This window comes from Trichosurus vulpecula, chromosome 3 (genome assembly GCF_011100635.1).
Source record: "Trichosurus vulpecula isolate mTriVul1 chromosome 3, mTriVul1.pri, whole genome shotgun sequence".
In the NCBI taxonomy this organism is placed as follows: Eukaryota; Metazoa; Chordata; class Mammalia; order Diprotodontia; family Phalangeridae; genus Trichosurus; species Trichosurus vulpecula.
This window is the reverse complement of record NC_050575.1, coordinates 16,351,441-16,473,336: the sequence shown is the minus strand read 5'-3', so window position 1 is coordinate 16,473,336 and position 121,896 is coordinate 16,351,441. Positions and strand designations below refer to the sequence as shown.

Here is a 121,896-nt window from a genome sequence, read left to right as displayed (position 1 = left end):
TAAAGTACTCTACTAGCATTAAACTATCTTAAGTGCAATTTTAAAACAAATCTATGATTGCAGCATCCATCTTCCTGAATTATATATTGAAGTCAGAAAAATGACTCTCTGAGTGCATTCCTAGGTTGTCTTATCACCTCAAGTATAAAAAAAATCAGTGCAAAAAACAAACAATGGTTAAGTACTATTTTATAACAACTGAACTTGAGGGTATTTTTGTCCAAGAAACATTTTATCTTACACTATGTATATGTATATATATATATATATGTATGAATGTATATATATTCATATATATATGTCTTAATTACATTGAACTTTAAAAAGAAGAAAACTTAGTTTCTCATTTTAACTGCAATACCAAAAGAATTACTTTAAAACAGAAAATTCTTTGGGTAAGCAGCCAAGGAAACAACACAGGAAAAGGACCTATGATGTTACTCTTCTGTACCACACTATGATTCCCAGAATTCCAGGTTTACATTCGGCCATTTTAGAAATGTCGATGCTCTGTGGCTGAAGAGAGCAGCTCTTGGTGCCCTTGTCATTATTCCTTGTCCTGGGGTGGGTTTTGTTCGAAGTAGTGGGATGACTATACTACAGTTCCACTTGGAGAATTGGCCTGGTTTTGGGATGACAATAAACCCTGCAAACAAAGCAGTTTACATTAATCCAGCAAAAGAACCCAGCATCTAAGAACATATTTATACTAGTGGTTTCTTCTATCATCTTAATCATTAGGTCAGTTGTATTCGGTAACCACTATTTTATCACATCATTAAATTTTTTTCATCCAAGTTATGCTCTTACACAGTAATTCGTAATTACTACGTAACACAAAGCAAAATTCATTGAGCCCCCAAATCCATGCATATCTAAAACTTTAGATGTAATACCCCTTGGGAAAAGGAAAGAAACTGCATCTTTCTGGAAGGAAGTTGCATTGAGGCCTGTGAAAGAGATGGATGTCCTACAGCAGGACTATTTGCTATGCTTTGGTTCTCCAAAATAAGCCATTTATTTCCTCTTCACCAGTAGTGAACTGACCATGAGTGAAGTGAGACATGTTTGGGAATTACAGTTCACAACTGACCTGCATAACTGAATGGGGTAACATGAAGCAGAGGCAATCCCAGACATGTTTTAATTGTAATTTTTCTCTCATGAGAGGGAGAATACCACTCAAGCATGTTGCAGTGTATAGCAAGTAACTATGTGGATTTTGGGGTTGGGTGAGTGGGTGGGGAGGAGGCAGAGAGAGAGTTACAGAAGAACAAACCAATAATTGTTCTTAGGTAAAATAAATGAGGCTTTGGTGAATGTAAAAATTGGACAAAGAGTTCAAAAGCCAGTGCCAACCACTGAAGCATTAAGGATTAGAATGAAGGGTGGGATTTTTGGAATGTTAACAGGATGTCTGAAACTCTTGCATACCAGTGGGATACCTGCATAGCACTGTTCAACACAAATCATGTTGCTTTATGGCGGGGAGAAAATGAGAGCCATGTTAAATTCCTCTAACTTCAGGTAAGGTGCCATTTTACATAAATTTAAGCTTGTTTAATCTTTTCCAAAATAAATGGCTATTACAATGCTCCAGAATACATACAGTTAGATTTTAATTCTACATTCACCGAATATAATACTTTGCTTTGATAAGAGCATAACACTAAAGTTGCAAATTTTCCATTTTAGGCACATAAAAAGAATTATTCTTAAAGCCAGCCTGAAAAGTACTAAATTATTGTTTACAAGCTAAGACTAAAAAAGTGTGCCAGACAGTACTTAATTCTCACATTTGGGATTTGTAGCAGATAAAATGGCTATCTATACCTGAACAGCATTCATTGACAAAGTTACATGCACCTTGTTCTAGGTAACCAGTGGGACTACAGTTATGTTACCACTTAAGTAATTTTACGTACAGATCATTTCTTACCTTAAAGTTAGGTTCCTGTAACTTAGATCCTTTAATCTAGACAAGACCAGGAAGCAAATACCAATTGGAATGTAGAATTTGACACCTCTTCAGAATCTATAGGAGCTCTTTTCCTCTCAGATCCAAGAACCCAGGAACCACTACTGAGAAAAGGAAAGAACCCTGTTCTGACTTCTAAACCAAAAGAACACATTTCTGGATTGGTGGTAATGAGTCTCAAAACCTAGCTCAACTAAACTCTTTCCTGCTCACTCAGATCCACCAAGTCAGATGTGATGAAATCTACTGGGATAGGTGGATAAAGAAAACTACGTTTTCTAGTTCCCCAGCAAGCCCAGAGAATGCTAGTTGGCTTCTAGATGTGATGCAAAGAACTTAGCTTTTTGAATTCTAACCACAGGAAGTTTTATATATACATATCTATGAAATCTCCCATATGAATCTCAGAATTGGAAAGGATTTTATAGTTCATCTTAGTCAAATTAGAAGCCTGAGGAAACATTGTTTTAGGTGGGCAATGCAACCACATCAAAGAACTGCATATTTTGCTCAAGCAAACTCCAAAAGAAATACCCGGCTAAGAATTTCTCCAATAAAATGTCTGTGAAATAAGGAGTACTTTAATGAAATAACAAATGGCATGTTCTTAGACAATGTAACTCATTTACCCAGAATATGGTCAGGTAGTTTGTTGGATAAGTTGCTCAGTTCAAAGGGATAAACTATCAATCTACCTACCTATCTAAAAGATTGTCTCGTTCCTGAAATAAAAATGAGCAAAGCATAAAAACATAATCATCTTAGACTCCTGTAAAGGAAAAGTGAGCCACTGTGACAAAGGTAGATGGAAGCTTTCTGCTCTCACCCTCCCTTGTAGCTGACCTACTCCCCCCTCATTATCATTCCTTCTCCAAGCAAGTGAAGTCTGTAGTGTTTCAGGAAGAAAACTCCTTTGAGAAAGGTTCCACCTCCCTGCCCGCACAACATTGGAAGAGAACTATTAACATTCTTCACTAGGGGCCTCTCATTATAGGATGGAAGTATCGCCATGCCCATGATCTTCCATTCTTGATGCCCTGTTTTGTCTCTACCTTCAGTGCATAAGGCACCTTCCTCCTAAGAAACTAAAATACTTTGCATACCTTGTCACTTATCTTTACTGCTTTGAGAGAAGAATTCCTATTTCACTGAGGGACAGACACTCAGGGGCTTGGTCAGTGGCTGGATAGGCTGCATTATTCCCTCCCAGAAATACAGGAATGAAGAGACCTGGGTTTAAATTCTACCTCCATTATTTGTGTAACTATGATCAAATAACCTTAACCTTTATCGGCCTCATTTCCTACCATTATAAAATAGGGATCGTATAGTTTCACATCTGACTTCATAATCGTGAGGAAACTACTACAGAAATGAGTTACTGCAAAAGGTATTCCAGGGATGAGGAAACGGATGATGAGAGCAAGGCTTTTCAAAGCGCTTCACACATCATCAGTCATTTGCTCCTCCCAACAATTGGTGAGGTTTTACAGACGAGGACACTAACTAACGGCCACGGTTCACATAACGAAAGTGTCGAAAGCAGGATTTGAACTCAGCCTCCCTGACTTTAAGTTCGGCACTCTGTTTGCCACCTTGGACAGAACATAATCTTCTCGGGTTTAGCTCTGGGAAGGACTTTAGGGATTCAGTCTCGACTCTGCCTTTACAGAGGTCCAAAGGTTAAATCATTTTTGTAATACCTGATGAAGTTTGCTAGGTGCTTTTCTTTTAATCTTCCCGACAATGTTGTGAAGGGAAGAAGAGCAGGATAGCTAGTATCCATTTAGAACAGAAACTGAGGCTCAAAGAGATGAAATTCCTTGCCCAAGATGACCATGCTCTGAACCATACATACTATTTTTAAGGTACCATTAGATAACTCAATTACTTAACACACGGCAGCCAGCCAGCAGGCCCTTCTCTTATCTCTCAGACATTTTAATTTCTACTGAACATCAATTGGCCGAGAGGGCTTTCTGGTCAATCAGATTTTCTGGATAACTGAAGATTAACTTGTTAAACAATGGCAGTGTGTTTCACTTTTAGAATGTACCCATATATCTTTCATCTACATGTGATGATATAATCTTGCAGTGCAACATTCTTGATATAAAAGGCACAGGGGAGTGAATTTAATGTGTGCAGATACCGGGACATAACCTGTAAATTCTGAATTAAATCTTTGATTATTAATTGGTAATTTTCTTCCTAACAGGTAGAAAAGATTACAAAAGGTTCTGTTGGAGAGCAGGCAAAGAGAAACAAACACAAATAAACTTATTTGTAATTTTAGAAGATGTTAAGGGAAAAATCCCCTAAACTCAAAAATAAGATCCTGGATATTTGAAATATTAATAATTTATAATAATGTGTCCATCCTATTTTAGCATGAAGAATCTGACAGTACTTTGATTAAATATTTATTAGTATTATTTAGTTTTGGTCCAAATTTAGGATTTCATTTGTGTGGGGAACTATACATGAAGAAGCAACTTTCATGAATGTAGATAGAGATCAGCAACTTGTCTGTGAATTAGTCTTTAAGGGGTTGCCTGAGGCACTGTTTCAGTGGCAAGGCTCAAACTCTGGTCACAGGATTATAGATTTAGAGTTAGGAAGGGCTTTAGAGGGCATTGATTCCAACCCCCTAATTCTACAGATGAGGTAACTGAGACCTTGGAGAGGTTATGTGACTTGCTCAGGGTCACACAACTATGGTCTGAGATGGGAATCTGAATCGAGGTCTTCCTGACTCCTATACCAACCCTATACCAATCATACCATGCTATATTTCAGATTTATATGGGCATAAGATTAATAACTAATATTTCCACATGTTTTGTGGTTACAGAGCACTATGCAGGCATAATTTCATTTAATCCTCACAATTATCATGAGGTAGGGTGGTACAAATCTTATTATTTCACAAGTGAGGAAATACGTTCAGAAAGGTTTAGATGCCCACAGTCACAAATCTTGTGGGCGATGTAGCCGAGATGGGAAGACAGACCCGACTTGAGAACCAATGGTCTTCTCACCCCATGATGCTTTTTTAGATTCATATGATGGCGGTATCTTTGGCATCTCAAAGAGTCTCCTTTCACTGAATGTTTTCATAATAGAAGCTGAAATCATTTGGTTCTAGTTGAACTACTTGACCTTTGAGATTCCCCCCAGAGTTTAAAGTTTAGGGTGCCACTTATGTATATGTGATTTCTATCTACTCACAGCATATATTTATATAACACAAATGTGTGTATTATATATATATGTAATACACACACATCCATAATACACACTCCAAAAGCATACATTCTAAACAAAAGAAAGTACACAGAGAAATTGTGATAAAGCCACTAATACTAATACTAATCCTAATAAATAAAACAGTAGTAATTCAACATGGTAAAATTATACCTGATGCTCAAGTAATGTAAACAGATTTTAAAGTGTCAGTTGAAAACAAAAACCCATCTTCAGGGGTAAATATAATCTTGATAATCTTGAAATCATATTAGGGGTTCAGTTTCAACATCATATCTTCCTGGCCTTTCTCTTTTAGGTAACATTTTTTGTTTTTGTTTTTGTGTTGTGTTTGTCTCAAGCATGCAAACTGATGGTGAGCATGTTTAAAGTAAGTATAGCAATAATTTTCACAGTAAACGTCAGTTATTGTCATGTGTGTTACTGAAGTATAATGAAGGATGGGCTCAGGACCTGGGGAATGAAGGGAGGCTTGTAGACAAGGCAGAATAGGCTCTATATAGAAAAGAAAGAATGCCACCAATCCAAAGCATGCATATGGAGGGAAGCTCTGTGTCCTTAGTCAGAAGTCCAGGCTTCTACTTCCAATACTCCCTCAGAAGCTCTGTGACTATGGGCAAGTCACTTCTTTCTCTGAGATTCAGAATCCAAGTTCCTGTGGGCCAGGAACTATCTCACTTTGGTATTTGTATCTCCAGCACTTAGAGCATTGCCTGGAACTCAGAGGACCCTTAATAAATGCTTGTTGATTACTTAATAAAAGGTTACTAAATTGAATTGGTAAAAATAGCTGATAAGAGCAGAAAAGAAAATTTTAATTAACCATAAAGTAGCATCGCTTTAAAATGTATGTAATAACTATTTATATATTTATTTGACAACTATTAAGCGTATCTACTGCACGTGAAACACAAAGGTGCTACAAGGAATACCTTGCTTTTGGCCCTAAGAGATTGTGGGAATGATTTCTGTCCTGCCTCACTACCCTTGCCGTAAACTGGTAATACACACACACACACACACACACACACACACACACACACACACACACGTATCTGTATATATTATATATGCTTATGTGTCCATAAATATGATGGCCCAGGGTCCTTGAGTGCAGGGGCTGTTTAAGCTTTGTCCTCCTAGCCCAGGGTACATAGCAGGCAGGCATCTAATCAAATGCTTGTTGTTTAACTGAACAGGAGCCAGAGATGGCAATCTTGTCCCAGCACGTACTACTGATCGCCACCTCTTCATTCCTTTGTGAGGACCAAATGAAAATGCATTCTGTAAACTGTAAAAATGTTAGGTTGAGCTAAGTAAGTCATTTGGGAAAAAAGACTTAACAAGTAAGGCATGCAAAGCCTTATTAGAGATTCAATCAGTTTAACTGGGGAATAAGGTAACCAGTGAAGACATTTGTTCTGGACCTTTAAAGTACTCTGTAAGCCTTTAAAGCTCTATGAAATATGAAATTTTATTACTGTTTGTAGAGCTTAATTGGGGGGGGGAGTGGTGTGGGAAAGGTGGTAGAAACTTTTCATTTTAGGTCACAGTTTTAGTAACCCTATCAGTGTGAAAATATAGATTTGACTTGCTGAGCCACGGCTACATGAAAATCTGCTACTTCTAAATTATAGAATATCAGGTAAAATTAGAAGGCTCCAGAGGGCAACTTTGCTTAATTTTAGTTGACAATTTGTCCTCCCATCAACCAACTGCATGATTTGTTCAGTGAATATAAGAAAGGGGCCTTATGTAACAAATCTACTTCAGGATGGTAGGATGGGACCACAATACCAACCAAATCATTTTTACAAAAGTTATTCCCATGACAGCATTCATAGCCTTTGCTGCAAATAAGGTTGGACATAATTTTTGTCTTCATCCTTCTCACTGCATTACTCCTATTCCTTTGGACTACAAACCAAAAGACTTGTATTCTCCTACTGGCTCCACCATCAACTTATTCCCCTCTGGGCCTCAATTTCCTCGTCTGTAAAAATGATTGGATGCTTTTTGAAAGCCTCTCCCAGTTCTGCCATTCTGATTGAGACCCTTTCTATTCAGCATGATTTTTTTTTTCTGCAGAACTCTATTAAAGTAATGAGTACATCTTAATAATGAACTGTATATGTATCTTGAGGGAACTTTTGAGCCACTCGAAAAATTTCATTTTAAAATAAATGCTAAAGTGACCTAACCATTAATTTTACTGAATTTATACAATTTAAGACGTTAAGCCAATATAGTTAACATCTCAATCAAAATGCTACAGGAATGAGATGTTCTGGTTATTGAAGGTTAGGCAGAAAATTTCCCTGTTGGACATTTTTTTAAAAATATGTTAGTCACATTCATGCCTTAGGAGAAAATACTTAGACCACAGAACATTGGAGATCTAGTCCTATGTCCTCATTCTGGGATGAGAGACATAGGGCCCAGAGAAATTAGGACATTCAGCCACCCATATGGTGTCCATTTCCTAACTCATTGCTCAATGGTCATTCCACCATATTATTTATGTATCCCTGTGGAATTCTAGTGCTTCATGTAGTAGTACTAATGTAATATTTCTTGAATATTTTAGGATCTCGTAGGTCTTCAAGATCATCATTATACACCAGTGGTTCTTTAAGATATTTAGCTCATGGCCAAGATAGTATTCTTTGCTGTGAGGCATTGAGGCACATTAAATGTTTAAGTTGGCAACAAAGGGTGCCAGTCAACTGGATATCACTACCTGGGCCTTGAGATTCCTCTGCCTTTCTCCTTTCTCACCCCCTCAACCTCTTCTTGACTTTCCCAGGACTAAAAATACAGGCAGTGGCTTGGCGCTGGGAAGAGCAGGCAGCAAACTGCAGCTGGAGGTGGGCCGAGGTTGGAGACTGGGGATCATGGCAGCTGCACAGTGTGGTAGGAGCAGCTGCACAACTAGCAGAACTTGTGCGTTATAATAAGTAGGTCTGCTTGGGAGCTCTGGTTAATCGAATTTTTACTGTGTTGGCAAATGAGGCTTCTATTATAAAATTGGGGGTGCCTGCCTGAGTGCTCAGAGACCGTCAGCATCCTAAACATGTAAGCTGTGGAATATGTGAGACCCTTCGGTATTATCTAGCCCTGTCGCCTCACCTTGGGATCCAGAGAAGGGAAGTGATTTGCCTGACCTAGATTCCAGGTTTCTCAATTTGGGTAAATGCTCTATTTGTCCACGTTTAGATGACAATGATATTGAAATATGTACAAATCTGATAAAACAGGATGCCATTTAGAAAATTTAATGACACAACCTTTCATTTACGTACAGGAAAATAACCCTTTACGCTGCACTGATATAAATTATTTTTTAAAAATTTAAGAATTAAAAAAAAAAATTAGTTGCATGGAACTTAGCCACCTAAGCAAAAAAATGCTTTTATAAGACCTGACAGTCAGAAAACAAGGAATCCTGGACAAAACAAACATCATCCAAATGGTAAAGCAGTTCTGACTACAATGCTCCTCTCAATCCATATGTTTATTAAGAGACTATTTGGTTATTGGTTTTGGGACGGGCACAAAAATGAAAAAGAACAGTCTTTGTTCTTGGGCTTATGCTGTAATGGAAGAGGGAGGTATCATACGTGTGTGTGTGTGTGTGTGTGTGTGTGTGTGTGTACGAGTAAGTATGATACATAGCACGGTGTGATTGGAGAAAGGTGCACTCTAGTAGAGAAAAGTGCTTAATGTAAATCTACTTTCAGACTGGGCTGATGTGGAATGACTTCATGAAGGAGGTTAGGATCTGAGAGCTAGAACTCTCAATGACCATCCCCATGCCCCCCAAGCTAGAGAATAAAGCCCAAACTATTCAGCCTACCATTCATAGTTTGTTTTATCTGCCATGGTCCCAACCTATCTTGATCAACTCATCCCACTGTTGTTATCAGTAGTTGTAGCACTTTTCTCTCTCTCACAATCCTTATCACATTTACCTTATAGTGGTGAATGTGCTTTAATTTGTGAAGATGGTTTATTCCTGCCTTCTAGATTTGAAGTTTCTGAAGGTAAGGGCCATATTTTGCTCATAGTTTGTGTTCTCCATGTCACTCAGTAAATTAAACTGAACATAGCAGTCTAAATTCTACGAAATGGCAAAAGCTGTACTAAGTTATGTAGTCTATGGATGGGAAGTGCTTGGCAAAGGGGCAATGTAGATATTTACTAACTGATCAGTGAGCACTGGGATCCTTCTGTCTAAAGCTGACCAAGGACATACATTATAGTAGTGTGGGGCTTTAACTTTTATAAAGTGCTTTCTTCACATTCACCTAGGATGGGATAGGTATTATTCCCATTTTATAGAAGAGGAAACTGAAATTCGATGGTGACTTGCTTACATTCATCTAGCCACCAAGTGTTAGATCTCCTGATTTCCAGGACCAGTGCTATTCTCATTTTCCCACTTTGCCTTTCACATATCTAACCCAATCCTACTAGATACAGAACCTGTTCAGATTCAATCTATTGTCATTAGTCTGCACTCTCAAACAAACAGAGGTAATTACTTAAATTCTCCACTTTTCTTTTAGCAGAGATAGTGATACACTAGTTAACAATACTGGAAAACTATTTAAAGACATAGTTTTGTAACATAACTTCAGCACCATCCAAATCTTACTTCTGAACAGAAAATAAAATGAATATAAAAGTTGCCAGCCCCTTTTACAAACTTTACAATCTGTATGGGTACGTATTCTCTTCACTAATATAGACGGTAGCTTCTTCCATTCCTTAGTTGCTGTAAACTACTATGGCTAAGAAAATTCTTCACCCCACGGTCACCTCTCTGATTAGCCTCTTCGCACTTGGTGAGGCAGGTCTTTAGACAAGCAGTGCTGGTTTGTTAATCAGGATGTCTGTAAGTGCTAAAGTAGGTACATAGTCACCTCTCATTTCATAAAATCTTTTCCAAAAGTTTCCAGATAGTATTGTCTTAGAGATTCCAAAGCAGTTTTGTTCAGGTCTCATCTTTGCTTAGCACAGTCCTATCAGAGTGAGCCTATGTTTTCAAAGACTACCGCAGTGGAATTCAGGTCCTAAGTTAAGAAAGCTTTTGAGTATTAAGTCTAGTGGTGAACGGCACCTGCTGAAGAACAGCTAAGCTCAGAGTCTCCTCGTGAGGCTGGCTGTAGGGTGATGAGTCTTTTGGCCATAGCAGTTCTTAAAAGATCCACTAATAATATATTAGTCAATATCTGGGGGATGGCAGTGCCCGCGGGGAGATCCGAAACAATGAAATTACAGATCCTTAACCTACTAAACTTATGACAGTTAACTGCTATTGGGGGAATCGGGCAAGGGGATGGATGTTCAAAAATGCTTTACAGGCAACAAACTAGCTATGCCAACCAAAAACATTGCTGTCAGTTACTGAAATGGTGGAAAGAAAAGAATAAGATGTGGGAACTCAAATATTAGAGCTTGAATCTATCAGGGAACCAGATTCAGAGGGCTGTACCTGCGTACTGTAACAGTGTACTGGGTAAGGCCTAGACTTGTAGGAGCTATGCACCTGAGAATACTTTTCTGGTCTAAGATATCTCAGGAAGAGACTAAGATATGGGCCATGATACAAACTAGGCCACTTACTCGGCTGGCTGAATTCACTACTGTTTAAGAGTACAGTGCTACAGAAGATGTGAGCTTCTCAAATATATAGTTTCTGGTAAATACTATGGTTTTAGACCCCAAGGAAAAGAAACATTTCACCCCTGAGGATGGGACAAATTTGGATTTTGCCACTTTTCCAAAGAAACCTGGGACTTAAGACAGGAATAGAAGAGAGATTATAACTGCCAAGTTTGGGCCCAGTGTAATTAGAAATTTTATGAAATTGAATAATGAAAGTAAAGTGGGTATTTCATTTCCATGAAAAGTTATTCTTCTCTCCACACTAGCCTTCCCTTACCTCAGTGGTACCTCTGATGGTGACTTGTGTGAGTGTAGGCCTGGAACTCCTGCATTGAAGCATTCAGGGATGGAGGTCCCAGGGCGCTGCCCAGTTCAATTATGTCTGTTGAGAGTGAGTGGATAACATTTCATAGCAAGATAACAGAAATAACTGTCTACAGCTTGTTAAAACTATGAAAATGGGCATTTTTTCCTTACTTATCTATACATCAGTTTCTAAAATGGAAATGTTTTCTACATTTTTCTAGGAGGTGGCTATTTCTAATATGGTATGTATCTTGAAAAAGGTGTCAAGCAAATTTAGTTCAAGGCTATAGAAGGAAATCCTCATAGGAAAAGAGCTCCTGTAGAGTTAAAAAAAAAAAAACCCCAAACCAACAACCCATAAAAATGTCTCCATTTCAGCTTTGCTTGGCTGAAGAGAACCCAACTATCCATGTCTGGATTTGTGAAATCATATTTCAACAAAATCTATTATCACTGATATACCATGCAAGGATAGTTCAGTCTATAATAATAAAAATTAAACTTTATAGAACACTGTTGAAAACTTTTTAAATCAACAGAGCTTTCTCAGTATTTGACTTTACACTGATAAAGGGCACAGAAAATTATTTTTGATGCAGTTTATGCAAGTTTTTTAAAAAAGTAAATCTATTAAAAATAATAATCAGAAACTAGGTGATGTTAACAATGCTCATGGTTCTTTTTTTCTATTAAACCGATAAGGGCCTTGATTTTACCCAATGTAGAAAAAAAGGCTTTTTGGTTTACTCAGATTTTCAAGCTCAGGTAGGAAAATGACTTGAAAATTATCTACATTTATAATTCTTTCACACATTTTATTTAGTGTCACAATACAATGGACAACCCCAAAGTATTTTGCAATTATCAAGTATTTAGTGAGGTTCTTTAGCTGTAATAAAGACAATTGAACAGCTAAAAAACAAAGCCATGTGAAACAGAAACATGATTTTTTTTAAAAACTAAAAAAACCCAACAATACTGATATTATTAAAGCTTCATTAGTTATTGCAACAGTTAAGAACTTAATTTACCAGTATCTTATGTTAGAAAGGCTCATTATGAAATTTATTCAAGTTTTTAAGAAATTAGATGAAAATGTAAAAAAAGAAATACATCTGAGTTTACTTTTGATTTTCACTAAAGGTAAATATTAATACAGGTTTTGTACAGTATCATCATTAGCAGTCTTGAACAAACCCAAGAATACAGAAATTATTTTAAAAAGCAAGAAAAATCTTGTATATTAGATTCACATTCAGGTTGTAAGATAGCAATCTAGTGATGACCTGGATTTCGTGTAACATATGCATTAATGAGTAAAATATTCATAACACCAATTTAATAGATTTCTCTGATGGCAGAGGCATATCGTAGTTTTAAAATGGATAACCAAGTATCAAAGGTTGAATATAGGAGGAAGTTCTATAACTGCTGAGAGCCAGTGAGGTTATTAACCCTCAAGCACCCTTTATTGTATCACGGGGTCATGCTGTATTTTTGGCTTTGTTAACTGAAGCAATAAGCATTTTGCTCTGTCACAAATGATCATTATTAGTCCTGATTTAGCCTGATAACGAAGGGTGTGAGGAAGGCATTGGCTTTCTCTCCCCCTTCCAATTATGTGCACAAGACTGCAGAAGCTTCAACTTTTACCTCTGTCACCCAGATCATATGACAATGATTAATTTTAATTGTATTATGCCTGAGGCTTATACAAAAAAACCTCATGTAGGGAAATAAAAATGACAACTGGGAATCTGAAATACCAACAATTGAAGATGTATTACTTGTCGGAGAGAAATGCCCCTTTACAATAGAAGCACAGGCAAACTGCTCACTTCCATTCACCGACACTTAAGAGCATGAGGTACTTGGATATGGTTTGTTTAAGCACTCTGAACAAAAATGCTATTACATTCAAACATGATAAATGCTGTACCACATGCATCTTGAATCTGAAAACCTTGCTGTTAAAAGGTTGCTGGGTTCTCCCCTGGACAGTCAGCTCTCAAGTCTCATTTACAGAGTTCTGAAAGGAAGTTTACACAGGTCGCCAGCCTGCCTTAATTAGCCCTTTGGCATTTGTCTAAGTGATACTTGAAGCTTGCCCCAACATGGAAAGCAAGCCTACTTTTCTTCAAAGTCAAGGGGTTACAGGAAGTTGTGAGCAGAAGAAAACAACTTCAAATAAATAAATACAAATAAATATAATCAATGTGAGAGCAAATTTTCAAGGTCTATTACATGATGCAAGCAGTCAAGTGAGTGGACTAGTTATTCTCTACCTAGGGCATTTTCTGTGAGACAACACAAAAGGAATTTCAAACATTTTTCAAGTATGAATTGTAGGTATGTGTATCAGTATATCCCCACAAACATATGAAATATATAAAGTTCAGGGGTTCCCCCCCTTATTTATCAAAGGTATTTGAGTTTTATTCTAAGGTGAAAAGTATGGAAATCTTTGCTATAACTCCCTCCTGTTTTATAGTCCTCCTGTCCATCTTTTTTCAGCATCCTCTTAGTCCCAGCCAAAAGCTTCAAGGGGCAGTATTTATATAACATTTCTCTCCTTCAAAAATAAGTTCTAATGTATATACCAAACAGTGAAAGAAAATGAAAATGCCTTCCCAACTGACAATTGCAATCAAAAGGCATTTGTTTTAAAATACTGTTTTGCTATTCCTTTCAGTGTCTTTTGGCTTTGCTTTCAAAACAAACTGAGGGAGGTAAGATGATAGAGACATTTAACTTCCCCATTTGCAACATGAGAATCAAAGAAGATGGTTTAAGTTTCAACTTCACATAATATATCCCAACCCCCAAGAATCAAAGTCTTGCCTATGTGCATGGTAAAAATCAGTATCAAACTGGACTATGGAAACAGTGACTCAAAAAAAGAAGAGATAAGGTAAATGTCAAATTAACTAACAATTACCACTCCTATTGGCCAGAGACTGCTGAAAGCTCTAAAAACCATTTCTTGTCTTCTTAAACTGTGCATAAGGTTAACACTCTTGTCAAGGTGGAAACAAGCCACACTCTCTCCTTAATTAAATTTAGCATTTGATTTAATTATCTGTTTATTACCTCTTTATAGTTATAGTCTAATCAGAAAAAAAGCCAATTGAACATGCTTTTCAATTGATTTCCTTCCTCTTTCCTGTGTTTTCATTTCTAAATTTCTATCAAAAGAGATGCCTTTGGAAAAATAACCAGTAAGGAAGCTCGAGGCTTAAAAAACTAATAAAAAATTCATAAAAGGTCTGAAATTGCATGATCTAAGAGCTACACAACATACTGTCTCCTAAGTTTTAGGATATACTAGTGCTTTTGCAAATACTTTGAGAATGGTGAAAAATCCACCCAATCCTACTCTCTTTTGGGGAATTTGTAGAGCCATATTAGTTCTGGTCCAGAAGAATACCTTGCATTCTGTCCTCCTGATTGGAGGAGAAGTGTTTTGATGGCTGTCAAAAAAAGGGGGCAGTGAGTCAGAGGGAAAGGTGAGGACCACTTTGTGATGTAATCTACTATGTCTGCTTTTCTTTGTATCCCCAGCTCTTCGCACGGTGACTGGTACGTAGTGTTTTAATAAATACCTGCTGAATGCCCCATTAAGAACCTATGCTTCTGAGTTAGTTGGACCTAAGCACAGTAGAGCCCACTCCGTCCTTATCCCTATTCCTAATCCAGTTCACTACTTAAAAATAAAACACAACACAAACAAGGGAGAAGGGGACAGAGAATTAAAATGGCAAAGTACACTCAACAGGATATCGAAACTTAAGGATACATTTACTGGCAAAAATGGAAGAAAATTACAATGTAGAACCCAGCCCCAAATCCAAACTCCCATTTTTTAATGTATTTGAAAATTTTTATTAAATTGGAAATTTAAGTGCTTATTCTCAGTCTGTTCCTTTTGCTATATATTCTTGGCAAAAGCCCTCTGTCCCTGCTCTCACATTTCATCCCCAAGCTGCAAAAATCCTGTTTATTTGCCAATGAAACTCTTAGTTTCGTTGTAGGGAAATGGGAAAAAAAAGTTTAAATGTCAATCTACTTGAAGGTGTAACATCTAGCCAAATTATGCTAAAAATATACTTTATTTATATCAGTGTGCAATAGTGTATTAGAATTCGAAAGACCAGGATAACTTCAGCATGAATAGGACTTACCTGTGATTAACCTCTTTTAATAGTGGTTAAATACCCAATCTTGAATTTTGAAACTGCATACTCAATGTCTCAGAAGCATTTGAAACAGGATTTCTAAAAATGTCAGTGCACAAAACTGCACACGTGATGTTAGTTATTAATTTAGTTTTCTAACAACCAAATTTAGACTGACTTAAAGTTGAAAAGATCTGCTAAAATGTTTGTCTTTAGTTACCTATGGGGATCAGTTAACATTTAGGAACAAAGGACTATATTTTATAAGATAGGGCACTAATATTCCTCCCTTTCCAGGAACAAATATTCTGGGACGTGTAACAAAACGAAATACAATTGAAAAGTGCTTTGTGGCTTTAATACAAAAGAATGATTTTTACTGTTTTTATTTTTATTACATTTTAATTTCTATTACAAGGTAATAGAAACAGACTTTTCATTAAGGAGTTTCATAAATATAAAGTTAATGGATCCAGCCATTATATGTGCAGAAAACTAGGCCTGGATGAAACATGATTCCAGCAAATTCTTTGAGAGTTGCAGGCAGCACCAGTGTAATGGCTACAATACATCATTCAGTCACCCTTTAACTAAATTGTTCATCAAGAAATACAAATATTAGATTTTTACTTATTGTAATTTCATTTACTATTTTAACTTTGGACAAATACACATTCCGATTATCTGGAGATTTAATGAAGTAGACCATAATATAACCACAAACCTTGATGCCAAGAATAAAAATTGTCAAGCAGGAAGTTGTCATTTTGACAAAATACAGTCAAAAGAATCAATTTTACCATTCTGAATATTGGAAGAGAAGTGCTTTAAATAGGTGTACAGTACATCATGAATTCCAACCAAATACTGTAGATTAAAGCAATACTTGGGTCCATTGACTTGAGCATCAGAATTTTTATGAGAAAATTATACCTAGCAACTCTCTCCTCCTTGATACCCATCAATCAATCATATGAGCTCCAAAGCAGCAGCTCTCTCTTTATTTAGAAACAATATCAAAACGAGAGTCCTGAGAGCTAAACTATTCACCAGTGTATAACACTCATCTGGGTATCAAAAAATATAATAATTTAAAACAAAAACAAACAAAACAAAAAACCCCAAGCCACAAATGACCTCAAATTCTGCCTGTTTCCTTTGGGTGTAAAAGCAAAATCCAAACGAATTCAGTCAGTACTTTTAAGCCTTTGGGAGTATATTACTTTTTATAAAAACAAAGCTAAGAAGCTTGCCTGAGGCCTCTAAGTCTAAGCTGGAGTTTCACCAAAAATACTTGCGTCTCCCTTTTCCCCTCAGTTCCGCCTCCCTCCCACCCCCCCCCCCAAAAGAGCAGAGTATTGGGTACAAATGATCTTGGCTTATATATGACAAAGAGGCACTTTTGATGACTGCCAGACTTCCTCGAATCTATGATTCCTTTCAACTTACAGGCTCTTAAGCAGTACAGGATACATACTTAGACCACCACTCTATTCAGAATCTCAAGCAAAGTGCTACAAACCGCTTCTTTGAAAAGATGTTTATTAAACAACTTTTAATTCTGTCATAAAATGACTAAGATGGGTTTTAAAAATTAAGGCTCTTGTCTTTGGATGGATTGCCATAACAATGTAAAAAGAATATCAACACTGCTCAATGCTTTGTTCCTAAAGTTAAATTTTAGATAGATTCAGAAACCACATTCAAGATCAAGTTGAAAAAAATTTGACTATAAATGACAATTAGTGACTTTGAAATGAACACACATTCTCTCATTAAGTGCATAACAGCCTAGTCAGTGAGTTTAAGCAAAACTACTTCAGTCAAAGCAGAAACTTTCAATTTAGCGTTTTAAAATCGCTGTTTTTCCACATTGCTGTGATTTTCCTAAAATCAAGAATCTAATATAGGAACGCTAACTGATCCTTAGGGCTCTATGTACTCCCAACAGGATAACTGTCTTGGCTGGTAATTTGAATATATTTTCCTTTTTTAATGTACTATGGCAAGATGTCAAATGATTCGGAATTACATGGCATGCAGTATCCAAAATTATGGCTCTGATGCATTTAGCTTTACATTAAGCATAAAGAAGTGTCATTCAACATTCATTTTATACCCCATCCCTCCCACAAGGGGGAAAAAAATCACTACCTATTCAAGTTCTAGATCTTGATGCAGCATTAAGGATTAAAACTTACCACTTTACCAGGCCTTGCCCATGTGCAAATAAATCCCTCCTGACAAGCAGTGACTATACAGTCTTCAAGAAAAATTAACACAGTCAGTCTTTCATGTGCTATCTTTTTACAGATAAGAGGCTCTAATAAGGGAACATCTTCCATTCGGGGGCACAGGGAAGTTCCCAAAGTTTTAGCTGGGTCCGTTTTGGTTTTAGTAACTAGGTTCAGTTTGTCACTGCTCTTGCTAGATATATGTCCCATACTATGATTTCGCTTGTGATCTTTGTCGTGGTGTCTTTCTTTCCGGTCATGTAGTGAGAGAGTTGCGAATTTGCTGACACCAGAGGCAATGGCACCGTCCAGGACACTGCTTTTACTGCCGGCATTTGAGACTGCAGAGTGTGGAAGGCTGTTGGACCGTGGAAGAGGCGGGGGCACGGAATTTCCAGGCATTGTGATGCTGTTTCCATTGCTTCCTGGGTTGGTTCCACCACTTCCTGCAGGTGGACTTGTGGCATTCATGACATTTGTATGTGTCCTTGCTCTGGAGAGGGGTTGGTGGGGAAAAAGAATGTCTTCTGTAAGGTCCCATAAACAGAGTTGTGTATCTTGGCCTACTGAGCCAAACCTATATGTAACGCTTACTGGGCGACTATCTGTAGAGTTCCTTTTTGATAACCTAGATTGCGTACTATTTGCTCGATCTCTGCCAAAATGAAGGAGGTCTTGGAAATCCTCATCACTGCCACTAAATTCCATTGGGTCACTTTCTTCTACACTAGTGGTATATGGGTCAAATGCTACAACGCTGACCCATGATTTATGTCCATGGCCTCTAGCTATTACTCGACAGTCCACAAAAGACCAAACTGTCACCAAGTCATCCTCTCCACCTGTTACAATATATTTTCCATCTGGGCTCCAACAAACACATAGTAGTCCTCCAAAGTAGCTTTTCATTGTACCGTGCAACTCCACTGAATCAAAGTTAAATACCCGGAGAAAACCATCTTGGCTCACACATGCTAAGAACTTCCCATCTGGGGAAAAAGCAAACTCATTCAGGGCACCTTCTCCCACTGTCCACTTAAGGAGAGGGTTTCTTGTGGACTTGCTCTTGCAAGTATGAACTGCAAAGCTTTCTCCTTGCTTAAGTAGTTGGTAGTGTGGAGCTGTGGTACCACAAGTGTGTTCCACATTATATAAGTACATATTACCACTGGAATGAGCTACTAAGAAAAGGCTTTCCGAACCTGGCACCCATTTTACACAGGTTACTCTGGATTTGTCTATTAGTCTCTGTGAAAATAAAGCAGAAAACAAATGTCTGTCAAAATGAGGAAATTTTACATTTCAAAATTGTCTATTAAAAATGCATTTAAGATGCTCTGATATGAATGTTCTGAATTATGTGAGATTTGGGTTTTCCTCAGGTTAAGATCCTTTATTTAGACATTATTCTACTTTGTACTAACAAGTACATATAAAATGGAGCAATTTAGTGACAACTTTACTCACTTGCCTCCTATGACAGGGAGCCACTGTTCAAACCTGTCATCCAAAACATGAGGAATGATGTAGAAGATTCATTACTTACTGACCACAAGATTTATCCTGTTCTTTGACATTGTAGCCACTAAAAATGTTGTTGTCTCTTTTGTGCCACAAATCCTTAAAATCATTAAATCTTAAGGTATCACTTAAGAATTATCAATCAATGTTCTCAAACCTTTTCCTGGGTTATTACCCAGTCCTCAAATATAATGCTTTACCACAATGGTCAACTGTTCTGATCAGGTCTCCAGCAATTGCCAAGTCACACATTCTCAAAATTGTTTGGAATTTCACAAATGCCATTTCAGGAGGCTGTGATCCCTAATCTTTTGATCATTTCAAATGAATGTCTGTCTACATTTTTACTGAGATCAAGAGATAACTTGTTGCTCAATAGTTTTTAGAAATGAAAACTAATTAGTGGCCTGTGATGCCAGCTGCTAGTAATAATACGCTGGTAAGGGAGATTTCCAAACTTATCATTCATTACGTAACTGCAGGAAGTCTCAGAAGGGCCACAATCTATGTGGCAGGTTATCTACCAGCCATATAGCTAGGTTTGGAATTATGAAACAATTTCAAAATTGGGTTTGAAGGATGATGTTCGTTTAATTTAAAATATGGCAATCAGAATACATATCCCCCTAGACACTAATAAAAGTGACCCACAGAATATTAAAAACTGGAAAAAACTAAGCATAACAGTCCAACCCTTTCATTTGACAGATGAAGAAACTGAGGCAATTAAGCATGACCTTGAAATGCATGGCCAGAAGCCCTGCTACCTCAATACCTGTGATACTTTGAGGATTGAAATTTAAAATTATATCTGAAAACACCACAATGAGATTCACATCATTCATTTTTCAAGGAATCAAGAAAAATAAAATACTAAACTAATAGGAAAAGTGAATGTTACTCAATCTAGAACTCCTGTTGGAATTTTTAGACTTAATTATATAGGACAAAGTTCAATTGGTCTTTTCCACACTGAAATCTTTTAGTAGAAAACATTTTTAAAAGACTTAAAAAGCCAAGGGCCTTCTGCTTCCTTCTTTCACCATCCATTATAACTATTCTTTACATGTAGGTTACCGTCCGTCAACGCAAATTCATACAGTAAATATGATAGTGATTGGCTTAACCTAAGAAAATGTGAATTTTTTAATGACAAGAGTCACTGCTACTGGATGGGGCCTTTATATAATATTTGGTAATGTCACAGTTTTTAAAGTGAATAACAAAAATGCCAAAATAAACATAAAACATATAAATAGGCACGTTCAGGAGTAGTCATTGGGGAAAAAAATCAATACAGACAAAAATGACTAGAGGATTTTCACCACAATTACTTCTAAAAGCTTTGATTTTTCCTTTAGAAAAAAGCTCCTGGGGGAAAAAAAGCAGTGCTTATCATTTTGACCAATATTTGAAATTATTTCATGTGATTATTATGAACAGTTTTACTTTTACCGGAGTAACAATAAAAATAGCAGCAAAAAATTACAATGAATTTGCTCCCAAAAGCCCTATCGTATAACTTACTCATCTCCAAACCAAAGCCCTCCCGCAGGACTACGTAAGGCATAGCAAGTCAGAGCCTGCCCTAAGTACCAGATGCTATGGGCCCCCAGGGGCGCCATCGCTGGGGGAAGGAGACGCCTCTATCTCATGGTCTTGAGAGATTGGAGATTCACGTATACCTCATCCTAACTCTCTATGCTCTTTGCTAGTATCATTTCCCTTCTCTCTCCTTATTCTTCACACCAATTCTGGCTCTACCTTGTCTCCCTCTATACCTAGACTGTAATGGCCAATTACTCTAAGAATAACTTTTCTCTCTTCCCTGACCCACCTACCCTCAAATCTTTACCATTCCCAACGTCTGAGTCCTCATCCCTAGAGGATCATGACCACTTACTCTCTCCATTCTTGTTCTAAAGCTATTGAATATCAATAGAGGGGGGAAAAATCCCCACATCTTATTTTACTCACCACAAAAATGTTACACAACCTCAATTTAGTCCTTACGATTTCCCAACAGTCCTCCTAGTCTATCCTTATTAATGTCTTATCTCACTCCCTATACTGTTCCAAATCTCTCCTCTTGTCCTTTCCCTCATTTATAGAGTATCACTTAACTTCCTACTTCACTGAGCTGACTGAGACCATGACAGCACTTCCTCCTTCATTCTTTAGAAACTTCCAAAAATTATTGCCCACCCCTCCTGTTCCTTGATCTCATTCCCTCTTTTTTCAAACTTCATTGTAGCATTAATCATTCCTCCTCCCCAATCCCAGCCCCCACTTTATTATCAGTTTCTCTACTTCACTAGCTCCTTTATCGTCTACCTACAAACATTCTTAGGTCTTCCCGGTTCTTCTTCTTCTTTTTCTTTTTAAAGAAAGCAATCTTTTGATCTTTCTACCTCACTCAACTACTATTCTCTCTTTTCCTTCACAACTGAGCTTCTTGAAGTAACTATCCATAGCTGTGATGACTCCATTTCCTTACTACATCCCATCTCTTTAATCTCGCCACCATTCCACTGAAACCATTCCTTAAAAGTGGTCAATAGCCCTCTGATGACCAATTCCAACAGGCCATTCTTCAGTCCTTATTCACTTTTGATCCCTCTAGAGCTCCAGACACAAAAGTCCACTCTTACCTACTAGATATTTTTCATTCCTTGGTATTAGACACACCATATTCTCTTGGTTCTCCTCATTCTTTTATGATTATTCCTCCTCTAGTAGGAGAAGTAGTGCAATGGACAAATCACTGGACCTGTAATCAGGAAGGCCTGAGTTAAAATCCAGCCTCAGACCCTTACTACTTTATCTGCCTTAGTTTCTCCATCTGTAAATGGGAATAATAGCACCACCTAGCTCCCAGAGTTGTTATGAGGATCAAATGAGATAATATTTGTAAAGCGCTTTGTAAACCTTAAAGAGCTATACAAAAGCTATTGTAATGATTACGATGAGCATGATACTGTTCCTTTTCTCGGAAGTCTGAGCTTCCCTACTGCCTGACATCTAAGGCCCTCTAAAATTGTCTCACCTCAGCTTTAGATTATTAATCTATGTTATTCTGCCCTTGGGCCAAACTGTACCCTTTCTGTTTCAACCTTCAGGGCCTTGCTCACATTTATGTCTGAAATTTTCTCTCTCCTCTTTACCCACTCAATTCCTACACATCTTTTAGAGTTCAAATCAAAAGCTACTTTATCCAGAAATCCTTCCTGCAGAATACGTTTGTATCTCTACTACTTATCATCTCTTAGGTTCTCAAACTTGAGGTTATATTTGAAGCTTACCTTTCTCCTAGCTGTGGTGCATGTTGCTATGCAACATTTTCTTCCTAGAACCTCTTTCCCCACTTCTTTTCCTAATGATTTTGTAATCTAATTATCTGTATTATATACCCTAACTAGATTAAATTGAACTCTCCTTGAGGGTGGAGACCATATCTTCTCTATACTTACATTACTCAATGTCTACCAGGACACTAAGTAGATGCTTAATAAATATTTTTTAAACAGAATGGCTCTAGGGGTAGTTAAGGATCACAGTTTTATAAGGAGAACAAAAAGGTCAGTAACTTACTAAAGGTATAAAATTCAATTTAATTTCATGAAAGGAGGGGGAAGGCAAGGAAACAAGCCTCCACATAGCATCAACTATATCTCAGACAGTGTGTTAAGTGCTTTTTATAAATACCTTATTTGATCCTCACAACAACCCCACGAGGTAGGTGCAATTATTGTATTTTCCCATTTTACAGCTGAAGAAACTGAGGCAAACAGAGATTAAGGGCCTTGCCTAGAGCCATACAACTAGTAAGTATCTCAGGACTTCCTGATTCCAAGCCACTGTGCCACCAGGTGCTTCCTTACTATGTGCAAAGCACTATGTTAGATGCTGGGAATGCAAGGACCTCTGGCTTAAAGGAGTTTATATTATAGGGGGCAGATGGGGACAATAGAACACGCAAAGAAAAGTATATAAAACAAGGCAATTCGAGAAGGAAGAGAACCCTGGCAATGAGGGAGGACAAAGTGAAAATCAGGCAAGTGTTGAAGACAGGCGGCATCTGGGCTGAGATATAAAGAAAGAATAATTCTGAAAGGCAAAGGTGAAAGGTAGTGTATGACAGGCATGGGAGGAAAAGCTAATGTGATTACATTCAACTGGGAGAAGGAATCCAGAGAGGCTAGAACATTAGAGTTCACAAAGGATAAGAATATGAAAAGGCTAGAAAGGTAGGTAGACAGATTATCAAAAGTCTTGAATGTCGAGTTAAGAAAATCTACACTTGATCCTACAAGCAACAGGAAGCCTCTCAAAGTTTTTGAGCAAGAAGTGAAATAAATCATACCTGTGCCTTAGAAAGTCTATTTTGGCAGCTATGTAGAGGATAGATTGGAAAGGAAGAGATTGGAGACAGAGACCAATTAGGAAGCTACCATAATGTTCTAGAAAGCTTAAGTTAGGATGGTTTCTGTATGAGTGTAGGAAAGGGGAAATATTTAAATATTTTTTTCCAATAGATCACAATATTATTCTGTTATCCTTTAATTATTAATTTACGGGATAATGTAGCAGTTTGTTCTTTCCTATGATAGTTTTCATACTATTAATTTAAGCTTAGAAATATATGAGAATTTTTTTGTGGTTGTTAAAAGAAGTGGTCTTTTGTGGGTGGAGGAAGTTTATCAGGAAACGATGGGTATAAAAAACCTTCAGTAAAAATTTCTTTAAAATATGTTGCCATAAAATAATACAACAACTAAGAGATGCTATAGTTACTATATATTAATAATCAAAATTTTATTTAAGTTGCTACAAAATATTATAGTTACCAAGTCAGTTGCTTGAGATTTCAGCAATTGTACTGGGCTTTTTGGCTAATTATAGTGTCAGTTATAAAAAGCGAAATATTTAACCCCTTAAGAAGGAATTATAAAGGTATGAATATTTAACACAAATTGCTGCCCCTCAAAGGTAATCTTTTTAAGGAATTACATTCCATAGCGTACCCAGAAAGTGTTTACCAACTGTAATGCCAAAGCATTCTTTATATTATATAAAGTTCATTTAGTCACTTTCAAGAACATAATATATAGTAATAATTGGGCAGAGATAGGAATCTAAATTCCATTACAGAAAGAATGAAGTATGCTGTCACAATAAGTTGAATAGATATTTTTTCAGGGGTTGAGGACATAATAAAATATAGATAGAAACTACACATTTTTTTTAGATTGTAACTATGATTTCACTGGTATAGGGAAATCACAGTGAAGAAACTCACTCTACTAATTCAGATTAGTGCCCACTCTGTAGTTTATAATCACTGAAATGAAATGACATGCCCAGGATCAGAGAACTAGTACACAGAAAATAAGACTTGAAATCAGGTCTTGCATATTCTACAGACAGCTTTCTATTCATTATACTTCACTATTTCTCGTGTATTCTCAAAATATTTAAAACAGATCGTAATCATTTCTCTTGCTGGAAAGGATCAAATTTTCTCTGGTTTGACATCAATTAAAAACTGAAAAATTTGTAATTTGATTATGATGATGACTGATGAGGTGATAATGAATGACAATTTAGTTTTTGTTTTTTTTTGGTAAATGATATTCATCTGAATCCTGAAAAATCTCTCTTGAAAAGATGAACCTTATTCTACCATAGAAGTTGCTGAATGGATTTCTGAAATTTATATTTGCACAGAGGAACCTAAAAGTTTCCCTGATCAAAGATTGTTATGACCTATGACTGTGGTTATTCTTGATACTAAGTTTAAAATTGTGCTTGAGCTGGGTAGCTGGCTTTATAACTCAAACTGTGAGCAAGTTTCAAAATCTTGTTGCCTAACCCCACTGACTGAAATGAATGGTGTCTGGTCTGATGTTCAACCTAAGGCTGACATCTACTGGCTGTAAATGGAGAACATGGGCCAATACAACAATTTTCACGTTAGCAGTCTATGATAAAATAAATTGTTCACCTCTGACCAAAATCCTTCCCAACAGACTGTATAAATATGCTTGCTATAACTTGTTAGTGAAAGCTAGGGCAGTGGCAAGAGATTTTCATGTAAGGAAAAAAAAAAAGAACTCTGTTGGTGCCTTAGGAGATAATAGGACCTAGTTAGCCAGAGTTAAGTCAGGAGTTGGCTTGCCAGACAGGGTCTGATACGCAACTAGGCAAATGAGAGGGAGGAAAAAAATAGTCAAGTGCAATAGGTTTAAGTTAGGCAAGGTACAGAGTGAATGCAATAAGAAGCAATCAGCAGGAATAGAATTAATAAATAAGTAAAACTCAAACTAAGCTCTGCTCTTCTGGCAAAGACAGTCCATTTTCTGCTCTGCTTTTTATTTCCTTCTGGGTTAGGCAGCTCTATATTAAAGACTTCTTCCCTTACCGCTACCTCAACTTCATTTTCTGTATAATGTGTATATTTGTTTTATCAACCTTGTAAGATTCTTATGAGGATTAAATAAAGTATACTTCAAAGTTCTTTGAAAAAATAGAAAGCCTTGGACTTGTTGGAGTCACAGGATCTGGGTTTGAACCCTGGTTCTGCCACTTACTGCCTGGGTTGTGATCTTAGGTCAATCATTTTCTGTCTCTGAAGGGCTAGATTAAATGACTTATAAGGTCCCTTTCTAGCTCTAAAAATTTATGATATGAAATTTTCTTAGCATTCTTAAAACACTTTGCTGACCCTGTAACACAGGGTTAAAAAAAAAAAAGCTAAATAAAACATTCCTTAAAGTCCAAAGAATTTTTTCTTATTTTCAAGGGCAACACATTTTCATCTTAAGTTATGACAGTCAAACTGGCATAAGTCACAGGGAGAGACCTGGAATTATGAAGTTATATCTGAAGTGGCAAAGACTAGTCTTGGAGGCAGACCTAATCTCTCAGTGTTATACGCAATTCTCTAAAACTATAAATTGCAGAGCAGGTAAAGACCTACAATGGTAGATGAAGTTCCCTGATCCAGATTTCAACACATCATTTGAAGTCCTCATCCAGGACTTTTCCTATATCAATAAAATCACAGATCCAGTTCCTATAGGCCCTTTGTGAAATAAAATGTGAACAAATAATAATACATTTTTAAAATCACATGCATAAATTTTAAGATAATCTTTAGTAACAACTTCAGACTAGGGAAGGGCCTGCTTGATAAATACCTACTGAAGAATCTTTAAGGATATGTCAACTGTACCAAGACTCACCTAATCTCTTTGCCCTTCAAACCTGCCTCCTATCCCCAACTAAACCAATCTTTTATTTTCTGCCTCTCTAAGGGATACAATGGTTAATCCACTGAAAAAGCAACCACCAGATAAGATTTTTCAGGAACACTTTACAGGTTCTTTTGATTCACTATTGCTCTTACTGACCCTTCCCTTAGGAATACTGTCCCTTCCCCCCACCAAATTCCAAATCATTCAAAATACAAAACAATCTGCTACAATTCTGAGTTTCTTTCATAACAAAATGATACCTGTAATGGCTCCACATTCCACATGTCTACATGCTACACAATTCCAGAAAGATTAAGAGTTTCTATATTAATTTAGCATTTTCTTCCTATGCAATGAAACTTTCTTACTTTTGTTGGGCCAAGTCATTTTACAAAAAATAAATTCATCTAAAAATTGTCCTTTACTGCTAATTAATGAACTGCAATATTGTTGAATACTATACACCACAAAAACTGAAGGAAAAAAATTTCAGGACAGGGCTATTTTTATTGGAATTTTTTTCTAAATAAGAAAGCTGTCTTCCCTAAAATACAAGCACACGCATGTGCATGTATTTTACCTTTTTGGAACTAGAATATACTGGGCATTAAATTTATATCCGTATCAGCCTATTTTGCATATATTAAATATATGAAGATTTTTAAAAAACTTAATTGATAATGTGCTTTCCTTCCAAGGAGTCTACATTATAAATCTTCAAAGCAAATGTCTTATCACTGTCTCTTCTTTTATTCCTCCAGAGAAGCAATGTGAAACATGATGAAATTGTGACTTCCCCAGTGCACACCTTATAAATGCAGAAAAAGGAAATAGAAAACATGAGGCTCCTTGTTTTTTCCACCACTCAAGTTTACCTTACTTGTTCATTTGACAGTAAAACTAGGTGAAAAGGGCAAAGAGGAGAAAGTAAAACAGTTAAAATATACATAACTATACTATTTGATAGAACCTTAGAACTGGAGACAAGTCTGAGATCACCTAGTCCAGTCCCATTCTGAGGTACATTTTTTTTCCAAAGGGGTAAGGTAAGACTCTTCCATAAAATTTGCAGATCATTATTAGTAAATCTGGCTGCTAACTTGAACCTACTACATTCATGAACCCTAAGACATGTTTCTGGATTGACCGCACAAGCCTATCTAATTCCCTTTAAAATATTGTCACAATATTAGTGACAGCTCTGTCATGTGATCTAATTAAAATTGTCAGAATTTCTAACCTTGCCAAAAGCAATATGTGAACAATGTCTGCAAGAGTAGGGCTATACTACCTTTGGGCCAGATAATACCAGTGTAAGACACACAAAAAGGTAAAGCATTTAAATGGCTTAAGGCAAAAGCCCTCAAACTCTTTAAATTATCTTACAAAATTCCCAATAATATGGATAATTCCAACTTTCAATATTCTAAGCAATTATTTTCTAAAGTAAAATAATTTTAAATATCTGGTTAATGAATATTCTTTTTTTTCTTGAAGCAAGAGACCTATAAGGGTATACAATAAAAGCAAATAAAATACCACTAATGAAGAAATAGGCAAGACTCAAGAATGTAATTTAAAACACAAATTTTGGCATTTCCATGGCAAATAAAAATCAGCTCACAAAGAAGTATAAAGAGGAGCCCCTTGAAAAAAGGGAATGAGTTCTTTAAAGGTGTCCTTAAAAACCAAAGCAAAGAGTACTACTTACTTCCTCATTAAATAGTTTGCTAGTTTCTTTTTTGATTGGATCTATGAGTTGGACTTGGCCTGCAGAAAAGCCCACCAGTAGAGAGACGCTTTCTGCTGTGGCTGTTAGGTGGTTGAAGTCATGACATGTAGGCTGTGTTCCTTTGTATATCCTTTTATCTATCGGTTTACTCAAGTCAGCAGCCTGGGAAAGACAAAGAAAAATATACAAGGTAAACATCAAATTGAAGTGCAACTGTTAGGTTACAACAGTCAACTAATATTTATTGTTATTACAATGTGCAAAGCACTCAGTAGGCCTAAGGGTGAAAGATAATTAAAGGCATGGTCCCTGCCTTCTAAAATTCTGCCAGATTTTATTTAACACATTTTGTTCAGCAATCTTTTACTGCTGCTTATGTTCTCTTTTTTTAAAACTACACTTTTTAACTGGGGCATCACCTACATAAAGTTTCAACTTTAAAAATATGTGATCAGCCCTTAATTATCCAAATGTGGATTATTTACTGCAAATTTTAAACCTCTGCTAGGATCCTCCACCATTTGTCAGTGAGTATTCAAGGAGTGAACATTCATTTTAATACTAGCCCAAGCAAAACACACTTAAGGTTAAACTGTTGAAATTTTTCCCCCTTTAGTTCAAACATTAGTGAGTCAGTTCCCTACATACATGGGGTATTTTCATCTTAATCATCTTTCAAAGTCCAACTAAAAATCTAGCACCCTCATGAAGCCTTCCTTGAGTGAAGTGGTTAATAAAGCTTTTCCTACCCTGAAGATCTCAATAATACCTGTTCTGCAATTCTTTAATACACTTTTCAATTCCGTACAGTTGTACCTTTCTTAACCAAGTACTAGACTACTATGCTCCCTGAGGTATCTTACCTTTGTACCTCCTTCAGTGCCTATTAATGCAGTCTGCATTAATAAATATATGGTTAAATCTATTAAGCACCTTCTTATGTGAAAGCCCTACAGGAAATATGATTTCTATCTCCCAAAACTTACTAGTGTGGAGAAGCAGATACCCCCTTTAACATTTAACTGCTGCCTTATACCACCTCTTTTACCTACCATTTTAAAAAGCATAGCTCCAAAGAAACATTGACGTATATCAGAATAATATGAGCAAGTAATTATGCCCAGCAATGGGAATGCAGAGACCAAAAGGAATTAGCTCCTTCCATCGAGAGTTTACTAAGTCCTGAACAAAGATAATGTACCCTACAAGGTGGGGAATGATTGATGCAAAGGAGGAAACAAACTGTATGAAATGTTCATGGTGGAAGAGAAAGCCTGGGGTGGGAAATGGGAACAGGGAATGTCAGGTGGGTCTGGAAGAAGTGGCCTGAGAACAAAGCATGGAAGGAAGTAACCCAGTATCAGAAAAACTGAACAGGCTATTAATGAATTACCATTATTTTTAAAAACTACTTGGACCAGATGGATTCTCAAGTGAATTTATCACATATTCATAAAATTATTTTTTAAGAGAGAAAATATTCTCTCTACAAGACAAATATGGGCCAGATTTGCAAACCAGGGAAAGACAAAGCAGAATTTGTAAAGCATCACAGACCAGTTCATCTCTTTGAGCCTTGGTTTCCTAATTTACAAAATGGAAGTGGTCGTACTTATCCTACCTTTATAATAGGAAAGGCTTGAAGAAAGTGCTTTGAAAATTAAAAAGCACCAAAGAAATGTGATTATTTGTCTTACAATGTTTACAGGTGTCATTTTTTTCAATAGATGTGTGATCTCAGTGACATGGGGTACTCCCTCCAACAATGGAGCTCTGAACCCATCTATATGTATGCCTTCTCAATCCTAAGTGACTCACATCCTAATCCTGTAAATCCTCTAGAGAATACCCAATGTGCTGAGGTCTTTCTTCTAGTTTCCTTAATGTTGCATGAATACTAAATGAAGCACGTGGGCTGCCATATCTGTTATCCTTTGATTAACTGCCCTGTGGAGACCAAAAGAGCCCAGAAAGTGCAAACATCTACCTTTCTACCAAGTTGAGAGACAACCTCCAAAGGCAACATGGGGTTATAATGTGAACCAGTTTTTAAAATCTTACAAAAAAAAATACCATAGAAGAGTATGAGCAGTATTACATCATAAAGCAAAAAGAAGAAGTGAAAGCTAAAACTGGTCTAAAGAAACTTATGAACTCCAACTAAGCAAAGTCATCCCAAGGATACTTCGGCAAAGATGAGAAAAGATGGGAATGGTCAATGCTGGAAGGGCTGTAGGATGATAGCCACAGTGGTGCATTGTTAGTAGAACTTTGAATTAGTACAAACATTGAGGAGAGCAATTTGGAATTATTCAAATAAAGTAACAAAAATGTCTATATACTTTGACCCTGAGATTTTACTGCTAGGTTTAGACCTGAAGAGCCCACTGAAAATAAGCTCCTATACACACCAAAATATGTGAAGCAGCGATGGGGACTGATTAAACATATTGTGGTACATGAATATAATACTTTAAGAAATTATGAATGTGAATAACATAGAGAAGTATAGAAAGATGTACATGAACTGATGCAAACCGAAGCAAGTAGAGCCAAGAAAACAATATATACAATCGCTATAACAATATAAACAGAAAAAACTACTGTTAAAAATAAAAAGTGAATGTGGCAAAATAACAATGAACAAGCTAACTCCAAAGAAAAAAAATATGAGAAGACACTCCTGCATGCATGCAGAGGTAGAAGATCTATGAGTGTGGTATACCGCCAAGTATTTTCAGAATTTTAAAATATCTTGATCAGTTATACAGATTTTCCCCCCTTTTTTGTATTTAAAAATACTATTTGTTATTTGGGACAGCTCTTAGTGGATGATGGTATACTGGGGGGAAATTATGGTGATATAAAAAAATGACATCATAAAACTTACTTAAATTAAACAAAAATAAAATGGAAAGATTTGTGAAAAACATTTCAATAAACTTTTCTCCATTAAGAATAGTGTGGGACAACCACATTCAGAGCTTAACATCACAGTCTATGAGGTGCTTAAAGAGGAGGCAGAAATGGCACTAGGAAGAACAAATGTGGGAAAAGAAGCTCGAATGAAACGTATACGGGATAGATCTGTGCTAGACTTGATATAATTATGAAGCCATGGAGAGACCAGTCATAGTAGTTATCTGAAAAGACAGGAAGATACCTAAGGGTATGGGAAAAGGTAAAGGTGTCTCACAGAGAGCATCAGTGACTACCAATCCATATGTCTACTCTCTCATCTATATAAAATATTTAGTAGTCTCATCTATATTTGAATTGAGGACATCTTCAATGCAGGCATTCATTAGTACAGTACAAGCAAGCTTTCAAAAGCAATATTCAATAATGGATCACATCTTTACTATCTCAAAATTAACTGAAAGATGGAGATAAAATCCTATTGTGTTTATTTGTTGATCAGGAAAATACATTATATTTTACAGTAAGGTGTCTCCCCATCCATATATAAAAATCATTCAAGATTCCCAGAAAAAATTCCTTCTCAATGACCTTCAGATAATAAACACCAGGCAAGACATAAAAATAAAGAGATGCATTTTTGCCAAAAGTATGCAGTACTGAGATGGACAAGATTCAGAGATGACTCCCAAGATTCCCTTTGGATAGTGAGGTCCTCTACATGCTCCTATTTATGGATGACATTGTGTTGACTGCATCATATTCCCATTTTTAACATGTCTCAACATTTTATTATTCACATGCCTGATTTTTAAAGAAAAGTTGTTGATACATGGGTTGATAATGTTGAATCACAGAAATCTGATTTAAGCACTTTTACTGACCATGCTTCTAGTATAGGAAGAGAAATTAATTTTCTGTTAAGAGCTACTGCTAGGGTACTTTGTTGTTAGCTGTCTGTCCTCTAATGAATCTGTCTCTAAAATGGCAACAGAACATTTCTAATCCTATGCTGGTTCCACCCACACAATTCCTTTTCATTCAATTTCCCTGGCTCAAGATAACTGCAGCTAAAATTTACTTAATTGGCATTAGATATGTTTAAATAAGCTAACACATAAAAAATATAGGATCTGTAAAAATCTAAGGTGTGATATATTTGCTAAGCATAGGGAATCACATAACAGAGTAAGAAAACTATTTCACATTGTGAATTAAAGAAGATGTGGAAAATAAGATGATGATGAAGAAGAGGAGGAGGAGAAGGAAAGTAAAAAATGAAGGAAGGAAAGAATGAAAAAATAAAGAGAAAGACAGAGAGAGAAGGAAGGAGGGAGGGAGGGAGGGAGAAAGGAAGGAAGGAAAGAAGTCCTTCCACAGGACTTTGATCGATGACCTCCTATTAATCCTTCACAGAGAGTCCTCCCAGCTTGTTGCGGGCCTTCCTTATATTCCCTAGACATTGTGTCAACTTACGGACCGCATGAACTTTCTATGGATTATCCTTCCTACCTTCCATATATTTCAAGTAGCTTGTAATCTAGCTAAGTACGTAAGTTTTTAAGGGAGGACAAAGCTTTACAGGACAGTAATTTTCTTTATATTACAAAAGTGGTAGGTTTCTGAACTATAGTGTACAACTTTGGAATCATCACCACTTGACTCTAGGGAATCTGTGAATTGAGTGGAATTAGATTTGAGTTTCATGGCTATTGCCTTGGGATATTTGTTTATCGGGGAGGGGGAATAGAGATTTACAGAATCATAGCATTATTGTTATTTCATTTTCAATTTCACTTTTCATCATAATCACCTGTGAATAGCAAAATTACCCAGGTTGTATTTCTACCCTCACTTATTACAGATGAGAACTGAAATAAAGCAACACTTATGGCAAATGAATATGCATGAAAATAAAAAAAAGTAAAGCAATAACAAGAAAAGTCCTAGAACAAATCATGTTTGATAAAATTGTAACAGACTTTTCTGATGGTAAAGAACACCTTGTGGATAACTCTCAGGGATGCTATAAAAACTGAGGTTTAATTAGATGGTTTCTAAGATCTCATCCATGTTTCCCCCTTAGCGGTGGAAACAAGAAGGAGAGAAGTATAGGAAGAGATGTGAGGGTAGGTAGTAATAGTTATGCCAAAAAGAAACAAAAAAAAAAAAGCAAGCATCATGAAACATTTTAAAAATCAAGTCTGAAGAGACACAGACAAGCATGGTAGTGTTGGGACCATCATATTAAATATAATAGGTACTTTTTAAAAAAAAATGAGCTTTTATAGTAGGTTCAGTTTTATATAAAAATATTGTAGCAGAATGTGGCTTAAAGAATTAATTTGAAAAAAATTATGTCAAAGATTTATTCCAATTAAAAAAAAAATCCTTTCCAGCTATAAGAACCTGTCCATGGTACTCTAATCACACCGTTAGGGGCTCAATGTTCTAATCTGGACCCTAGTACAGTCTCTTTTTCTTTGGGGGGGGGGGCACACAAAAATAAACTTTAATTTTCTTTCTATTGTATATCTTAGCCTCCTGGAACAGCATTCAAATTGGAGAGTCAAAAGACTTGACCTCAAGTTCTGATCCTGTCATTGATAAGCAATGTGACCTTGGCCAATTCATTTAATTTTCTTAAGATTCAGTTTTATTATCATTATAGTAACTTAATTAGCTGGCAATTTACAGTTTACAGAGCAATTTCCTTAAAACCATTGTGTGAGGCTGGTAGATATAGTATTATATCCTCATGTTTGTAGATAAGAAAAATGGGGCTCAATGTCATGTTTGTTCAGTCATGCAGCAAGAATCACAACATGAAAGCAGGTCTCCTGAATCAGTATGTTGTGCTCTCTCCATTGCATATGCCAGACTGTCTCATTTGTAATATGGCAATAATTCCCACTTACTTCAGAGTTATTTTATCATCAGTCAACCAATATTTAATCACCTACATGCAAGGCAGAGTGCTAGGCACTAGAGATACAAAGGAAAAAATGGAATTGTTTCTGTCTTCAAAGAGCTTACAATCGATACAGGGAGACCATGTGCACATATTCAAGGATATATGCAAAATAAATACAAAATAAGTATAAAGTAGTTTTAAAGTACAAAGAAGAAGGGCACAAGAAGCTAGGTATGGGGAAAATGAGGAAAGGCCTCATGGAGAAGATACAGAGCTTGAACTGAGTCTTGAAGGAAACTAGGGAATCTACACTGCTATGTGAATTTCTTAGGACAAACAATCATTTTGATATACTTTCATTTTGTGACATCTATGGTTGTGTGTGTACTTCTATGGACACAAGGCTGACAGAGTCTTACTTAGAACAGATGAAAGTGGTTGAGTTGATTACCTCATAGTTATGAGCTGTCAATTGAATGCTGTTCTTTTGTGACATATGTAGTGTGTGTGTGTGTATGCATATATATATATATATATAAATTGTTCTTATTATTGTGTTTTAAATTTTAATTCATGTAAAAGTCACGGCACACTTCAATGACCATTAGAGATACTACAGCAACTGTTGGTTTCACTAAGTCAAAATCTTCCTATGGCCAAAAATGAAAAATAACACTAAGACCTAAGAAACTACTGCTAAAAAACAAAATGAATAAAGACATTCGGGGACCTAGCAACAGAAAGGTTGTCACTGATTCCTCTACAAGGAGGTGAAGGCTTACTTAAGCTGACAGAACAGCAAGAAGACAAGTTTTTAAAAAATTGCTGCTAACCACTGAAATGAAGAAAAACACTTTTTTTTCCAGTCTAAAGACTAGAGTACCAATAATTGGAAAAAGGTAAATTTTACTGAAGCTCAATTTTTCATTCAAGGCTATCCTAAAATTGTTGTCAGAAAAGGTCCAGGTAAACCTATAAAATCTTCACTCTTTGTAAAATATCAATTCCCCAAAATGTTTTTGGTATTTTTTAATTTTAGTAGACCTGGAAGTCTTTCTCTATTGAGGGAATGATGAACTCTGGTAAATATGCTGATACACTGAGAAGCAGAATTATTCCTTAATTATAGAAATTCCCTAAAGGAGATGTAACAGCAACACAAGTCTTGTACTAGGACATGTCACACAAGGTTAAAAATTGTATACAAGAGACTGAGTTTCATTATCCTTTCCCCTAAACCCTCCCCCAGGGCACCACGCTGCTTGCAACCTAAGTATCATCTTAGACTCCTCACTATGTTTCCTCGCCCCGCCCCACCCGACCCCCAAACCCAATCTGTTACCATGGCCTGTCAATATCACCTTTGCAACATCTCTCAAATATAATCCCTTCCCTCCTCTGATACTGTCACCACTCTAGTGCAAATAGCCTGATGGTGGGGCTGCTTTGTCTCAAGTCTCTCCTCACTCCAATCCATCCTCCATTCAGACACCAAAGGGAATTTCCTAAAGTGCAGGTTTAGTCAAGTCATTTCCCCACAAAATACCTCAATAAACTTTTTGTTTAGTCTTTTTTTTTTTTCCAGTGGCATCTGACTCTTCACGACCTCCTTAGTGGTTTTCTTGGCAAAGATGCTGGAGTGGTTTGCCATTTCCTTTTCTAGATCATTTTATAGATAAGGAAACCGAGGCAAATAGGGTTAAGCGACTTGCCCACGGTCATAAAGCTAGTTAATTTCTGAGGCAAGATCTGAACTCAGGAAGCTGAATCTTCCTGACTCTAGGCCCAGCACTCTATCTACTGCACCATCTAGCTTCCCTTCAATAAACTTTAGTGGCTCCCTAATCTCCAAGGTCAAATACAAAACCTTCTGTTTTAGTGTTCAAAAACCTTCATACCCTACACTCTCTTCCTACTTCCTCACCTTTCCAGTGTTCTTACACCTTACTCTCCTCTACATACTGAACTCTTGGCTGTTCCACAAACAAGATACTCAACTTCTCCATTCTAGGCATTTGTGACTGTCTCCTTGGGCCCAGAATGATTTTTCTCCTCATCTCTGCCTCCTGGCTTCCTTCAAGTCTCTACTAAAATCGATCCTGTGCAGGGAGGCTTTCCCAACCCCCCTTAATTCTACTGCATCCCTTCCATCAATTATTTCTTTGTTTGTTCTCTTTCCCTTTAGATTGTCAACTCCTTAAGGGAGAGGACTGTCTTTTGCCTCTCTTTGTATCCCCAGTACTTATTACAGTGCCTGGCACATAGTAGGTACTTAATCCATGTTTACTGACTCACCTACACTTGAGGAAAACAACTTTGGCAGCTATGTGGAAAATGGATTGGACTGGGGGAAAACCTGAAGCAGAAAATCAAATTATGTGGCTGTGAGAGGTGATAAGGATGGTATGAAGGTAAAAAGTAAGTCTTGACAACAAAATAATAATTATGAAGAAGTGTGAAGAATGGAGAATGACACCAGAATTGTGAGCCTGGGTAACCAGTAGTATAATGGTGTGGTGTCCTGAACAAAAAATCAGGTGGTTCAGAAGAAGGGTGGGTTTGGGAGTGAAAGATGAGTTTTATTTTGAAAATGTTGAATCTGAGATGTCCACGACTAATGTGAAATGTCCAAAAGGCAGTTGTTGATGTGGAATTGGAACTGAGGAGAGAAACTAAGGCTGGACATAGATATCTGGGAATCATCTACATAGAAATGACAAATCCATGAGATGATGAGAGCTATATAAGTTATAATACACCATATATAAGCTATTATGACCTTCAAAAGTAATGTTAAATAATTTGCAGAATTCATTTAGGAAAAACTGCATAGTACTTAGCCTTAGCCTACCTCAGAAAGACTTGACAAAAGCCACAACAGGAATTTTGCTTCCAAGATTTTGTTCTAAAGCACTAGAAAACATCTTTTCCTGCCCGAATTCCATTACCAAACAGTAGATCTTTTTTTTTCCTGGAATCACAGTCAGAAGAATAGATGTCAGAGTTGGTAGGGATCTTAAGGATCTGCTAGTCCAAACCTATCATTTGATAGAAGAGGAAAATGAGGACCAGAGAGGAGAAAAAAATTATCCAAATTTGCATAAAGTGGAGAAGCTAGAAATAAAACCCAATCTCATCATAAATACTCCCATTTCTATACTGGTCTGCATAGCAACCATATCTTCTGAGTCTTATTCCAGTTCCTTCCATTGTACCATACTCTCTCTCTGGATAAGGTATGGATGGGGAGTCTACAATTCTAAGCTCCTTAAAGGAAATTTCCAAAGACAGTCTATTTGTGTTTCAGTAATGTTTATGAGAGGTTTAACAGAAAGAGCTCCCTGCTGTTTCTTCATTCTCACATGCAATGCATAGCCCAAACTTGTACTGGGCATACCAGACATGCCCCTGTCTTTGCTAAAGTAAACAAATACTTGGGGTGTAGCTCCTTATCACACTTCTGATAAGATTTGCAACTGGACTTAATTCCTGTCACCTACATTCCAAATCTTCTCTCATTTGTAAGGTAGGAGCAATGTTAAAGAAAATTCGTCAGAAGAAAGAAATTTTCTCTTTGGCAATAATCAGAAAAGAGTTTCCATCACAATATGTAAAATTAATTGCGTACTGGAAAATATGATTCGAGACAGCTTTTAATTAGAAAATGAACAAAAAAAATACAACTCCTGGAAATTCCAAATCTAGTCCTAAAAGATTCTTTGATAAGCCTTGGGTTATTTTTAAAATTTAAGACTTTAATCAATTTTTTCAGAAAGGGGAATGGGAGGAGAGAATAAACGTTTATATAGAACCTTCTTTGTGCCAGGCACTGTGCTAAGCACTTTACAAATATTATTTCATTTGATCCTCACAACAAGCCCTGAGTAGGTGTTGTTATTAACCCATTTTACAGTTTAGGAAACCAAGGCAAACAGAGGTTAAAAGATTTGCCCAGGGACACATGGCCATTAGGTATCTGGGGCCAAATTTGAACACAGGTCTTCCTGATTCTAGGTCCAGCACTCTATCCACTGCGCCACCTACCTGTCAGAAAAACACACTATAGTATGAACTTATGGAACCTTTGTTCCACTCATTTGATCAACAAGTATCAAGTATCTATTAAGCACCTACTATGTCAGACACTGAGGATACAAGTAGAGAGAATGAAACAATCTCCCTTTTCAAGGAGCTTACATGCTAAGGGGGTTTGGTGCAGGAGACAACAGACATAGAATAAAGAGAATAAAACAAATACATACAGAGTAGTTATATACAAGGTAGCTCTGAGAGGGAGAACACTAGCAACCGTTAAGAAAGGTTTCATTCACAAGATGTTGCTAGAATTGTAATTCTCTCAGGCAGAGGTGAGGATAAAATCCATCCCCAAGCATGGAGACTGAATATTAAGTGTGATGAACAGAGAGAACAATGAATTGGCTAAATCAAAGAGTAGATAAGAGAGAAAGATATACAACAAGGCTGGAAAGATAGGTTGGGGAAAGACTGTGAAGGGGCATACAAACTAGAAAGAGATTGATCCTAAAGGCAACAGGAAGTTAGTAGAGTTTGAGTAGGGGACTCCAAATGGTACTGAGAAAAACTGAGGCCCTTGGGGTAGAATAGTTCTATACTTAAGAGGGGCAAGAAAAGGGAGGATAAAAGGAAAATGCTACTGTAAAAAGGAAGAAAAAGGAAATACGTAAGAAAAAGAATATAAAAATATGGAAGAGGTAGAAGGAGAGAATGAAGGATGAAACATTTGAAACAAAGGAGGGTTGACAACACAGAATTTCACGTAGAAACACATGAAACTCAATATGGAAACAAGCGGGGGAAGGGGGTTTTAAAACAGCTAAGATATTAGTGGTGAGGGAAAAGCCACAAGCAAACTAAACTTCATGATGCTGAAAAGAGGATTAAAAAACAAAAGGAGAGGAAAGCCAGACTCCATCAGTTGGGAAAAGGCTGAAAAATTATGGTATATAAATGTGATGGAATGTTACTGTGCCAGGAGGGAATTGGACTAGATCACAGATTTTGTGTTGGAAGAAACCTAGAGGTCCTCTAATACATAATCACCACTAAGATTTCTTCTTGCTCTAAAAAACTATAATTTTAAGATTCTAAGCAACATGCATTATAACAAAGACTTAAAGCCTCCAATGAGCAAAAGCACATAGCAGAGAAGTACAATTCTGAAATGAGAGAATGCAATTTCAAACCTTGCCTAGTGTTAATTAATAACTTGTTCCAAGTCTAGCACAGAAGGAAAATGTTAGAAATGCGCACCTGAATCAATCTTCTGACCTAGGTGACACTTGCTAAAATGTAATCTGGTAATATTAAGTGAAAAAAGAAATCAGAAGGGAAGGGAGTAAGCATTTATATAATGTTTATTATGTGTCAGGCACTGTGCTAAACGCTTTTTACAAATGTATTATTTGATTTTCACAACCCTGTGAGGCAGGTGCTATTATTATCCTCATTTTACAGGTGAGGAAATGGAGGCTGGGAGAAGTTAAATGACTTATCCATGGTCACATAGCTAGTCAATTGACTAAGACAGAACTCTAACAGTCTATCCACTGTGCCACCTAGCTGCTGCAATAATTCATAGCATATCCACACTGATCATAACCATGATCCTATAATCTGCTGATGTAGAACTCCAAAAAAATACTCCTAGAAGGGGAGAAAATTTTGAATAATGTAAATGTTTTATCTATAGAAATTTTTTCCACCAATTTCCATTGTAATTTTGGAAAGGTGCTCTTTCTGAAAACATTCTGGACAACAAAAAATATTAAAATTATACTATATATGCTATATACTATATATACTATATATTTTCTTTGTACATATATTTACCATCAAATACTGTGCCTGAAAAAAAAAGTTAGTGAACTGGACAATGAAAACATAAAAATTATATTTATCAAGAATAAATATGTATAAAATGAGTGTCTAGTTTAGCTATATGCCTGCGGCTTCAATAGGAAAGAAGTTAAGCTAGAAATTCCTTGAAAATCCTGTGATGCTCAGACTCATTCTGGAAGCTAGAAAGCTTCCAGAACACCTAATTAGGTGTTCTTAAGCAAAACTGGACCTATGAGTTTGTTTGTTTTTTTAATTTAAAAAATTAAAATTTTTTGAAGATGGTGGCTGGAAAGCAGGGACCAGCCTGAGCTCCCTGCCGAACCCCTCCAAAAACCTATAAAAAATGGCTCTGAACCAATTCTAGAACGGCAGAACCCACAGAACAGCAGAGGGAAGCAGGGCTCCAGCCCAGGACAGCCTGGATGGTCTCTGGGTGAGGTCTATCCCGCACGGAGCTGGGAGCTGGGAACGGAGTGGAGCAGAGCCCAGCCTGAGCGACTTGGACCATCCAGACCAGAAGCCGGGCGGAGGGGGCCCTAGCGCCCTGATTCAGTGAGCTGTGGCAGTTACGAGACTTCTCAACCCACAAACACCAAAGACTGCTGAGAAGGTTAGTGGGAAAAGCTGCAGGAGTGGAAGGAGTTCGAGGTTCGGCTTCTAGCCCCGGGGGCAGCTACAGCTGCTGCTGCTTCCGGCTCCAGGCCCACCTGGTGGGAGGAATTAAGTGGCGGATCAGAGCAGGGGTGCACAGCCTGCCGAAGATCTGAGCCCAGTTCAGGTTGGGGGTCCTTGGGGAAGGAGCAGTGCTGGTGCGGCAGAGCTGGCACCTTCCCCCCAAACGTGGAACATAGAACTCTGTAGTCTACAAGCAGTCATACCCCACTGAAAAACTCAAAGGTCAAGTTAGTTGGCTGGGATTATGGCCAGGCAGCGAAAAAGCACCGAGATTCAGTCTCAGACTCTGCATTCTTTCTTTGCTGACAAAGAAGACCAAAACATACAGACAGAAGAAATTAATAAAGTCAAAGAGCCTACAACAGAAACCTCCAAGAAAAACATGAACTGGTCCCAGGCCATGGAAGAGCTCAAAAAGGATTTGGAAAAGCAAGTTAGAGAAGTAGAGGAAAAATTGGGAAGACAAATGAGAAGGATGCAAGAAAACCATGAAAAACAAGTCAATGACTTGCTAAAGGAGACCCAAAAAAATACTAAAAAATACACTGAAGAAAACAACACCTTAAAAAACAGATTAACTCAAATGGCAAAAGAGCTCCAAAAAGCCAATGAGGAGAAGAATGCCTTGAAAGGCAGAATTAGCCAAATGGAAAAGGAGGTCCAAAAGACCACTGAAGAAAATATTACTTTAAAAATTAGAGTGGAGCAAGTGGAAGCTAGTGACTCTATGAGAAACCAGGATATTATAAAACAGAACCAAAGGAATGAAAAAATGGAAGACAATGTGAAATATCTCCTTGGAAAAACCACTGACCTGGAAAATAGATCCAGGAGAGATAATTTAAAAATAATTGGACTACCTGAAAGCCATGATCAAAAAAAGAGCCTAGATATCATCTTTCAAGAAATTATGAAGGAGAACTGCCCTGATATTCTAGAGCCACGGGGCAAAATAGAAATTGAAAGAATCCATCGATCGCCTCCTCAAATAGATCCAAAAAAGAAATCTCCTAGGAATATTGTTGCCAAATTCCAGAGCTCCCAGATCAAGGAGAAAATACTGCAAGCAGCCAGAAAGAAACAATTTGAGTATTGTGGAAACCCAATCAGAATAACCCAGGATCTGGCAGCTTCTACATTAAGAGATCGAAGGGCTTGGAATGCGATATTCCGGAGGTCAATGGAGCTAGGATTAAAACCTAGAATCACCTACCCAGCAAAACTGAGTATCATGCTCCAAGGCAAAATATGGATTTTCAATAAAATAGAGGACTTTCAAGCTTTCTCAGTGAAAAGACCAGAACTGAATAGAAAATTTGACTTTCAAACATAAGAATCAAGAGAAGCATGAAAAAGTAATCAAGAAACAGAAATTGCAAGGGACTTACTAAAGTTGAACTGTTTTGTTTACATTCCTACATGGAAAGAGGACATGGATGATTCATGAGACCTCAGTATTACGGTAGCTGAAGGGAATATGCATATATATATATATATATATATATATATATATATATATATATATATATATGTTTATGTATATATATATATATAAGTGAATGTGTATGTATGTATATATCTATGTGTATATCTATGTGTGACACAGGGTGAGTTGAAGATGAAGGGAAGATATCTAAAAGAAATAAAATGAAATTAAGGGATGAGAGAGCATCATACTGAGAGAGGGAGATAGGGAGAGATAGAATGGGGTGGATTATCTCACATAAAGGTGGCAAGAGGAAGCAGTTCTGTGGGAGGAGGGGAGAGGGCAGGTGAGGGGGGAATGAATGAACCTTGTGCTCATCAGATTTGGCCTGAGGAGGGAATACCATACATACTCAGTTGGGTATCTTACCCCACAGGAAAGAAGAGGGAGGAAGAAAAAAAAAATAAAAGGGGGGGATGATGGAGGGGAGGGCAGATGGGGGTGGAGGTAATCAAAACAAACACTTTGGAAAGGGGACAGGGTCAAGGGAGAAAATTCAATAAAGCGGGATGGGTTGGGAAGGAGCAAAATGTAGTTAGTCTTTCACAACATGAGTATTATGGAAGGGTTATACATAATGATACACATGTGGCCTAGGTTGAATTGCTCGACTTCTTAGGGAGGGTGGGTGGGAAGGGAAGAGGGGAGAGAATTTGGAACTCAAAGTTTTAAAATCAGATGTTCAAAAACAAAAAAAGTTTTTGTATGCAACTAAAAAATAAGATACACAGGCAATGGGGCGTAGAAATTTATCTTGCCCTACAAGAAAGGAAGGGAAAAGGGGATGAGAGGGGAGGGGGGTGATAGAGGGGAGGGCTGACTGGGGAACAGGGCAACCAGAATATCAGCCATCTTGGAGTGGGGGGGAGGGTAGAAATGGGGAGAAAATTTGTAATTCAAACTGTTGTGAAAATCAATGCTGAAAACTAAATATGTCAAATAAATAAATTTAAATTAAAAAAAAATAAAAATAAAAAAAATAAAAAAAATTAAAATTTTTTAACATTCTTTTTTTCTGAGTTCCAAATTCTCTCCCTCCCTTCACCTTCTTGCCCATCCATTAAGAAGGCAAGCAATATGATATCCCTTGCACATGTGAAGTCGTGCAAAACATTATTTCCCTATTAGCAATGTTACAAAAAAAAAAAGCCAAGAAAAATAAAGTGAAAAACATGCTTCAATTTGCACTCAGAATTCTTTCTCTGTAGGTGGACAGCATTTTTCATCATGAGTCCTTTGAAACTGTCATGTATCACTGATCAGAAGATCATGTATATTGATCAGAGTATTGACGTCTTTCATAGTTGATTGTTACAATACTGTACTGTGTACAATGTTCTCATGAGCTTTTTTTTTAAAAAAAATATTCTGATAACTACATTTCAGAATTTGTTTCCTATGACATCTTCTGTACTTAGTTTTATTCATTTAAACACTATTCTGAGAAGGGGTCCATAGTCTTCATCAGACAGTCAAATGAACACAGAAAGGGTTGAGGGTCCTTATTTCACAAAAGCCCCAAATTCCAGGGAGACAATATGTCATGACCACAAGTTTCTGCAGCACATTTTCTACCAAGTGCATTCAGATGTTCAGGATTTCCCTTCCAATATCCTTTTGAAAGTGCTAGGAATTTAGTCTTATGATCCTACTTACAGATTCCTTTCCATAATCTTAAAAAGCTACTAAGGCACAAAGTGGCTTGTTCTAAACCCATGTAATAATCAATGCAACAAAGCAGATTTCCTATGGAATGGCATTCATTCTATAAAACCTGTCACACCAGGTTACTCCTTCCCTGTAGTTCCTTTATTTAAAGATTGTGCTCTAAAGTAGAATTTTTGAAGTTGAATTTTTCACACAAAAAGGTCACCAGACTTTCACGTTTTTAAAAGCCATACTAAAAAATAAGAAATGAATAGACATAAAATACGCATAATCAATTTATTAAAATTTTCACAGCAAAGGCACTGAAATTCCCTGGCCTTCCCTTAAATAGGATTCTCAAAGGAGATAGGGAAGGTTTGTTGTAGAATATATTAAGAACACTCTGCTCCTGAGCTGTATGACTAACCTGGGATTCTGAGTGCGTGTATATGTATGTGTCTATATGTATTTTTCCCCAGTTATCCTAAGTTTTCAGTCAATCAAGTCACAGAATAGAAGCCCTAAAATAATCATAGGCATCTGTATCATATTTTTTTTTAAAGATTTTATTATCAATTAACTTTTAAATGTTAACAGGGTAAAGCATTTCCCCCTATCCTCACTCCATCAGAAAAGAAATTCAAATCATCTTAAAAGACTGTAATTTCTTCAGTATTGGTTATATTGTTTTATAATAAAAATGACTTAATATCAATATATATAACAGTGTACCACATCACTAATAATTCCTATAATTTGTGGTTTCATTTTGATAAAATATGAATTCAATTTAATAAATAAGCATTAGATAAATTAGATTTTAAAATGTTCTAATTGTAAATTCAGGCACATCAAAATGATGGCATATTCAAAGGACCAATTTTTATTGAATCCTTCTGTTAAGTATGGGGAGAGATCAAGATCAAGCATTTATTAAGCGCTGCTATGTTTAGTTCTGGGAATACAAAGAAAGGCAAAAAATAGTCCCAGCCCTCAAGAGAGTTCACAGTCTAATGATGAGAAGTATATGTATCTAACAGAATACCAAGAAGCAGCTCTAAAGGAAGGAAAAGTAAAAGATCTCTGTAAAAGATACTAAGTACTTCAACTTCTCTGAAAAATTTTTAATAAAACTTTCCCTTAAATGATGTTTCAAAAAATCTTAGCGCAGTGTCTGGCATGTAGCAGGTACTTAATAAATATTTACTGACTGACTGTTAAATGCGCTGCAACAAACACTTGTAAAATGAAGTTCATTACCAGGCAATGCGTTGTATGCTTGAACTGTTATATTTCCTGACATTTAAATAAACCTCTATAATAACTAAACTACATTCAATACAGTTCTTCACACGTAAATATTATTTTTCAAAATTTAAACTGCTGTTAAATACATAAAAGGATTTGTAGAACATATATGACATACTCCAGACCTTTTATGGTATCAGATGGTGTTAAAACTATCAGGACTTTCAGAGATCTGGAGGAATCTAGTGCAATTCAGTTAATATTCATTAAATGCTTATTTAATAATAGCTTGCATATATAATTGTGCTTTAAGGTTCACAAAGCATTTTAAATGTTGTTTAATTTTATCTCCATGACCACCCTGAGGTAGGTGCTGTTATAATTTACATCTTAAGGATGAAGAAACTTAGGCTGAGGGGGGTTAAATGTCTTGTTCAGGATTACACTGTTAACTGTCTGAAGGATTTGAACTTTTGTCTCTGTGACTCCAAATCCAGTATTCTTTCCGCTAGACTACACAACTGCCTCTCATTAAGCAAGGTGCTGTCAAAATATGACGGCTCTTATCTTCCCCATAAGAATAATATTTCTATTCCACAGGATACGTTCTAGCAAAATCTAAAATGAAATTATTCTCAACTGAGGAAATAAAGAAAAGAGCTATACAATGGTAAACCTTCACAAACATCTTACTGCGATCTCTCATTATGGTGCAGATGTTACCCTTTGTTCCTGAATGAATGAAAGAAAAAGTATTTATTAAGCACTTTCTATATGCTAAGTGCTAGAGATACAAATACAAAAAGTAAGACACCTTGATTTCAAGGAGCTTACATTCTATAGGGGAAGACAATACATAGAAGAATTACCAGTAGAACACAAGTTCTGCCACATTTTACACCAAGCTGTTCAAGTCAAGTACAGTCGTAGTGACAGATTTTATCCATTGTTAGTTAAATACCACCTTTAAGTAAGAGGATCACTGACGAGCAAGTTGGTGACTAATGATGAATTCTTTGGCCAAAGAAAGCCATGAAACAAAACACAACTGCATCCTCAGAAGCCTCTGACCCCCTTTGACTTTTGTGGTCAATGTGTAAGTATAACAGAAAATGGAACACAGGGTGCTGAGTATTATCGTTTTTAGACTGCCTATGAACATTAATTTAATTGTTGATTCTATAAACCAACTGACATACCATTAGAAGAAATGAACCATATCAATACTAACCCATAAATTAAACCTAAAAATATAATGAAGTTACAGTAAGAAGGTTCAAACATGGAGCTGTGAGAGTTGGTTTTACAATGCACCAAAGGCAACAGTTCATTGGACATACAATCATCTTACCTTGCCATGTTTATGAAAAACATAAAAAGACAATCATAAAGACAATTACAGCTGTGGTAGAGGATGGTGAGTCATTTATAGAAATCCTCTATGAAAGCCTCCAATTCAAATCAATTCCGATGTTGCTGATGACAGTAACAACATATAGTTCTTTAATAAATTACTTACTTATCTGCCTGATTCTTGGTGACTTTAATGCAAAGGTGATTTCAGAGTAGCACGGCAGAAAAAAAAAAGGTTGCAAAATATGAGTCAGGATTAAATAAAAGGATAAGAGCACAGACTTTTCAGCAACCTCATACTGGTGTATCATGAATATAGTCAGAATGCAATGGACGTAATGAACATTAAACATCACAAAAATTAAAATGATTATATCTTAGCAGACAGAAAAATATTCTTAATGTAGGATTCATTTCTAAATTACCTGTCAGTGTGCAGTTGTACTATGAAGTCATTAAGGCAAACGAACAGCAAGCTGGAAAGGATAAATAAGCTACTGAGTGTGCTTACAATTATACCTAGACTTATTTGAGGAAGATGCTGTCACTGAAAAGTGGGAAATGAATAAAAAGTAAAAGCATTAAACCTTCATAATAACCATTCAGATTGCTACAACAATGAGGTAAAAAGAACGTAGCACATACTTGATTTCCTTGCTAAGGAGAGAAACATGGTAGTCAAAGGCAACAACAGTTTATATATTATAATTTTTCAGAGTTGGACAGAATCTGAAACGTCATCTAGTCCACATTCCTTCTTTTATATATACAGCAATTGAGACCCCAAAAAGTGACTTGCCAAAGTTAACATTGGTAAAAAATGGCAGAAAACAAAATTTCACAGAACTGGCTTTAAGAATCCCTGCCAGATAGAGAAGAAGAGATTCTGCAGATTTTACTGTTGGTGGATGATATTGTGCTAATTGAACTAAAGATGTCTTAAGTGAGAGTCACAGTCACCTGAAAGATCAGCCTAGCAATCCACAGAATTGAAAAACCAAATGGAGAAAGAATGCTTATCGTCAAGACTATCACACGTAGTTAGAAAGGTAATCTATTAAATCAATACCATTTTCCAATCTGTGAGGCTCTGGGTCACACCGTAAGTGGCACTGAGAGAATTCTCAAAAGGAGAAGGGATAGGCACAATGCAATAGCTAAAATTGTTGGATATTTAAAAGTACGAATTCTGAACTTTTTCCAATGAAAAACAAAGTTCGGCAAAACTAAGACTAACAGTGCTAAGAAAATTATTTACAGATTGTTTTGTGAAAAGTATGTTTGGCTACATGACAAATTTTGTTTGTTTGTTTAAAAAGTATACACAAGAAATATATGAACTTATTTATTTAAAAAAAATCACCTTTTCAGAAATAACAGACAAATAGTTGGACAGATACTAATTGGTCACAGTTAGGCTGTGGTATAAGTATAAATGAAAATATATCTGAAATTATTTTATAGATTCAATGACATAGCCAACCTACCAAAAGATTATTTTACGGAACTAACTAAACAATATAATTCATTTGGAGGAACAAAAGGTCAAAAATCTCAAGGGAAATCATGAAAAGAAGTAGAAAGGAAGAGGGCCTAGCCATCTATGATCTCAAACTATAGTACAAAGCAATAATCATCAAAACAACTTGCTATTGGTCAAAAACCCGAGAAAGTTGATCAATGCAACAGATTCATTACAACACCCAGAATCAATTAAATAGAGTAGCAAGCACAGTGCGTTTTGTTAAACCCAAAGACACTGATTATGTAGGCAAGAACTTAAGAAAAACTGCTGAGAAAATTAGAAAGTAGTTTGGGAAAAATTAGGCTTAGACCCACATCTCATACTGTATACCACAATAAACTCCAAAGAATATATGAAGTAGAGATAAATGGTCATGTCATATACTAGACCAGCAGGAAAGGATCTTTTTGCAACTATAAGAATAGGAAGAATTTTTGACAAACTATAGATGGAGAAGTATCATAAGAGAGAAAATGGACAATTCTGACAACAAATTTGAGGTTTTTTTATATAAAGAACAATCACAACTCTAGATGACTAATAAAGTATGACTCCCATCTCCCTCATAGAGACTAAATATAAAATCAGACACACATTTTCACAAATGAACATTACAAAACAAATTCATTTTGTTTTACTATATTTATTTGTTACAAGGGAAGGCTTTTATTTGAGGAGAGGTAGTGACAGTGACAGAGCAGCTAGGTGGCACAGGGGATAGAATGCTAGACTGGGAGTCAGGAAGACCCATCTTCCCAAGTTTAAATCTGGCCTCAAACAACTTATTAGCTGTGTGACCCTGGGGAAGGTCATTTAACTTTCTTTTGCCTTAGTTCCTCATCTGTAAAACTGAGCTGGAGAAGGGAATGGCACACCACTCCACTACTTGGCCAAGAAAACACCCAATGAAGAGTCAGACACAAATGAAAAATGATTGATCATAAACAGTGGGATAGTGATGCCAAAAAAAAAAGTATCACTTAAACATACACAGAAGAATGCAGAAGCTCAGAAATGGACATAGATAAGTAGTAATGTTGGTACTGTCATGTTAATTTAATTTATTTTTTAAAAAACAAGCTATATACAACAGATATATGATTTCACATAGAATCCTTTTTCCTGGTTTTCTTTGTATACAGAAATGTTCATGTTTGTTGATGATTTTCTAATTCATCATAATTTTTTAAAATTAAGAATTGTATCATTAAATGCTAAGAGCTTATGTACACAAACTCATAAAAAAGTTGATACTGAAAAGAAAACACAATCATAAGCTCCATTCACATAATATACATGTTTCTGATTTATGGAAAACAACTGAATTAAATTAGAAGCCTATCTCAGAGTTAAGCAGTCTAAGTACAGTGGAAGGCCAGTGGACCATGAATCAGGAAAAGCAGACACCAACCCTAATAATAATGTGATTTACACCAGTCATTTTAACCTTTCTCTAGGTCCAAAATTATTTCATTTATGAAATGAGAGGGGTTGACTAAATGATCTTTGAGGTCCCTTCCTGTTCTAAAACTCTTACCTTTCTTTTAAAAGTTATAGGTCAAGGTGGACTTCAGAAAAACCTGGAAAGACTTATATGAACTGAGCAAGGTGAGCAGAACCAGGACAACATTGTACACAGTTATAGCCACACTGATGATTGTGATGGAATACTAATGTGTTATAAGAAATGATGAGCTGAATGGTTTTAGAAAAACATGGAAAGACTTACATGAAATAATGAACATTGAAATGAGCAGAACCAAGAAAACATTGCATACAGTAATAGTAATGTTGTTTTAAGAACTTTAAGCAAATAAATTATTTTGTCTACTATAAATACCCAAATTAACTATAAGAGATATATGAAGAAAGATGCTATATGCATGCAGAGAAATAACTGATAGATATACTGAATAATTTTACAAATTATGCCTATTTGTGTCTAATGGTAACCAACTTTGGAGAGGGGGATTGGATGGATGGGTGAGAAATTTACATGATAATTTTGTTGTATATTTGAAAGGAATGAGAAGTTGTGCAAAGTAGATCTGCAGCTTCATGTACAAACATCTTTTTTTATTGTACTATGTTACTGAAATTCTTGTTTTATTCCATAAATTTAAAATAATTTTTTTAAAAAACGCAACACAGAGGTAATCAATATTACCTGAGGGTAAATTGTTATGTTTAAAGTTTGTCGGGCAGCTAGATGGTGCAGCGGCTAGAGTACCAGCCTTGGATTCAGGAGGACATAGGTTCAAATCCAACCTCAGACACTTGACACTTACTAGCTGTGTGACCCTGGGCAAGTCACTTAATCCCATTTGCCTCACCAAAAAAAAAAAGTTTGTCTACTTTCTTCCGCTCACATGGCCACCATTCACCTGGAGAATTATAAAAGCCTCACAGCTAATCTCTCTCTGCTACCATTTTCTTCAATCTACTTTTCACATGGCACCTAAAACAATCTACCACAGGTCTGGCCTTGTTTGCTCAAAAACCTTCAGTGGTTTCTTACTGCCTTTAAGCATAAAAGCAAATACCTTAGCCTGGCACTTAAGGGCCTGCACAATGTCCCATTCCATCCTTATCTGACATTACTCTCCCTCATACACTTGATGTTCCAGTCAAACTAGACTACTAAGCTTTACTCCAACTCAATAAGCCATATTCTGCAGTCATGCATTTTTGCACAGACTGTCCCTCTGGTGTGGAATGTACTCCCTACTCACCTCTACCTTTCAAAATTCTTATCTTTCTTCATTGTAGCTCAGGTGCTACTTAGATCTTTTAGTCTGGGCAGTATGCAAACTAAAAAGGAGACTTTTGGTCTTCCCTGATTTGGCCAATTGCTAGTATTCTCTCTTCCCTCTTTTCTCCCTTCAAATAGTTCTTTATCACTTAGCTGGTCTTGTTGGCTTAGTACGTCCTCTTTTGGTCCCCATTATTTTATACTTTGTTGTGTTTTTTTATGTACATGTTATATTCCCTCACAGTAAACTGAAAAGTTCCTTTGGGAACTGTTTCTTTTTTGTCTTTGAAAAGAAACGCTATAATCATACATTCTTACAAGCTGGAAGACACCTCAGAATATATTAAATCCAACTTATTTCTAAAACATCCTCAATAAGTGGTTATCTGGCCACTCCTTAAAGACCTTCTTTATCTGAAATGGCAGGGAAGTGTCTCCTGAGGCAGGCCCTGTCCATTTCTGGACACTATGTTAGGTTATTTCAAGCTTAAATATGCCTCCCCTTAACTCGCTTCCACTGGCTCGTCTTGGTTCTGCCCTCTTATAGAAAGTGAAATAAATATAATCCCTCTTCTACATGTCAACTCCTCAAATATTTGAAGGGAGCATGACCTACACTCGTTTAGCATTTTCTCGAACCATCACATCTTCAATTCCTTTGATCAGAGAATAACAAAATATGAATTGAAAGGGACCCTCCAAATGTTGTCAATATAGAGTCCAACCTAGACCAGAATAAGAATCCCCTCTAAAAACATCCTCAAAATGTTTTGCCTCGGTTAAAGACCACCATCAAGGGTGAACTCTAACTCTTAAAGTTAGATTGTTATAATTTGTACATGTGTAATGGCTGGGAGATTTTTAATTACATTAACCCTTAATTTGACTCTCTGCAAAATTGTTTTTATTTCTGCCTTGAGACCAAGCAAAACAAATCTAATTTCTCTTCAATGGGGCGACCTTTCAAATAATTTAAAACATGTACCAGGTTCCCTCTAAGTCTCTTCTCCAACCACTCCTGCTCCTTTAACAAATACAGGATGAACTGGAGGTACTAGATTATCCTGGTTGTTACGGACACCAACCGCACCCCCCCCCACCCCCATCCTGGGCACTCCAACCATCAATGTTATTTCTAAAATGTAGAACTTAAAAAGTAAACACAATATTCTAGATATGGTCTGATCAAGGGAGAGTACAGTACATAATTTTCTTTTTTCTGAATGCTATACTTCCTCTTAATCTCTTAATGCAGCCTAAGATCATGTTAACATTTTTTGGCTGCCAATTTATAGTATTGTTTCATGTTGGTCTTTCAGTCCACTAAAAATCTCAGGTCTTTATCAAAAACTTTTGCAAAAATAAAATTTTTTGTAATCATGCAAAAGTATATATGGGGAGATAGAGCCAAGATGGCAGCGTAGAAGGAAGCAGTATAGTGAGCTTCCCCTACCTAAACCCTCACACCCACCCCTGGAAACAAAAACAAATAGATTTAGAAAATAGACCAGACCAAATCATGATGGGAAATCCAAGACAAAGTTACGAGTCATTTTTCCAGCCCAAGAAGGCATATGAAGACAGAGAGGTATGTGTCTGATTGGAAAGGGAGCACCCAAGGACAAGAGAAGGTCCCAGACCCATATTAGGGCACCTTGATGGAGATAAGGACCAAGTGGAACTTTGTTACCCACTACACAATTCTGGGGTCCATATCCAGAATGAACTGACATGGGGATCTGTAGGTGTTCTTGGGTAAGGAAGCCCTGGGCAGTATGAAGAAAAAGGAGCAAGCGTGGCTCTGAAATCTGCAGAGGAATAACCAGGACAACAATCCCAAACCGATGGAGAGCCTGCAGCTCTGTCACTCTGAACCAGCAGAGGTACCCAGGGGGCTTATAGTGACTGAACCCAACAACAGTCCACTGTTGCAGAGCTCAGACCAGTGGGGACTTCACCCTGAATCAGATTACTTTGAGAGGGGGCAGGTCCCCAGCCCGAGCTGTCCTTGAGATGAAATAAGACAACATTCAATACCCTAAGAAAGTAGCAACAGGAGCAATAAAGACGTTCCCTCCAGAAGTGCAGAGAGCCTGATCCTAACATGAAGTCTGAAGACTGGACAAACAAAAAAATAATCTATGATAAACTATCATTTCACAGGGATTCTCAAGACACAAACCCAGAAGAAAATAACCCCAAAACATCTATAAGTAAGCCTCAAAGAAAAACACAACATGAGTATAAATTCAACTAGAATCCCTGGAAGAAACGAAGCAAGAGTGTAAGAATTTAAAATGTTTTTATCAATGAAACGCATGCACTAGAGCTGGAAAAGAATTGGAAGGAGAATTAACAGTTTGGCACAAAAGGTATAAAACCTTGCCCAAGCAATAAACTCCCTGAAAATCAGAAGGAACCAAATAGAAGCCAAAGACTCCATGAGACAAGAAATAATAAAAGTTGAAAGACCGAAAAAAAAAATAGTAGGAAACATAAGGGAGTGAGGGAATAAGTATTTCTTAAGCTATGCACCAGGCACTGTGCTAAGGAAGTGCTTTACGAGTATCATTTCCTTTGATCTTTAAAACCACCCTGTGCATTAGATGTTATTAGAACCCCCACTGTACAGTTAAGGAAACTGAAGCAGGGGTTAAGTGACTTGCATAGGGTCACATAGCTAGTGAGTATGAGGCTGGATTTGAACTCAGGACTTCCTGACTTCAGGCCCAAAGCTCTATCCACTGTGCCACCTAGCTGTCTCTATGTAAGGTACCTCATAGTAAAAATAACTGGCCTTGAGAAAACATCAAGGAAAAAAATTTAAGACTCATCAGACTACCTAAATATCACAACCAAAACAAGAGTCTAGACATCATACTTCAAGAAATCTCAAAGAAAACTGCCCAGAGTTTCAGAGCCAGAGAGCAAAGTGGAAATTTAAAAAAAAAATCCATCAGTCACCTTCTGAAAGAAACCCCTGAATGAAATTTCTAGGAACATTATAGCTAAAATCCAGAGTTTACAGGTCAAAAAAAAAAATAAAGCAAGTAGCCAGAATGAAAGAAAGAATTCAAGTTTCAAGAAGCCACATCAGGTTCACACATGACTTAGCAGCCTAAGAAGAGAAGAGATTGGGATATGACAAAGGCTTACAAGCCAAGAATAACTTACTCAGTGAAATGGAATATAATCTTGTATGGGACAGAATTTTTAAACAATAGGAAAGACATCTTTAAGAGAAACAAAGTAAATTTATTCTCCAAACCTTGCAAGATTTGGGCACACCTCCATAATGGAGGAGGCAAGGTAAAAGAGAACCTGCCTTAATTTATAGTCTTAATGAAAAAGATTCCCACGCACCTCTATCCCTTCTCACCATTGGCTGGGGGGGTGGGGGGTGGGCTTACAGTCTAGGCAGGAAAACTACACAGAGGACCAAGATTGATCCGGTTCGTTCAGGTTTTTCCCTATCAGAACTCAACTGCCAGGGTGGCATCTGAAAGTCTAGGAGGAGAAATGGGATGGGGGAAGGAGAGACCCTTTCCAGAGCAGAGAACAAATAGCTCACAGGAAGTGCATTATCTTCTAACATCGGGGGGGGGGGGGGGGGAGGGCATGCCTTCCCAAAATTACAAAGCCAAATCCCAGAACCTCTCCATTACACATACCCTGTGAAGTCTTCACAATTATCCACCCCATACAATCTTAAAAGGGAAAAAAATGGATCTTTAATGAAATAGTGGACTTCCAAGGATTTCTGAAGATCAGAGCTGTGTAGAAACAAAGGACTTAAGAGAAACATAAAAAGGTAAACATGAATGGATGATAAAGGACTAAATACAGATTAAATGCTTACATTCTAATATGGGGAAATGATACATGTGTACCCACTGAACCCTATTACCTGGGTCATAGAAGGAATCTGATTAGACAGAAGGCATGGGAGTGATTCTGTTTTAACTTGATCTTAAGAGAAGAATAGAAAAAGAAAAGGAATTAAGTGGGGTGGCAGGGAGAAGGAAGGTTAGGGAAAATTAACCAACATAGTCAAGGTGCACAAATGGATAGCTACACAAAGAAGGGGAGTGGGGTAGTGGCTGACACTTGAACCTCACTCTCATTTGAACACGTCAAAGGAGGGAATAATATACACATTCAGCTAGGTAAAAATATATCTTAACAGAAAAATGGCAAAAGGGAGAATAGGAGGGTAGTTTAAATGTGGGATTAGTCTTAAGCTAAACAGACTTTTAAGGATGTACGAAAATATTTATAGCTCTTTTTGAGATGGCACAGAATCTAACGGGGTGCCAATAAGATGGGGAATGGCTGATGAAGTTATGGTACAGAAATACCATGGATTACTATTGTGCTCTAAGAAATTATGAAGGAGATGGTTTCAGAGAAGTCTAGGGAGACTTGTACAAACTGATGCAGAGTGAAGTGAACAGAACCAGAAGAACAATTTATACAACTACAATAATATGGTAAAGTCAAACAAGTTTGAAAGAATTAGGAACTCTTTATCATCAGTGTAATCCTCAGCCACAATTCTAGAGAACTAATGATGAAATATGCTAACTACCCCCAGATGGAAAGGTGAAGGACTAAGTACAGGATGTAATTTTTTTTTTGGACATGGCCTATGTGGAAATTTGTTTTGCTTGACTGTACATGTTGGTAAGATTAGTTTGATTTTTCCTTCATTCTCAATTTGGGGGGCGAGGAGGGGAGAAAGAAGGTGGATTTTTGCTGATTTAAAATATATTTTTATATATAATTTTAAAAATAGAAATAGGAAAGTCTGCATAAATACAGGATTAGTAAGATCCTATACATGTGTAGACTTAAAAAAAAAACCTCAATTTCATCTTACATTCAATCTGCATCAGATATAATCTATCCCTGGCCAAAAGCCCTACAAATATACTGTCATATTAGAAAAAGTCAAATTCTGTCTTTTGACACTATTTTCTTAGTCAGTTGTTCAATTCCCATATGATCCTGCACTTTCAGTTGGAAACAGTAAAGATAATATAAGAATCCCTATATTCTTCAGTTACCCATCCAGGATTTCATTAATCCCTGGAGATTCTTTCCAGGTTTCATCTGGTTGGATCACTCCTTCCCACTTGAATTACCAGAAGAGGCAGCAGTTATTAGAACTGTTAAATGTTAGAAGGTCCCCTCATCATATATTGATTACACACCCTAGAGAGACAGTATAGCTCTGAAATGGCCATGTCAAACATCTTTTAAATCACTTACAAATGATCTCCATCTTTTCTTTCAAATATATGCAGCTCTTGCAGCCTTAACAAGCAGTTTTTCCACTCTAAGCAAAAAGGAACAGCTTAAGGAAGGGAATATTCTAGGAGGTCTAAATTAATGAGGGTTGCTAAAGGTAGCAGTAACTCAGGATCCAGATGCTCATGCTCAGATAATTACATGTCATAATGCACCTGCTCATCCTCTGAAGGTAAACAAGGTAGTGACTAAATGTTTTTCACCATCACTAAAATACAAGATGTAGTAGGTTTAAATTGTAGCAGAGGATTTTGATGTAAGGAAGACTTTCACAGTGAGAATTCTTAAACATTGTTAGATATTCCTTCTAATAAATTAAAATAATTTATTAAAGTAAAATTATGTAACGTGTAAACAAATAACTATTGTAGACATAAAATATTTTATAATAAGTAAATTAAAAATGCTAACAATTTCAAAGAAAAGATTCCTCCATCTGTCTGAAATGGTTTGGTCATTCATCTAGCTTTTTCTAATTCTAGAATTTTATGACACTTCACGTCATAAGCTTAAATATGCAAATATACATTTTAAACATGAGGAAAGAAAAAAATGTCCATTTGTTCTACAAATATTTATTCCCCAAATTACTATCTTTGACCTAATATTTCTGCGACCACAGAAAAGTCACAAGTTTCCTGAGACTTTGGTTACTTACCTATAAAATGGGAATAACAATCCTTGCCTTGCTTACCCTATAGGGTTATTATGACAAAAACACATTCACTACAGAAACTAAAGGTAACCATGATGATGCGAAAGAGTATATCCATTGTCACAAATCAGTGATAAAATAGGGACTAAAACACAGACTTTTAAAAACAAGGGAAGTGCTGCCATCTCAAAACAGCAGTAACTGTATCTCTGTTACAAAGCTTAGGTGCACTGAATTCCAAATTACATCCAATAACTGCCTAAAAGCAAAATGACAAAACATGAACAAATCTGGGGAACATTCCCTAGAAATAGTTTAACTTCTAAGTCTCAGTATTTTTTCTAAATTACTTTCTTAAAGTAAAAAGCAGCATATTCTAATGCTGAATACAATACTAAAATTGCTCTAAACTTGAAACAAACATAGATAACACTTCTCCATAAAGAAAGACATAATTCTTCTAAGAAAAACAGCTGTTAAAAATCAACAATATCCTTCCTTCAGTGATCCAGAGTTGACAGGCCAGAAGCAGGACTGGCCTACTATGCCCTTGCTGTTTGACCAATGGCACCAAAAAGGGGCAGCAGGAGATGGAATGGGTGGGCAGAGATTATAAAGTGGCAGCACATTTAAAGGCCACAGTGATCAAACTGTGTTAATTCTTCACTGAACATAGGCAACTTCTACATGGAGCAGACAGTTGACAGAATATTTCAAATTCCAGGTTGACTTCCTCTTATCACACCTGAATGCATGAATGAATGAATGAAAAAAAAATGTATTTAGTGCTTACTAAGGGCCAAGCATAGGATAGACAAATATAAAAGTAAAGATAATTCTTGCCCTCAAATAGCTTACAACTCAACATGCTTAGGGAATGGAAAGTAAAACTGTCAGACTAAACCTTTACTTAAGAGTTAAGTGTCTAGAAAAGTTATCTCAACTACTTTATCATTACCTAGTTTTTGGATTTTTCTATCGCTATTTCCTTCCATTATTAGAAAACCTATTCAACTCCTGTAGTGCCTGCCCTATAGCTCTGCCTTTCTTTGGTTACATTTGTCCACCCAGCTCCCTGTTACAGCTTTGCACTTGTGTTTTTCTCCACTGGGAGCTGTTGATTGTTTTGTTTTCCCTTTAATGTTTTTTTTTTATTTTGGCCACTTTCCATCCACTATCAAACAAGATGATTGTATTTGCCTTGCTAGTGTATGGGGTGAGACCACCTGCCAGCAATTAATTAAAACAGTCAGAGGTCTCTCCAAGTGAAGTAGAAACAGAAAACTTCTTTATAAAGGGCTGTCTTGGAATCCATAGACAATCGGTAGGGAAAGGCCTCGCCCAGAGGGCAGAACTTAGTTTTATACCCTAACGCAAACAATCCCCACCCCACCACTGACCTTTTACTCTCATTGGTGGAGTCCAGGCTCACAATCTAAACGCGGAAATCTACTATCCCAGGTACAATTTAGCCAATGCCAACTTCTTAAAAACACTTTTATCCTTATTTGGCGAGGACACAGTTCAGGTGATCTTAGTAACTCTAAACTTAAGCCTAGCTGTCAATCAGAAGCCCTGAGCCATGCCAAAAGGTCCCCACCCCCATTCATCCCACTTAATTCACAGAAAGGCTGAGATCCAGATTCCATGAGAGGGCTTCACCATCCCACTCACTAGTGAAGAAGGCAAATATCAGGAAATGAATACAGCACTTCAGGCCTGTGAAGCTTCCTTCCATATCTATATTCAAAGTGGTACAAGAGCAATAGGGCCAAAAGACATCTGTGAAGGTCAAGAACTATGGTCCTTCTCTTACCCCTTCTCAGGGTTGAGATGCTTTGCAGTGACAAATGCTAAGAGGAAAAATGTTGGGCACAAAAGGCTTTAGACCAAAGGTTTCAGATGATTTATAAACACTAATCTATCTGTGAGTGCTCTAAATTTAAGAACCCTGCCCCTACTTTGTTTAGCCATTCTCCAATTTAATAGGCATCTACTTTGTTTCCAATTTTTGCTACCCCCGCAAGTGCTGAGAATTCTCCAACTACCTTTCAAATATCTCAAATCAGATGTCCTATAGACATCTTAAATTCAACATATCCAACACTGAAATCATTATCTAGTGTTTCCTCTAATTATTTTCTATTAATTAATAAGAATTAATTAATACTGTGTATAGCTTGTTTGTACATATTTACATGCTGTCTCCCCCATTAGAATGTGAGCTTCTCAAGGGTACAAACTGTCATTCTGCCTTTCTCTGTATTGAAGAAATGACTATTTCTCTCATATTAACAACCAATTTTTGAATTAGGACTAAGGTTTTCCCCTCTTCTAGTTCCTCATTCAGAAATCAAATCCTGTAGGCTATTCAGACAGCCTCTGAAGTACAGGGCTGATAATGAGAGGAAATCTTGGGCCCAAAAACTTAGATATGATCAAAAGGTAAAGAAATTCTAGTTTAGTTGAATTGGTGGATTCAGTCCATTGTGTTTGAGTCAGCCAGGATTCCCCCTTTTGTCTAATATTACCTGAGGCAGGGTGGTATAGGTATAGATAAGTCTCTTTGACCAAGACTGAGTCATCAGAGTCACTCCCCAGGCCCTCATTAGAATAAGCCCACATCTCATTATAATATTCATTCTCTTGTTACTTGTTAACCAATTAGAGTTGATTTCCACTCTTAGGCGCATCCCTTTCCAAAGGCTTTATAACCTTTATAAAGGTTAGGCCTCTTTGCTCACTGAGAAGAACAAATGAACTAATTTGCTGACTATAATTAATAAAATAAATTATAATTTACCCAGAAACTGTCTCTTGGAAATTTTCACTTGACACAGTATCCTCAACACTTAGTACATTGTCTACCACATAATCGGCACCCTTCTTTTTTTGTCAATGATCTCCTTGGGGCATATGCTAGCAGTAAAATCTATGGATCAAAAGGTACAGACATTTTAATCACTTTATTTGCTCAATTCCAAATTGTTTTTCCCTGTCTTTGCCTTCAATATGAAAACCTAACCAAGGATATAAAATGTTCTTAGAGGAACTGAACTATATCTGTCTTGACATTTTCAGAATAAATGAAACCAAAAGATTAAAGTAAGTTGCTGCTAAATGGTAAGATCACTTCCAGGTTGTCCTTGGAAAGGCAAATAAAGAAAATGGCAGAGTCAACTTCATAGTGAACTCAATTCATGGAACACTTGGTCATCTTGTACTGCAGTGCTCAGAATGAGCACAAGTAGTAAAACTACCATGAAGGTAACTTAAGTGCCAAAATCAATTGCAAAGATTGGAGGGGTAGGTAAGTGGGTGAAGGGAGAATTTCTTTGAGCAACTTGTTAAGACCATCCAAATTACTCAGCAGCTTCAAAGCAAACGCAAGTCTGGGGATAAGAGCATAATATGAATGGCAAAATACGGCTCGGGAGAAATGGAAGAGCTCAAAGATTTGTAGGCTACACAGACATTTTCACAAATTCAAGGCAAATGGCAGGTGCCAGACATGGCAAACAATAATCACAAAAAAGTGAAACTGACTACACCGTAACAAGAAGTGCCAGGTTTTTGATTGGGGGGTAGGGTAGGTGGGTGGGGTTCATCATTTTTGAATTAGATGTTTATATACAGTCATACCACTTACTTGTAAAGGTCAATATCAATACTCAATTTGCAACAGCTCCAACACGATCTGTTTAAACAAGCTGTTGATACTGGAAAAAAAGACACAAGAATAAATATTGACATAGACTATTACTCTTTCCTAAGGAAGTTTAACTGATGTAAATTGGTGAACAGAGTAAGAAGCCTTTCCACTCAGAAAGTAAAAAGAAAAGGCAGCCAAAAGTAACACTAGTTCAAAATATAAACTCATTTGAGGGTGATGAGAGGTTATGAGAAGTATCACCTAATAAATGACAAGCAGTGGAAAAAAACACCACAACAGAAAATGATGAGAAACTGAATTAAGTCAAATCATGCCCAAAGCATTTAAGGATGAAACTAGAAACATGATATGAAAGTAAGAAAAAAAGAATTAAAAGGGTAAGATCGGTCAAGACTTTTATAACAAATTATCTCCTCTATCAATAACAATGGAGCCACCATCTTTGAACTCTAAAACCAGAGTCTGATATGCTTCACAATGGCATTAAAAGAAAACAAAAACAGGAAGAACAGCTGCACCCAACCATATATGCAATGAGAAGGCCTGGGCTCTGGATAATGAAGTTTTGAGAGACTTACTCTCAAGATTATCTGGGAAAGGGAAGAATACCACATGCTCAGGGGGAAAAATTACAGTTATTAATAAAAAAAGAAAATATCAACAACTATCACCCCATATCACTACTTCACTATAAGTCTGGAGTAATCCACACATGTACTGAAATCATTCTTGATAATAATATAAGAAAGAAACACCAGACATTCAGAAACAAACATGTCACAGCAAACTACTACATCCTTACAGCCATAAACTGAGTAAAAGGTATGGCAAATATGGAGATTCCAAATTTACTTGGTACAACAAAATGCTACCTTAAAGGTTCTCTTTTCAACAAAATGTTTTATATGCATGTTAAAATTATGTAAAATTCCTTTAAAGATACCAAAATAACTGTTCCACAACTAGTATCAAGTGATGTATAAAAAAGGGAAATGTATATTCACCAGCGTTTGCCACTGTTGTGGAGGACATCCACTACAGAATCCAAACGGAAGAAGGGTCCCTGTAGATGATGTCTTCTAGATAGTCCTATTTGCAAATGACATTATATGCCTCCCACACTGTGATATAGCTAAATTGGCCTTTCTGTTCTTCCTGACACATGACATTCCATCTCCCATCCCTATCCTTTTGGAATGTATTCCCTTCTCACTTATATCTCACAGAATCCCTCTCCTTCCTTAAGACAGAACTCAAACACCAACCTAAACATAAAGCCTTTCCTCATCTCCCTAATTGATAATGCTCTCCCCTCTCTACCTTATGTTTACTTTCATTTTAGATATATACTCATACATGTTACTTGTTTCCACATTAGAATGAGCTCCATGTATCCCTAGCACCGAGAACAGTGACTGGTACACTGTAGGTGTTTAAAATAAACGCTGATTCCATCAAGCTCTAGAACATTGCAGAGCCTCTTAAATAAGATCTATAATCAAGAATTTGTTCTAACTATCTACACAGGAAAAATCAAGTAGACGAACAACATCTATTGTCCAAACCATGCCAAGGAGTTAGATGGACAATCTACACACACACACACACACATACACACATTCCTCGCAAAGTTGCTACAGAGGTAAAGTGAACTGGATCCAGAATGAGAGATGCATCATACTTATAATAACCATAATCTTTTCCCTGAAATAAAAAAAAATTAAAAAAAAAACTGGGAAACAGTTACAGGATGCAAACTAGAGATACATAATGGGTAAATAGGCTGCAAAACATTATTAATGAAGAACTATGAAGTACAAGCATAGTAAAAGGGGTATACAACCAGAAATGTAGGTTAGAGTATATTTCAGCCACAAAGGATGGCCAGTGCAAAGGATGGATTACACAGAGCATTTATTAAACACTGTCAGGCATTACTGATCAAATATAGCAAAAGACTCTCCCCTGCAAGGACTTCACATTTTAATAGGGAAAGGCAACACATAAAGAAAAGCTGAGGAGAGAGAGGAGGGGAAAAGAAGGGTATACAAAAAGAAACAAAGCAGTTGGGGAAGAAAAGGAAAAATTAAGAGACTGGAGTCAGGAGTGGGTGAAACTTGGCTGGGACTCCTGAAAATGTTTCAGGCAGACTGTCGCCAATCAAGAGAAGGGAGTTCTGAGTTGTTGATTTGTCCAGAGTGGTAAGGCAGTTGGCAAGAAGGAAGAAAAGAAGTCCAGAAAACGATTTTGGAGGCAGAGTGAAACATTAGGGGGCCTCTCCTGAAATAAGGAAAAATGTTAGGGCCAAGTTGTAAGGGACGTTAAATGCCAGAGGTGTTTATATTGTTCCCAGAATTAATAGGCAGCCACTAGAGTTTACTGACTGGGGAGGGGGGGGGGTGACATAGTCAGTCATGTGTTTTAGGAAAAGTCACTTCAGCAACTGTATGGAGAATGGATGGGAGTGGGGTGAGAGTTGAGACAGGGTGACCAATTAGGATACTTCAAGAGTCCAGGTAAAAGATGATGAAGTTCTGAACTAGGGTTTTGGAGAAGAGTAGACAGATGCCAGAAATGTGGGGGTGTAAACAAAACTTAACAACAGATTAGTTGTGTGGGACAGAAAGTAAGGAGTTGAAGATTACAAACTTGGGTAACTAAAAGAATAGGTAGTGTCTTTGAAAAAAATAAGGATGTTCAAATAAGGTGTTGGTTTGAGAAGAAAGAAATGTAGTTTGAGATGTTTATAGCACATACAATTAAAAACGTTCTAAAGGCAGTTGGTGGTATAAGACTGGAACTCAAGAGAATGAAAGTCCAAAGTTCCATTAAAACCTAAGTAATGTCAAGAGATTTTCAAAAGGAGGACCCTTAGCACAATGTGTGGATCTCCTGTATAATATTTATAGAAAGAAGGGGTCAAGAATTGCATAGGATGAGATGTGCATATACCGCAATCTGCCCCATTTGATGGGCATCATCAATAGATCATAGATCCACCTAAGTGTTCACTCTTTCTTCTCACAATTTCAGTTGCATAAGTGAGCAGATAGCAGATGTCACCAAAGGAAGAAAGTTTCAATTTATCCATTAAACTGAAAGACAACATGCTGATTGCCTTTCAATATAATTTCATTCAACAACACCAATGCTTCTGTTCTTTCAAGGTCCAGCTCAGAAATAATAACTACGCCTTGAAACCTTCCTTAAGCCCCCCAAACTAGAATCTAAATTACTCAAGCCACAATCTCTGACCTCTTTTATGAGCTCTGTCAAACTTGCAACATAGTTACTCATGTTCTCTTTCTCCATCCAGATTTTAAGTTTCTTGAGGACAGATACTGTGAGTTCATGTCCTCAACCTCTAAATTGCTTTTTAAGTTTACTTTCTCACTCAAATCTTTATGGATTTGGGCACTGGTGCGGCAACAAAAACAATCCAGAGCAAATCACCAACTATTTTTAATTATCCGTAGCCCCCACAGGCTGGTCTTTGCATACTAACAATCTATATTTGGGGGAGAAGGTAAAAGGGCAATACCATTCTTGTGCTTTGAAATAGGCAAATTATGCACGATAGAAGGAACAATCTCTACCATAAACACTAAGCTAATTTTTTCTTAAAAGGTACTGAAGGGGCAGCTAGGTGGCACAGTGAGTAGAGCACCAGCCCTGGAGTCAGGAGGACCTGCGTTTAAATCTGGCTTCAGATGCTCAACACACTTACTAGCTGTGTGACCTTGGGCAAGTCACTTAACCCCAATTACCTTCCCTTCTCCCCTCCAAAAAAAAAAAAAAGGACTGAAATCATCCATGAGTCTTAACTGGCCAAGGCTTAAGCCACTGAGATTACTTTCTGGAGGTCTAAGTACAAAAGCCAGTACATAAGGAGTTAGGAGCTCCTCCCTGGGGCTTCCAACCAGTAGATGGCTGGCCTAGAAAGAGTCAGGAAAGTTTCACTTATCTGAAACCTTGCTGAGTATTTTTTCCATGTCATGGTTAAACAAACTTTTTATTAACTGTCTGATGGTCTATAAAGATCTCATTTTGAACCTAAAGTACCAGACTGGCTTGCATTCAGGCTTAGCCAACATTGAAGGAATACTCTTACCCTATCTAAAAAGGAGGTGGCAAGCCTTCATGACATTAGATAACTAACAGCTGACCACTACTATATTTGTTAAAGGGATCAGGAAAACATCTGTCAAAAAAAAAGTCAGAATACAGTATGCTCAGTAAATACTTGTTCATGTACCCTAAAGACATTTGAGACATAAGATTCATTTAGCAGCAAATGACAATTTATAGACTGTTCTTTCCTGAAGGTCTTTAGGAGAGATGAACAAGTATTTATTGAGCATAATCTTGGTTATACTATATGCTGATCTTGGAGACAAATTTACTTTTTAAAGATAGTTTGAATACAGTTGAATATATAAACTCCTCAATTCTGGTTATACTGATATCTCTTCTTCATTTATTAAACAACTATATATTATTAAACAATCATGCATTTTGATATTAACTATTGTTAATTACTTCTTTATCTTGTTTCAGCATTTTGACACCAACACAACTGAAAACAATTTAGACCCACATCTCATACTACATATACTTCCGTGAACTGAAGATGGACAATAAACTTCAAAATAAATACGTACAGATACATCTCTACATATAAATGTCGTCGCTCATCCTTTGTGCTCAAAGAGGACCAGTGACATCATGATTTGGGTGCAAGTTACAGTGTTTAACTGTGGCTGATCAGTCCAATAAGAGCTCAAAAGGCTCTACCACAGGTCAGGCACAAATAGGCCACTTGAACATTTGGAATGGAAATGTCTTTAGATTTGCACATGTCACAGTTCCTTTGTGCTACCTCGATTCTGCTTTGCTCATAGAGCACAGAGCCTTCTTTGATGCAGGCACTCCAAGCTGAGTGGTCCTGTGCTGGAGTGTCCCATGTCTCACAATCAACACTAAAGTTCTTCAGAGAGACCTTGAGATGTCCTTGTACTGATTCTTCTGACCTCCATGTGAGTGCCTGCCTTGTGCTAGTTCTCCTTAAAACAGTACGTTTAGCATTCAGGCTACATGGCCAGCCTGTCTGCAGCAGAGTTTGAATGCGTGGCAGTTCAACTGGAGAGAGGACCCTCAGTGTCTGGTTCCTTATCTTGCCAGGCAATCTTCAGAATCTTCTTAAGACAATTCAAATGGAAGTGGTTCAATTTTCTAGCATGGTGTTGATAAACTGTCCAGGTTTCACAGGAATACAACAATAAAATCAGCACAATGGCTCTGTAGACCTTCAGTTTGGTATGCAGCCTAATGCCTCTTCTCTCCCACACTTTCTTTCAGAACCTCCCAAACACTGAGCTAGCTCTGGCACTGCAGAACTCCAGGACATATAAATATATACGAAATATAAATATTACACATAATATAAACATTCATATTAATTCCTTATGGACCAATGCTGTTATTTTATGTATAATAAATAATAGTTTTATATCATATTAATTTACAAATATATCTTTCTTCTCCCCTACCCAGTGAGTCTTCCCTTATAAAAGAATGAAGAACAAAATGAAAAAAAAATTCCAACATATCAACAAAATCAATCAACACATCAACTGTGTTTGTCAGTATGCATTATAGTCCACATCCAAAGCTACTCATCTCTCCAAGGCAGGGAGGTATATTGTCTCATCTCTCCTCTAGGCTAACCTTAATCATAACTATACAGCATCTAGTTTCATTTTATTTTTTCTGCTTTTACTGCTGTAGTCATTGTGTCCATTGTTATCCCATTTCTGTTTACTTTTCTCTGCAGCAGTTCCTAAGTCTTACCATGTTCAATGAATTTTTCATATTCATTTATTATGGTACTCTGCCATTTTAAACATATAAGATGTAAATATATAATATATTCTTATACATAATACATACTTATTACATACTTCTATACACAATTACGTGTAAGATGGTACAGTATTGTACCATAAGAAATTAGAAATATGAAGAATTCAATGGACATGGGAAGACATATGAACTAATGTAGAAATAGGAAAACAAACACAGTGACTACAACAATATAAACAGAAAAAAACAATAAAACTAAACTAGATATTGTATCATTATAATGAGTAAAGCTAGCTTGGAGAAGAGATGAGACAATATATCTACCTCCCTTCCTTGGAGAGGCATGGAGATATGGATGTGGAATGTAAGGTGCTGACAAATGCAGTTGATGTGTTAATTGATTAATTTTTTTTAATAATTCTGTTACAAGGGAAGGCTCACTGGGTAGGGGAGGAGAGGTGTGTTCACAAATGAATGTAATATAAAATGAAAGACTATAAATTTTAAAAGCTTAATGATTAAAAAAATAGAAAATGGAATGTGCTTATGTCAAGAATAAAATAAAATAAAAGGAATATTAACAAGACAGATACTCTTCATTATACTAAAATAAAGGTCTGTACAACATAAAAATAAAAATGTAGATTGCAGAAAATATTTATCATAACTATTACAGATAAAATGTTGACATCTAAAATATATAAGAAGCTGTTAAAAATTTACAAAAATAACTCCCAGTCAGTTCTGTACAACATAAAAATAAAAATGTAGATTGCTGAAAATATTTATTATGACAAATAAAATGTTAACATCTTAAATATATAAGAAGCTGTTAAAAAATTACAAAAATAGGGGCGGCTAGGTGGCGCAGTGAGTAGAGCACTGGCCCTGCAGTCAGGAGGACCTGAGTTCAAATGCAGCCTCAGACACTTGACACACTTACTGTGTGACCTTGGGCAAGTCACTTAACCCCAATTGCCCTGCCTTCCCCCCTGCAAAAAAAAATAAAAAATAAAAAAAAAGTTTAAAAAAAGATTACTAAAATAACTCCCAGTCCTTAATGGATAATCAAAGGATATGTATGATTTTCAAAGAATGCATACGAACTGTTGAAAATTACTTGAAAAATTCTTAATCTCAATAATAACCAGAGTGGTAAATTAAAACAACTATGAGGTGCCACCTTATGCACAAATTGACAAAAACAATTCGAAGCAATGAAATTAAAAGCTAGGGCTATAAATGGGTGGGGTTATTTCTCAATGGTGGAATTACTACTAAAATCTTTTCAGAAGCAATCTGGCTGTAGAAGCTTAAAAAACAAATCTTTTGACCCACTAATTCCATTGTTGGGAATACCCCTGAGTTACTTAAAAAAAAAAAAAGATGGACTGCATCAATAAAACATTTTTTAAACAAAAAAAGCAAAGATTTTATTAGCTTTACTCATAATTGCATAAAACTAGAAGTGGCTTAAATGTCCAACAACAAGGGAATGGTTAAATTAACTTTAATATATTAATGCAATAAAAAGCCATAATGCAATTAAGTTTGACAAGTAGGAAGAATATTTAAAAAGTGGAAAGATGTTTCTGTAAAAAGTGGAAAAATGCCAAGTAAAAGAAGCAGAATCAGAAGAACACAGTACCATATGAGGGAAAAGTAAAAGGGAATGAATAGACAAAAAATCCTGATGCAGTCTTAAAGGGTCTGCCTGAAAACATGTAACATTTTGCGTTGAAATTCACTTACATGTAAATGTACGGTCGTAGTGCAATCTTAATTAGCCATTTGATGTTTAATGTTGAATTTATGATAACAATTTTAAAAAATCTTTACTAACTATAAGAGGACACTCATTTCTCTATTAATTATAAGTAAAAGAACTTAAAATGTCATTCTGATTAACACTAGTGGCTAGAGAAAGTGTAGCTAAAAAGTAAATGAGAGGTCTCATAAACATGCCGGAGCTTACAGTCAAATGAATGCTGTCATTAAAAATAGGTACTGTGGGAGGTTATATACTGTACTCATTACAACAATACTGACCTACTCAAAATATTTTTGAAACTGTCTTCAAAGTCTATTCAAAGTCACATAAGAAAACACATAACCTATTAACAGGATGGGCACTAAAGAATCAGAAGACTTTGGTTCATATCAGCTGAATGACCATAAGCATGTAATTCCTTCTCCTTAGGCCTTAGTTTCTTCATCTGTAAAATGAAGGAGGTGAATCTAATGATCTTTAAGGTCCTTTCCAGAATTAGTATTCTATGAATCTATAAAATGAATTACTTCATTATGAAATAAGTTGCCTATTACTATAAAATAAGTTAACTGAAGTCATTTTTTTTAAAAAATTAAAAATGGTACTGCCACCTTGATCATCACAGTTAGATTCAAACAATTTCAGGCTGTTTGCAAAAATCAAATCCATCTTCAAAGAACAAAAAATTAATAACTCTGAGGATATTCAAAAGACTTTGGAAAAAAAGATTTTGAAAGATAAAAGAGCTGTAAAAAGGTTTTGAGTTATGGAAACAATGTTGGAATAACAAGTTTCCTAAAACATGTTTCATGAAGGAGATGCTCTTTTGTACATATGAGGTCAGACATGATTGTTTAAAAAAAAATTAGTCCCATTATTTCTCCCACTACTTGTGTGACTGGGCAAATTAATTAATCTTTTTGTACCTGTACACCTGTAAAATAAGGGAACTGAACCAGAAAAAAATACTCATGAACCAATTAGCAACACATTTTTTTTTTCTTTTCAAGAGGCTGCCATTGTTTCGGCTCAACTGCTGTCATTTTCATTTCCACACCTGGACACCAAGAAAAGTAATGTGTCCTTTTTGGGTATAGTATATCTGGGTACAGTAAATCAAGCATTATTAACTCCTAGAAACACAAAGACAACAAAAAGTTATACTTAATTAGTGCTATACAAATACCGGGAACTGAGTATGTTACTGCTAATTATACTATTTCTAAAAAAAATTTAATTGAGCCAGTCACAAGTCATGACTAAATAACTAATAAAGAAACTCTTACATAAAAAGTTAAGTTCTGCTACTTAGCACATCTATTAGTAAATATGGCAGAGCACAATCCCTTTTGTACAGGAATACCCAACTTTTCAAAATAAACTGAGAAAGGTTTGTAAATGAAGGGATCCATTCCCAGCATTACGCCCTGGACTCCAGAGTGAACCTCAGGTCCTTTCCAGCTCTAAAGTTCTGTAGTTCTAATTATCCAATTAGTCCACTTACCTACCAAAAATTAATTTACCTATCAAAAATAAATTACTAGTAAATTATTTGCTACATTGCTACTATATAGTTTATATTCCATATATCATGGTTTTAAATGTAATATACTTAATAATATACTTATCAGCTATGTCAAAAGGGATAAGTTAAAAACTATAATATAGTTATATCATAGATTCTCAAGTGGTGTAAGGTGCCCCAGAATTCAACCAATAAGAGCTAAGAAATCCATTCTACATTCCCAACAACTAATTATCCAGTCTCTCTCACTACCTATATAACCTTTTTGCAAGTCTTTTAAGCTCCATGGGCCTCAGTTACCTCATAAGTAAAATCTAGGGGTTAAATCAAATGATCTCTAAGATCCCATTTAGCACAAAATCTATGATTTTCTAGATACTTCCAGTGATGAAGTTAGCAAGGTGTAGCCCATTCCACTTTTTATACAACTCAAGTCAGTTTTTAAAAATGGAATGAACAGTGCCCAAATATAAAAAACACTGAGCTAATAAGGCACAGTTAATACTCTAAGTTTATGACTTAATGGATAGAGTGAATTACACAAACTCACAAATCTATGATAAGAGATTGAGCATGATAAAGTGCAAAAGAGGGGTCTAGGTAAAATGATATGAGAAACTTAAGACAGGAGTTCACCTTGAGCTGGTGTGGAGATCTGGGAGAAAACTTTGAGAAGATAGCACCTGAGTTGGGTCTTAAATAAAGGGAAGGAGCAGAGAAATGGGAATGGAAAGGGGCTGGGGGTGGGAAGAGTTCATTCCAGGTATGAGGAACTACGTAAGCACAGAACCAAATACAGCTGGTTGATATATGGAATTGGAACTCCACTATTTATGGCCTAAAATTCTAGGATATGCAACTACCAAACAGAATATCAAAACAAAAGCTATCAACAAAAATTATTTTTTAAAATTCTGTCCTAAAACATTGCTGTATAAAACTTCGTATTTAACTTTAACCTATAATATACAATACATATTTTCTTCATTCTACTTAGAAAATATGAAGTTTGCATGTATATTGAGGCAGTAAGGTATGGTGGATTGGAGAGCTGAGTCCAGTCACTGACACATAGGGGCTATGTCATTTAAACCTATCAAGTGCTGAGCAACTCTTTATAAGACTAAATTACAGAGGAAGTGGTTACTTGTACTGGTAGAGATAATTTCTTCACTAGCTCAATGAACGCACAGGTCTAGGTTCTTTTCTTGTCTAATGGGTGTACAAATAAGCTTTACATATTTTCATATAAATCTATACCAAGGCCCACCCAAAATTTACTGGATTTCAAATGAGGAATCCCAACTGTAAAATGTCACAACTCTTCTAAATCCTCTTGAATTGTTTCTACTTACAAAGCCACCTAGATAAATAAAATTTTATTCATGTTTTTTGGGCAAAACTGTGTAGTCACTGGCTTTTGAAAAATAGCTAGTATTTAAAATAGATTTTATTCAAACCACAAATCTAATAAAATGAACATTTGTAAAAAATTTAATTCGATAGTCTACTTTAGATTATATACGAGAATGCTATTTTCATATAATCCCCAAACCTCATTTTAGCAAACAATGTAAAAGAAAATCTCCAAGTCTTAACAGCTAGATTTGTTAATTTTGTGCTAACAAGTAGGAAAACTATGAGTTTTCTATCCATTCTGGCTTTTAAAAAAATTTGCCTATATTTAAATAAGACTTTCAATGAATACACAAATCCCCTCCCCCTTCCCCCCCACCATTGAAAACAATTAATAGTGTGTTGTACATCATTGAGAATACTGAACATAAAAAGAAAACCTAAATTAAAATTATGATGCATCTGCACCTGAGAGTGGGGGATTAGGAGCAGGTGAGAGATAGAAGAGTTATATACAGAGACAAACTAAGAAGAGAAAAAAAGGGTTTTTCAGATTGGAATGGCAAAGACTGAGAATGGACATAACCAAAATCCATAAAACTTTTCACAAACCTTAAATAAAATGAACCAAATCTAAAGATATTCTGACTGTACCCTTTTCAGCTTGCACAAAATAAGTTTAAGAGAAGTAAGAATAATTTCACAGCTCACTGACAAAAGAGGTAGTGGTGGTTGTTATTCAGTGGTTCAGTTGTGTCTCACTTTTTTGTGACCCCATATGGGGTTTTATTGGCAAAGATACTGGAGTGGTTTGCCATTCATTCCCTTCTCCAGTGGATTAAAGCAAACAGAGGTTAAGTGACTTGTCCAGGGTCTGGTGAGCTAGTGAGTGTTTGAGGCTGGATTTGAACTCTGGTCTAACTGACTCCAGGCCCAACAATCTATTGACTACCTAGCTGACTCCATAAGTTGGTATATCTAAGAAAAAAAAAACAGTTCTTTTTTTTTAAAAAAAAATTAATTTAGTTTTAGTTTACAACATTCAGTTCCTCAAGTTTTTGGGTTTCAAATTTTCTCCTCCTCCCTCTCTTCCCCCCTCCCCACCCAATCCAATAGGCTCTACATATACCTTCGCACTAAACATATTTTCACAATAGTCAAGTTGCAAAGAACTACAACCTCAAGAAAGAAGAAACAAAACATAAACAACAAAAGAGAGCAAATAGTTTGCTTCAATTTGCATTCAGATTCTGTAATTCTTTCTCTAGATGGAAAAAAACAGTTCTGAAAAGCACCTGGGTAAATTAATGAATGAAAGCTGAGTTTTGATACTAAAAGCAGGGAGAGACAACTTCTAAGATTGACATTAGGGAAGCAAAATAAAATTTTCTACTTGACGCTTCTGTTAAACACAGAACTAAATGGAAATGGATATGGCCCAGTGTGCCAATTCCTTTATGACCCTGCTGGTGACAATGATAGTGAGCAAAGGAATAACCAAGATGAAGTAAGCAAAATGGAGAGAGATCAAGGTACAGATGATCCACCACATAGATCAGGTATTCTGGACCTGAAGTCAGTGAGTTAAAAAAAATTTTTTTGAGCACTGTAATTTTTTTAAAAAATGGCTTCCATTGTAATTATGTATTTTATTTTCTGCATTTAAAAACACTATTCTGAGAAACGGTCCAAAAGCTTAATCACATTGCCAAAGGAATTTATAGCACAAAAATGGTCTAGATATATGCTTCTAGAATAAACAAAAATCTACAAATACTCCTTCAAAGTACGAAAGGCAAGACTTAGTTTGGAAAGAGTTGAGGCATCATTAAAATTTCAATTCTTCAATACTATACCGAACTTCTACATAAAAAATAAAACATACACTCCTCTATTTCATAATTAAGTACTCTTAATTATCTATCCTACTTTAGGTAAGGAAAGGCAGCACAGACTCCATAAGGCATTTACCAGAGAACACAAATTTCTTTCTTCTCTGAACAATAAAAAATACTGCCTTACAACTCACGCCACATTTAAACATACACTCAATCCAATTCAACAAACATTTATCAAACACCTGTGTGCAAGGCACTATTCTGGGTGCTAGGAACACAAAGACAAAAACAAAACAGACCCTACCTTCCTTCAAGGAGCATGTGCTGGCATGCGCATGCATGCCTACACACACAGACACAGACACACAGGCACACACACACTTTCTCTCTCACATTATTTAACTCTGTTTTAATTTTTTATTCTGAATTTGACAAATAAAGTGGGTATTTTCCATATGTAGTAGATGAGAAAAAAAGAACCATAGTAAAGAATCTCCAGTACGTAGTTTTTCTTTTTAAACACAGAATAATTTCAATATGTAAATTTCAAACCTGTCCTACTTCATGATTCTTACTGGTCTTCCTTCTGTTCTCCTTTGTACATTAAAAAAAAAAGATGCTTCAAATACCTTAATTTTTTTCTTTACTTTTTTGGGAGCTACATTATCCCCATCCCCCACCTTCTTTTCAAATTGGGGATAAAAAAGCAAACAAAAAAACCAAAGGTCTTGTGATAAACACAAATAGTACAGCAAAACAAATTCCCACAATAGCCATGTCCAAAAATGTGTATCGTATTCTGCATCTTCAGCCCATGACTTCTCTGTCAGGAGTGGGTAGCATGATTCATCATCAATCCTCTGGTTAGTTATTGCACTGATTAGAGCTAGAATGGAAGACAGATTAATGGAGGCAGTGGTCAGAAGCAAAAGCAGACTCTGACGGAGGGGACAGAGGGAAAAAAGTTAAGAAAGAGAATAGGATGGAGAGAAACATACAATTAGCAATCATTACTAGGAATGTGACTTGGATGAACTTATCTATTGAAGAGGATAGTAGGGTGGATTAGAAATCAGAATCTAACATATTGCTTATAAGAAACACACTTGAAACAGAAAGATACATACAGAATCAAAATAAGGGGCTGGAGCAAAATCTGTTTTGTTTCAGCTTAAGTAAAAGCAAAAATAAACCTAAAAAAGAGATAAACAAGGAAAATTACCTTTTGCTAAAAGGAACCACAGACAATTAATTACTATCAATACTGAACATATATAAAATCTGTGTATCTATATTATACATGCAGATATACAGATATATATATATGTATGTGTACACACACACACACACACACACACACACACACACACACACACACCATGGCAATCCAAACTCTTAGAGGAAAAGTTAAATGAGTTACAGGAAGAAAAAGACATTAAAATTGTAATAATGAGGCACCTCAATTTAATCCTCTCAGACTATACAGATCTAACCATAAGAAAAAAGTTAGGAAGATGAACAGAATTTTAGAAAAATTAAACATAATAGAGCTTTGGGGAATATTGAATAGGAGCCAAAAGAAGTATAGTTATTTTTCACCTGTGCATATCACCTTCACAAAAACTGACTGTAATATTACATTAAAAACTCACAAATAAATGTATAAAGGCAGGTAGATTGCTCAGTGGATAGACTGCTAGGCCTGGAGTCAGGAAGACCTGAGTTCAAATCGGGCCTCAGACATTTGCTAGCTGTGTGACCCTAGGCAAGTGACTTTATCTGTTTGCCTTAATCCACTGGAGAAGGGAATGGTAAACCACTCCAGTTTCTTTGCCAAGAAAACCTCATGCACAGCATTGGTGTGCTGTGATCCATGGAGTCACAAAGAGTCGAACATGACTGAACAACAGAAATACTAAATGCATCTTTTACTGACCATAATGCAATAAAAAATTATATCCAATAAAAAGCCTTTGAAGCATAGATTGGAAATTAGTTAGAAACTAAGTAACAATCCTAAAGAATGAGTGGAAGAATAAATTATAAAAACAACAATTTTGTTAGAGACAATGAGAACAATGAGACAACATGCCAAAGCAGTACTTAGCAGAGGAAATTGCTATCTCTAAATGCTTATATCAATAAAATAAATAGCAGATCAATAGATTGGGCATGCAACTAAAAAAAAACCTAGAAAACCAACAAATTAAAAACTCCCAATTAAACACCAAAACAGAAATTCTGAAAAATCAAAGGACACTAACAAAACTGAAAGTTAACAAACATTAACCTAATAAATAAAAGTAGGAGCAAGATTAAAAAAAAAAATCAATAAGCCACTGGCTAACTTGATTTTTAAAAAGAAAACTAAATTACCAGTACCATTAATGAAAAAGGTAAATTCACAATCAGTAAAGAATAAAAACAATTAGTAGGAGCTATTTTGCCCAACTATCTGACGATGAAACTGACAACCTAAATAAAATGGATAAATAGCTACAAAAATACAAACTGCCCAGATTAAGAGAACAGGAAATAGAATACCTAAATAACAGTGTTTAAAAAAACAATGAATTCCAATACTATATAAACTGTTTCAAAAACTAGGTAAAGAAGTACTACCAAATTCCTTCTGTAACAAAATATGGTCTTGATACCTAAAACCAGGGAGAGTCAAAACAGAGAGAGAAAGTGACAGATAAATCTTCCTAAATAATATTAATTTTAATAAATATTAAATAATTTATTTGAAATTTTTAAAATAAAACTAGCAAGGTGATCACAGCAATATGTCATAAAGATCAAACACTATGACCAGGCTAGAGTTATTCCAAGAATGCAGGGCTGGTCTGATATTGGGCAAACCGTAAGCATAACTGACCATATTAACATCAAAAATCATATGATTATTTCAATAGATGTATAAATATCACTCTTTCCTGTTTCCAGAAAGCATATAAATAAATGGAGCTTTCCTAGAAATGATAAGCAATATCTATCTAAAACCAAGAGCAAGCATTATCTTGTAATGGGGATAAGCTAGAAGTCTTTCTAGTAAGATCAGGGGTGAAGCAAGGATGCCCATTATCATTACTATTATTCAATACTGTACTAGAAATGCTAGTTATAGCAATATGAAAAAGAAATCAAAGGAATTAGAATAGGCAATGAGAGAACAAAACTCTGCAGACTGTATGACAGCATGCTTAGAGAATCCTAGAGAATCAACTAAAAAACTAGCTTAGAGTTAACAACTTCAGCATTTCTATATACTACCACAAAGTACAGCAGAAAGAGATAAAAAGAGAAAATTAAAATAACTAGAGACAGTATAAAATACTTGGGAGTACCAAGACACACACAGGGATTATATGAACACAATTACAAAACAGTCTTCATACAAATAAAGACATCTAAATCAAAGGGAAAATATTAATTATTCATGAGTAGGCTAGTATAACAAATAAATATAATATATAATAAAAATGACAGTACTACCTAAATCGATTTAGTGTTATGCCTACTAAAGAACTACTTTATAGAGCTAGAAAAAAATAATAAAATTTATGTGCAAGAATGAGAATATCAAAGGAATCAAAGGGGTAAAAAAGAGGCCCAGATAAGCTCATCATGGGCACATGATTTGGATATAAACAGTGACGTTATGAGACAATTAATATAACATGGAAGAAATTACCTGTCAGATCTATGGATAGGGGAAGAGTTTATGATCAAGCAAGAGAGAAGAAAAATGGACAATTCTGATTATCCAAAATTAAAAAGTTTTGCACAAACAAAATCAACATAGCTAATATCAGAAAAGGAAATGAGAAAAAATCTTTGCAGCAAATTTCTCTAAGATCTCATTTTTAAAACATAGAGAGAAATGAGTCAAATTTACCAGATTAATAGCTATTCTCCAACTGATAACTAGTCAAAAAATATGAGCAGGCAGTTTTCAGAGGAAAAAATCCAAGCTATCAACAGCCATATGAAAACACAATCTAAATCGCTATAATTAGAAAAATGTAAATTAAAACAACTCTGAGGTACCACCTTCATGTCCATCAGATTGGCTGAGTTCACAAAATAAAGGACAAATGTTGGTAGAGCTGAGGGAAAACAGTCTACACTAATGCACTACTGGTGGAACTGTGAACTAGTCCAACCTTTTCGAGAAGCAATTTGGAACTAAGCCCAAAAAGCTATTAAACTATGCATACCTTTACTGATACTAAGTCTGATATTATTCCAAAGAGTTCAAATAAGGAGGAAAAGGATACATACGTACAAAAATATTTATAGCAGCTCTCTTCGTGGTGGCAAAGAATGGGAAACTGAGGAGATGCCAATCAAATGGCAAATGTCTGAACAAATTATGGTATATTAATGTGATGAAATACTATAGTGAATCATGAAGAGGATGGTTTCTCAAAAACCTAGGAACACTCATATGGACAAAGCAGTGGGCAGAACCAAGAGAACAGTTTATACAGTAACAGCAATACTGTAAAGGAAATCAACTTTGAAAGACTTAGTAACTGATCAGCACAATGATCGACCACTACAAAGGATTCATGATAACATGTGCTATCCACCTCCAGATAGATAGCTAATGGCCTCAAAGTGTAGACTGAAGCATATTTTCTTCTTTCTTTTTTTGGACATGGCTAGTGCAGGAATTTGTTTTACATGATAATACATACTTGTAATGGATTTTGTTTTTCTTGCCTTCTCAAAGGGTGGGAATGGAGGAGAATATGAAACTAAAAATAAAATTTAAAAAACTACATCATTTTACTGTTTGAAAACCATAACCCCAAAACGAACCTATATATCATATTTCAAGAAATCTTAAAACTGCTCTTAGAACCAGAGGGAAGGTAGAAATTCCAAGAATCTACCAGTCACGTTCTCAAAGAACATCAACATTGTAGCCCAAATTCAGTACTTCCATATTAGAAGAAAAAAAATAAAGTAGCCAAAAAGAAAAACTTCAAGTTCTGAGGAGCCACAATCAAAATCATACATAATCTAGCATAATCCAACCGTCACTATAAAGGAGCTTAGAATAAGATATTCTAGAAAGTAAAAAATAGAAAGTAAGAAAAATCTATACTAACAAACAAGAGTAATTTGCCCAGCAAAACTGAGATTCTTTTTTTTTTTTGCAGGGGGGAAGGCAGGGCAATTAGGGTTAAGTGACTTGCCCAAGGTCACACAGCTAGTAAGTGTGTCAGGTGTCTGGGGCCGCATTTGAACTCAGGTCCTTCTGACTCCAGGGCTGGTGCTCTACTCACTGCGCCACCTAGCTGCCCCCTGAAATTCTAACAGGAAAAAAAATGGACTTTTTAAGATGAAAGACTTCCAAGCACTCCTGATGAAAAGACCAGAACTAAACAGAAACTTGGAAATACAAAGGATGTAAACGTGAACAAGCAATCATAAAGGGCTAAAAAAGACAAAAGGTTTACAATCTAAAATTGAGAGAAGACACATGTATCCCTTCAGAATTCTATCATCATGAGGGAAGGAGTCTAATTAGACAGAGGGTCTAGGGGTAGTTTTGTTACGTTTTGATGTCCTTAAAAGAAGAATGGAAAGGGAAGGGAAGAGCAGTACATGGAGGTCAAGGAGAGAGGAAGGGGAAGGTAGGGAAAAATTATCTCACATAATAAGTGTACAAAAGCAGAAACCTAGAACAAGCGAGAATGGGGGGAGGGCGGGCAGCAAACAACACTTGAACCTCACACTCTCATCTAAACTGGTCAAAGAAGGGAAGACCACATAGACACACAACTGGGTATAAAAATACATTTCACTGAACGGGAAAACAGAAAGGAGAAGGGAAAGGGAGGAATAAGAGAAAGGATAAATTAAAGGAAGGAAAACAAACTTAAGAAAAACAAACTCTTGTAGGGGAATGGAAAACAATGAGAAGGAAAGGTATCAGAGAATATGATGGATGGAAATACATGTTCAAAAATTATAACTGTGGATGTGAATGGGATGAACACACTCACAACAAAAGAGGAAAGTAGACTACAACAATATGCTGTTTATTAGAAAAACATCTGAAACAGAAGGATGAGCATAGAGTTAAAATAAGGTACTGGAGCAAAATCTACTATGCTTCAGCTAAAAATGAAAGACCAAGACAGAGATCGCTGGCTACCACCCACATTATAAGGAAGGGAGATGAAGACTGATCCAGAAAAGACTGAGAAAAAAGTCAGGAAGGTTGGAGTCAGTGTCCAGGAAGAAGAGGTGATCAATAGAAAGCTGCAGAAACGTTAAGGATTCTGAAGACAGAAAAGGCCATTGGATTTAACAGTTAAAGAGTTCACCAGTAACCTTCAAGACAGAACAGTTTTAGCTTAGTGTTTGAACAAGAAGCTAGACTGAAAGGGTTTGAGATGTGATTGAGTAGCGCAGTAAATGGAGCCATTAAGATAGTTTTCCATGAAGAGTAAAAGACAATAGCTTGAAGGTATGGCAGGGGCACTGAAGACTTTTTAAGAAAAAGGTAACCAAGTACATCTGTAGGTATGGAGAAAGAATCCGTAGATGGTGAGAGCTCCAGACAAGCTCTTAGAGGAAAAGGATAAGTCAAGGATAGACGATAAAGAATGGACTTGGCAAGACTTTCAAGAAAAAGAAGAAAGGATGAAGTAGGTGAGAAGAGGTAGTTCAAAACAGATGGCATCTATTTTCTTAGTAAAGTTCCTTAGGAAGGGGAAATACACGATGCAATGGAAAGACCACGGGATTTGGTATCAGAGAACTTGGGTTCAAATCCTAACTATGCCATTTACTACATGTATGATGGGGACAAGTCACTTGACATCTTTGGGTCTCAGTTTCCTCATCTGTAAAATGCAGAGACTGTCCTGACCTTCATTGGTAGAGGGAATTTCCTCATACAGAAGTTCCCTCATACAGAAGTTCCCTATACCAGTGAAATCAGATCCAGGCGCTATCCATAATGTTGTATAAAATATCCTAAGGAACATGAAAGAGTGTTTTTAAAGACTCTAGGCGATAGATGGTCATTTTTTAGTGATTCTTGCTTTGGGCGGGCACTTTAACTAGATAGTTTTTCAACTTTAAGACTCTATGACTTGTTAGTAGGTGTTTGAGGCACCTAAATGGGATGGTGGAAAGAGTACAGGACTTAAAGTCAGAAAAAACTTGAGTCTGAATTCTGCCTTAGACACACACTAGCTGTCTGGGCAAGTTACTTAGCCTTTCTCAGCCTTAGTTTCCTCATCTATAAAAGGGGGATTATAGAATACTTCACAGGGCTGCTTTAAGGATCAAATGTGATAATACGTAAAGTGCTTTGCAAACCTTCAAGTGCTTCCAAAGTTCTAACATTATACTAATCCACCATAAGAATAAGTTTATGATATACATGTCTCATATGTATCATAAACTTTCTTACTGCTCTTTTTATAAGACCTAAGCCCACTGTGTATCTCTTCAGTTATGATGGGTGTATGCTTTACGTGAAGAAGTGTGATTTTAGCTACTCACAATGAAAGCAGGTTCACATTTAGCCCCAAAGGGCAAATCTGGGGTCAGAAGGATAGTGAACGGACAACAGTTATAATACTCCCACAGTTGCTATTGCCCCCAGAATAGACCTAACTGCCTTATTTAGTTAGTAAGCTTCCTTTCATTGAAAATTTTCAAGCAGGGAAGACACGGTCATCTTACCTTTTAAGGATGCTTTTGAGAAATTCCTTCTTTGAGTGAAACTAGATAATCTATAAAGTCCCTCTAGGATTCTGCCATTCAAAGACAAGAGAAGGATCCTGTTGATAACTGTGAGTACTAGCAATGCCTTTCCTCTCTCCCACTCACTTTTTATGTAATATGTATGATTTTTTCCCTAATAAATTGTGAAATTCTTAATATTGGGTTGCAAAATAATAAGGGAATATCTCTACCCTGTTTTCTTTTCTTTTTTTACTTTATTAAATGCCCCATTACTTTTGATTCAAAGACTTTTTGTTTCAATATTAAGAAAAGTGTGATGCAGGATCACTGGATCATTTAAAGCAGGCTTAGAAAAAAAAAATTTTAAAGCTATCTTGGGTTCTTTAACCTGGGGTGGGTGGGTGTGAGAGTGAGAGAGAGAGAGAGATCCTAGGAATCTTAGTAGCTAGGAAGCAAATAAGCAAATGACGGAACTTTGCTAAATTTAGCAGCTAGTATCGTTGAGCACAGGGATGTAAAGACTATAATTCCACCTTAAATTTTATTGTTGTGAAATTAAATTGGGAAATTAGTGTTAATTCTTGTGTTTTGATCAAAACCTTAGGTAAGGGTCAGAACTTATTAGCAAATTAGCTAGTGATAGCTTCCTACTTTATCATTTTCATGAAAATGTAAAATTCCGATTGTTTGGAATGGAAAATAAGTGATGAAGGTATTGGGCTATTTTCTGTAGTTTATATTTCAATAAATTTAATAATGGGTACTTGGTATTTCTTGGGAAATACTTTCTCTTATTTTGTGCATTATTTGTTAGTACTGAGGGTATTATCACATTTGATCACAATTTCCTGTCCTATCTCTCCTCTCTCACTCCTCAACCTCTTCATCCTCATTAATCTCCACTTTTTCTCTCTCCCTACTCTTCACCCCTTTTCTGCCTCCCTTTCCTTTGTTCAGCCATGACCTTGTAGTTGACCAACCAGTTTAACTATGCATTGTCATCCACCTGTGACTGCCTTTTCAGTCAACAGTCAACAAATGTTTATTAAGCCCTTATATACCAGGCAGTGTGCTGGAGAGACATGAAGGAGACAACATGTGAACACCTATGTTCATTCGAGGTAACATACTGGGCAAATTTAGAGGTGATCTCAGAAGAAAGGTACTAGTGTTTTATAGAGGACCAGGAAAGGACTTTTGCAAGACTTGGATTTTTAGCTGAAATTTGAAGGAAGCTAAAGAATTAGATGAGAGGAGGAAAAACATTCCAGGCATGGGGGACAGCCATAGCAGAATATAGGAAGTGGGGTAAAGTGTAAGAAGACTGGAAAAGTTGGAAAGAGTTAGGTTATAAAGGGATATAAAAGGCCTTCCTTTTGTTCTTCCACCATCTCTTTCCTGACAATCCTCAACCCTGGATCATCCCCACTATTCACCTTTCTCATCCTTATTCCTAAAAAGAATAGAGGGAGTTCCAATGTTGGTATTGTGCAGATTTACATAATATGTGCTAGTTTTACCATCACACATTAAATGCACAAAATGGTCATTCAATGTTTGTTTTGTTCCAAGTATGCCACTGTTTGATTTACAAAGTTTATTAATACTTTTTCGAAAGCTTAAATTTTTTATCAGTAAACATGGATATATATTTTTTTTCTTTTTATTACTCTGATTTTGACAAGCATCAACCAACATGACCATTTCCCTATACAAAGAAGAACAGGAAAAAAGGCCGCCATGAATCCCGATTACAGACAGCTTGACAGGATTTTTGTATATTTTAAATTTAAATTTGTTGCTCCAACACTGTACTGCTTGTCTACATCCCTTTATCATGTTCCTTTTGCTTTCTTATTTTTAAAGTTTATGCCTTAATGAAGTATAGTGCAATGGTACAAAAAATCTAAGTATATTTAAGAAACCTATTTAATTCACAAATCTCACATATCTAATACTTAGAGATAAAAATTAAGCTATGGAAATTTTCCCAAATCTAGTATTTGCAAAGGTGTGCTGTTAGCCATTCATTTGAACATTAATCTGGTAGGCAATATAGTATGATAGGAAATAGTATATAAAATTGGTCTGAGACATGCTACTTGATTTACTTTTTGTGAAATTCTATTATTTCATTTTCTCTCATTCTACAACTTTCAAGTTCAAGCTCAATTTGCTCTCTGTTAATACTACAAAATGTAAGCCAATGAGACAAGTTATTATATATAACTGTTAAATTGTTTTAGGTACTGATCCAGTATCGTGTTCAGTCTTAGTAGATACTTTTTTTTAAGTGGTTTAACACAAATGAACATCAAAAAGCAGAAGTGCTGAGTACGATTTTAAAAAAATTTAAAATATAGCTAATAAAAGAAAATATCTTTAATCAAAGTGTTTAATGTAATACTTATTCTGAAATAAGAAGCTACTTTACAGCTCAATTCAGCACACTGAGAAAAGATGCAAGACCCTATCATTTGCTACAGTCTCTAGTTCCAGGGACCTATTTCCAATAAATATGCTTAGCTTTTGGCCTAAACAAAACAATTTGGGGAATTCTCAATTTTGTTTTCAGTTATACCTTTCATTAAACTTGCTTCTATCTTGCTACTTTTGAGTTTGAAATAACTCATTTTATTGTCAGTTTTAATGTAAATACTTAATGTAAATTTAACTTACAGAGAAAAAAAAATCCTTATAAAAGTCACATGTATTTAAAATTAGTGACTGATTTTACCAATCAACAAGCATTTATTAAATGTGTACTATGTGATAGGTACTCTAGGACACAAGTGAGAGATTCCCTGCTAAACAGGAAGATATATAAAGATATACAGAATAAATACAAAATAAATACAAGTCAGTTGTGGGAATGCAGACACAAGCAGATGTGGATGGATGAATGGATGAAGAAAGGCTTTATGTAGATGGTGATGCTTGGCCTGAAGGAAATGAGGGATTCCAAAAGGTCAATGTGAAGAAGGAGTGAATTTTATGCATGGGGGACAGTCAGTGCAACATCAAGAAGATGGAAGATATATGAATACAGCAAGGAGGCCAATACGGCTGGAGTGAAGACTGTGGGAAGGTGAGTAAAATGTAAGAAGGTTGGAAAAGTAGGAAGGAGTCATGTTGTGCAGAGCTTTAACAACCAAACAGTGAAGTTTACACATCTAAGAGGTAAATAAGAGTCCCTATAGTTTATTTGAATAGGAAAGAGCAGCATGGTCAAGACCTACTCATTAGGAAAATCACTCTAGAGGTTATAGGTGAAGGATGAATTGGAAGAGGGAGAAGCTTCAGGCAGGGAGACCAAATAAGATGGTATTGAAGCAACGGAAGCTAGAAGTGATGAAGCCCTGGATTAGTGTAATGGTTGTATGAATGGAGAACAGGAGAAACAGGAGATGTTGTAGTGACAGAAATGACAAGATTTGGCAAGTGGTTGGGTGTCAAAGTCAAAATGGGTGTCAAAGATGAGTGGAGTCAAGGATGACTCCAAAGTTGTAAGTCTGGGTGATAGAAACAGTGGTACTCTCAACAGTAACAGGAAGGTTCAGAAGAGGGAGAGATTTAGGGGCAAAGATGGTGAGTCCTGTTTTGAACACCTTCAGTTTGAGATACCTGCAAGATAAACAGTTGGAGATGCACAACTGGAGCTCAGGAGACAGACTAGGGCTGGATATACACCTCTGGGAGTCATCTGCATTGAGATAATAATTGAATCCATGGGTGTAAATAAGGTTGTCTAAAGACTGTAGAGATAAAAGAGGTCCTAGGAAAGAGCCTTTGGAAAACATCCAGAGTTAGTGTGCACGAAATGGACGATAGACCAGGGAAGGAAGGCTAAGAAGGCAGGACCACACAACTAGGAGAACTAGGAAAAAGTAGTGTCATGAAAATTCAGCGTACCTTCAGCACCTAGCACAGTATCTAGAACATAGAAGGTGGTTAATAAATATTTGCTGATCAACTGAAAGGAGAGAGTATTCAGAAGGAGATGGAAGTCAACAGTATCAAATGCTGTGGAGAGGTCAAGAAGGATGAGGAGAAGAAGCGATTAAATTTAGTTACTAAGAGATCTTTGGTAATTTCAAAGACCAGTTTTAATTGGGTAATGAAGTCAGAAACCAAACTGAAAAGGGTTTAGGAGAGGAGAGTAAGTGGAAGTACCAAATGGCATTTTCAAAAAATGTGGCTGAGAAAAAGAAGAGAGATGTAGGACAACAGCTAGTAGGAATGGCTGGATTTAGTGGAAGTTTCCTAAGGATGGAGAAACCCTGGGCATGTTTGTGGGCAGCAAGGAACCACTAAGTAGGAAGAGATTGAGGAATTCCTATTCTAGACCTGTAAAATAAGAGCCTGACCAATCCCTTCTCATCATGAAAAAGATACCCTGAATTCAGCTGTGTTTTAATATTTCATTCAATTACTAACACAAGGTTTGACTTGATTTAAACATAAAGTTTTATTTGGTCAGTTAATCACAAAAATGCGCCAAAGTAATTCCTTACATCATATCCCAGTTTCTTATCCACAAGAGCGACAATGTATCACCACCAAGATCTTCATAAAGTATTATTTACATTAGTCAATGTTTTAAGTGTTCTAAAAAAACACTCCATGTTCTACAAATTTGTCTCAATTTGTTGAAATAATCTATCAAAACTGAAAATTGCAGACCTGAATAGATTCCTTACATGAGGGATAATTGTCCAAATAATTCACACCATCAAAATTAGATTTTAAAACCATTATTAGTACTTAACAGTAAAATAATGAAATTTCAATTTTCTAGTTTTTAAAGATATTCTTCAAGGTATTTCAAATTTTTAAAAAACTGATTTAAAAAAAACTACTACTAGAATGAGAAGCAGATTGACACAGATAGAAGAAAGAGTAGTGTAATGGCAAGTATGCTAAATTTGGAGTCAGGAGGCTGGGATTCAAATCTCGCCTTAGATATTTACCAGCTATCTATTGCCAGGGACAAATCACTATAGTTCAGAACTTGTAACCCCATCTGTAAAATAGGTATGTTATTTATACTTCATAACTCACAGGGTTGTTCTGAGGAAAGCACCTTGCAAACTTTGGGGAAAAAAAAGGACTACATAGGTTCATTCCATTGGTTATCATTCTTCTTTACGACATGACTAATGTGAAAATATGTTTAATAGGAATGTATATGTACAGCCTATATCACATTGCACGCCGTCTTGGGGAGGGGGGCAGGGAGGAAGGGAGAGAAAATTTAACACTCAAAAAAACTTTGGAACTGAATGTTGTAAACTAAAAATTAATTTAAAAAAATTTTTAAAGGACTACATAAATATGAATAATTAGAAACATGAAATAAGCTGCAAATTCAGACAATAAAAAGAGAAATCTAAGTATTTTATGGTGGACAAAAGAGAGATGACGTGTCCCACATTATAGGTATCCAAAGGAAGCTAAACATTAAAAGGAAATATTGTAAGTTAGCATCAAAGTATAAATACGATTATGTAGGCAAGGGAGGGATTTGGGGAAAGGAATAAGCATTTACATACGGCTTACATGTCAGGCATGGAGCTAAGTGTTTTATATATTAATTTATTTTTTAGCCAAGTATCTCATTCGATCCTCACAATCTCTGAAAGATAAGTGCTATCATCAACTCCATTTTTACAGTTCAGGAAACTGAGGCAAATTTAACTGAAGTTAATTGACTCTTCCAGGATCACACAGCTACTGAACATCTGAGGCCCTGTTTAAACTCTGATCTTCCTATTTACTGTGCCACCACTGGCTTCTATTTTTTGTAAATGCAACTCCTCATTTAGAAGAACTTTTCAGTGCAGTTTTGCAAATCTCTCTTCACTTTAGAATTACCATTTGTACGAAAGGTTATCTCCCTTAATAAGAATTTCCACTGCAAAGATAATTCTTGGACATGGACTCTGCTTTATGATGTAAACCAGGATTGACCAGATCAAGTTCCCTATGAGAAAGCTTCAAAAAGAAAACTTGTGGAGTAAAAAAAGTAACAAAATAACACAGTAACAAGCCGGTTCAATGGGTTATCAGTTTAGGTTAAAGTTAAGGTTGGGTTGTTTTTTTTTTTGTGTGTGTGTTTGGTGTTTAAAAATACATTTTAGCAATTAAAACTTTGAAACTAATTACACCGGAAAACTGACCCTTAAGAGTACTAGTATCAAAATCAAGATGGCAGTTTCCTGTTTGACCATTATTCTTTATATTTGTAACTGTCTTCCATTTATTGTCTCTGAAGACTTCACAGTATTTCACACTTACTAATTCATTATTTACAACACATTCACACAATCTTTTTTAAGGTAGAGGAATTATGAGTGAACCAACTCGGAAAAGGTCACCCAACAAGTCAGTGATAAAGCTAGGAACAGGACCGAGGTTACGTTTTCTTACTTCCCAACTTTAAAAGGAAAAGAAAAATTAAGTGGCTTCTTTTCAATATTTTCCACCACATTCTGACCACAATCAGAAACACTAGCAAAAACATTTCAAATAACTGCTTTAGAAACAAGCTCAGCGTACCCACTACATGATCCTGCAGTACTGAAATGAAAATACTGTACTTGTACATAATGCATTTATTCGCAGAAAATTTGTATTCTTTCTTAATCATTATGTGCATATTTCAAGATACTAATAAAAACTAGCATCTATTATGTTTGCCTGTTCATAATCTCGCACAGATTATATGTAGAGAATCCACTATTTTCTCTCTGCTAATAGTAAATTCAAAGTTCTATTTCAAAACGTCAACAAGTATATACCAACATAAATGAAAGCTCTAGTAAGTTTTTTTTTAAGGGAGAACATGCTTGAGGACGATTGCATGGTCGAAAGAACTACTGTTGTTTCCTATGAAAAGGAGAAAACCAAGTGAAGTAGTTTTTTAGACCTTCACGATTGAGGTCTAACTTCTCTGACAAGATGAGTTCGAATACTCTCACACCGAACCCGTATCACCAGTCAAAATAATGGAAAAGTAAGATGAACGTCCCTCAGTTAAAAACTCAGCCTACCCACCTACTAGAAACAGGCAAGACACAATGTTTCACGATCTCTCCCAGGAAACATTCACTGCCGTGCCTTCTATCGCAGGAGACGGAGACAGCTGCCCTCCCTGGAGCGCTCGGAGATGCAAAGCGTTAACAGCCGAGCCACGGACCGACTCCTAGGAAGTGCGGCAGCAGGTGGATCGGCCCCCTCGCCGAACCCCCACCCGCGTCCAGGCAGCTCCTTCGGACTTCAGGCAAAACCCTGCAGCTCCTCAGCGCGGGTCCCACCTGACTTCCACCCTCCCCCAACCACCCCTCGTCCCCGTGCCCCTTTCCCAGGGACTCCGCAGGCCCGGCTCCACGCTTGTCACCCAACCTGACAGACCCGGGGCGGAGGAGGGTGGGGTGACGAGAGGCAGCCACCTGGGGGTGGGGGGGTGGCCTCCCCCGACCGGTCGCCGGCTTCCTCTCCCCGAGTCGGACCCCCAGACCCCCTCCCCACGCTACACGCCCCCTCTCTCTCCCTCCTTCCCCCAGCTCCGGCGCTGAGGTGAGAACTCTCAAGTGGAGTTACCGGCCCACTCCGAAGTGAAGCGGCCGCCGCCTCCTCCCCGGCTCGGGTCACGTCACCCGGTCCCGTCCCGTTCCCAGCCGCCCGTGCCGACGCCGCTGCCCCCGTCCCCACCCCCGGTGGGCCCCGGCGCCGCCCGGGTCGGTACCTTGCGGACCCCCTTGTAGATGTAGAAGTACAGCTCCCGGCCCACATTGAAGCAGAGGCGGTCGCCGTTGCCAGACTGGTCGTTAAGGTTGACGAAGGAGACGCGCACGGGGTTGGACCCCTGCGAGTTGAAGGGCACCCGGTTGGGCCGACTGTATTCCGAATGCGGCAGCAGCTTGTAAAGACCTTCCCGGGTGGTGAACTGGGTCTTAATCTCGTTCATCTCCTTCCCTCCTCCCTCCGTCGCCATCTTGGAAAGCAGCGTTCATCCTGCCCCGAGTGCCCGGATCACACCCACTGCGCAGGCGCCGTCCCTAGCTTTCCCAGAGGCCGCCCCCTCCCCTTCCCCCCTCCTCTCTCACCCCGCCTTCCTTCTCACCCTTCCACTCCGGTCTCTCCCAGCAGAGTGCGGCGGCCACGGGAAGGAGGGAGGGCTTGTTTATAGCGTGTTTGCGCAGGCGCGATCCCCTCCGGGGCTCCGCTAGGTATCTACCGGCAGTCCGGGGCTCAGTCGCGGACTCTGGCCTCTGCGTCTGGGTCCGCTAGGGCCGTTGCGACCCCCGCCGGCTAGGTGAGGGGCCCAGGGGGTCCGAGTCCTCCGTCGTAGGCCGTCCCAGGGTATGGGAACCGCCGCGGTCACCTCAGCACGAGCCAGGCCGGGGGGCGGGAGGGGAAGAAGGGGGAAGGGAGGCGGGGTCCCGTGCCGGCGAGGACGGAAGCCGTGAGGGGGCAGGAGCGAGGAAGGCCGCCTGAGCCCGGCCCTTGACTGTCCAGGAAGGGACCCCGGAGCCCTTGGGGGCTCCTTGGTTGCCCGCGTCTAGAGGGGCGAGCGCCCTGGCTTTGGAGTCGAGAGCCCCGGGGTGCAGCTCCCGGGCTACGTAGTACTTGGGTGACCTTGACCACCCAGTCCCTTGTCAGTCTGGGTCCGGTGAGACGCTCTGGAAGGGAAGACACCTGTGACGCCCCTTGGTCCCACGCCCTTCGCTTAATTCCAAGCCTTTAAAACGCTTTTTCCCCTTTGGACCGGACTTGCTCTGATTTTATAGCTGTAAGGAATTCCTGGTGAGGGAACTCCCTCCACCTCTATGCGAATCTGCCGCTGTTGTGTAATTTATTAAGTAGTTACTTACCTGTGGCCCTGGCCAGGGTCCCACAGCTAGTAGGGGTCCGAGAGGGACTTCAGCCCAGACCTTTTTTTTTACCTTGTTTCATTTCTTCCTTTTCTTTATGCCTGGCATATAGAAGGCGCTTAATAAATGCTTGTCGCTTGGTACTTCCCATTCAACCTATAGATTCCATTAATAGAAGTGTCTGATAATAATGGCCGGCATTTATGTCGATCTGTAAGGTTTGCAAAATGGTTTACATATATTATCCAATTTTATCCTCACCACCCTGGGAGGTAGATGCCGTCGTTATCCCATTTTAATGATGAGGAAACTGAAGCAGACAGAGATTGTGACCTGCTTAAGGTCACGCAACTAGTAAGTGTTTGAGTCAGGATTTGGACTGAAGTTTTCCTCACTCCAGAGCCATTGCACCATCTAGTTTCCTCAAGTCTCCCCCTAGAACAGGGGATTTGGTGGGATAGTTCCCTTTGGCAGCCTGATGACACTGCAGGACCCCTTCTCAGAATTTTTTTAGTGCATAAAATACATAAGATGATAAAGGAAGCCAATTATATTCAAATACAGTTATCAAAGCAGTTTTTTAAAAGAAGAAAAATGGGATTGGGCCCCAAGGTAAGAATCTGTGGAAAGAGGGAAATGACAGTTCTGTCATCCCTTGGTCAGATGCCTGGAATATGGTGTTTGTAAACTGTGGTAAGTGTGTGGACACTACATTTGAGGAAAAGACATTGAAAAGCCAGCCTTAAAAAAAAAAGAAAAGAAAAAGAAAAGCCAGTTCTTGTCTTGAAATGGCTTAAGTAAAATGGGAAGGGAACTGGAAATTATGTCAGAGGAGGAGGAGTTGGGCCAATTAAGGATATGTAGACTGAAGATAATTTATTGGCCATGATAGATGGCTGTCTTCAGTTATCTAAAGGGGAAGAGCTGGCATTTGGGAAGTTACTCAGTGCTTTCTTTAAATCACCCCAAACAGCTGCAGAAAGCAAGGGCCCATCTTTTTAACATAAACATTATTTTGCCATTATTTTGCATGAAATATCATTCTGAAGAATTAAGGTTGAAGGTCACCCAAAGGGGAATGATGGCACTCTTGGTGATCCTAAGTAGCGTACATATTACTACTGAGAATTGGCATAAATTTTATTGGAGAAATGTATAACCATAAAAGGGTGTGGATAGGTCACCTAGCAAGAGCAAAGAATCTAAGGGGAAACATGCTCTGCCTGCCTTTCAACTTCATTTGGTTGGGCTGCCTGTGAAGGATTTGGTTGAGAATCATTCAGTTGCCAGTTTTTTGCCTGCTATCTGAAAGCTGATTTAATTTGTTAACACATTAGAGAAAGGTAAAAAAAAAAAAATGAACCGGAAGCTCAGTTCCTGAAGGCTTTATTTTTACCCTGGGTTAATAAGTATTCACTTGAATTAAATAAACCTTTCGATTGTCTAATAGTTGTTCAGCATTAGTAAGGAGAGAGACTTTTATTTGTAGAGGAATGTATGTAACTATCACCATGAATCTTGCCAATAAAATGTAAAAAGTGATTTCTATTATAGAGATGCCAACAGTGAATACAAAGCAGGCCTTGGAGTCCTGAAGATCTGGATTCAGCCTGGGGTGGCTTTGTGACCCTCGACAAGTTACTCCATGTTTCCATGATGTCTCTGCCATTAGATTGTGAAGCTCCTCGAGAGCAGGGACTGTCTTTTGCCTTTCTTCAAATCCCCAGCACTTCGCACAGTGCTTGGCACATAGTAGGCTTTAAATAAATGCTTGCTAACTTGGACTTAACTTCTCAGTACCTCAGGCAATTAAGCCTATAAGCTGCCAAGCAGTTACCCATCTATAGTCAATCAGTAAGCATTTATTAAATGCCTACTCTGCCAGGAGTGAGGCAGATGCTGGGGATACAAAGACATAAATAAAATAGTCCTTATTCTTAAGGAGTTTATATTCTCTAAAGGGAGATAAGGCATGCATATAATATATACAAAATAAATACCAGGCAATTGTGAAGAAAAAGCACCAGTGACTCAGGAAAGGCCTCATGTGGTGGTATTATGAGCTGATCTATTCTAAGAGGAGGAGGTGAGCTGGGAGGAGCACATTCCAGGAATGCAGGTGGGGAACAGCCTATGCAAAAACACAGAGTCAGATGTTGGAATGTTGTATTTGGGCAAAAGAGCTCAAAGCAAGGCCAATTTGGCTGGACTATAGAGTACACAGAGCTCCCCTTCATATGCATATTAACGTGTAATAAGACTGGAAAGGTAGATTGGAGGCAGGTTGTGAAGTGTTTTAAACACCAGACAGAGCAATTTATTTTTTATCCTAGGGGCAGTAGGAAACCACTAGAGTTAATCGAGCAAGGAAGTAACACAGTCATACCTTACTTCAGTAATGTCACTTTAGCAGTTGTGTATAGGAGCAAAGAGACCAATTTAAAATGCAATAGTCTAAGTGAGAGGTGATGAGGCCCTGAACTAGAGTGGTTGTGGAGTGAAAAGAAGGGGATGAGTAGGAGATGTAGAGACAAGACCAGGCCGCTCATTGGATATGTGGGATAAGGAAGAGTGAGGAGGCAGAGATGACTCAGAGGTTGCAAATGCTTGTGACTGGAAGTATGGTGGCACATTCAACAGAGAGAGAAGTTTGAAAGAGTGGGTTTGGTGAAGGGAGGAGATAATGACTTCTGTTTTGAATATATTGGATTTGAGAAGCCTGTAGGATATCCACTCGGAAAAATATGCAAAAAACCTATTGATGGTGCGGGTCTGGAGTTCAGAAGACTATAGCTAGATATATACATCTAGGAATCATCTGTGTAGACATAACAGTTGAACCAATGGGAGATGATGAGTTCTCAGGGATTATAGATTGAGAAATGAAGAAAGCCCAGTACAGTCTTAGAATATACCCAGAGTTAAGGGGCTGAGGAAATGATGGTCAGCAAAATGAAAAGTAGTAGGATAAGAGGAGAACCAACAGAGAGTAGTGTCACAAAAAGTAGAGAGGAAGGAGTATGTATGAGGAGGGGCTGGTCAGCATTGTCACATGCAGCAGACAGATCCACAAGGGTGACAATTAAGAAAAGGCTTTCTGATTCATCGATTAAGAAGTTGCTGGTAACTTTAGATGGAGCAGTTTCAGTTGAATAGAAGTTTTTTTCCCCCAAGAGAGAACACTATATACCTATTTTATTTATAAGTAAGATTGATCATAAGTAGTCATTTCAGCATTTGCAAATACAGTCCTCTAGTCATTTAAATTTTTAAAAATTATTTTGTAGTGTTATTAACATTTTATTTTAGCTAATTTTCTTGGATTTTGTTTCTGAGCAATTATGAAAAATTCAAGTAGTTCTAGATGGAAGAAAATGCCAATAGTTGTTGGAAAATATTTATTTGAAAAGCTAGTGTGAAGTGAAATAAGCAGAACCAAGAGAACATTGTACAGCAATGTTATAAGCATGATGAATTGTAAAATACATAGCTACTTTGATAAAGACAATGCTTCAAGACAATTCCAAAGGACCCATAATGAAAACTATTATCCACCTCCAGAGGGAGAGAACTGATAAACTCTGAATACAGATTGAAACATACTTTTTTTAAAACTTTATTTTTCTTGGCCTTTTTGTATGTTTTGCAACATGGCTAATATGGAAATACATTTTGCATGACTTCCCGTGTGTAATCATTATCATATTGTTTGCCTATAGAAGGTATTTCTTCACAGAGAGTTCCCTACACTGATGAAATCACACTTCGAGATTTTAAAAATCCATTAATAAATTCATATCTGTGTTTCTTGGTAGCTGTGCTTTGGAATTAGTAAATTTCCAGAGTGAAGACAATTGGAAATGAATTCAAGTAGAATTCCCATGGAAAAAAAATCAGTCTTATATGACTAGATTCAGTGAACCTTGAAGAGCTTACCTACATACAGAACATAGTTATAGTTACAGGAAAAATGTAAAAGTAAAAAATAAATAGCCTGTGCCCTCATGAGGTTTATAATTTAATAAGATGAATATAATGATAATAGTAATGAAAAATGGAGTATCAGTTCATAATTTCAGTATAAAGATAGTGTTATGCTATGAATGCCTTCTTAGTCTCTGATTTTGTGAACAAATATTGTGAGGTAAGTGATATGATTTCTAAAAAGCTCGAAGCATAAACACCTTGATATAATCCAAAGTAAATAGGTGTCAGTGAAAATTATAGTAATTGTATTATTTGCACAGTATTTGACCAACAGCTTTTGGATATTGCAAGAAAAACACTCAAGTGAAATCCTATTGGCAAAATCAAGGGATTGGAATAAATGCCTCTAAGGTTCATTCCAGCTCCAAAATCTAATAATCTTCTGAATCAGATTCCTCAGGTAGCTTGAGTTTTTTACCACTATGTTTTAGTTTTAGGAAAAAGACAACAAAACAAGTAAATTCTTGGCACTTACTATTTTAGAGTATGTTCTCGAATCACCATATCCAGGCCAATCACCTATGGCTATAGACATAATTTAAACATTTTAAAATTTTGTTTTAATATGCTAAACTTGACAAATACCAACAAATATGAGCATTTTCCAGTACGAAGAACAGAGAAATAGTTGCACATAACATTGCAAATCTCCATCACTTATAGCTGACCCCCCTTTTTTTAAAGTATACAATAAATTCAACCTGTTAGCTCCAAAGCTATCTTGTTTGTTTCCTTTTGAACTGTCTTCAGTTTGTGTCTGTATATTTCTAAATGCTCTGTTGACTTCTTATCTTCCTTTTTTTTTTGCATCATTATCACTATGCCACCACTCTCCTTCTTTCTCCAACTCTCCTCCTTTTATAATGGCTTACATGTTGTTAAGCAACACAGATCTTCACATTGGCCATGTCTAAAAAGGTATGTCTTACTCTGTACCTATAGTCCCTCACCTTCTGTTCAAGAGGTGAGAAGCATGTTTCATCTTTGATCTCTTGAGTTGTGAGTGGTCACTGCATTAATCAAAATTCCTAAGTCTTTCAAAGTTGTTTTTCTTTACGATGTGTAGTCATATAAATGTTCTGATTTCTGCTTAGTTCACTCTGTATCAGTTCACACACATCCCACATTTCTATGAATCTGTCCTTTTTATCATTTCTTATGACAATAGTATTCCATCATATTACTATACTATAGTTTGTTCCATTCCCCAGTTAATGGGCATCTTATTGGTTTCCATTTCTTGATACAGCAAATAGTTCTGCTTTGGAGGGAGTTTAATGTTCTATCCTTTAGCCCTCCAATCTGAGGGGAGAAGAGACTGAGGGAATTGAGAAGGTGTTGAGGATCTAAAGCTGAATCACTCAGCATGATGTTGAGATTTCAGTGATCAGCTTATCCTAGGCGGGCCATGATAAAAATAAGGGAGTTTGGAAAAAGGGGTGGATTTGGGGGGAAGCTAATGGAATAAGTTGTGTCCTATGTGCTGCAACTGATTCTGATCCATGCCCTCTCATCTCATGAGACTAACTCTGTCTCACCCAAAATAAACTTCCCTTTGGAGTCCAAGGCAAACAGAGCTTCTTCTCATAGTTTTGATGATCACTTCTATGTGGATGACCTCTGAAATAAGCATCTTCATACTTAACCTCTCACTTGACCTTCAGTTGCTTAGTACCTCAAATTCAACGCATATAAAACAAAAATTTTCCCCTAAAAACCAACTTCTTCGGATTTGCCTTTTCTTGTCAGTGACTGCTAAGTTTACCAACCATCCAATATGTAGCTGGAATAATGTCAAAGAAGATAGTTCTTTTTTGTGTCATTTTTTAAAGTATAGGCTGTGTCATCTTTACGGTAATCCGTGCTCTATGTTGGTAGTCTCCAAAGTGCATGCTGACGACCTGACCCCAGTAGGTTTGAGATCAGCCATTTGATGAGTGGAAAGATGGATCACGTCCTGCTCTCCCGATGATAGCCAATGTGGGAGTTGTCTCCAACACAGAACTTGACCTTGTTCTACAACATTCCCCCATATCAACCCCTTCCTCCATCGTGCAAGTTCCCAACCTTCCCCCTCAGCAGTTATAATCTGTTACCCAGGCAACCTCAGCAGCTGCTATGGCAGGTACCACTGGGAAAATCACATATACAAACATACACACACACACACACACACACACACACACACACACACACAGATACACCAACACACCATTACTTCATGGCTGCAGCAGATGCCCCTGGGGACTGAAGACTGAAGGAGTCTGACTGGGGCAATGACTAGTAAAAAATTGTCTCCCTTTGTGTTCTGCTTGGTGTTTCATAATGTACATAGTATTATACATGTCAAGGTTTGGAGACCATATTTGCCAAGTCTCATTCATTCTATGTGAAAGGCACCTGTTTCCTCCTTTCACTTCCTATTGTGCATTGATGCATCTTTCTAGCTTCAGCAACTCACGAAGACTGTCTCCTAAGGCCTAGAGGCAGTCGTGATTTGCATCAGTGGCAACTGGAGTAGCAAAGAAGCTATAGAAATAGAGGTGTTCCAGCAATTATAGCAATGTGAATAGAAAAGAAGAAGAAGAAAACCTGAAACTGAATGCTGGGGAATTAGAAAGGTCAAGCTTGGCCACAAAGAAGAGATGCTGGAATGCATGTAATGACCTCCCCTCTTTACAGAACTCAGATACTTCCAGCTATGGAACACTAATAATGCCAGGCTCAGTTACGTATTGGTTAGTTTTGGTGAACCAGGTTTGGTATTTTCTTCTTTTGTATTCTTTGGAGTAGCTCTCTGTAGAACTCTGAAAGAAGGAATATATTGGGAAATGAAGATGATTTAAAAAACAAAATATATCAAAAAAAATTTTAGAGGATGTACAAATTCCAAAAGACCCATGATTATTTAAAAATGCTATGCAGCTCCAGAGAGAGAGAACTGATAAACTCTAAGGATGGTTTGAAACATTAAAAAAAGTTTTTTAAAAATTTTATTCTTTCTTATTTTGTGTATGTGAGAGAGTATTTTCTTTCACAGCATGGCTCATATGGAAATATGCATGACTTCACATGTATAATTGATATATCATGTTGCTTGCCTTCTAAATGGGTGGTGGAGGGATGAGACTTTCAAACTCAAAATTTTTAAAATAAATGTTAAAATTTTTTACATGTAATTGGGAAAGATTTAAGAAAATAAAATGAATTTTTAAAAAGATGTATATATCTTTAGGGTCAATCTCTTTGGTTCTAGTTCTGAAATCTTAATTGATTCATGATATAGGCTAACCAGCCTTTCAGATTTATCTTGCAAGATGAAGTTATCTTTCTGTCATGATGACTCAGTGCATGGGAAACCATGCAGCGTGGTGCATAGAAAGAGCGCTGAAGCTGAGGTGACAGCCAGTTCACCCCTCCTTAGGCACCCCTAGTGATTCCCTGTTCCCAGGGACTTGCCATGTTGAGGTCAGGTTGAGTATGGACACCCTGTTGGCTTTAGCCTGACTGTGGCTCAGAACTCCCAAACTCAAGGGATCTACCAGCTTGAGCCTTCCCAGCCACAGAGGCTAGAGAGATGTTTATACATAACTGATGTGATCCTGAACAAGTCACCTCACTTCTCTGGTCTTCATTTTCCTTATCTGTAAAATGAAGGGATTAAACTACATGGCCTCCAAGCTCCCTTCCAGTTCCAGATCTATGATTCTGTGATCATCAGTATTGTAATGCTGCACCACACGCTTGGCCATACATTACAGTACATCTTCATTAACAGTGTTGGGGCATGTTTATTTTTTGTTCTAGATTCACTGCGTCATCACATGACAAATCACTTACTAAATGATGACAAATTTGTGAATATAGTATCTTGAATAAGTCAATTTTAGAATTGGATGGGACTTTAGCAATGAATCTAATCCCCTTATTCCACAAAAGAAGAAACCAAAGCTCAGATGGTCTGACTTGCTCAAGCTCAGTCACCATCTTTGGGAGCATCTTTATATCTATCCTTTGGCCCTAGAGTAACCTTGTCAGTCTTGAGCCCAGTATTACTGGTCTGGGTGCAGGGAAGAGAGAGGGATCCTTAGATAACTAAAAAACATTCCAAACACAAATAGCCACACCGAGTCATCTGATTTTTATTCCTAATCACCTAGTAGCCTTTGTTACTTTTATCAGAGTGTGGAAGTGACCTTGAGCTCTCAAAGACTATGCTAATGGACCACAAATTAAAGCAGGTCCTTCCAACAACCCCAAAAGATTTTGTTGTCCAAAGACTAGGCCATCAATATCATCTGATTAAATTTTCGGTCATAGCAACTTGTAAAGACCAACTGCTAAGTGTTAGGGATGCTGTGATCTAGATCTGTGATCCTTCTAGGGTTACCAAATAGCTACAATGTTTAATAAAATGTATTCTAAAACTTGGGCACTTTTCAGATGCCGTGATGGCAGGGACCATGTCTAATTCTTCATGTAATCTGCAGTGCATTGCATGTAATGGGCACTCAATAAGCATTTATTGAATGAATAAAATACAGATCCTTTTCTCTTATGAAAATAATCACTTCAAATCTGCATGAACTGAAGTAGAGCCAGCCAGAAAAATAATAAATACCGTGACCACAATATAACATAAAGGAAAATATCACTAAAAGGAAGCCAAACTGAGTTAAAAAAAAAAGAGCAAAAACCAGAAACCCAAAACATGATTATCTGGGAGAACAGATAATAGAATATGCCTCCCCCCTTTCTGCAGATAAAGGTTCAGGACTACTAGAGCAGAACGTTGTATATATTTTCACAGGAGATCACTAGTATAGGGTGTCTTTGCTTAAATGTTTTTCTTTTATTAAAAGGAAAAGTTCAGTTCTGGAATAGTGAAAGAACATTTCCAGAAATGACTATAAGAAAACCAATTATCAAAACTTATTTTAAAAAGAAAAAAGAAAACAAGCCCTTCTAGGGATGAAAGAATAATTGTTTTTGTGAATCAGAACACTTACTATACACTAAACATCTGTTTAAAAGCCATCATTCTTCATAGACAGGAAGATTGTGTATTTGTAATATTATTCTTCATGGTACTTATGTTTTTCGGGGAAACATCAAATACTAAACTACGTGTTTTATAGTTTCAGAAATGGAGATAAGTCCAACAAGATAGTAACATAATATCTTCAGTAGGTAAAATAAATGACAGGATCATCCATTCAACAAACATTTATTAAGCACCTACTATGTACCAGGTTTTGTGCTAAGCTTTGGGGATACAAGTACAAAGAATAAAACAAGCCCTACCCTCAAGGAGTTTATATTCTAGAGGGAGATAAGTACACACATATGTATATGTATATACACATAACATATGTGCACACAAATACATATGCGTATGTAGCAAATAAATATAAATTATATGAAGAAGTTTGAGAAAGAGGGCAGTAGTAGTTGGGATCAAGAAAGGCTTCATGAAGAAGACATTTCTTGAGCTGAATCTTAAAGAAAGAGATTCTATGAGACATTTGAGAAGAGAGGGCATTCCAGGCATATAGGACTTCCAGGGCAAAGGCAGAGAAGTATCTGAGGAATACAGAGACCACTTTGTCTGGATTATGGATGCAGTTGAGGGAGTGATGTCTAATGAAACTAGAAAGATAATTTGGAGCCAGGTTGTAAAGGACATTAAAGACTGGATGGAGCAGTTTATATTTTATTCCAGAGAAACTAGGAAGTCACTGAAGTTGATTGATTAGGAGAATCACATGATCAGATCTGTGCTTAAAGAAAATTGTTTTGGGAGCAGTGTACAGCATAAGGATTGTGAGAAACTTGTGGTAGGGAGGCCCACTAAGAAGCTTTTACAATAATCAAAGCAAGAAGTGATTAGGGCTTGAACTAAGTTAGTAACTGTATGAATGATGAAGAGGTCAAACACAGATGTTGTGGAAGTAGAAACAAGGTTTGGCAACAAATTGGATATGTGAGAATTAAAGAATTATACTGAAGTTATGGGTATCCGAGACTGGATAGACGGTAGTGCTCTTGATGAAACAGTAAAGTTTAGAAGACTGAAGAGTTTTGGGGAAAAGATATTGAGTTTAGTATGGTATATATTGAATTTGAGGTGCCTCTGGACATTCAGTTTGAAACATCCAGAATAAAGCAGTCAATTGGTGATTCAGAACTGAATCGCAGGGAAGAGACTAGCTCTGGGAGTCATCTGCACAGAGATAGTTAAGCCTATGGAAACCAACGAGGTTACCAAGAAAGAGTATGTCGGTCAGTCATTAAACACCTATTATGGAGCAGGTTGTGCTGAGCACTGAGGGCACAAAGAAAGGCAAAAAAAAACCCCAAAAAGGCCCCTGATCTTAGGGAACTCACAGTCTAATGCGGGAGAGAATATACAATACTATGTACAAACAAGATCTTTACAGGCTAAATTTATGATAATCAACAGTGAAGGCACTATCATTAAGGAGGATTAGGAAAGGTTTCTTGTAGAAGATAGAATTTTAGCTGGATCCTGATGGAAGCCAGGGAGGTGGCGTGATTGAAAATGAGGTACAAGTTCTGAGCATGAAGGCTGACAGATTATTTTTATAGACAAAAGGAGGAGCATCCAAAAAAAATAGCAGCATCGTAGATGAGGCATGCGGTATGATTGGTTACAAAGTCAGAACCATCACAGACTGAGGAACAATATGATTGATTGGAAATCAGGAATTCAGGGCTAACAACTTCTCCTGTCTTACCAGGAGGATAGTCTACCTGCAAGGATAACTAATGGTATGTAGATAACAAATTTCCTCTGATTATACAAGTACAGCTAGTGGTATAGAGATAACAGGTTTCTTTTAATTAAAGTGATTTATAAGGAAACTGCACTTTTAAACTTAGAGAGGAAGACTGAACTTCTGAACCTACAAACTTCTGAACTTAATTCAAAGACGAAGAAACATGACTTCAGCAAGTTATACAAAATGTTAGCAGTGATATAAAATAGAATAAAATTTAAAAAAGAATCAGTTCTGATTTTCTCAATTCCCCCTTTGATCCATGGATCACTTATCTATAAGCTAATTCTATTAAGATTTTTAATATGGTCACTATCAGCAGTGCATACTAACTTAAGCCTTTCTGGTATAAGTTTGGAACAGGGCTTTAACATAGCAACTAATATAAAGTCTAAACAGGATTAGAAGGCAGAGGGCAATAAGACCCATTTAGCAAGCGGGGCTAACAAGCCATTTACCTATAGTCAAGTGAACCAAGAATAAGGATTCTACCAGGAGTCACTTGGGGTGTGGGTAGTTTTGTCACTACTATAACTTGTTGGGTCTTATGTAGGCTTGTCACAATTTCTTCTGAATGGTTAATGTAAGAACAACAAGATTGATTAATCATGGCACAACCAAGACTTTTCTTGAGTTGCGGTAAGAATATCTAAAACCGGGTGGTTTTGCAAAGCCATTTTAGCTACAGAACCTACCTCAATCTGGAGGGAGGAGATGGACTCACTTATGTCTTGAGGCTACTTCTCAATTTCAAGCAAGATATTCAGACTCCTTGGAAGACTCACCAAGGACTAATTTGAGAGGGGAGATTCACTCATCACCAAGGTAACCAAGAAAATTCTGCAAACATAAACACCATGAAACAAAAAGCCAAAGTAATACAATAATGATCATTGACATTAACTAACGTCAAATCTCCTTGTATCCTAGTAACCCACTACCAATGTCCATTTAAGCACCTTTAATCTTGGATCCTAGATGTCCCACGTAGTTGTCTGGTCCCTGGAAACATCTTCTCTCTGACATTCTAGAATAGATCTCATTCTCAGGGCAGCCCTTAAGAAGATCTGCTTCTCTGGTTCCAAGTTACTTGCAGAGATTACTCAGTACAATTTAGTATAACTTTCTAAATTTGATATTACAATAACTAGTTAATTACAATAACTGGTGAAAACCAGCTCAAATATTAATAGAACTGTAAGAACAACAATTTAGGAACTTGTAATAAATCTAAAACGTCAAAGAATTTCAGTTCTTACAAACCACTTTCTATCTTTACCTAAATCCTGTAGCTGATGTAGACAGTGCCAACAACAGGCTGAATGAAAAATCTTAAAATGAATCTATGAGGGCCCGGCTTGCAAAATGGGCCCTTCTGTCTCTTTAAATTATCACACAGATATTTTAAATAAGAAAAAGATGATTTAAAATTTCTTTATAATTATTAATTAATGTATATGGAGAATCCTTGATCCAATTTTTAAATTTATTATTCCATTAGAAACATTTAAAGCCAATTACATATATTTTATATATATGTATGTTATATAAAGCCATTTATATATCCTAGTTCTTAGAGAAAACAGTCTCATCCTGTTGTTTTCTCAAATTTACTACTTCATTTAATTAGAAAACTTTTACAGGTGGTCACCCTCCTCCCATTTCCCCATAACTTTCTCTCTATTTCTTTTTGAATCACCCAACCCCCCCCCCAAATCAATTCCTTTTGTGTTCCAATCTAGCCCCACTTTCTCACCTGTCCCCAAGGCTTTCCAGTTCTGGCTCTATGCGGCAGTCTTACATTCCCACCCCCCTGCTTTGGAGCCCAGGAATTTCATGCTGCAATTTTATTACTATAGTTTCCATATCATAAAAAATAATCACCTAATGTTTCCCATATCCCTGTCTCAACTAGATCAAAACCTCCCTAAAACTTCTCTTTCCAAAACTCCATCCATTTACTTTCAAATTCTTCATTCACAGTCAGTGCAAATGGACTACAACTTTCTTTAACTTTCTCAGTTCCTTTTATCTCTTATTTAAACTTTTTCTTTTTGTATCCTTTTAAAATTGAACCTGTCTGGCTTCTTTCATATTCTAGTCCAACATTTCCCCCACATCTTTTGTTTGCTCAATTCCTTTAATCTTTATTTCCCAATCACATCCTGGTTTGTCTATAGAACTAATCTTCACCCCACTGAATTTCTTCTTCAGAATTTAACACACACACAAAAATTTTGTACACAACCCTGGTAAATTGAAATACTGTTGTCTTTGGGGTTCTTGAGGACTGGCAAACATACAATCTTATTCAGTTTCTTTTGATGGCTTTGCTTCTAGTTTATCTAAACAATTAGTTCTATTATGTCATTTGCCAAAGAAAATATAGTAGTAATACCAAAGCATTTTTCCAAATTAAATTTTACTTATTCTCTAGTTGCTCCCTGATTTAAACAAGCTTTTAGAAAAGAGTTAATAATAGGCAGTTCTTAAAAACCAGATAAATTTAAATAGCAAACTGCAACCCCCACCTTTTTTTGTTTTGGAACTTTTTTTCCTTCTAATCAGTGAAATAACCTTCCTCCTTTGCACTGATACAATAACTCTGTCACTCTCCAGAGAGAGACAAAAAAATCCAAGTGCTGTTTCTATGTAAATTTTGTTTTATTCTTATTTTCCCTTAAAGCAAATTATACAGTGTTACCCCAAAACTTACTAAAATCTTTCAGTATTTATAAAAACATTCAAACCACATTTTGGAAATTCACAGTAGAGAAATTACATTTCTGTCACAGATTTAGTCTCTAATTACTTTATGATGCCATAAATTTCTGCAGACTGGGAACAAAGATTCTCTCTTCTCTGTGTCTCTTGTCTATCGTCCTACTTTCTTTCTGACGAAAGAAAAATTCTTTCTTTTTCATCTGACCAGGCCCCAGGAAAAAGCTAGTTTGACTTACAAAACACAGATAATATGATAAGACAGACACAAGAACAGTTATAACTCAATATGCACAGGTAGAAGTCCCTTTTCAGGCCAATTTCAGACTCTTCTTTTTTTATTATTAATTAGTCCCTTTTGGACCTGGAGGGATCTCTGTTTCCAGGCTTCTCCAACTCCTTCTTGAATGAGAAGTGTCCCTGTTTCCAGGCTCAATATCTCTTCCAGCTTGAACCAGGAGCCTCTGTTGAGGAAAAAGAAAATTCTCCAAGGGTTTAGTAATGACTTCCTTGAAGGATCATGGACAGGGAGTGCCTATGATTCCTTCCAGCTTGAACCAGGAGCTCTCCTTGAAGGCAAAAAATTCTCCAAGGGCTTAGTCCCTGTGGAGATTTCCTCAGTTTGTTGCCAATATTCACCAAATGGTCACACTAGACACAAAGACGAATAAGTGAAGTTGCAACTTCCCCAACAGTGTGGAGGCTTTGTCTTGGCGCAGAAGAATTGGGACTTGAGGGGAGAGCCCAGCCTCTGGTACAGTCTTCTATGGAGAAGCCCCTTAGTGAAAACTTCCACTAGAGGATCCAAGAAATTTCCCTGCAAAGCTGTCCCAAGGACTGCCCTCCCTTCTTCGATCCTGCTGTGGTTGCCAACTGTCATGATTAAAATTAAGGTAAACTGAAGCACAAGCTCCAGGCACAATCAGTTCATCAGCAAAGTACAAATTTATCTGTAAACAGGGTCTCAGTCTCCTCGACAAGCTAATACCCCAAATGAGGGCTGACGGATCATTATATATATATATATATGTATATATATATATATATGTATATATATATATATGTATGTATATATATATTTAAAAATTTTTCCCCAACATGTTAAAAAATTTTTTTAACATTCTTTTTAAAGTTTTGAGTTCCAAATTCTATCCCTCCCTCTCTCCTTGCCCTTCCCTCTCCCTGAGAAGTAAGCAATCATGTAAAACATTTCCATATTACTCATTGTGTACAAGAAGACTAAAATAAAAGAAAAAGGATGAAAGAGTGAAAAATAGCATGTGTCAGTCTGTATTCAAACTATATCAATTCTTTCTGTGGAGGTGGATAGTATGCTTCATCGTTAGTCCTTTGGGATTGACTTGGATCGTTGTATTGCCGAGAATAGCCAAGTCATTCACAGTTCTTCATCATAACAACACTGTTGTTACTATGTACAATGGTCTCCTGGTTCTGTTTACTTCACTTTGCATCAGTTCATGTAAATCTTTCCAGGTTTTTCTGAAATCATCCTGACATCATTTTTATAGAGAGAAGGAGGAGCATCCAAAAAAATAGAAGGCAACATAATAAATGAGAAAGACAATTTAACTGGTTACAAAGTCAGAAGCCTTATAGATGTAGGGAACAATATGATTGGTTAGAAGTTAGGAATTCAGGGCTAGCAATAACCCCTCCTTCCATCTTGCCACTAGGAAATTCTGGTTGATTTAGTCCACCTGTAAATGTAACTAATGGTATATAGATTACAGACTTCTTCTAATTATACAAGAACAGGTAGTGGTATAGAGATAACAGATTTCTTTTAATTAAAGTAATTAAATTTAAAGTAAACTTAACTTTTAAAAGAATGTTTTATTTTTATTCAATTATATGTAAAAACAATCGTTAACATTAATTTTTTATAATTTTTAAGTTCTAAACTTCCCCACCCTTTCCCTATCCTTGAGAGGGCAAGCATCATGCAAAATATATTTCCACATTAGCCATGTTGCAAAAGAGAACACAGACCAAAAAAAGAAAATAAAAAAATTATGCTTCAATCTGTATTCAGACTCCCTCAGTTCTTCCTCTGGTGGTGAAGGCTATTTTTCATCATAAGTCCTTTGGAATTGTTTTGTGTCATTGTATTGCTGAGAATAGCTAAGTCACTCATAGTTGATCACCGTACAATATTGCTGTAACTGTGTACAATTATCTCCTGACTCTGTTCACTTCATTTTGCATCAGTTCATATAAATCTTCCATATAAGGTTTTTCTGAAACCATCTTTCTTGTCATTTCTTATGGCACAGTAATATTCCATCACAATCATATAGCACAGCTTGTTCAACCATTCCTCAATTGATGGGCATCCCAGTTCTTTGCCTCCACAAAAAGAGCTGCTATAAATATTGTTGTACATATAGGTTTTTTTCCTTTTTTCTTTGATCTCTTTGAGACATAGACCTAATAATAGTATTGCTGGGTCAAAGGGTATGCACAATTTTATATCCCTTTAGGCATAGTTCAAAATTGCTCTCTAAAATGGTTAAATCACAGAAAATGAACTTTTAAACTTAATTCAGAGAGGAAGACTGAACTTCTGAACAACTCAATTCAAAGACAAAGAAATATGACTAAGGCAGTTATACAAAATGTCAGTGATACATAATAGAATCAATTTTTATTTTTCAGAAGGCAATAGATGGAGATCAATCAATAGACATTATTAAGCACCTGCTATGTGCTAGGCACTGTGCTAAGTGCTGGGGTTACAAAAAAAAGACAAAAGACAGTTCCTGCCCTCAAGGAGCTCACAATCGAATGGGGAAGATGATATTCAAACAAATATGTACAAACATGTTATATGCAGGATAAATAGGAAATAACAGAGGGAAGGCAGGAGAATTAAGAGGTTTTGGGAAAGGCTTCCTGTAAAAGATGGGATTTCAGTTGGAACTTAAAGGAATCCAGGGAAGTCAGTAGGCAGAGTTGAGGAGAAAGAGTGTTGGAGGCATGGGAGATAGCCAGAGAAGATGCCTGCAAGAGGTGGAGTATCTTGTTCATGGCACAACAAAGAGGCCAGTGTTTCTGAGTCAAAAAATATGTGATGGGGAGTAAGGTGTAAGAAGCCTGGAAAAGTAGGAAAAGGCTAGGTTATAAAGGGCTTTGAATGCCAAACAGAGCATTTTGTATTTTATTCTGGAGGCAATGGGGAGCCAATGGAGTTTATTGAGCAGAAAGGTGACATGATTGGACCTACACTTTAGGAAAATCATTTTAATGGTTGAATGGAAGATGGATTGGAGAGGGGGGAAAGACAAGGCAGGCAGACCCACCAGCAGGCTATTGCAGTAGTCCAGATGTGGATTGTTGAGGGCTTGCACTAGAGTGGTGACAGTGCAAAGGAGAGAAGGGGGCATATTTGAGACATGTTGCAGAGGTGAAATCAACTGGCCTTAGCAACAGATTGGATATGGGAGGTGAGAGATAGTAAGAATCCAGGATGATGGGGCAGCTAGGTGGTGCAGTGAGTAGAGCACTGGCCCTGAAGTCAGGAGGACCTGAGTTCAAATCCGGCCTCAGACACTTGACACATGTACTAGCTGTGTGACCTTGGGCAAGTCACTTAACCCCAATTGCCCTGCCAAAAAAACCAAACAAACAAAAAGAATCCAGGATGATTCCTAGGTTGTGAGCCCAAGGAACTGGGCTCAGCACAACTGGTGTTGCCCTCTACAACACTAGGGAAGCTGGTGGGGGTGGTGGGATTTGGGGAAAAAATAATGAGTTCTGAAAAATGGGTTTTGGACATGTTGGGTTTAAGATGTCTACTGGACATCCAGTTTGAGATGTGTGAAAAACAGTTGGAGATGTGAGATTGGAGGTCAGCAGAGATTGGGGCAGAAAAGGTAGATTTGAGAATCATCAGCATAGAGATGGTAATTAAATCCATGGGAGCTGATGAGATCTCCAAGTGAAGTAGTATAGAGGGAGAACAGAAGAGGGCCCAGGACAGAACCCTGAGAGGCATGATCTGGAGGAGTATTCAGCAAAAGAGACTGAGAAGCAGTGCCAGGAGAGAGTGGTATCCCAAAAATTTAGAGAAAACAGAGTATCAAAGAGAAGTTGATGAACAATATCAAAGACTGCAGAGAGGTCAATGAGAATGAGGATTAACAAAAGGTCATTGGATTTGGTAACTAAGAGATAATTGGTAATTTTGGAGAGAACAGTTTTGGATGAGTAAAAAGGTTAGAAGCTAAATTGTAAGGGATTTAGAAGAATGAGAGGTTAGGAAATGGAGGCACCTATTGTAGATAGCCTCTTACAGGAGTTTAGCTACAAAGTGCAAAACAGATTTAGGATGATAGTTAGCAGGGATAGAAGGATTAAGTGGGGGTTTTTTTCAAGATGAGATAGACATGGGCGTGTTTGTAGGCATTAGGGAATGAGCCAGTAGACAGGGAGAAATTGAAAATAAGTGATAGAGTGAGGATGACAGAGGGGAAACTGTTAGAGAAGATAGGATTGAATGGGATCACTTGAGCAGGTAGAGGTGTGGGTAAGGAGCAAAGCTACCTCTTCATGTGAGACAGAGGTTGAAAAGATATTGCAGAAGGCACGATAGATGAGCAAGAGGAGAGAAGAGTAAGCTCATAGCAAATGGCCTCATTTTTTTCTGTGAAATATGAAGCAAGGTTCTCAGCTGAGAGGATGGGAGAAAGAGGAGTCATGGGAGGTTAAGGGAGAATGAAAAGGTTTGGAAGAGCTAGTGTAGAGAGTGGGATAGTAAGTTGATAAAGCAGGTATAGAAGGGTTGCCTAGCAGCAGTGAGAGCCTGGTTGAGGTTGTGTAACAAATTGAAAGGAAACCAGGAGAGTCGCTAGACAGATTTGAGGAGGGAGATTTCCAGTCATGGGGGACACAGCTAATGAAAATGATCAGTCTGAAGATAGACTGTCTCGTGAAAGAAACATTGAGGAAACTAGTGTCACTGACTTGCAGAGTAAGTGGGGACAAACAAGGTATAAGAAGACTGGAAAAGTAGGAGGGGGCCAGGTTATGAAGGACTTTGGGTGACAAGTGGAGAATTTTACGTTTGATCCTGGAGGGTTTAGGGAGCTACTGGGGTTTATAGAATAGGGAGGTGATATGGTCAGAACTGCTCTTTGGGAAAATTGAAAGCTGAGTGGAAGATGGACTGGAATGGGGAGAGATGAGGCAAGTAGACCAACCAGAAAGTCATCACAATAGCCAAGGCATGAGGTGATGATGGCTTGTAACAGGTAATGGTAGTGTCAGAGAAGAAAAGGGGGAGAATGTGAGAGATGTTACAAAAATAGAAAAGACACGATTTGACAATTTATTAGACATAGGGGGTCAGAGAGAGGGAGGAGTTGAAGATGAAGTTGGAAGCCAGACTGTAGAAAATTAAGAAGGCAGTGAAAGAAGAGGAAAGTAGAGGCACCTATCGCTCTCTCAACGAATTTAGTCATAAAAGGAAGGAGAGATATGAGATGATAGGAAGGATGGAACAATCAAATGATGATTTTTTTATAATAAGGGAGATGCGTGTATGTTTGTAGGCAGTAGGGAAGCAACCAGCAGATGGAGGGAAATTGCAGATTAGTGAGAGAGCAGGGATGATAGAGGGGAAAAAAACCGGGGTGGAATAAGATCCTTTGTGCATATAGCATGCCTGGCTGTCAAGGAGAAAAGTCCCATCATTATGTAAGGCAAGGATGAAGGAAAAGATAGTGGCATCTGAGTGATACAGAAGAGAAGTGAAGAGGAGGAGAAGGGGATAAGAGGGAGATCTCAGAGAATGACTTAAAGTGTTTTCAGTCTTCAGCTGAGAAGGTAGGGCATAGGGGAGGCCATGAAGAATTAGTTCCAGGTAGATTATCAACATCCCTAGGGGTTCAAGGTGCAAAATGCAAAGGGAAAAGAGAGCCCAAGACAGAACCGTGGGGATCACCCACAGTTAGGGGTCATGATACGAATGATGAACACATAAAGGAAACTGAAAAGAGGCTGCAAAACAGGTAGGAGAAAACCAGGAGAGATTAGTGTCACAAAATCACAGAAAGGGGAGAGTTTCCAGGTGAGGGAGATCAACAGAATCAAATGCAGTAGAGAAGTATTGGGATTGACAAAAGACCATCTGGCCGAGTGAGAGGAGCAGAACCAGGAGAACATTGTACACAGCCACAGACATATTGATTCTGTGATGACTAACTTTGATAGACTTGGCTGTTCTCAGCTCAAAGACAGCTCCAAAGGACTCATGATGGAAAAAGCTATCTACATCCAGAGAAAGAATTATGGAGTCTGAATGCAGATTGAGGCAAACTATTCACTCTCTCTTTTTTTTCCTCTTCTTTTTTGGTTTTATTTCTTCTCTTTCATGATGCATTCCATTGGTCATAATTCTTCTTTACAACTTGACTATTGTATAACTAAGTTTAACGGGAAGGCATATATAGAATCTATATCAGACTACATGCCATCCTGGGGGGAAGGGAAGAGGGGAGGGAAGGGAAGAAAATTTGAAACTGAAGAACATGTAGAACTGAGTGTTGTAAACTATAAATAAAAAATCTGATTTCTTTTAAAAAAGAGAAAAGACCATCAGATTTGGCAATTCAGACATCACCAAGAACTTTGGAAAGAGTAGATTCAGGTGAGTGATGAGGTCTGAAGCCTAATTGCCAAGGGTAGAGGAGTAAGTGAGAAGAAAAGAAGAGGAAGCAGTGAATATATATAGTTTTTTCAAGATATTTGGCTGAAAAAGGAAAAAGAAATATAAACTGATAGCTTGAGGGCATCATAGGGTAGAGTGAAGATTTTTTAAGGGGCGGGGAGGAGACTTTGACATATTTGAAGACATTTAGGAAGAACCCATTGGCTAGGGAGAGATTCAAGTGACAGAAATTGAGGATCCCCTGCTAGCAATCTACTAGAGAAGACATGAGGGAATGGAATTAGAAAAGAGAAAGGTCATTTCTTTGTCAGAGGCTGGAGGAAAGGAAGAGAGAGGAGATAATGTCAGGGGATTGACTGCAAAATGAAGAGAATGAAAGAAGAGGGAGCTCATGTTGAATTTCCTCAATTTTCTAAGTAAAATAAGAGGCAAGGCCCAGAGCTGAGAGACAAGGGAGGGGAAAGTCTGGAATAGCATCTGTGGGTTGTTAAATAGGGAATCAATTAATGAGGAGTAAAAGAACAACCTTGCTACAGTGAGAGCACAGTTGAGATTTGATTATATGAATTTGTTTTCAGCCAGCATCATTGTGAAACTTCTTTGTTTAATGATTCGTGAGTAGGAAGGAAGGAGGAGGGTGCCACAACTGAGGTTTGCTAAGAGTAGAGAGTCAGTGGACAAGGAGCTGAGGGACTGGAAAGCAGAGGACATTGTAGAGTTGAAAAATGGCTAACTATTGGGTTGAACATTGGAAAGAGGGAGTAAAATAAAGAGCTGGATTAATTGCCTGAGAAAGTACTGAGGGATATAGGGATTGGAAGTCTTGTTGACAGCAAAGAACAGGATTAGGTAACGTGAAGGGTGATGTAATAGGAGATATAACAGGTGAATGTTAATACTGTTCAGTCATGTCCAACTCTTCATGACACCATAGAAGGTTTTCTTAGCAAAGATGCTGCAATGGTTTGTCATTTCCTTCTCCAGTAGATTAAAGCAAAGAGAGATTAAGCAAAAGTATGTGAGGCTGGATTTGAACTCAGATCCTCCTGACTCCAGATCCAGCTTCTATCCACTGGGCTATCTAGCTGTTTCTAAGCGGGGGGGGGGGGGGGGGAATGGGGTGGGGTTGATGTTGGACTATCTAATTAGGGAAATGGAACACATGTAGCTACTGACAAGCTTTTGTGTGTAACAGTCCGTATGCGTGGCTGAGGTGAGATGAAGGAGCCGGTTATGGTAATTTAAAAGGCTGAGGAATTTGGAAGTTAGGAGGTTGGAGGGAGCATCTATGTGGATATTAAGTACTCCTACTGTAAGGGCAGGTGGCATAGAGGAGAGGATGGTGAACCAGAAGAGGGAATGACCTGAAGATGGGCATATTATAGACACCATAATTTGTATTGGGTAGAAAATTATGACTGACATAGGAAAATATCAGTAAAACCAAGTCCTTGGATACTGTTTGTTTCCAGTTCTAGATATGGAGCTGAAGGAGGGGCCCCCACACCAAAAGGAGGAAGAAAAAGTGTGGGGGGAAAAATGAAGAATCAGTCATCACAACACTGACACTGTTTCACTCACACAACTAGCTGTATTATTTATCTCTTAGAAGCAGCCCCTAAATTAGGTCATCGCTTCTTGTACAATGTGTCAATGTGTGTGCAGATGCATTTTAAAGGAATTGTGTTTAATGGGTTTTTTAAAAAATACTTAGGCATCCCTGCTCTTTTAATCTATTTGTATAAAGTGCTGACAGTATTTAAAAATAGGATCATCAACAGTAACTGTGAGTTTTTTCTTAAACAAGAGTAGAAACAGCAAAGTTTAATGATCTCAGAAGCAATTTCTGATTTATCTTTTGGGTCCAGAAGTCATAAACAAGGGCCAGGGCCAAAGAGGGAGAGAAGGGAGGGTGTATCAAATGATGGATTGTGTTGAAAGTGTATGGTTTGCCGTTTCCTGTTTGCTAGGAATAACTCTGGTTAACCCAGTCTCCCAGATGTTCAACATTACAGAGATACTTAAGAATTCAGTTTTTTAAAAACATTAGACACATACCATATTCAAGGCACTGTGCTAAGTGCTAGGGATACAAAGACAAAAATGAACAGACCCTATCCTCAAGGAGTTTGTGTTCTCTTGAGCGTTTGCAACCTGCACGCAAGTAAATTAATATGAAATATCTACAAAGGAATTTTAGTAGGTATCTAGTGCTAATGACTAGGGAGATCAGGAAAAGTGACACCTGAGCTGTAGTTTCAAGGAAGGCAGGAATTCTAGGTGGGCAGCTAGGTGGCATTGTGGATAGAGTGCTGGGCCTGGAGTCAGGAAGACTAATCTTTCTGAGTTCGTGTCTACCCTCAGACACTTAGTAGCTGTGCGACCCTGAGCAAATCACTTAACCCTGTTTGCCTCAGTTTCCTCATCTGTAAAATGAGCTGGAGATGGAAATGGCAAACCCCTCCAGTATCTTTGCAAGAAAACCCCAAATGGGGTCACAAAGAATCAGACGCAACTGAACAACAAAAGAATGAACAACAAAAGAATTTCTAGAAGAAAGAAATAAATGGAAAATGTAGGGGACCACTTGTGCAGAAGCACAGAGATGGAATGTCCCGAATGAGGAACAGGTAGCAAGTCAATTTGATTAAAACTGAGAGTGTGAGAAGAGAAGAAATGTCAAATTCAGTTCAGCCAGCATTTATGATGTTGTTTGTTGTTGCTGTTGTTTGTTCAGTCATTTTAGTCTTGTTCAACTCTGCATGACCCCATTTAGGGTTTTCTTGGCAAAGATATTAGAGTGGTTTGCCATTTCCTTTTCCAGTTCATTTTATAGATGAGGAAAATGAGGTGAACAGGGTGAAATGACTCTCCCAGGGTCACACAATTTAATAAGCGTCTGAGGCGAGACTTGAACTAGGAAGATGAATCTTCCTGACTCCAGGCCCAGCACTCTATCCACTTTGCCACCTAGCTGCTCTTTTATTATTTTCCTGTGAGCCAAATACTGTGCTAAATGTCATAAATACAAGACGAAAGGTGTCATCCGAGGCAATAAAAAACTATTGGAGGTGTTTACTCCAGGAGAGGAGTATGGTATAGTAAGATTTGTGGGCAACAGATTGGAAAGAGGAGAGACTTGAGGCAGGAAATAAATTGGAAGGCTTTTGCAATAGCCCAAGAAAACGATGATGATGTCCCAAACTAGGGTAGAGAACGTGTGAGGAGGGGGAAAGAGAAGCAGCTCCAAGTGATGCTGTGAAGGTAAAATCAATGATGGCTCCAAGACTGCAAACCAGAGCGACCGAAAGGATATTGTTGCCATCAATAGAAGAGGGAAGTCTCTGGGAGGGAGAATGCTGGAAGGTGCCCACATTGAGTGAGTATCTGAAGAATAAATATTCAGCAAAGGAGAATGAGCAGGAGCACTTAGGTAGGTAAGTGGAGAACCAAGAGGGAGCAATGTCACAGAAGCCGGGGAAGAGAATGTTCAAGAAGACCATACGGTTGAGAGTGTCAAAAGCTGCAGAGATTTTATAGTAGGAATGGCAATTGAGAGATCATTGATAATGTTTTTTAAATTTTTACGTATGTTTATTTTTTATTTTTTAACATTCATGTTAAACATATTTTCACATTAGTCATGTTGTAAAGAGGTATTAGAACCAATGGGAGGAACCATGAGAAACAAGAAATAAAACAAAACAACAAAAGAAAAAAAAAGAGCAAATAGTATGCTTCTATTTGCATTCAGCCCATAGTTCTTTCTCTGGATGTGGACAGCAATTTCCTCATGAGTCCTTTGGAATTGTTTTAGGTCCTTGCATTGCTGAGAAGGGCTAAGTCTATCAAAATCAGTCATTGCACATTGTGGCTGTTACTGTATACAATGTTCTCCTGGTTCTGCTCACTTCACTCAGAATCTGTTCATATAAGTCTTTCCAGGTTTTTCTGAAGTCCACCTGCTTATGGAACAATAGTATTCCATTAAATTCGTATACCACAACTTGTTCAGCCATTCCCCAGTTGATGGGCATCCCCTCAATTTCCCATTCTTGGCACCACAAAAAGAGCTGCTATAAATATTTTTGTATATGTGGGTCCTTTTCCCATTTTTATGATCTCTTTGGGATACAGAGATGGGTCAAAGTTTTATAGCCCTTTGGACGTAGTTCCAAATTGCTCTCCAGAATGGTTGGATCAGTTCACAACTCCACCAGCAATGCATTAGTGTTCCAACTTTCCCACATCTTCTCCAACATTTATCGTTTTCCTGTTTTGTCACGTTAGTTGATCACTGGTAATATTAGAGCAGTTTTGGTTTGGTGGTAGGGCCTGGATTCATGTTATAAGGATTCAATAAGTGAATGAAAGGTGAGGGAATGTAGATAACAAGGATAGACAATCCTTTGCAGGAGTGTGTGAAAGGGAGAAGAAATAGTGGCCAATATTTGTAGGGCAAAGGAGGTCAATAGAAGGTTTTTTTTATAAGATGAGAGAGATTTGTGCATGTTTGTAAGCACTGGAGGAGCCAGGGGATAGGGAGAGATTGAAGTGAGAGGACATGTAGCAAGAAAAAGGATGGAATTTACCAAGATCCAAGAGAACGAGGGAGAGGATAGATCAAGAATACAAGCTTAAACATTGATCTTGGCAAGGGGAAGGCCCATCTCTTCATAAGATACTGCAACAGAGGAAGAAAGAATAAGGATCATGAGGAGAAATTTTGAGGTGTGGGGTGGGAGAGAAGGAGCTTGGATGGATGGCCTCTATTTTCCTGGTTAAGTAAGTGCCAAGACCCTCTGCTTAGAGGTGGTATAGAAGAGGTAGTGTATGAGGTTTGAGAAGAGAGATGCTTTTAGTAGCTGTGGAAATTGTGGCAAAGTCAATCAGGGAAGAATGGTATTGCCATGTGGTTAGTAAAGCTGTAATTGAGATTTTTGTTGTTTGGTCAAAACTGTGATTTCATCACTGAATGGAACTTCCAGTGAGGTGCCACTCTCTACCAACGTATAGCTGCAATTCTTCAATTTATAGTTACGAAGTCTCCGAGACGCTGTGAATTTAAGTGGATTACCTAGGGTTACTTAGCCATTATGTGTTGGAGGAAAGACTTGAACCCAGTATTTCTTAAATTCAATATCTGCTGGCTCTATCTATCATACCACAATGCCTCCACAGTTGAAATTGGATAACATAAATTTGTAGTTGAGGCAACATGGCATAATAGATAGAAGACTGTTTTCAGAGTCAAGACCAACTGGGCCGGAAGTCCCACTTATCACACATACTAAGCATGTGACACTGAGCAAGACCCTTAACCTCTCTGTGCCCCAAGTAGCTATCTAAAACTATAGGTTTGTCTAGTCTCCAAAAAAAAGAACAAAAGAAAGAAACTATAAGTTGCCAAAGAGTTGCCAGTCTGTATTGGTAGAGAAAGTTCCTTCAAAGGGAGTTCTCTCAACCAAAATCACAGATCCAGGAAAAAAAATTATAGAGAACATGGTCAACATAATTATGTGACTTTCTCCAGGAGTGTTCCACAGCCAAAGAGTTGTAAAGAAGGCAGCAGATACTAATTCCCAGTTATGGATTGGAGAGGCATTACTGGGGAGAGGACAAAGGGACTTAACAGGTAGTTGGTGGTGTAGGACTGAACTGGTCAGCCATAGAGAGGGTCAAGGCTGTGGCAGCAGGAAAGGGAGGTCAGAACAGGGCTGTTGGATCAGGAGTAGAGAGATTGAAAAACAGGTGTAGGCAGAATGAGGGAGAGGAATTTAAAGGATAAGAGAGAAGAATTTTAGAATTATGAATCATGAAGATGGAATATTTGTGTGTGATGATTAGATCAAAAGTGTGACTGTTCCAATGTGTACCCGAGATGGAGTAAAGATTGAGATCTTGAACATTTGGCAGAAGCAGCCAGTTAAGTGAGTGATTTTGAGCTGCCATGACATGGAAAACAATAGAAGTTGGGGAGATGTGGCAGGAAGTAGGATGCAGTGATGACTCATTAAGTTAGAAATTCATTTTAATAGCTACCATTTGGGGGACAAAAATAGTCCCTGGGATATTAAAAGGTCAAGATGAGGTAGAGAGTATACTTTAAAAGATTTCCTTGAAATAATTTTATTTTTCCTTTGACTCCCCAACAACATTGTAAGCTCTTTAAAGCCATGGAACATGTCTCATATTTCTTTGATATCTCTACATAGTAGGCAAACATGTCAAATTGAATTAATGTATTTCCCATCCTTTTTTGTCTCTTTTCCTTGTTTATCTCTTCAAATTCTCCCTGTTCTCCTACTATGCTACTATACTTTCACATGTGCTCCATTCAGTCATACCTAAAGAGATTTTTTTTCTTTTTTCTATTTAAAGGGACCGTCCCTTGACTCACTTCCTAAAGAGGCTTATTCATTGAATGGGTGTTACCTCACTCTAAGTGAGTACCTGAAAATCCTTAGCCTAAAAAGACCAGGGTCTCCCATTGCATCCTGGGCCATCTTCAGTCATCCTGATGAATGTCTGGTCACTGGATTCAGATAGCTCTGAAGGAGAAAGTGAGGCTGGTGACCTTGCACAGCCCTCCCTCACCCAAGTCAAAGTCAACTGCAAGTCATGTCATCATTTTCCTGATGCCATGGTCCTCTTCGAAAACAAAGGACAAACACAATAAACAGATAAATAGATAATCACTCATACTTTTCTTACCACATTCTATCCCCAGTGTAAAACACTGCCTTTTGGAAGCACTTACTCCTTTAGACTATTTCCATCCCCTTCTAGAAATAGTAGCCCCTCATTCTTTTTCTTCTGTCTGGCATTATGATGACATGATTTTTACCCTATCTCTTAATCATTTCCTAGTAGCTTAGTAATAGACTGCCTTGTATCAGTACCAGCTCACAGCCTTAAAGGATCTTCGTGCAAGGATATTTCAGAAAAGAAGGCTACCAAATTCAGTAGCACTAGGGAGCTCTGGGCAATTAGGTGATAGAGTGGATAGAGCACCACGCCTTGAGTCAGGAAGATCTGAGTTAAAATGTGACCTCAGACACTTACTAGCTGTGTGACCCTGGGCAAGTCACTTAACCCTGTTTGCTTTTTTCATCTGTTAAATGAACTGAAGAAAAAAATGGCAGACCACTCCAGAATCTTTGCCAAGGCAACCTCAAATGGGATCACAGAGTCAGGCATGAGTGAAAAGACTGAATGACATCAGAGAGTTTTGGCATATCCCCTAGAGAGGAACTAGTTGCTGCAGAGTTTATCAGTTAGATGAATGCTATGTAATTATAATGACCAGACTTGACCTCTGAGAATAGCTGAGAAAATACACCTCTCTCCTTTCATTTTCAGAAATGGGGGACTATGTGCATAGAATATCACACGTATTGTCAGACACAGTTTATGTATTGGTTGTGTTTGCCAAACTACTTTTTTTTTCCTTTTCAAATCTTGAAGCAAGGATGACTCATTAGGCAGAGGAGAAGGAAGGGGATATGTACAGAAATAAATGTGAGGTAAAAATAAAAGGCATCAATAAAAATAAGATTTTTTTAAAGTTCAGTTAGCTGCCGTGGTACTAGATTACTTAAAAGAGCTAAGGAAACACCATCTTTGAGTAGCTACAGATATGAGCATTAATAGATTTTTTAAAGTATGAAAACCATAATTACACCGTTTAAACCTTTTATCCATTGTTTAATGCTTTTTAATCTTTTTCCCCCTTCTAAATCCTATTTCACTGAAATGGATACAGTAAGGCCAGGAAAGGGGAAAATGAGAGGAAACCATTTCAATGCTATATGAGTAGTTATAACTGGAAAACAAAATGAACCTCATAAAGTCCAAAGAAGAACAAAGGAATGCATTCCCTGCTTAAGAAGTTGTTGACTAAGAGTAATTATGTGCGTGCGTGCGTGTGTGTGTGTGTGTGTGTGTGTGTGTGTCTCTGTCTGTCTGTCTGTATATAGATGCATGGCTTGCCTGGTTGTAAAGATACGATCTGAGGCCTGGGCCCACCTCTCTGTAAAGTAGGAGGATGACCCTGCCTGTACTTCCAGCAGCACAGTTGGAGGAGTGGAGTGAAGAATGGGAATAGTGCAAGGAAAGGGTAGGCGAGATGCTGAACTGTTGAGCCTGGATGATCACTCCTATCTCCAAAAGGGTATCAGACTAGAGTTATATTTATCTATCATTCCTAAAACATCTCTAATTTAGGGGTACAATTTTGGAGAGTTCATAATGAAAGCTGCTTCCTTTATTACTCATCAGGGAGAAGATAGCCCTTAGCTGATACTTGCTAGCTTAGCTCCTTCCCACCAAATGCTGGTTATACAAGAAACCATTACAAATAGCAGGTAGTGGATAAACTCCTTTATCCAAGAAAGAAAAACAAACAGAAATTGAAGAAATTCTACAGATTAAATTATGTCAAAGAATGTGCAAGAACAAATGAGCTCTTCAGCTGAACATGAGACAAACTAACAAAAAATTCTCACCCAGGAGAAATCCACTCAAGAATCTCTGGAGTTGTAAGCCCTGGAGGTCAAGGGTAGGATGGTGCCAGCTTCCCATGCAAGTCTCTGACTCCAAGGACCCTAGAACAAAAGCCCATGCCGTTCAAAAGTGTTTCTCCTTCATTTCGTTGGAGATCTTATCTTAGAGTGTATCTCAGGTACACATTGGGATGGTGACACTTTTGATCTAACCATTACACATAAATACTCTGTCTTCAAAACTCAGGTCTTCCTGACTCCAGGCCCAGTGCTCTATCCATTGCACTAATCTAGCTGCCCAAAAATCTTTAAACTTTTTAATCATAAAACATATATGCAAATTAGCTGAGGTACTCATTATGCTTTGCGGCAAACATTCAGTGCCTTTTCAATGAATCAAAATGTATCTGGAGGAACAGAAGCTCTTCATGGCTCTTTTGTAAGCAGGGATCTAAAGACTCAAGTTGTTGACATCACTTCTTGGTCACCTGAGTACAAAACAGCCATGGGGAATTCCAGATACTCTCTGATGCTTGGCTGGTGGACCATGTTTGGCAACTCAGGCAAGGTAGATTTGCTCAGCTAAATCAACTTAGGCTTCCTCGATGAATATCCTTCTGCTACAGCTAAATGAATCTCCTTTTGTTACCTGTTGGATAACCTGAGTGTCTCATTTCATTGCAATACTGATTATAAACCACCAGGGGACTGGCCTTACTCAAGGCTAAGCCCAGAACACTAAGTGATACCAATACTAGGCATACACCCTAAAGAGATCAAAGAAAGAAGAAAAGGACCCATATGCACAAAAATACTTATGGCAGCACTTTTTTATTGTATTAGACAACTAGAAATAAAGTGGATACCCATCTATTCAATTTCAAAAATATGTATGATACCATAATACAAAGAGAGGGGTGATGAGAAATACAGAAGAAATACAAAGGTGATTTCCTACTAATTTAAAGCGTTTCTTTTCTTTTTCTTTTTTAAAAAATAATATTTTATTTTTCCCCAGTTACATGTCAAGAAAATTTTTGGCATTAGTTTTTACAAGATTTTGAATTTCAAATTTTTCTCTTTCCCCTCTTCTGAAAATGATAGGCAGTTTGATGTAGTTTATACATGCTTTATCATGTAAAAATATTTCTATGTTAGTCACAGTTGTGAAAGAAGAAACAGATCAAAAGAAAAAAAAATATGAGAAAGAATAAAGTAAGTGGAAAAAATATGTTTTGATCTGCATTCTGAGTCCATCAGTTCTTTATCTGGATGTGAACAGCATTTTCCTTTGTGAGTCTTTTGTACTTGCCTTGGATCATTGTGTTGCTGAGAAGAGCTAAGTCATTCATACAACATTACATAATGTTGCTGATACTGTGTACAATGTTTTCTTGGTTCTGCTCATTTCACTTTGCATCAGTTCATGCAAGTCTTTCCAGGTTTTTCTGAAATCTGCCTGTTCATCATTTCTTACTGCATAGCAGTTTTCCATTACATTTATAAACCACATAAACCCCAATTGATGGGCATTCCCTCAATTTCCAATATTTTGCCACCACAAAAAGGGGTGCTATAAATATTTTTGCACATGTATGTCATTTTCCCTTTTTATGATCTCTGGGATACAGACTTTGTTGTGGTATTGCTGGATCAAAGTGTATGTACAGTTTTATAGCTCTTTGGGCCTAGTTCCAAATTGCTCTCCAGAATGGTTGGATCAGTTCACAACTTCACCAACAGTGCATTAGTGTCTCAATTTTTCCACATCCTCTCCAGCATTTATTTTTCCCTTTTTTGTCATATTAGTCAATCTGATTGGTGTGAGGTGGTAATTCAGAGTTGTCTTAATTTACATTTCTCTAATCAAAAGTGATTTAGAGCACTTCTTCATATGTCTATAGATAGCTTAGATTTCTTTATCTAAGGACGGCCTGTTCATATCCGTTGACCATTTATCAATTGGGGAATGGCTTGTATTCTTGTAAATTTGACACAGTTCTCTATATATTTAAGAAATGAGGCCTTTATCAGAAACACTTGCTGTAAAGATTATTTCCCATCTTTCTGCTTTCCTTTTATCTTGGTTGCATTGGTTTTGTTTGTACAAAAGCTTTTTAATTTAATATAATCAAAATTACCTATTTTACATTTTGTAATGCTCTCTATCTTGTGTTTGGTCATGAATTCTTCCCCTCCCCATAGATCTGACTAGTAGACTATTTAGCTCTTTTAATTGGCTTATGGTGTCACCCTTTATGTCTAAATCATGCTAAAGGTCTGTCATATCTAATTTTTCTAATATTCTGTTTACCTCCTTAGTTTCTTTCTTATTTATTTTTTGCTTGGATTTATTGAGCTCTGAGGGGTGATAGTTGAGGTCCCCTACTACTATGGTTTTGCTCTCTATTTCTTACTGTAACTCACTTAACTTCTCCTTTAAGTATTTGGAGGCTATACTACTTGGCACATATATGTTTAGGATTTATGTTGTTTCATTGTCTACGGCACCTTTTAGTAAGCTGTAATTTTTCCTTCCTTATCTCTTTTAATTAGATCTCTTTTTGCTTTTACTTTGTCTGAGATCAGGATTGCTACCCCTGCTTTTTTTTTTTTTTACTTTAGCTGAAGCATAATAGATTCTGCTCCAGTCTCTTACCTTTACTCTGTATGTGTCTTTCTGTTTCAAGTGTGTTTCTTGTAAACAACATCTTGTAAGATTCTGGTTTTTGATACAATCTACTATCCACTTCCATTTTATGGGAGAGTTCATTGCATTCGCATTACAGTTATGATTACTACCCATGTATTTTCCTCCTTCCTATTCTTCTTCCTGTCTGTCCTCTCTCTCCTTTCACCCTTTCCCTCCTCACCAATGTTTTGCTTCTGTCTACTACCTCCCCTGATCTACCCTCCCTTCTGTCAGTCCCTACCCCCCTTTACTTGATCTCCTCCCCTCCTACTTCCCTGTTGGTTAAGACAGATTTTTCTATTCAACTGACTGTGTATATGATTTCCTCTTTGAGCCAGTACTGAGTAAGGTTTAAGCAATGCCCATCACCTCCCCTCCCAGTTTCCCTCCACTGTAATAGGTCTTTCATACCTCTTCATGTGAGATAATTTACCCTATTCTATCTCACCCTTCCTTCTATGCCCATTGCACTCCTCTTTTTCATCCCTTAATTTTTTTATGTCATCACCTCAAATTCACCGTGTATCTATGCCCTCTGTCTATGTATATTCCTTCTTGTACTGTTACTGACAGTTTTTAAGAGTTACAAGTATCATCTTGCTGTGTAGGGATGTAAACAGTTTAGCTCTACTGAATCCCTTATATTTTCTTTTCCCCTTTTGCCTGTTTATGCTTTTCTTGGGTTTTGATATTGGACATCAAATTTTTGGTTTAGTTTTGGTCTTCTCCTTATGAAAGCTTGACATCCTTCTATTTCATTGAATAACCATTTTTCCCCTTGATGTATTATGCTCAATTTTGCTGGGTAAGTGATTCTTGGTTGTAATCCTAGCCCCTTTGCCTTCTGGAATATCATGTTCCATGACCTCTGATCTTTTAATGTTGCAGCTGCCAGGTCCTCCGTAACTTCCTGATTATGACTCTCTGATATTTGAGTTGTTTCTTTCTGGCCACTTGCAGTATTTTTTCCTTGACTTGATAGTTTTGAAATTTGGCTATAATGTTCCTTGGAGTTTTTATTTTGGGATCTCTTTCAGGAGGTGATTTCAAAGCCTATTTTACCCTCTGGTTCCAAGATATTGGGGCAGTTTTCCTTGATAATTTCTTGAAAGATGCTGTCCAGGTCCTCCTTTTGATTATGGCTTTCAGATAGTCAAGTGATTCTGATATTCTCTTCTGGATCTATTTTCCAGGTCAGTTGTTTTTCCCATGAGGTATTTTACATTTTCTTCCATTTTTTTCATTCTTTTTTTTTTTTTTTTTTAATGCAATTTATTTATTTAACATATTTGGTTTCCAGCATTGATTTTCACAACAGTTTGGATTACAAATTTTCTCCCCATTTCTGCCCTCCCCCCCCACTCCAAGATGGCGTATA

The 121,896-nt window shown here is 37.3% G+C and overlaps 1 protein-coding gene across 4 annotated transcripts; it reads right to left on the bottom strand.

Moving 5' to 3' along the window:
- Positions 1–308: 308 nt before the first annotated feature.
- WDR20 (WD repeat domain 20) lies at positions 309–88,395 on the bottom strand. 4 transcript variants are annotated; one of them, XR_005009899.1, is made up of 5 exons: positions 87,998–88,261; positions 28,119–28,301; positions 17,598–18,878; positions 1,940–2,082; positions 309–646 (listed from the first exon to the last, which is right to left on the bottom strand). XR_005009899.1 is itself a non-coding variant. In XM_036750562.1 (5 exons), the coding sequence occupies exons 4-5, from the start codon at positions 18,789–18,791 to the stop codon at positions 593–595; spliced, it is 1,248 nt and encodes a 415-aa protein (XP_036606457.1). In that variant the 5' UTR covers positions 18,792–18,878; positions 28,119–28,301; positions 87,998–88,117; positions 88,376–88,395; the 3' UTR covers positions 309–592. The 4 variants fall into 4 exon arrangements, 3 of the variants coding, with proteins under 3 accessions (XP_036606457.1, XP_036606456.1, XP_036606458.1); XM_036750562.1 differs by lacking the exon at positions 1,940–2,082 and adding an exon at positions 88,376–88,395 and having other exon boundaries at positions 87,998–88,117; XM_036750563.1 differs by lacking the exons at positions 309–646; positions 1,940–2,082 and adding exons at positions 11,194–11,297; positions 14,649–14,691.
- Between the last annotated feature and the right edge of the window lie 33,501 nt (positions 88,396–121,896).

Coding starts and splice junctions, on each gene's coding strand:
- WDR20 (XM_036750563.1), bottom strand. CDS start 88,246: ATGGCGACGGAGGGAGGAGGGAAGGAGATGAACGAGATTAAGACCCAG. Junction 28,302..87,997: donor TCTACAAGGGGGTCCGCAAG/GTACCGACCCGG, acceptor TGTCTTTCCCAG/GCTGCTGACTTGAGTAAACC. Junction 18,879..28,118: donor GCAAACTATTTAATGAGGAA/GTAAGTAGTACT, acceptor TTATTTTCACAG/AGACTAATAGACAAATCCAG.